Here is a 121,896-nt window from a genome sequence, read left to right on the forward strand (position 1 = left end):
TGTCCCTGCTGGCAGGGACGCTCCTACACCCCCCCAAAACCTTCACTGTCCTGCCCTGGACAGCAGTGCAAGCCCGACACGGGTGCGTGGTCACTGGGAAAAGAGAAAAGTTGCGTGCACCAAGTCATCCCGCATCCCCCGACAGCATCGGTACCTGCCTTTAAGACCGCAAGCGTTTCTGTTGGAGGTTTTAGTTCTCCTCCTCTAAATGGGAGCCATCCGTATGGTGCTCGGAAAGCCAAGCCAAATCCCTGCCCGCCGCGATGCCGGTGCGCATCGCGATTCCTTAGGTAAATACAGGCAAATGCGAGGCTGAAAAACGCGCCTCCCGCACACCACGGCACGGCTGGGTACACCCGGACTGACGGGGACCCTCAGCCCTCCCCACACCCAGCAGCACTGAGAAAAAGCCACTTTTGCTGTCTCATTTTCATTCAGCCTGCTTCGTGAGGCACCTTCCCACAGCTGGAGAGTCCAACTCCACGTGGCAGCGGTTTGCAGCCAAAACTTGGGTGAGAATCTGTAGGGAAAGAGGATGGGAAGCGCTGAGGGGCCTGGAGAGCTCTGGTGGGAGCACATACATATGCACATGCAGAGGCTCGGATGCACTAAGAGCATGTGTGCGCGCGTATACACACATAAATAAAAATATATATACACCCCCTGCACGGCTTGCAGTGTCGAATTGCCAACCGTCGCTCCTCATCCTCCGACGCTGTGGGTTATTTTTTTGTTTTACCCTTTAACCTTGAAAATTAACCTAAAACACAGGGCGCCGTACACATGACTTACTCAAATAAATTGCATCCTTAATTATGAACACCCTCCGCTCCTCGGTGCTCCAGGCCACGCCGCCCCAGCGGACACCCCCCTCCTGATGAGTGGTTATTGAACACGCGAACAACAATCAACACTAATTAAATACTCAGCTGTTGAGAGGGGACAATGTTTATCAAAAAAATGCAAGAGGAGGGGAGCGCATCTTCTGTTTTCTATAATTAGTTAGCAATATTCCCCAGGCGGTCTTGGAAATCGAACTCGGGTTTGTTCGCATCTGTTTGGCACAGGCAGACAAAGGCACCGCGGCCCCGGCCCCGCCTGGACTTACGCCCCAGCGCCGCACCCCCGGCCGGCGGAGGAAGGCCACCTGCCCTCCTCATCCCCTCTGCGGGTGTCACCGACGGCGATTAGGACGTTCAAAGGGGAACAAGCCACCGGAGCGGCTGTCGGCCGCGGAGCTCCTGTCCCGGACGGTTCCGGGGATGTCCCAGCACCACGGGGTCCCCGTCCCCCACGGCCGACCCCGCAAGCACGGGAGCTGCCGGAGGGCTCGGAAAGGGTAGAAAGGGAAGGGCGAGGGCGCAAGGTGTATACACCTTCCCTCGCACCCCGTTAAAAACGAACTCCTCATCAGCGGGAAAAAATTTGAATGCAAATTTATACCTTTTTAATAATTCTTTAGCGGGTTTCAGCCAGGGAAGGGACAGGACGAGGCCGTTAATTTCCCCCTGTCTCACGTTATTACTGGCCTAAAGATCGACTCAGCAGCAGAGGACAGGAGTTAAAATTTCCCCCAAGGAGGGGAAATAAGGCGATTACTGATCGCCGGGGTTTGAATACCGAAGCCTGGGAAGGGCTGCAGATAAGAAAACGCTGGTTTCGTAGTTTGTACATGAATGAAGAACAACAGGAAGAAGAAAAACTCTCCGCCATACTCTGTGCTCTGATATTTATCCAAGAGCTGCTGAACAGCCCCTGTCCTGTAGACCCACGCTAACATGACCCATCTTCCTACACGCTGCTGATAGTACAGACACCCTTGTAACGAAAGGGGTTTGCCCAAAAAAAACCAACTGCAGGAAATGCTCTGAAGTTACTGTGCTGGCAGGCTGCAAGCCCTTTGCACACACTCCTATAGAAACTGCTAGAGCTATACAACGCGCTTACTACTGCCACTCGTAGGCATCCCCCCGCACACGGGCACTCCGACTCTGCATCCAGACGGACACGAGCGCCTTTCTGAAGTCTGTTGCGCTACGTTAACAGTTCGTCTTGCCAAACGCTGTCCATAATTCAATAGTAACAAACATTCCCCGTGCAGCAGCGTCCCCAGCCCAACCCCGCAGCGAGGCGGGGCAGCCGCATCCCCCGTGCTGGGAGGGTGCTGGGGTGATGCTCGGCTGCCGGTCCAGCGGGAGCCTGAGCCCCGGGGATGCCCCCGCCGCGGCCCCCTCCCGCTCCCTGCCAGCAGCCGTTGCTTCCCAGCCTCAGCCCCGCTCACCGCTTCGATCCGTCAATACTGGGCGCAGTCGCCGGGAAGGGCAGGCAGGGCCCCAGCCCCAGCCCCGATCGATAGGCAGCAGCCGCCGGCCCCGTGCGCGCTGCACTTGTTGAGCAAGGCTGCGGTGGAAGAAAAAGAAACCGCATTTAATACGTTCCTCCTCCATACAAAGCCAAACCCAAACGCGTAGGAGCAAGCAGAGGGGCAGCAACATCTTTTAGTGTCTTGCAGAGGGTGAATAAAGGCAGCAAAAGCCATTTTGCTGGGAGGCGGGGAGGAGCAGTGCCCTGGGACGCGAGCCCATCCCGCAGCATGTCCATATCACCGCTCTTGGGCTTCGTCTGTCGCACCTGACACTGCTCATGGCATACAACCTTTGGCAGCTAAATACGCTGGAAAACATCATAGAATCATAGAATCGCTTAGGTTGGAAAAGACCTGTAAGATCATCCAGTCCAACCATTAACCTAACACTACCAAGTCCACCACTAAACCAGTTAAGGGTGGACTAAACCATGTCCCCAAGTGCCACCTCTGCCCGTTTTTTGAACCCCTCCAGGGATGGTGACTCCCCCACCTCTCTGGGCAGCCTGTTCCAATGCTTGACCACTCCTTCTGTGAAGAAATTTTTCCTAATATCCAACCTAAACCTCCCCTGACGCAGCTTGAGCCCATTTCCTCTCGTCCTATCACTAACTACTTGGGAGCAGAGCCCAACACCCCCTCCCTGCCCCCTCCTGCCAGGAGCTGCAGAGCGATCAGGTCTCCCCTCAGCCTCCTCTTCTCCAGGCTGAACACCCCCAGCTCCCTCAGCCGCTCCCCACCAGCCCTGTGCTCCAGACCCTGCCCCAGCTCCGCTGCCCTTCTCTGGACACGCTCCAGCACCTCAATGTCTTTCTTGTATTGAGGGGCCCAAAACTGGACACAGCATTCCAGGTGCGGCCTCACCAGTGCTGAGTACAGGGGGACGATCAGATCGATTCCAGGTCAGCACAGCTGGGTGGTACTGCTGGGTCCCAAAACTTCACGGAACTTTGCACCCCAGGAATCTCAAACCACTTTTATCAAGACCAGGAATTAATCCATAGCGCCTCCCTAGGAGAGAGAAGGATGGGTGCCCTCCGCTCACAGACGGGACGTCACCGCGGATGGGGAAAGGGGGGTGGCACCGGCGCTGCGAGCCAGGACAAGCCGGGATGCCGGCAGAGCAGAAGCTCTGCCACCGTTGCAGATGCACTTTCCGACTCGCTTGGCTTGTGGCATCGGTGCTACGGGTTTATATAACCAGGCTCCAAAATCAGTACGTTGCCCTTACGCTCCACTGTGATCTACTTTAAATACCTACAATATTTCTGGTAGTAAACAATCTCCAAGACTCATTTCTTAGAGCAGCAGCAGATGGTCAAGAGCATTTCCTGAAATTGAATATTATAATGAATTTAGGATCGAAAAAATTTACATAATAATCTGTTTTAGATTCTGATAGTGAAGAAACCTACACAGAAACTGCTTCTTTTCAGCTATTTGAATTAAAGTATAAATCTTCAAGTACTTTAATTATAAACAAACTCTTTGCTATTCCAGATCCATGAAAGAAATTGAAAAATTAACTACCCAGCGAGGCTCAAGGCCACATGTCAGGCTTAATTCATCGGCGAGTTTACCTCTCATGACCTGGCGGCTGGGCTCACCCGATGGCGGCCGGACCGGGATGCCCGGGGGCCGCACTCAGCCAGGGTCATGCCTGTTGCACCTGAGTTGACTTCAGATTTGGCTGATCCTGTTGAGTCCCCAACAGAGCCCACGGCCAACAGGATCCCACACGGGCTCGGCTTGGACTGGAAACCTGCTGAGCTGCCCGGGGAAGGCAAGAGCTCTTGGATCGGGGCGGTGTTACGGCCTTTGAGCACATTGCCGCAGGGGGTCCCAGGTCTGCACCCACAGCCGGGGATGGGGATGGTTGGGGTGAAACCTTATCGCGCTCTACAACTCCCTGACAGGAGGGGTCAGTGAGGTGGGTGTTGGTCTCTTCTCCCAAGTAACCAGCGATAGGATGAGAGGCAATGGCCTCAAGCTGCGCCAGGGGAGGTTTAGATTGGATATTAGGGAAAATTTCTTCACGGAAAGAGTGGTCAAGCATTGGAACAGGCTGCCCAGAGAGGTGGTGGAGTCACCATCCCTGGAAGCATTCAAAAAACGGGCAGAGGTGGCACTTTGGGACATGGTTTAGTGGGCATGGGGGTGTTGGGTTGATGGTTGGACTGATGATCTTAGAGATCCTTTCCAACCTTAGTGATTCCTAGTTTTTACTTTCATTAAAAAATAATCCAGCCACCAAGGCAACATGAAATTACTACTCTCCCCTTAACTGGTTTAGTGGTGAACTTGGTAGTGTAGGTTAATGGTTGGACTGGATGATCCTAAGGGTCTTTTCCAACCTAAAGGATTCTATGATTCTATGCCATGAGACAGGAGGGATGGGATGGCATGGCGTGGCACAGGTGGGATAGCATGGGATGGGACAGATGGGATGGGATGAGACAGGAGGGGACAAGACCACACCGCCCTGGGGATTAGCCGTGCCCAGATCCTCCCGGAACGTCCTCCAGAACAGACACAAAGTCCCGGTCACGCGCTGTCGCTGGGAACCGGGTCCCACCGTGCCTCCCCCTCGCGCTCTCCACCCGCTCGGGGTGCCCGCGGTGACGCAGCAGCGCAGACGGCGCGGTGAGGCTGCGAGGCCCCTCTCGGGGTCACCTCCCCATTGTGGCACCCGGCAAAAACAGCCCTGCGCAAAGCACATCCCCAGGACGAGGCACCGGCGCTGCCGGGCCCTCGGCTGGAGGTGCTGACGGGCGTCCCTGGAAGCAGGGCGGCATCCGAAGGGGCAGCAAATACAGCAGGAACGGCCAGATTCCTTAAAAACGGTCCCAATTTCCTTAAAAATAACAGAAAAGCAGCCGGTCCACAGGCAGCTCTCCTCCCCTGGGCCAGAGGAGCGAGCTCAGAGCTGGTCGGGACGACCCGCGCCGGGCTGTGCCGAACCCACGCAGGGGCCGCCAGCGGCCGGGGCTCTGGCAGGGACATCGCCGTCCTCCCAACGTTGCTGGACCACAGGAAAATTTCACTTCCCACCCTCGTGCTGGGAGACGCAGAGGGCCTTCCCTTTTAGAAAAGCAAATATTTAGTCTAGATAAAAAACCCCGCGAGCGTTTTCCCCAGGTAATACTAGTAACTAAAATAATCACATTCACTTTGCTGGTTTAATTTTATATTTCCATTTCTACCTTATCTTTTTTCTGCAAGCATCATTAAACCACACCATAACAAAAATACATGAACTGTTATTCTTTCAAGAGAAGCCATAAACCACCTCAAAGCTTTTCAAGTTTATTCTTCTCTCGTACATCTTCCTCTGGTTCTTTTTTTTTTTTTTTTTTCTTCATGCATTTCAGAAAGGTAGTTTTCCCTAATGTTAAGAATAGTTGCATCGAAAATGAGATGCTGCCTCTGAAAAGCCCCTCTGGAGGATTCAATAAGTAAAATATAGCCAGAAAATAAACTGGAACCTCATTAAAATAATTTTGCAAGAAGAAACCCTACTTTACAATAGGTTTTCAATATCACTTAGAAAATTCTTGGAGTCATATATATATGTTCTTAATTCAGGACCTTCCATTAAAAAAGACATTACGGAGGGAACTGAAAGGCCATTTAGTACCCTTGTTTATATAAAAATGCATATTAGGCAGAGATGCAATCTCCAGCAAAAGACTTGTGAGATAGTTGGAATAAGCTGCGCTTTGCCGAAAGGTGCTAATGAGGGTTGGCAAAGCTGCGAAGGCGCCGCCAGACACCGCCACCTCATTTATTCGGCCGGCTAACGCGAACCCTCGCGCATCCCCCTTGCTTTTAACTATTCTCCCGCTTGCCGATTCACCCACGGCGCCGCCGGGAAGCGGGGGGCTCGCCCGGGCTCGGCTCGAGACTGTTTTATGGCACCGACTTGCTCCGTCCTCAGCGGCCGGGGCTGTGCAAGCAGCTTGGTCCGGGGTTGCAAAACCACCCGATTCCCCCCAGCTGCCGCTTGTGGGATGGAGCTCACGTGCCAGGAACGATCCCAAATGGAAAAGGGGTAACTCTCTTTGCTGCAGCTCTATGCCACATATATTTAATGTATGCTACCGGCCCATATCTTGATATAAGCATGCACACGGACGCTTGGCTGCAGCGCTGGTGGGACAACCTCCGTCCTGCAGCGCCTGCAGCATCGCTCCACCATCTGCTCCTTGTTCTCACCCCCCACTCCCATCCCCACCTCCAGCTCCCTCTCCTTTCTCTCCCGCACCCAGCCCAGCCCCACGCCGGTACCCGACCGCCCGACGCCGCGCAGCAGAAGCGGCCGCTTCCCGAAGCACCGGCACCTGCGGGTGAGGTGGCAGCGAGGGGTTGCTGCGGGGCCGGGGCCGCGTCGGTGCGCCCAGGCAAGTCTGCAAACAAGGGTGCCGGCGTACGGCACCCCGACCCCGGGCAGGCGCGAGAGTACGAAGGAAAAGGCACTTCTGCAGCGAGAGCTTTCGAAACGGGAAAAACGATGGCGGTTTGGGGCGATGGAAAGAGGAGAGGAGGGCAAGCGTCATTCATTGCCTCCTGCAGGAGAAGCAGGCAGCGATTGCTCCCGTAATTAATTAAACACTGGCATAGCGCTAATGATTTCTATAGGCATGGAGGCTCCGACCCAAGCCCCTCTGAGCCCGTGGGCAGTTTGGTGCTCGGACGCTTCAGTAACACCTCGCCAGGACCCTGACCCGGCAGAATCGGGCAGCCTTTTTACCTGCTGTACAAACCTTCCAAAAGCAGCTTTAAAAAGGTTAAGAAAGGACTTTTATACCCAACTGCAGGCACTACAGCTTCCGTCCGTGCAAGCGGAGGCAAAAGGGAACCCGGCAGAGTCGGGATGCGCAGGATGCGATGTTCAGATCTTCGGAGAAAACAGCTGAGCTACCGCTTCCCAAGCGCAGGGGAAACACTGCTGAGTTTGCAGCTTCTAAAACAGGCCAGCGAAAAAAGAAAAAAAAAAAAAAAAAAAAGAAAAAAATTGGCAGGTTTAACTTTGCGTCAATTCACAGCCTATTGTTACATTTTTAAAGCATATAAAACTATTGATCATAAGCAAGGCAATTACTTCTGCTCATATTTAAAGCCACGCGGCAGGCGATAAGGAGGGATCACCGAATCCACCCGGCCATTTCACACGGAGGAGGCAAAAAGCATCCATCAGAGGGGAAAAAGCCGCGAGCGGAGGTTCCCCACGCGTGAGGCGTGCGGGGCTGGAGGGGTCTAAACTGGAGCCGTGGTTAAATCATGGAAATTGCCAAGATGGGAACAGTTTTGCACATCCTACTTAACCAGAGGCTAAAACACAGGCGACCCGAGGACGTACCCCCAGTGTACTGACAAATTATCTCCAAAGGCTTCAAAAACCATCGTGAGCGTAATTACTATTCCCAGTCCCACCAAAAACACGACGAGAACTTCTTCAGCTACCTCCAAACCTCCGTCATTTTGTGTTGGGCCTCGAAATAACTGTAATGATCCTGGGAGCGAAGCCCAAGGGAGGTTAAAGCATCTTCCCCTGAAGCAAAAGAACTCCTTAACCTCCCAGCTGGGAATTCCCCCAGTCATTAGGATGATACCGGTGCAAAATCCGAGCCGGGCGGGCGTTACGCACGGCACAGCCGCCGCGGAAACGCCTCTGCGGTGACCGAACCTGATCGTACACAATATTTGGGTAGCGAGTTCTGTAGAGAATAAATATCACACTTCAATTTCATGGTAACTTAGGAGGGTTTACTGGCAAATACCATGGCTTTTACATGGTTCTACCAATTACCGAGCAATTACATGTAACCTAGATCTGGAGGACATGCAGTAGCGATATAATGTATTCCTCTCTGTGTTAAGAAGAAAAAGGCAGTTAATAGAAAACACTTTTTTTTTTTTTTTAATTATAAACCCCTCCACAATATTCCTGTGTGACATTATTAAAACTCCACATCGATATCAAACCCAAAGCAAAGACTGCCATCCCATTAACACATCAGTTGTGGGATGATCAATAAAAATTTACTTTAAACTGCACCATATGTTGCTCCCCACAAAGTTTTATTATTCAGATTCATCAGTTTGTACCTCAACCCCCGTGCAATTAAATCCCATTTAGCAGCACTGACCTTCTGATTTGAACTTGTCATTCCTACAGCTGGTTTGGAGTTTAACAGCACTTTTAAATAATGAAAACAAAATGTCTGTGAATTAACGGTGGGGTACGGGGAGCCCTCCGCTGGGAAATCCCTCCCGCGCTGCTGCCGGCAGCACAGCTCCCGTGCTGGAACAGGGAGAGGGAGGGATAAAAAAAGGGGGAAAAGAAAAAAAAAAACCCAGAGTGCCGGCACATTTTAACATGTTGTAGCATATTTGTAAACATCATTAATCACGGATTAGCAGATGGTAATGTTAATTGCACCTGTGGAAGTAACAAGACCTCAAGGTTGATTACATTTACAAACTGGGATCGGGGCTGTGGCGCGGCAGAGGATTCCCCACAGCCGGCGAGGCAGGGGGCCCTGGGGCGGCGTTTTCGGCACCGGCCGCTCCTGCCCCAGCCCAGCGGGTGCCAGGACCAGCCCCAGGACCATGCCGTCCCTCCAGCCGCGGAACCACCTGGAGCTTCGCAAAGACAAAGGCGGTGTTCCCTGTCCCAAAGCCCTTCCAGCTTCGGCAAACCTCACCAGGACCCAGGGATGGATTTGACGGAACGGGATTTTTTTTGGTCGCGTTGATAACCTGTGCACAAAAGCGAAATCTGGGACATGAGCTGAGCTTCTCTCGCCGCCAACTCTCCCTGGAGTTGATTTTGGGGCATGAAAAGATTTGCGTTCGCCCTCGCCTTGAGGATAAAAAGGCCGAGGCGCGGAGTGCATCTTCTGAACCGAGGAGGACAAATATTTTGCCACTGCGCTTAGAGACCCTTTGGTTATTGAGAAATCATTTTGGAAGGGCAATTACTAAATTTTAAAATCAATTTGGTAAATAAGCCTCTGAAAGGAATCCATGACAAGCAGCAGGGAGGAAAGAATTGACTTTCAAATTACACACACACACACACACTTTATTCATATCTAAATATCAAAGGGACTGTATGTACAAACAGAAGTAATCAGGAAGCATGTTTTGATCTTGCTGATGTACACAACAAATGACAATTAATGTCCTCCTTTATGATATAAAGCCAGGAGTTTTTTACAGTTACATTACAGGGACGATTATAGTCAAGCTTAAGGCTAAAAATAATGAAAGACTATAAAAACTACATTTTAACATTTAAAAATATCCAGGAAATTAACTGGAGAAGCAGGCAATGATCCAATTAATGGATCGCATTTATTAGATCGGGGGCAATCACACAGCACAAAGCTCCATCTCCAAAGGTGTGAGCGTGCAGAGGTCCCCGCGCTCCTCGCGGGTCTCAGCCCGGAGCAGGACGGAGCTGGGGCAGGAGGAAGCATCGGCCACAGCAGATCCATCCAAAAGCCGGCTGGGTGACTGCAGAGGGGCATCCCAGTGAAACAAAGCGGGGCCAAAACGTGCCACCGAGGGAAAGGGGCTAAATGCAGACAGCAGAGCCGTCCGGAGCGGGATTTACTGCGCTCACAAAAACCTGTATTGCAGCTCCCAAGGAAAAGTCTGAGCTGCAGCCCCAGTTACGCACGCAAATTCCTGCCTCTTAAAATTCAAGCCTCATGCAACTCCCAATAAGCCTTGTCGGATACTCCAGTGCCAAACGAAGGGGCTCCATGGATACAGCAGCTGTATGGGGAAATTCGCAGCGACGGCTGCTGGACTGCCAGACAAGCGACTGCAGGAACTTCGATCTACCCGAGTCACCCCGTCGGCAGAGCCGCTGGGGGCACTGAGGTTTCAAAGCTTTTTGGGAGCCTGGCTGCTCCATCGTTACTCACCTGCCTCCTCGTTAGAGGGGGTGAACTGGCACAGCTAAGCACAGTCTGACAGCGCCCGGCTTTTCCAAACACACGCGAAGCCAGCGAAGTGCCTCCTCTATTGAAGTACTGCTCAAATAAAGTGAGAAAAAAAGAAAAAAGGAAAAATGGCGGTTCCTATGAAATCGGAAATATATATATATACACTTACCTATAGGTCAAGAATAAAGAAATGGCTTTATCCTCATCCCTGCTGCTCGAAAGGAAGGATTCAGTTAGTCCCAAGCGCCGAATCTTTCCTCTGAAAAAGGAGCAAATCTGAGCCACGGGCACCCTCTGCTGGGGCACCCACGGCTGCGGGAGCAGCGCTGGCAGGGTGCTGGCCTGCAGCCCCCTCTGGCCCCCAGCCTCCTGATTTCGGCATTAAAATAAAAGGCACGCTCCGCTCACAAAACGCAAGTGCTACGCACCCGCCCGGGAGCTGTCGCCCCAGCAATGCACGGGTTCGCTGTTATTCAGCGACCAGGTCGCCTTCAGAGCCGGGCAGCAAAGCCCTGCTCACGCTACAGCTGTCGTTTGGGCGGGATTTGGGGTTTTCTGCTTTTCCACAGGAGAGGGCAAAAGGGCAGACACAGCTCAGGATATGCGCCACCGCACCAGGCGCCCTCTCCACCACGGCTGCAGCCGCGGAAGTGAGCACTCGACGCCTTTGGAAAGCAAAAGCTTTGACCGCAAAGCTGAGCAGGATCCCGCCTGCAAGCCAGGAGGGCACAAACCTGCTCGTGGGGCTCCTCGAGGACCCGCGGAAGGGCGCGGGGGCAGCCGCGGCCCCCGAGACACCTCCGCGGCCACCGCAGAGAGGTCTCCGAGCAGGGAAGGGAAATAAGGCCCCAACTGGGCAACCAGCTGCGCGCAAGCCCAGTGCCAGCCACCGTGTCAGCCCTTCCCTCGCAGGCTGGGCGCAGAGTGGCGGGCGCAGAGCTCCACGTCCCATCGCCCAACCCCGGGCACCCGCGGCATCCCCAGCCACCCACCAGCCAGGCCCTCCCAGGGACGCATCTGAAAAACCTCCACATCCACAGACCGGTTTACAGACTTCATTTAGCTCAAAGGAAAGTCCTAATTAGTCACTCCGAGTGATTTACTTGTTCATTTGGAAGGGGGAGAGGGGGGAGACTAAGCTGAATTGTTTGAAATTATCCCTAAAGGGCACTGTAAATTAAGTGTTAATGAGGAATCCTATGCAAAGGGCCACAGTAGCTAAATAAAATAATTAAGGTGCTAAGTGATAACATTCATTTGGTTCTCAATAATTCAGCCAGCCTGGTTTTCAACCAGGATATTTGCAAATGAAGCCACCCTCACCCACTCCCATGCCATCACTGGGGACAGCAGTGCTGGGGCAGCTCAGCATCCAGTAGGATCAGGCCCACCCGGAAAGGAAACTTCTCTGGATGAAGAGAACAAGCTCCTGATTCCCCTTCCCACCTGAAGGAAATGTCCCGTTCCACTAATCACGCTCTGGATTTATATATGACACAAAAAGGATTGATGCGACTCTACAACCAGTCTTTACAGAGGCTTTATTTCAATGGGCTGCGTTTTCCCCCACTACAGCTCTTTTCTAACAGCTCACGTCCATCCTTTGGCAGGGCTGCAGACCTGGTTTACAACCAAATGCAACACGGTGTGTTTTCAGACATTTAAGCGGCAATATGTAACAGAGAAACCTCCTCGTCATGAAAAAATTGCTACCAAGCAGTCCCAAATCATACCTGGTTCTCAGCCGCACCTTGGCTGCAACGGGGGCGGTGGGCTCAGGCACGGGGCACAGGGTGGGCACAGGGCACGGCTGCTCTCAGTGGCTGCTCCAGCTGAGCACCATCTCTCAGCTACACCCCAAATTCTCTCCACAACACGAGCGATGTACAAAGTCCCCCGTCCAAAAAGCACAAAGCTCGCAGCCATCACCAGGTATTTTACTGCAAGAACCGAAGGATTTGGCTGTCTGCTTTTAAAACCTAGCTTTGCCTCCCTTCCTTGCAGCCGCTCCTCCGCGGTGCCGGTGGGAGGTGTTACCCAGTACCTGCAGGTGTCCGACTCCAGCGTTAAGCCAGCATTCTGGTGGTAGCGCGCGTCAGCCGAGACACAGCGCAGGTCAGCGGGGCTCTGCCTGTAACTTGCAGCGGCGGTGAAAACCCTGGAAAGAGCGCTTCCATATCCACACCAACAGAGCACAGCCCTGCAGTGCTGAGCAGCTTCCCCCATCAAAAAAAAAAAATCAATCACTGTGCCTCCGCTTTTGGCTGCAGATGGAGTGTAGGAGAATACCTGTAGGAAAGTAAAAAAGAAATTAAAAAAAAAAGATCTTTTTTTAAACCACAAGAAAATCGTTCTGTTGGCCTGGATGTTTGATTTTTAAATACAGAAATTTGGACTATGACGCCTTTGCGCATCAGAACTGTTTTTACCGGTAGCAACAGAGGCGTTCAGCGACTCGATCCCGGGGTGAAGTGCTCTGCCAGGGGGTATGGCCAGCATCCGATGGCACAAGAGCTGCGTCTCTAGGGAAAGTCCGTCACCTTCACTACCTGCAGAACAAGGACACTGCTCAGGTGGGCTCGCAGCGGCTGCCACGTCCCTTTTCCCCCCTCCCGAGTACAGTTCTTGCTAATGCTCTGGCACAACTAAACCCAGCAACCTCACCAGCTCCCACGGAGCAACAGCCAAGAACTATCAGAGGCGAGACAGGCACCTTACCTGCCCTCCCTTCCTGGCCCACTCCAGCCTCCCGGATCTGCTCTCCAGTATCTGAAGCGTTTTTGAGGAATCCCTGCGCACGCACAGCATAAAGCACGGAGCCTTGGAGCCTGAGTGCAGAGATCCCCTGCGCAAGCAGCCACCGTGCCAGCGGACAGCTGCCCACGTGCACCGGCAGCTGCTGGAGGGACACGGCAGACAAGAGGCCACAGGCCTGTTCTGGTCCAGCAAATCCCACATCCCTATCGATAGCGATGGGTTCAGCCTTTGCAGCCCACGGTACCACCAGCTGGGTGCAACTTGTGAATGCAGACAGTTTAACCAGAGGCTTCAATTGATTAGTTGTTAAACCATCCAACAGCCCTGATATGTTTGGGCTGATACACTGGTGAAACAGAGTTGAAATCTATCCCAGGTCATTAGTAGTTGTTTGACTCACACTGTCACAAAGGGAAATGGAAAGGGAGAGCTTTAAACAATCCTGCACACAGACAAGTGAAAATGCAGAAGACCACAGACCGCCCAGCCCGCCTGGCTCCCCAAAGAATTCTTCCACACTCATTATTTAGAGCTACACAGACAGCTACGCAGCTGCAAGAATACCCAGCTCATTTCTAAGACGTGCTCACCCTCTGACAAAACAGGCCTAGCATGCTGGAAGCCAAACGTTCCCCTTCAACAGCCGTACCCCGACCCCAGCTGCACCCCAGACTCATCCTGGGATGGCACTGCCGTCACCAAGGACTCGCTCAAGCTCACCTGAATTTAGATACTCACCTGAAGTTTTAACAGCACACACGTATGCTTTAGGCACTGTCTATGCCACTGGAGACTGACTCCTCCACAAGGTAAATGAACTCTTTGCTGGACTGAGTTGCCACAAAAATTCTTCCCCTGGTGCCTACTTACAGCACGTCCCCAGCAGGTCCTGAGCCCCGTCCCTCCGCATCGATCTGTGTGACACCCCTCCGACCGCACAGCATAGGAGAGCACCGTTATTCCCGCTTCATAGGCATTTCATAGACTGGAAGCTGAGGCCCAGTCTCCTGTTTTGCTGGCCTGATCTAACTGCCAAGATGCATTTTTGTGCAAGCAAAAGAATGCTTTGGGTAATGCATCTTGCATGACCTTCCCACATGAAAAAGCCACACTAGCAAAAGCATCCTTTGGCTGAGGTAAGTGAATGTTCAGAAAACCAAAATCCCATCCTAACCATTATTTTCTTCCTTCTTTCTTTAAGCCAGAAGTGAAGACAAGACCTGGGTGAGTTATCCAAGGTCACACGGGAAGCCTGAGCGACACAAGGAATCAGAGCCAGCCCTTCCATGGCCCAGCCTGCCTCTTTGTCACTGCACTGTGGCTTTCTAGGGATGCTTCAAGCTAAAGGAAAAAAAAAAAAAAAAAAAAGAATTATCCTACTTTTTCCTGACTGAACACAGAAAAGTTTTACAACTTACAGCCATACTTGTCTCCTGAACCTCTCAAACCACACTCTCGTGGGACTCTCCAACTGGGACAGCAGCTATTGCCAGAGGTACAATGGCTCCTGGAGCAATCTTCTCCTCTCCCTGATATGGGCCTTACGATTCCTAATAAAGGCAGCAATTTTGCTTCTGGCTTTTACAAAGCTTTTTATGGCTCTGGCTGCTTAAAATAATTAGGAACCATAAATTCAGGGCAAAAAGACTTGCACGGTGTGACACGAGGGAGGGAGTATTGACTGAATCAGATTAAATCCTAGTTTATACTGGTGAACAAAACACTTCCCGCTTCAGATCTTTGACTGAGAGAGATCTTAGCTTTGTCCCTCACTGACAGGCCTCAAAGACCAGAGTTAGAGCTTGGCTGGAAAGATAAAACAGGTTTCCTGCCCCATTTACAGTTAACACCACTGTAACAACTGCAGTTTCCAGTGCAGGAAGTTCCAATCCAGGCAGAAGCAGCCATGCTGGCAGTTCAGAGAAATATGCAAAACGAGCATCTCGATAAAACCGATTCCGTGAACAGTCTTAAACCCCAAGCTAAAGACTGAAGGTGTAAGAAGAACAAATTACCCAGAAACTCTTCTTGCTCAGGCATCCAAGCGCTCCCAATCTGTTGCTGTTCGCACAAGGCTCCCAGTCTTTAGGGCAGCCAGCCTGCCTGTCACCTTCGGCAACGACTCCAGCGCAGACAACATTAAGCTGGACTGTCCAAATCACTCTCTGCCAAGCCAGCGAGGATGCCAGGAGGGTGAATTCAAGTCTGCAAATGCTTAACTTACGAGACAATCTGTGCAATGCTAGGAAGCTCACTACCATGCTAAATTATCTCTCCTGCTCTCTGCAGCTGCAGGTACGCTACATATTCAGATGTAGGATGTTTCTTCAAACAACCTCAGCGTCAGACGACTGTTATGTTCAATTTTCTTTTCAGCGAAGAGTTAGTGCTCAGCAGAGAGTTGAAATCATTACTGCTGCAAGGTCCGGGAGCTCTCCTCATGCATCTACCAATCAGCCTCCAATCTCCCTTGACAAAAGGATATTTGGACTTTTTCCTGGAGAAATCTCTCATAATTCAAGGTAACGACACCACTGCCACTTTCACCCCCTTCCTTTCTCCTGGTGTTGTCGTCGTTTCTGGGATGCATTTCTTTGTGGTCCATCAGCAGCGCTGCCAGCCTCCCTACTCCCTTTATAATATGACTCCACACATCTTGTAGAGATGCCAGATTTGCGGCGTTGTCTTGTCAGTATTTCTAGGAGTTCAATAAACATTTTAATTAAAGAAACGTCTTCCGAGCCAAGGAAACCGCAGCGTGGGGCAGGATTACAGCCCCTTGATGGCCCGTCGCCAGCACGACACTACTTCCAAGTGTAAAAGCTCAAACCAGCTCCTGTGCCAGGTGACACAAAGTGGGGGGCTCGAGCATGGCCACACAAGGGTGCCTAGAGCAGCACTCCCAGGGGTATTTCTTCCTCTAGCTGCCACGAGGCCGTTAGTCCCCTTCTCTTCACCTCCTGGGAGGCTGCACAACCCCAAACTCTGCCTCCAAAAGACAGCACGCTTTGCAAGTATCCACTACACACAGAGGGGGCAGAAGTGGAGGGCTCTGTAGGAATGGCCCAGTTTAGGTGCTCCGGAAAGCGGCACCCATGGCTCACACAGCGCACAGGCCTGGCAGGGAGGAGGTTATACCCACCCCTCCTGCCGGCACCGCAGCAGCCGACAGCTCCTGCCTTCTCCTAGGCATACAAAAGCGACCACCGACCGCCCTCCGTGGTGGTCTCCATGCCACAAAGCCCAACTTTGCATTCAGACCGTCCCCAGCAACAGCTCCTCATGCTTCTTTCCAGACCGGGGCACAGAGATATATCCCTGGTTTTTGTTTTTGTTTTTTTTTTTTAAAGAGGAAACATGACAGAGCAAAGACATGGCACAGCTCACCATTACAGCCGCAGCGCAGCGAGAGCAAACACATACCTCCGGGGACTCTCACTCAGGTTTGTGGTTTGCCACACAAAAAAATCCAGGTTCAGGGCTCTAGGACAGGACCAAAAGCGTCGCAGAACACAACGCAAAACAACGCGCTGTGGCTGCACTGACCCAGACCTGTCCTGCCACTGAAAACCGCCATCTAGACCCTCTGCTAAACTCCCTGTTCATCTACACAAACTGGTTTGTTCTTGCAGTTCCTACTGGGAGGCTTCTCGGCTCCCTCCTCTTCTTCTGGGTCCCTATTCCATTTGCAGTCAGATCATTCTGGTAATTCTTGCTCAGCTTTTTTTTTCCAGACCAAAGTGTGATGTAACGTACCGGACCTGCAACTAGCTTCGGAGTGAAACATCACCCTAATCGGTCCCTCACACATGCACTTCCACCAAGCCCAAAGCTCTGTAAATTGAAATACCTATTACTATAATAACGGGTTTATTCCACCGAAATTCCAAGCAACTGATGACAGGAACATTTTCCACATCCTCAGGCTTGCTGGCCGTTCCCACGACTTCCCAGCCTTCTGCAGTTTTAGCCTAGAAAGGGAAAGGAAACAAATGTTTAAAAAATGCCTCCTTTTCAAGCTTAAAAAGAAAGTCATGCATGCAAACACACTTTTTTTTTTTTTTTTTTTTTTTAATGCTTTCAGTTAAGCTGACTGGCTTTTCTAGGTTTTTTGACATCCCTTGAATTTTTACCACCAAAGTCCTCCCAGTACCAGCACACAAACCTTGATTTAAGGGAAAGAAGAAAAAAAAAAAAAGAAGGAAAAAAAAAAGTAATTTTCCTTCTGGTGTTTATTCCAGTTCAGCAAGCAAACAAACAGCAACTGAAAAGCTTTTTTTTGCCCGTACAACAGTTCTAGGAAGGTTTTTGCCAGGAAAGCATACAAAAAGAGTAGTGTTAAACAAATTAGCATAAGGCTAATCCACAGAGCAATGCAGTGGAAGTTCTCAAGCGCAGGCTCAGCCACCAGAAGCCCACAGTAACATTTTCAAACACAAGTGCACATTTTCAAATTCAGATGCCAAAAATCAGCTCCTACAAAAGGCAGGGCACTCAACACTCAGTGCCTCACACAACCAGCAAACCAGCCTTCCCTCCCGCACCCTCGTAAAAAGAGCCTTAATTATTTGTCTTGGAAATCCATTTTAACAATAAAAGAGCTGCTGCTTCTTGCCAGCTTCATTTCCTGTGAAATTGGCACTTTTTACATTATGTTATATCAAATTTACACCAGCCAGGCAATGCCAAGGGTTAGGCCAGTGAATCTGGGTTCAATTAAACGAACCGCTGTAATGGCTCAAAATGTTAACAATTCAAGCTTTACAGCAACAAAGTGATTCTTTCAGCTGTTTCAATTAAATATCAATGTATTTTATGTATCTTTCGTTTCACCATCATCCAGAGCTCCAGCTGCCACAGACCTATCGTACAGCTGGACAAGGGTTTTCTAGCACCGAGCGGGAAGAGTCCAGGCTTACCTCTGCTCGGCCTCCTCGCAGTCACACCAGACTACAACGAGCTCTTCCTCAAAGGGACACGGGCACGCAGCGACCCTGGCAGCACAGACGGGGTGCCTCTGTTCCCCCGAGGGTCCGCAGCCTCTGCCCTCCCACCCCGTGCTGAACCTTCCAGCCCCACCGCTCCCCCAGGTCTGGGGGATCCCAAAGGAAGAGGAGGGCAGAGGAGAGCCTGCAGCTCCCTGCTCCACGCGCGCACAGCATTCAGCCGGTCCCCAGCCCTGCCAGGGCACAGGGGACCTCCTCCGCGAGGAGTCGGGGCAGTCACACGGTGCTATCCCAGGGGATGGACGCGCTCTGCCAATTCAAAGCAACTTCCCTGGGTTTGTTTCAGCTTAAATCGTTTTTTTCCCCATGTGCATTCCCCCTCCGTTTGCAACACCATTCTGCAAAGGGCCCTATCTCACCTCACGGCATAGGTACAGCGTAAAGAGATTCCCAGCAGCTCGCACCAGCCCTGGTTTCTCCTCTCTCCCCTGCTCCAAAGGTTGCCCAATGCCGCCATCGTGTGCTTGGGCCCCGGGATGCTGCCTCTGCCACACGCCAGGCAAGACCCGCTGCGGGCAGCAGTGCTAGCTCCGCTCCCCGCGGAGAGGAAGGGAGACAGACCCTGTCTTACCAAGCTCGCAGCCTGAGTACGGGAGGTAGCACGATAACGCTGTGCCTATTGCCATCTTCCAGAAGACGACCCACAACTCAGACCTGTTACCCCACCTGATGGAACGGGACTGGGGGTGCATGCCCGTCAGAGGTGGTCCGACAGCACAGACCACCGGCAGCACACAGGAATGCAGAGCAGGAGCACGGGGCGCTGCAAATAACCGAGTGCTTTTCCTGTACCTCCTCTCTGTTCAACACATGCAGTGTTTGAGGTTTCTTGAAAGGAAAGGGAAAATAAACCCATGGATCGATCATTCTACCTTCAAAAAGCTCCGGAGATCATCTGTGCTGTAGACATCGAAGACTTCCATAGCTCCAGAGCTAGCTTTGCTCACTGTCGGAGTCAAGGGGCAGCTGCAAGGAAAAAAGAAAGGGCAAGTGTTGCATGAGAGCAAAAAAGGAGAATTTTTGTTTCTGTATTTCCTTCTCCTGCCTCCGCAACCCAATTCCAACTAGTCCACTGAAGATCTCGCTCACTCTACAGATATGTTTTCCTATGGAGAATAGGAGGGCTCAGAAATTAACCCAGGAAATAGGTTACAGCAGTTTTGTGCACAGAAGGACAACAAAACAGGTTAAAACAAGAAGTACCCAGGGAGGTTCCTTACCAGCCTGAAATGCCACGTCCCGCAGCCTCCCTGCAGAGCGCAACGCAAAGCGGCAGCAAGCCGAATTCAGCTCTCGAGCTCAGTCCTAGAAAGCCCTCTAAAGAAGCTGTTGAGCAATGCAGGCTAGAAAACTCTTTGGGAGCCAGGAGGAAAAGAAAGAGAAAAGCTGAAGGAGCCGATAACCAACCCCTTACCTGTTCCTATGGCTTGTCACCACTCTGTCCACCCCCAAGAAGTACGCAGAGCGCAGCAGTGCCCCCAGGTTCATGGGATCCTGGATCTGCTCCAACACCAGCCAAATCAGCTGTCGGTTCGGAGTCCCTTCATCCCCCAAATCAGGCTCTTCAGCTTCCTCCAAACTCTTGAAACGGAGAGGGGTGGCCTCCAAACAAACTCCCTGGTGAACCTGGCCTCTGCAAAGAGCATCCAGCTCTCTCCTTTTGACGTGGTGCACAGGGACGCCCCGGGCCATGGCCTGAAGTATAAACTCACTCATGACAAGCCTCCGAGGGCCGCTGCTCTGCTTGAGGAACAACCTGAACAGGCCCCTCCTCGCCTGAGAGAGGGCCAGGGAACACGGCGCGATCCCAAATAAGATCTCTGAGCCTTTAGTCCTCTCGATGGACAGAGGCTCTCGTTCCAGCCTCTTCCTTGCCTTTGAGAAGGCACCCTCTCGCGAGCTCCACAACTCCACGGTGGCTGGCGCGGCCTGCCCGGCCCCTCTCTCGTACGATTTGCGCCACGGTCGTGGCCGGTTCTGTGGGGCCAGGCCCTCGTGGGAGGTACAGGACTCAGCCACCGCTCCAGAAACCTCCGCAAGGGCTGGTGCGGGAAGCTGACCGCCGCCGTGCCTGCCGCGGGGTGGCCCTTCCTCATGCCCACCTGCGGCGAAGGGCGGGGGCCGCTGCTCCCGCGTGGAGCGGTGCCTCACGGCGCCCCACCACCGGCCGCAGGCCGTGGGCGACAGCCCCGCGGCCCTCCGCACGCCCGACACGAGCGCTTGCTCCATTGGCACCCCAAAAGGCCTTTCCACGCCGGAGAGGCCCGCGCAAGGCACCGGCGGCCGGCCCACGGGAGGCGGCACGGCTGACAGGAGGCGGCCGCGCAGCGCCCCACGGGCACGGGGGACGAACGCGGGGCCCGGGGGGAGGGAAAACACCGAGCTCAGCAGCACCGGCACGGCGGCAGGGGCAGGTGCGGGGGCCCCCGGCACAGCAGGAGGGGGCTGCCGGCCGCCGCGGACACGCGTGGGCCCCGCCGCCACCACCTCCCCCCCCCCCGCCGCACCGCTTCCGGGCGGGCACGCGGCGCCACCACAGAGAGGCGGCGGGAGCGCCCCCCCGCCCAGCAGCGCCCCCTGGCGGTGGGCGGGGGCGCAGGCGGCCGCACCCGGCCTCGCTCCCCCCCCGCCCCTCACAACCGGCTGCCCCGGCGGGCACCGGGCTCTGCCCGGCGGGGAACGGGGAACGGGGCCCCAGCGCCCGGCCGGAGCCTCCCAGGGGCCCCGGCAGCCGTCAGGGAGCAGGGCAGCTTCAGCCCCGCGGCCCTGGGCCGAGCCGGCTCACGGCATCGGCTGCTGGGGCTGCCCCGAGGCCGGGGGGAGCCGACCCCGCCACTGACAGGGCCTTAAATTAACCAGAAGCCAGCTTTTAATTAACCAGAAGCCAGCTTTTAATTAACCAGAAACCAGCTTTTAATTAACCAGAAACCAGCTTCATTAGGGCGCCTCACAAAGCCTGGGGCAAGGGGCTGCAGCCCACAGAGCCCAGCCCGAACAACCGGCACCCCCCCGCTCCAGCCACAGAAGCGCCAGTGCTTTGGGGAGTCCTGGCCCTGGCCTAGCCCAGATATTTTTAATATTAAAAAATAAAAATATGGGTGTTTTCGACTGCAGTTGGTGCAGGGAGTGGGGATTTCTCTCTGACCCCGTTCCCAAAGGCAGCGTGTGCTCAGGCGGGCTGTAAAACCCCATGGATAATGGGAAGTGTCCGAACAGCATCTAACCAGGAATTGCCCGCTCCGAGGCACAGCATCCAACCGGGAATTGCCCGTTCCGAGGGCGAGGGCCTGGCCTCTTTGCCGCCCAGGCACGGTAATTGCAAGGTGCTTCCCTGAACACGGGCAGAAAGCGCTCCCAGGCCATCCGGGAAGCCCTGGGCGCTGCCACGGGCCCCGACTCGCTCCCAACCCGGAGCCTGACACCAAAACGCTGCTCTTCTAATTACGTGCTATTTTATATCCATCTTTTAATTTCATAAATGGGTAGACAAGGGGCAGGCAAACAGGGAACCAGGTCATTCCCAGCAACAGGCTTAGGGCTTGCAGGGATTTATCCCGCAGGCAAACGCGCAACCCACGACAATATTATTTTAAAAGTATTTTGGCGGAGAGAACCAAAAGTGTTTCAGTCCTTTTCTATACTGTTAGCCTGAAGCATTGACAAGTTACATCAGGCCTCAAAAATATAATGAAATTGGTTTTTGCAGGTTCAGAGATCTCAAGTAACATCGTGTTTTTCCCGCGGCTTACCGGAGCCAGCTGTGCTCGTGGTTCCTCCCCCCCAAAAAATGAGAGCTGGGACTAGTCCCCTGAGATCACTTCATCTGCCAGATAAAATGGCTGTACCTGCAGCAAACTTGTTAACATAACTGATAGATATATACTATATTCGACTAAAAAAAAAAAAAGCACAGTAGGAAAAAAACCCAGGGTTTTAATTCTACAAATGCTCTCTACCTATTTACAAGGTATCCAAAATATCTGCCTCAAATCCAGCAGTGGCAGCCAAGTCAGCTATTCATTACTGACTTGCAAAAACCTTCTATTTCGACGACACCAAGCCTGAGCTCAGGAATGTGCCCCTGCGCAGGGACAAGCTGAAAGGGGACTGGGGAACAAAAACGCCCTCGGTTAACGAAGACGGTAACCTGTCTTGCTTCGAGGCAAGCACGAGAGACTGAAAGAGTTCAATATCCAAGCCGGAGTAGCAACAGCGGCTCAGCCCTTGCACAGTTTAGGCAAACCCAGCCGTGCCCAGCAGCCTACCTGGGGATTTCAGCGAACCCCTGCGGAGTGCGGCTTCATTGGAACAAGGACGGGTGACTCCAACCTTCACAGGTTATCCGCGAGACAACCGGATGCTGTTCTGCTCTAGAAAGCACTTACATTTTTTTTTTTTTTTCTCATGAAGAATGAAACCCGCACTTTTCTGTTTGAACTCTTCACAAAAGAAAGGTTTAGCTGTGAACGGTAAAAAGGACGTTATGTTTTCACACAAAACCTACAATAGACACAACAGAAGAACCACAGCGTGCCTCTCTTTTTGTTCTTTATTTTACAGTTCACAATTAGAAACCTACTGATAAATTACACAGTTCACCCTCCTGTTTGGGGTTTTGGGGTGCCTCAGTCGTGCTGCCGATCCCACCTCACCCCAGGAAGATGGCTCAAGGTGCCACCAGGTCACACGAGGCAGAGCGGCCAAACAACCCGCGCCAAACCCCTCCACAGGCCCCGCTTCACGTGGGAAATTAACGGGCAGCAGGAATTACCCCCTAAAAACACATCTGAAATGGAAAAATATACTGGATATCATTTCAAGGTTATTTTATAGGCTTGCAAATGTTACAAACGTTCTTGGGGAAAAAAAAAAGCCAAAACAAACTTCCAGGGCTGCAGGTCAGCCAGGTTGTATTTGCAGGGAACAGCTACCCAGCCTGGCCCTTTTTCAAGGCCTTACATCTTAAGCAATTCTTTCCAAAGCCTCCTTTTACAGAGCAGAAAGATAAGTTAGGTCCCTCCTCAGCCATGCATTTCAAAATCTGCTTAACTTTGTACACAGTTGCAGCCACCAATTCAGATGTTTCACCAGTGCTACCCACATCCCTGCTCATTTTTTTTCTGCTCAGAAGTTCCTAATTTCTCAACTTTTTTTTTTTTTTTTTTTTTTTGGCCTCCAACTCCTAGTTCAATCATCTTCTCTTACAAAGATGGCCCCCACTGCACAGCGCATCTGCTGAATTTCAACAAGCTCCTGCAAAAGAAACCCTACAGAAAACACCAGGAGTTTTCATATCAAGTTTAGCTGAACATCACCGGGGCGTTATAAAAAAAGCACAGTAGTGCTTGAACCTTCCTTAGCCAAGCGCCTGCGAATTGAGGATCACGGTGGCACAGAGATGGAAGAGCTTTTCCAGCTGGCGCAGGCTCTCTGCTGCAGCAAGGATTGCCGGCTGCGTGCAGACCCGGACTGGCCGCTCCTTGCGGGACACGACCTAACCCAACGCCGCGGGTGAAACCTGGCTCTGTGCAAAGAGCCCACGCAAAGCCACTGCCTCTCCAAGGTGGAAGAGGGCAGTGCATTACGGCCGTGCGAGACCACACCACGGGGCATGAATTTCACTCACAGTAAGTTAAAAGGCAAATCCATTGACGAGGCTATGTGCACTTGCGAGTAGAAACTGGTGACAGATGAGGAACGGACAGAACACACCATGAGCACGCACTTATAAAGAGAAAAAAAAAGGAGCAATTTGCCTTTGTTTTGCCATTACGAAGGAATGTTTTACCAGTTTTCTCCTTATATCCTTCTACAGTTGCTCACCTTTGGCACAAGGAATTCCATGTATCACATGATTTAATTAATAATAATACTTCATATCAACACTCAGCACTTACATAGCGCTTCTCATATCCAAAGTGCTTTACAAAAGTTTATGAGTCCTCACAACACCCCTGTGAGGTAGGTAAGTATTATTATCCCCATTTTACAGATGGGGAAACTGAGGCAGAGAGGTAAAGTGACTTGCCCAAGGCTTTATAGGGAGTTGAAACTCATGACATAGTGGCCCAGCCCAATCCTGGTCTCCCTTATGGTGGTGTAACACAGATGAACTCCCACAGAGCTATACTGGTGCAAGCAAAACAATCCAACCCAAGTTTCTCCGGCTCCCAGTCCTCTGCTCCGACCAACTGACCATACCTGCTCCACCTAAACGAACGTTTCACCTTCCGAAACACTACAGAAAGTCCAGAGTGCAGCAGGAGCGAGTCTGCAATCTTAAGGCAACATATGCGTTAACAGCTCCACAGCTCTGCAGCAAGTCAGACCACACACAGACGCGTTTCTGCCACGCTGCAGGAGCCTTAAGACAACTCAAGCGGTCTCCAGCTCTGCATGTATCAGCTTTGAGGCTGATTCTCTTCTCCCTCAGGTTAGAATAAATCCACAGCAAAACACTGGGGCTGCACCAGCATAGAACTAGTACGAGATCTGAACCGGACCCTTTACCTGCTGCTTCGTAGGCAAATGCCCCTAGCGATATCTTTTCATTCTGGACAGCTTCGGCATGGTTCATTTCACTCTCTCTCTCTCTCTCTGAGTTTGTATCTCTGCATATAAACAAACCTTTCAACGTTTCCAACTCATCGGCACCAGCATTTAAACAGCACCATACATCTTTCTAAGACCGATCAATATTTCCAGAAAAGTGTCAATGCATGCAAATATCATATACAAAAACATCAAGAGTGCTGGGAGATGATACCAAGGATAGCGGTGATCACAAGACAGCACACATTTAGTTTTTTATTAAAAATACCAAAGAACTCACTCTTACTGTAACTATGCCACTTAGATGATCGTTCTAACCTGCTGAAGTACAGGTACTTTTCCTCCAACTATTTACCTACCTACCTAGAAAGAAAGAGAAATAGCAAGCACACACATTTATACTTCCTCAAACTTGGCAGGCATGATTCATGTGAACGGGAAAGGAGGGTTTGGGTAGGTGGGTCAGATCGTACACTGGGTTTAGGGCAGTGGAGTATGAAAGAAGTAGAAAATCTCACATGCATCATTACCATCAGTAATCAATCTGATGAAAATAAACCCAAAAATTCGATGAATTCATGTATGATATCCACTGAAAATCTCAAACCCTAAGCACACCGAAGCTGGCAAACACCTTGTGCCACTTCACCTATGTCCAGACACAGCATCAGCCAATAAGATCAAACAAACCTTGAAAAGAAAGGAAAGGAAGAATAAACCAGCCTGGAGACAACAATCTTCCACAAACCACTTCCCTGCATTATTTTCAAATACATTTTACTCTTAAGCAGTTTCAGAAAGGAGTGGGGGAGAAAAAAAGACCCACTATGATTTTTTTTAAACTGGCTCAGCACCAGCACCAGCTCAGAGAGAGGGAGAGAAAAATAATTCTTCAAACACGATCCTTGGTACTTGATTAAAATGTTGCCAGCCAGCCGACGAAACCCTAAATTGCCAGAGGGCTCAAAGTGGAGTGGATACACGGTGCTGCTCACGGTCCTTTTCATTTGCTATGATATCTGCTCCGTGGGCCTCATCTGTATATCTCCAATCTAGAAGAGACCAACATAGGATTTTACTGGGGCACTGAAGTCCACTTTAAACCCTGCACTGGGCACTTCCATGCTGCACCATTACAGCGACAAGCTACACATGAAGCAAGTGCCTGTGACTAGACATGAGCCTGCTTAACTGAGATATTAGAAAGAAAGCACGCGGAACGTGACTGCTCTGCCTTTAGCAGAAGGGATAAAAGCACAAACGTGCGCAGAAAAGCGTGCAAGGTGACACTGGTTACAAACTCTCATGGTTCAAGCCTTTAATTTGGTCCTGCTGACAGAGGGTCAAGCAGAAGCACTGCTTGATCAGCCACGGGCAGGACTTTTTATCCTCTTAAGACAAGAAGGCCAGCTATACTGATCCAACATCCAGATGGCCACGTCTTGCTCCAAGGGAGCAGAGTTCACGAGGGGCTGCTAAACCTCTCATGATCAAAGTTTGCTTTTGCAACAGGAACTTTTATGTTGCATATACTAAACGTTGACACCGCTCCTGGCTCCAGCTCCAAGCTGGTCACTTCTTGTTTCACAGGAGGGAAGTCCCTCTGGCAGCACAAGTGTCTCACACCGCCCTTGGGGAAGTGCACAGCACTTGGCAGGATCAGGCCCAACACGTTATTTGGCAACTGGCAGGGTCTGCCCCTGCGACAAGACTGTCAGCGAATCTCAGATGGCACCAGATAGCACAAAAAAAGGGCGCAGCGCGCCCATACCCCTCCTGTTCCCCCTGCCTTGCGCAGTCCTTCTCTGGGGTCAGAGCAGCCTTTGCGGGGCTGTGAGCAGCCCGAGCGGTGCAACCCTATAGCTGCCATAGGGGAAGCATTAATCAAACGTGATCACTGCTAATCCCCAGCCCAGGCTCAGCTAAGCACACAGCCAATGCAGCGGCCGCAACGCTGATTAGCAAACGTCAGGGCAGCAGTTACTCTCTCCACCCTCGCCACCCGCTGCAGAGTCCTCCAACCCAACCACAGCCTACCTGTACGTGAGGTGGGGCACTGAGGACATATATGACAGCGTTAGCCATATCTTCAGCTTTGAGACACTGGAAAGACAGGAAAGAGATTCTCAGTCAAAGGGCACCTCAGGAAGTTAACCACAAGATCGCTTCTTTCCTAACCATCCATAATGAGTTTTGACAGTGTCACTGGGGCACGTCAAAAAGATGCAAGTAAGCATGAATAAAAATAATCTGTTAAAAATTTAACAAAGGACGTGCCTGGCGCTAATAATTCTCTGTTTGCCGTGAATAATCTTACTACTGGCACACTAATTCTGCCAGGTCAGGCATTGCCATCCTTATCAAAAATTACCAGACAAGCACACAAAATCCCGTGCTAGCCACCTGCAAGACAACACGCGCTCAACATTTCTTCTTGTGCAGGCATGTTTGCTTATTATATCTTCTCTTCAATAAAGAAATCATAGCCTGCCAAATGTCAAAGCTGACTGATATTTATTTACAGGAATATCAAAATAAAAGGAAAAATATAGGGAGTCGGAAACGGAACCTGAATGAAAATCTCCATAGTGTGTAAATATCAGCACAAAGTCTGACGTTTGAGTGCTGAGACTTTGCGGATGCTAATTACATCCTGGAAAGCACTGGACACTCTGCAGAACTAGTTCCTGGTGCTATTAGCCAGGAGAAAGACTGTTAAACCATAATCAGAGCCGCTTCCCTCTGTTTCCATTTCTCCATGTCCTACCCGAATGCTCTCATAGGTCGCAGCAGCTCTCTCAGGGTCATTATCATGAAGTTTAAAAGCAAATCCCGTTTCCACCAATCCTGGAGATATACACTGGAAAAAAGCAGAGCACATCCTAATAGGATTTGTAATTCCCCTTCAGTAAAAGAATTAAAAAAAAAAGAGAGAGAAAACTTTTTAGCACTGAAAAAGCCAAAAAATCCCAGCCCCCTTTCTGTTGTTCTCCTTCCCCACCTTTTTTCTAGGGGAATAGTTTAAGAGAGCGGGCTTTGCCTTAATGACTGTTGTGGCAGGTACCTCTGGGGAACCACTGATGGGTACTTCCCACTTCAGAAAATGATGGAAAAGCTTGCAATACAAATTAACCTCTGGACACACCACTTCTGAGATGCAAGTTCTGCACGAGAGCAAAAAGCCCAACTGATTGCCTCCCTCTGCTGTCATGAGCCCCCCCCTTGCTCCCGGACAAGCAACTGCCCGCTTTGTGTGCCCCAAAAAGTTCATTCCCTGGCACAGCTCATTGCTGCTGTGCCTTCTGCCCCCCAGCCTCTCTCTGCCTGGGAACGAGAGGTGGCCAGGGATGGCTGGCCACAGGACTTGCACGTTCCCAGTGTGCCGAGCGCGATTTTTGCATTTCCTTGCCTGTTTTCCAAAGGGAAAACCTCTGTCCCGTAAAGCCTGCCAGCTCTCTACCACCCCCAAAAGCAGGAGCGAGGAAGCGCGCCCACAGTACTCACTGTAGCTCGTATGTGAGTCTTTGCTTCTCTGAGTTCCTGCCTCAGCCCCTCCGTGAGGGCTGTAACTGCGTACTTGGTGGCACTGTAAAAATGCACCACCGACTGTGGCACAACGCTGTGGCCGTTCATGCTGAGGAGAGAGCAGAAAGGAAAGCGCTCAGAGGTGGGGAGGAAGCAGAGGCCCGAGAAGGAACCAACAAGATATTCAAACCACCGGAATGAACACAGAAGGAGACGCTGACATGGTGGCTACGTGAGGAGTTCCCCTCTCCTGCGGGGAATGCGTAGCACCAGAGACTCCTCTCAACATAGCTGTTTTCTGGAGCCAGTCAAGGAGTTTCAGTCTTCAACCTTGCACCATCACAGGTGGTTGGCATTATCCTTTTCTCCCTGGTTTGGTCTTTCTTGCATTTAGACCAGCAGAAGTTAAAAAAAGCGGTTTGAAAATCAACCATCGCAATCCTTGGAAAGCCCCTCCTTGGGCACCATCAGCCTACTCCAAGGTTAAAGCTCCACCACTCAAATCCTCTCTGCGAGGCAGGGAGGAGGAAGCACATGTGGCTGATCCCATGTTCCCTCCTTGCATACCTATTAATGTTAATAATATGCCCGTCATCGATGTTTCTCTCTTTCATGGACTGGTAGGCCTCTCGGGTGCAGATGCTCACAGCCATCACGTTGACCTGAGGGAAGAGAAAAGAAGAAGAAACTAAGACCAGCAGCCCTGTCTGGCACCCTTTGACTTGCCCCCGGCGCTCCCGAAGCCGTGGATGCAGGTTACAATCCCCGACCCACGGCAATTCCTGCAAACGCCAACAGAGGGAAATGCACATACGCACACCGCGCGCCTCGCCGCACACCCCACATCACGCTGCAGCCACGCTCGGGGCTGCAGTAAGAAGGGGTTTGGGCAGGGGAGGCGCAGATACCCAGTTTTGTGAGACAGCCTTGGCCTCTGCCAGAAATAAAGAGACTTAATTGTTTTACACACAAGAGTGAGGGTAGAGTGCAAGGCAAGGGAGAACAAACCCACTTCCCCACAGTCAGCACTCTGTCCAGGAGACAAAGTTGTTTATTTTGTACAGCACTAGGCACACTGGAGTTTGGGCAGCTGATAGGACACTAACAGCAGGTAATTAGGTCAGCTAGTTAACGAGGAAATCCCCAGATATTGCCTGTCAGAGAGCCAGGCGCTCAGAGGCACCTCAAACCACACGGCCAGCAAAGAGCTTCCCATGCACAGATGAACCCAAAGATCACATCGTGCCACGGGGAGGGCCAGAGTGGGCAAGTAACCCTGCAGATATGAAAGCCACCGGTCTGTCACACCGTCTGCTGACATTTTCCTCAGCCCTAACTGGATAAGCCAAAGAAGAAAGGACATTTAGGCAATTTATCCGGTCCTTTAGCACAGGATCCAGAGCTTTCCAGGCTCTTGCTCTTTGGACCGGCACTGCCCAGCACAGCCTGACTGAGTTAAACTCAGCCGTATCACCTCTGCAACGTGCGACTGTTAATGCGCAGATGCCTTGAGCATTTGCTGACCATAAAATAGAGTCAAAGTTTCCAGGAAGACGGAGGTATGGTAATTCCCCCAGCTGGAATACAAAGCACCCAGAGGTGCGTGCAAGACTGAGGAGCAAGCCGTCTCAGTAGCAGTGCTAATTGCTCAAGTTTAGAGTGGTTTAGATTTGGAAAAGTAGCTGAAAGATAGCAAAAGTGCCTGCTGAAGCCCTCTGGAAAGGATGTAACCATTTCAAGGCAGGACACACTGGCAGGTCCTACCTAATGGCACGTCACTTTGCTAACTGAATGAGCAGGCTGGACAAGTCTAAAAAAGCTGCTGTGAACTAAATACCCAGGAAGGGCTAAAATTCTGATGAATCAGAAGTCAGGTGCAACTATAAATGGGAGGAGCAGCAGGAACAAGGCCATGTCAACAGTGAGCGAAGGATATGTGAGAGGGCTGGCTATCATCGCTGTGAACCTTATAAACAAGAGCAGGGTGGGCTAACTAGGACTTGCTAGCACAAAAGGACATGCAAGAGAGGAACATTAGTTTGGAGACCAGAAAGTAAGAGACAGAAAAGGATGGATTTAGGAGATGTAATTACTGAGCAGCACACAAAGGATGAGTGGGGCCAGCTGAAGGATCTTCCAGTCACTGCTTTTGTCTCGGTCGTTATTTCTATTCATTACTAGAGGCCACGCTTGCGAGTTTTTGTCTTGGCGATAGATAAATAGCATGCTTTTATGATCTTGGAGTACCCAGGCAACACAACAAGCAGAGTTATCATCCTCACCCGCGTGCACTTTGGTTGAGCACACAGTCACTGCTGGATATCTCAGTCATCATACCTGGAACTACAGAGATAAATTCCCTGGCACCAGGTTGAAGATTTACCTTGGCTGTGCAAGGAAGAAAGTTAGCAGACATGTCAGCAGAAGTGGCACCGTACAGCCACCTCAGGACGGGAGTGAAGCCTGGAGCAGGCAGGGCACCTGCAGGCTTTTGGATTTCACGGTAAGAAGGTCAAGGAAAGCAGGAGTAACCCGCTCCAGTCTGATATACTAACCAAACGAGGAGCCAGTCCTTTCAGATATGGATCTGGGCAACTGTTAGTATCAAAAGCTTGCGTGACAAACAACATCCCTGCTTTCCTCCCTGCCCCGGGATGCCCTGAACCCAGCAGGCACGGTGTCTTCGGTGCAGTTGCTCCCCGGCTCCACTCCATCTCCGTAGACCACTAGAGGGTAACATCAGCCTAAAGCCTGAGACCCGGCTCCAACACCGTGACTCACGCTGAGCAATGGTTCCTTGCGTGGGTAGTGTTACAACATTTTGACAACTACTGGCAAAGCAAGATACTAATCAACAGCCACATGGGAAAGTCCAGAGCCCATACGATAAGACACCCTGGTGCAACAAAACAACTGGCTGGAAGGCAGCCTGAGCTGGGATTGCCTCGCTGCCTTTCCCCAATAGCACCCACAGGATTTTTGGGTGAAATCCCATTTCAAAACGCGGAACGGGCACTCAGGAACCTAAAAATGTGCCTGGAAAACGAGCGAGTCTTAGGGCTGTATCACTTTGAGAAACAATCTGAAGGCCGATGTTACAAATATCCATGCAAGATTTTTTTCAGCCTTGTTCCTATTTTAAGAACAAAAGGTTCAAAGGTCCCTTAGCAAAGATGGCCAACACATCTGCGCTCTGCCTTTGCACAGCACTCTGCACGAGGCAGCAGGTCTGCGACCGCTGCGTGTGTGTGCTAATGCAATAGAAACAAGGAAGGCATGTTTTCTAGTAATGAGTTCCAATGGCCAGGTTGGGAGAACATAAAAAATCCTGTTCCTGGAAGCGCTGAGCATTTCACTTCCCAGAATCAGCCTTTTCTAAGGCATCAAAATGAGTATCCCAGCTCCTAAGTACATAAAAAAATGCAGGTTACAGCAAACATATCTCTGCACCGACGGTATATAAAAGCAAGAAAAGAGCCTCACTGGTCAAGGAATAATGCCAAGATGAATTAAACCCATTTAGTGTCTAGAGGAGCGAGAGGATGTGTGCTGCAGTCCTTTGTGCCCTGAACAGTGCAAATGGAAAGTTCAGCTTGAATTCCTGGCTGTAAAGGTCAGTAGGTAAAATGTGAAGGAGCTGTTCAAATCCCAGAGCCTGGAGTCGGTGTGTACACAGCACCCAGCCCCAGCTACTCTCGCGCACGGATCGGGGACGGCTGGAGGACTTTGCTCCAGCCTCACGTCAAGCGCTACTTCACAAACAAGTAGAGAGAAAAGGGGGGAGGCTGTGAGCCAAAAGATGATGGGCTCGGAACCTGCCTGCGATAATGCGCTCCCTCCCCGGCATGCACCGAATTCGCCGGCTGGCAGCGCTGGGCTCTGCGCTGCTGCAAAGCGACGGAGAGGCAATTCCCAACGTGAGACTCCTGCAGCCCAGGGAGATGCAGTTCCCCCTTGGGAACAAATACCAGACAATAAGGAACTGGAACATTAAAAAAAAAAAGAGGAAGAATAAGTAAATGATAATATGATTTTGACCGTTAGATGTATAGCAAGAAATTTTATGGAATAGGTAAAGGAAGGGAAGCCTGAGAGGGAAGCCTGGAAGGAGACAGAGCCTCAGCTCATAAAAAATGCATGGAAACAAAAATCAATTTACCAAAAAGAAAAAAATACCTTTAATTTAAGGCCCTAATGCCTCCTAAATCGATAGATCAATGGCTTTTTAGAAACTTCTCCTGTCTCACAGCCCAGAAGTACACTGAAACTCTCCAACAGCATCTCTCAAACTGTGCTGCTCACCAACGTGTTTCTCCAAGGGACCTTTGGAAGAAATCTCCCTGCTCCTGCTCCGCTCTGCAAAGCCCAGTGGCCCGTGAAAGGCGCTGGCAACCTTCCCCCATCCTGACCCTCTGAGAGTTTCAGAGCATGCAGGAAAAATGGGCCCGGCGAGTGTTTCCCTGGGGCTGGTGTGCCACGGCGGGGAGAGCTGTCACTGCAGATCCCTCCCCAAATCCCACTGCCACACCGGCGCCCGCGCAGCCACGGCACGCTTGGAGAGTGAGATTTCCAAGCAGGGCGGTCACAGCCACAAAACTGGGGACACACGCACAGCAAAAGGAAAAACCCTGAGCTATTTCTACCACTTACCAACAGGCTAAAAAACAAAACCCAGGCTTGTCAGGCTGCCTAGGCTGAGGTGGGCAAAGCATTTGGCTCTGGAGCATCCCAGGGCTTCACCTTCACATTAAAGGTGCAAGTGTTATTCTGACAATTACGCACAAGCCAAGAGCAAACTCACCAGCTGCTGGGAAGCTGGCGAGAGGAAAAAAAAATCTGCCAGCATATGAAGAAAGCTTGGGCGTCTCAGTCTGCTCCCAGCGCTACAACAGCATTTTTGCCAAGCAAATGAGAGCAGATAGAGCCGTACAGATCATCTCTGGGAATAAAATATTCCCCCAGCCTGGCTTCCTAACGCTGCCCTTGTGGAGCCACCACCCTGCCTCTCCTCCCACCCCACCCGTCACCCCGAAGCAGCTCCAAAGGGTGCACACAGCAGCACCCGCAAGGAGGGGGACCCCACAGGCTCCCAAACCCCATGTCAGGCCGCTGTAAATACCAACACGGGAGTGCTCATACAGGACAATCCCCGATCCAAAATCTGGCTCCCTAAAAGCGGTGGAAGGCGAGACAAAGGGAGCGCTCCCACCTGAGCAGCCAGGGAAGGGAGCACGGAGAGGGGAAGGGCCTTCAGCTGTCAAAAGCCACGTGTGTCCCCCAGCCTGCCCACCCGACAAAGAACAACAGGTCAGAAGAACAAAGAGAAACGAGTGTGAGGGACACGCAGCATCCGCACAAGGTGCGACGACAGCGACCGGGACAAGGAGTTTACAAGGCGCAGGCGACCCGCAGGGCCAGGCTTGCAGTGAGACAATGCTGGGAACTGCTCTGCTTTACACCAGCTCAGCCTCAGCTACACTTCACTTAATTTTCTTTAAAGACTCCATGGCAACAGGGGACAGGGAGATGCGGCTGTGCAGTGACCCAGGCTGGGCAACCCACAAAAGCCTGGCCGGGCAGACAAAGCTGAGCTGAGCTTGCTTTGGCTGTGGTCACAGTAGCCAGCAGACGGGCCAAAACCCTAACAAGAACTTAATTAGCCAGGATATGGCAGCTCTTGCCCTGGCAGCAGGAGTCTGAGGCCTTGATGGGCCTCTCTGTTTTGCTTTACACAGCCCCTGAATCTGCTGCTGGATGAACCGCCACCGGCTGCCACAGGAGCCGACAGATCCCGGCTCGCTCTGTTGTCAGAGGTAGTAGCCCTGAGCCTACAGCTCCGAGCAGCTTTCCAAATAGACATGTCTTTTCCTTCACTAGGACAAGCTCGCACAGCTGCTGGAGGTGCTGCAAGGTTTACTCAAAGCCATGAGTTCGAGTGTCGCTCCTACGAGGATGACACTTTCACGCGCGTAAGTACGCAGTACAGGAGGGGAAAATCACCTTTGTGAAAAGCTCCTGTTTAGCATCTCGCCAGCCAGAGCTGCAGGAGGGCCAGTACGAAAGGGCCGCTGCAAGGCCACGCAAACTGGCCCGGGGTCCCGCAGCCATGGCTGCCACCGCTACGTGCAGAAAAGGGCCATCACATAATGACAAGAGATGGCGAAGTCCCAAAATGATGCACAGCAGCACCTCAGGACAGTAACACCCGGGGAAAAGGGCTGCTAGTAAATGGCATGGACCGTTTGCACAAACTCCCAGTTCGGCATATGAAACTGCCTCGTTCACACCCAGCTCTAACCAGATTAGGGGCAGAAAATTCAGCTATAAAGACAAAAAGCATTACAGGTTTTTAAGCCAAAAAGAATCTGCCCATTTTGCAACCCACCGCTGCAACTAACAGGATTAGCTACAAAAGCCAGTGCTTGGCGTCCAATTTCCTATTTTAATGAAGGGGAAAAAAAAAAGTGAGGCTCATCACCCTTTAGAAAGCCATTGAGCTAAAGGAAAAAATGCCACTGAAGGTATTGAGTGTTTTCATACTCCCAGGTGAAGGCACATGGCACGCGCTTCAGCAGCGCGTGTTGTCTTTCCACTTCCCAATCAGCAAACCCGGACCATGTAGAGCCAGATGGGAAGCAGGTCCTCAGCTCTGCACACCTGAAATAAGTAGCTGGGGACAATGGTGCTAGTGGCCAGAAGAAATAAAAATCTAGCACAGTTCCTGCCCTCCCAGAGGCACTACTCACGTCTATCATCGTCCTCCAGCCCTCTGTCTTCCCTGAGAGCAGGGGCTCCGGGCGAGCCAGCCCCGCGTTGTTGATGCAGACATCAACTCCTTGATGAAGAGTCTTGATGGCGGAGAACATCGACAGGATCTCCTCTTCGTTGGAGAGATCGCACTTGTACGGGATGAGGGTCCCCGGATAGCCGGCACTCTGGCATTCAGCTGCCAATTTCTAGGGATGAGAAAGGAAGGAAGAAAACAGCCATCAGCCTCCTGTCCTTGCGGAGCGGCTTATCCAGCCATTTGCTTAAAAACACACCTGGGGCATAACAAACCACGGCAGCTTCTCGGCGAGCCGGCGAGCCCTCATCATAAGAGCAGGCGCTAGGGAAAAATCATTGTAAATGCTAATTAAGAAAAAAGAAATATCGATATACATGAGAGTCTGAGCCCTCCAGCCTTTAAGTTATTAAACTTGAGGACGCACTCTGTGCTCGTCCATCACCCCGGGCAATACAGGTCGAGGTGAGCAGGTGCTGACAAATACAAATAAATACCGCTGCGGCACCAGGCTGCAAGTCTGCCACGCTGCCGCGCGGATAAAGCACGCAGCAATCGCATGCCTAACCATTCTTCATTAGCCATTACCAACAATTATTCCAAGCATCCAGATCTTTTATAAGATAGCTGATACAAAGCAAATGAAAGGCCAAGAGCTGCTGCTGGCCGCCTGTGTTAATGATGCGGCAGCCACCGCATCGAATCCTCTGGAGGATGCCCTTTACCCCCTGACGCTAATGAGAAGCAGCATCTCATCGCTGATGTGTCATATTAGCGACAGTGACAGCTTCCAGCATGAGGCGGGAGCCACGTGATGTCTGGTTTCTGCGGAGAGATGGACTCTGGCTACAAACGTCCACCAAATCACTCGAACGCCATCGCCCGCGGCGGTTTCACCAACGTGACATTTCAGAGGGCGCAATAAAGCTGCGCTCCTGCCAGAGGCGGCTTTCCCACTCCTCCCGGCTCCTCCCTGCATACCAAGGACCGCAATACACAGCCGTTTATAAAAGGAGGAGTCCGCTGGCTGGAAGCAGAGGACGGCGGGACAGTGATTGCTCAAGGCGGCGGCTGCCGAACATCCCGGCCCCAGCCGAGCACCTGCCCTGGAGCTCACCCAGCCCCGGCCAGGAACACGGACGTGGGGAAGCCAGGCCACCAGCCGCAGCACCCGGGACCACCCGAAACACCACCAGGAAGCTTGCACTAGAGGGATGCTGACTTTTTTTCCTTGCTGTGAGGTACAGCATCACCTCCCAGACCGGCCCAGCCCCTCCTGGCCCTCCAGGAAGACATATGGAGGAATTCCCACATTTTGAAGAAGGCAGATGCTGAAAACAGCCCCAGAATCTGTACCGACATGGGGAGGAGCCTGCAGAGCCACGCCGGCCTCGGACACGGCTCGCTGTAACGAAAGCGGCGACAAACCAGAGCATCAAAGGTGTCTTTCTCCCAGGGGAAGCGAGCAAGCCCCGGGGTCCCCTGTCCCTTTCACTTAGCAGAGCGGGTCTTTTGGCTGCTGCCGCAGTGGCAGACTTGCCCCCCAAAACACCCAGCGTGGGTGACACTGGCAGAGTCTGTCAGCCAGCCTGATGTCCAAATTCTGAAATAAACATTAGACAAAAGAATAAAAACCATGGAACATAAGGGAAAGTGGAAAGAGAACAACAACAACAAAAAAAAAAAAATCAGAGACAGCACGGCACCTGCTCCCCCGGCACAGGCTGGCAGGAGAGCTCGTGGGGCTGCATCAGTTCACAAACACCACGGGACCTGGCGAATGCCAAACCAAAGCACGGGTCCAGCTCCCATCCAGCTGGTCTCCAATGCGTGCCATCCCGCAGATCAGATGCCAGCACGCCCAGGCAATTTGCAGGTTCTGATCCCTAAAGTCTTGTTAAAATTGGCTCTCTGCTCCCCGGCCAGCACAACACAGGACAGCCGCGTGCCTCAGGGTAACGAGGAGGGCTGGCAACTCGGTTAGGTGCCACAAAGTCCAAAAAGGGGGAAAAAAAAAAAATCCACCTTGGAGATGTGAATTGGCTCCCAACTCCAAATCACAAAGCATGATCTTCATCAGTGGCTTTTTCGGTGTCCACCTTCCTCTTAGCCAAGTTTTACACAGAGCAGGGCTGAGCATCCTCACTGGGAGAGGCACAGACAAGCCAGGACCCCCGAACCCCTCTCTGCGCCCCAAGCACATTCAGTTTAATTACTCTGGGGCAAGTGGCTCTGTTTGGTAAATGATTTTTCAACCTTTCTCCATATCTAAGAGCACCGCAGAGGTGGGCCAAGTCTCTGAACAGTGAGTTTAAGCTTTTCTGATTTGCCTATCACAGCAATCCACAGCTTTCACAGAGCGCAAGCCGAAACCAGCCCGGGTCTAAGGGTCTGGTCCAGAAGCCGCTCTCCTTTCTGGGTACTGCTTCAGCGAAGGCATTGCAGTAACACGAGAATTATTATTATTGCTCTCACAGCACCAGACGAGAAGGGGACGGACATGCTGAGTTCAGCCCGGAGATCGATACGTCCCAACAGCATCGCGCTCTCTGGAGAGCTCTGCTTGGGCTGAGCTAGACAATATTTCTACGCGACAGAGAACAAAGGTGCCCCTGGGACTGAATCGTACCTCTCTGTACCCTCCTGGGGCTGGTTTCACTTTGCTATACATGCGATCTTGCTGATTATGTGCTGATAATAGTAGAAAAAAATATATATATTTTTTAAAGATTGGAGTACACACTTGAGAAAACAGTTAGGGGAAAAAAATCTGCAAGAGCAGCATTTAGAAAATCAAAAGCACTATGAAGGGCTGCTGGAAGGTGCTAAACCACTCCGGGGATGAGGCCTTGTTCCTGCAAAGATACAGGAGGGAAAAATGGGCGAGGGGCCCTCAGCCACATTCTTCATAACCTGGCACCAAGGTGACAACTTCAGAGCTCTCTCCATCCCACTGCCCAAACTCCAGCACCCCACGAAGGGTTCCCTCCCATTCAGTATTTGCTTGTAAAGTACCACGGCTCACGTCTGGCACTCTTTCTTCCTAGTTCACCAGGTCATGGCCAGGAGTATGGTCTTAATTTGCTCTTGGAAGAGGGCTGGTGTCCTGGCACCTCCTGCAATTGCGAGGCTGCGTTTAGTTTGCTCGATCGAAAGCTGAGTTATCTTTCCAGTGGTGCCTCCCATTTTCACTGCTGGTGTCAGTGCTCATCGCAGGTAAGGCAGGGCGCTGTCTTTCCGAGTTTGCGTACTCACGCGCAGAAAGGGAAAGCAGGGCACCCATCTCGTCCCGAGGCTGAGCGTCGTGCTGCATCCCAGAGCTGCGGGGAGGAAAGCTTACAGCTCACGGCAGGAACCGGTCCAGCTGAACTCAACCCTGCTGAACTCAAATCAAGCAACGCCAGTGATTTTAAAAATTGAGAAATACACGCACGAGGGATTGGGATGAGACTCCCAAAAGAGGACTCGTGCCAGGAGAGCTGGCGGAAAGGAAGAAGGGCCCATCAGCATGGACGGGAAAGGACAGACAAGCTCATCTACAGCCCAGAGGGAAACGCCGTGTTTAATATCTCCACTTCCATGTTCAGCTGTCACTTTTCACTACCCGGTGAAAGCTTTCACTGTTCAGCACAGCTCCTCGATGGAGGCAGACAGGGTCTAAACACCAGAGGCTGCAGCACAGCAACCCAGGTGAAGGAGCAGATGAAATGAGGGGTGCTCTGGACAGCAGTGGCTGTCGTGGTGGAGCTGCCCATCCTGTTCTCCCAGTCGATCTCCTTAGCTTATGTCTTAGATACACCAAGAGAAAGCTCTTTCTCACTCGGAGGAAGGCTCCTCTGCCACAGCTGACCAGGGAAATCAAATGCCTCTCAAGATCCTTCTTTTCCTGTCTGGTGTCTCGCCGCCTCAGACGAGACTCCACATGGATCCTTTCATCTCTCAGGCTATGCTTGTGTTAACAAATTCTCTTTGAAAATGAAGTGCCGAACACCACTGACATCCAGGCGGTGCTGAACGTGCTTCAACCATCTATAGATAAAGAGTCATCACAGGCTCTTCAAAGAAACATCAACTGCGGGCAAGTTTGCAAGAGAAGATTTATGTAAAGCAACGCTCTGAATTAGGGAGCTTGCAATATTTTTTCAGAGCATCCCTTAAGTCACTCAATTAATGCTCATTCCACTTTAAGCACACGTGCACAAGGAGGAAAAAAAAAAAAAGAAAAAAAGAAAAAAAGCTGGTTTTCCAGATTTCATAAGCACCTTGGGAGTGACCACGTAACGCAACACCAATACAGACAAGGGCCAGTGCACCTCCAGCAGCTGGAGATGAAGATTTGAAACAAGACCTGAGCATCTGTGTACCACACCGTTCTCACTGGATGCTTGGAAATGGACAGCCAGGTGCTATAGCTACTGGTACAAACTGGGATAATGCAACAGAAAGAAGAAATAGATACCATAAAGAAGAAATAGATACCCTATGTGTTAAAACATCTCACCTAGAGCCATCCACCGCCGTGGACGTGAGCCCTTGCCCCTGTAATTCTGATACGCTACCCAGCATGAACGCAGTACCCAGCAAGTTCTGCAACACCCATGAAAGACCAGCTTTCCACAAAGGGCATCCAAACTATTCGTGTGCTCTAACGAGCCAGTACAGCAGTACATACTCGATATGCGGGCTGCGATGTGCCTCTTGCTTAGACACCAATTTTTCCACTGACATCACAGTGATTTATCTCAGCTTCCAGCGGTGTTGGATGAATGAATGAGCAAATGAAAAAAAAAAAACCACCTAGCACCTACCTACGTGTAAGTAAGACAAAGAACACCTGGTCATGCAGCTTACTATATTTAGTTGTCTGATTTTAAAGGTCTAAAAGGATGCCTCACGTTTATGGGATGTTTTCCGTATGTTAAGAATACGTCAGTTTTCCCAAGAAGGGGTTAATGCTCTCTGTGCGAGCGACACTCGGAAAGGGCGCAGTGCCAGGCATTTAGATTCAGTCTTGGTAAAACGGTTTTACAAAACTAATTGATATAAACATTTAAAGGGACTCTTAAGGGGAGGGAAAAAAGAAAAGAGTCACGTAGGGCTTTATTTGGCAAACCATCCTATTAACTTCAGACACATTTAGTTCAGAGAGATTAAAGCCAGAAGAAACCATTAGGTAATTTTTAATCTAACCTGCCATTCATCACAGGTACTTGCATCCAACTGCTTTAGCTTATGCTTAAATACATAGCTGTACCAAGAAACCAACTGGAAAGAAACTGAAGTCACCCCAATTACTTTTGCTATCTAAAGGAAATGAAGGAGAAAAATCCTAACGAACAGCATCACAGTTGTGAAAGAAAACTGGGGGCTTCCAAATCCTTTCATTTTACTGATTGGCAAGTTTGAAGCTTCTTTTAATTAAGATTTAATACCAGTGCAACAGCACAACAGAGGAGGAGATATCTAGCGAATAAAGCACTAGAGTGGGGTTTATTTCCACAGTGTGCTCTGTGACCATGGGCAAGATTCAGAGCTGTTTCTCCATCTGTAAAATGCAGATAATCACATCGAACCCCTTCCTAGAGCCGCCCAGTAGCCGGGGCTTTTTGCCCACATATTATCCAAGGATGAGTATTACTTCACATTTCCTCCAGTTCCTTCCTGGCTCCAGGTGCCCAGACAGGGCCTCCATGGAAGTCTAAAAGGAGTTTTCAAATGAATAAAACAGTAAAGTGGTTCTCCTTCCCTCTCGTGAGCTTTAAACTGAGGCTTATCGCTGATTGTTTGCCAATCGCCGCTCCTCAGCTCAGATCCGCGTCCGTTCCAGGACAGAAGGCAGAACGGTGGGGATGGGAAAACTCAGAAAAGAAAGTTTAAATGGAAAAACAAATGTGCAGTACTCAGCTGGGGGCACCAATACCAAAACCTAGTACAGACAAAGAAGGACTAGCACCAGTTTACCTGAAGTGCATCTCAAGTACAGGCTGCCTGAGCAGGGAGACTGAATTTTTCACGCTGCTCCAGAAACCCACCAGGCAAAGGAAAAAAAAAAGTGACCAAAACTTGGACAAAATTTAAGTCCCTGTATGTATTTTTTTTACCCTGTATCATCCTAAATGTACTGACTTTACAGTCCTTCCAAAGACTCACAGGTGGCACACAAAAGCAGCGTTCGGGTAATAAATAACCCAGAAAAATCAGGTATTATTTTGTGGAAGAGAAGGGAATGAAACCCTGGGGAACCTATGGGACCGATTTGCTGTTTACCAGCTTCCAGCAGCGAGAAGCAGACTGTGGAGAGGCATCTGAGGGGTAACAGTCCCAGCTGGGTAGTCGTGACCGTGGTCATCATCAGGGCTACAGAGCACGGCAAGGCACGGCACGGCAAGGCACGGCACGGGAGCCCTCCCTCCTGCCGGGCTCCTCGCACCCATGGTGCTGCCACAATTTACGATACCCACCAGAGACATCACAAAAATTCCATCTTGCCATATCCCCGGCAGCAGCTGTCCGGGACATCTCCTGGATGCCACCCAGGCTCCGGACACTGAACATCGACACGGTACCAGCCCTTCGCCCAGCAAACACATCCCTGCGGGCTGCGCAGGGGCCAGGCAGCACCCCCTGCCCACCCCCTGCCCACCCCCTGCCCGTGGGCGCAGCGCGGCCCAAGGGAGCCATTCGGCTGCTCTCATGCCAGGCTCCCCGCTAACCATGGGTCTACTGAAGCAGTCAGGTCTTCCCAGTACCACTAACTGTCCTCCCAAAGTGCTCCGGACTCACGCTGCTTTTTTCCATGCCCTCTCTGCTCCCTGTACTTTTTCAACAGTTAAACATCCAAGATTTTTTTTTTTTTTCCCAGCTCACTTAATTTTAAATTTCCAGTGCCACGCACGCAAGCCAAATTGTCCTATTTACCCTGCCCTGAACGTTCCTGCTACCTTAAGGCATTCAAACAATCGCTCCCTACGTCAAGGCTGAAGGCACTTCTTTTTTTTTTTTTTACAGCTTTTTTTTTTTTTTTTTTTACTGCTTGCTCAGATCACGCTGCTACAGGGCTGGCGTGGGGGAGGAGGAAATACGCCGCTCCTACGATGACAGCTCATTAGAGCAATATCTCTCGCTTATTCTGAGGTATGACTATCCTAAAACCAGCATCATAGGTGCCTGCCTGCTCTTCAGCTCCAACACGCGTGAAGCAGGTTCCCACGCAGCCAGGCACGTAGATGCTTTCCTTCCTCAAAGAACCCCAGTAACTCTTATTAAGACTGAAGCTGCGCTACGGCAGCCACCCTGGTCCTCCACCGGCCCTTGGCTGCCTTCGCAGGCGGGGTTCAAAGACCACGTAGCTCCAAGACAGCCAAGCGCCCGCACGCAGCGCACCCGACGGTCCACGCGTCGCAGGCCGGATCGCCGCCCGTTCGAGCCCAGATTTCCAAGGCAACCTGCAAACACACCACTCGGAGGGCAGAGCCGAGCCCGAGCTTCGGCCCGACGCCCTCGGATCACGGCACGCGCCTTCTGTGTCATCTCCACCGCGGGCGAGCACACCTCCGCTATGCTCAGGGAGTCGAAAAAAAAATTGATTCTTTATTTTAATTAAATCAAACTCCACCTAATCTTGCAGCAGTGAAGGTCTGAGATGCCATGCAATACCCTGGAGACTCAGGCTGTGATCAGAGGTCCTGGTAAGCCATCAGCACATGCCCACCCTCAATAACACATGTTGTGACCGAGTATATCACCGTACCTTGTGGAGCACTCCTGAGGCCAGCCGGGACCCGTTCCCAGCTCCGTGACAAACTCACTGCGGGGCTTTCCCCCTTCCCAGCCCCAGCGTCCCCACCTGCGAGACAAAGCAGCAGCAGATAACCCACTGGCGAGCTCCTCGCGCGGGGGCCCAGGAACACCTGAGCATCGATCGCTGCCGCTGGGCTCGCGGAGCTTGGCCAAGCCCCACACCTCGCTGCGACACAACCCATCAGCGCGGCCGTCTGCAAAGCACCCGCTGCTGCCACTGAGAACGCTGTACCAGAACAGCCGGTCCCTGCTGTCAGACCACGAGATCGGCCTTTTCCCCTCTCAACACCCCGCAGCGCAGCCCTGGATTTTCTCCGAAGCCCGCAGAGCTGGGTGCTTTCCCGCTCCTCCCCAGCACCATCCACATGGCAGCAAGCGTTCCTGCTGCGAGGGCAGGGCAAGAGCCACGGTCGCCACGCATCTGGATGAGAGGAAATGGGCTCAAGCTGCGCCAGGGGAGGTTTAGGTTGGGTATTAGGAAAAATTTCTTCACGGAAAGGGTAGTCAAGCATTGGAACAGGCTGCCCAGAGAGGTGGGGGAGTCACCATCCCTGGAAGCGTTCAAAAAACGGGCAGAGGTGGCACTTGGGGACATGGTTTAGTGGGCACGGGGGTGTTGGGTTGATGGTTGGACTGATGATCTTAGAGCTCCTCTCCAACCTTAGTGATTCCTAGTTTTTACTTTCATTAAAAAATAATCCAGCCACCAAGCCAGGAAACATGAAATTATTACTCTACCCTTAACTGGTTTAGTGGTGGAGTTGGTAATGTTAGGTTAATGGTTGGACTGGGTGATCTTAAAGGGCTTTTCTCATCGGCTCCCATCCTGCGGCCATGTAATCCTCAACGAATCCTCTTCTGAAAAGACAGATTAATGCACGCTTGGAGAGGAGCAGGCCTCACCCCCCGGCTCCCAATGCTCCCCAGTACCAAAATTCAGATGACAGGTCCCGAATGTTAATACACCCCAGATTACGACCCACCAACAAGCGCGACGAAGGTTCCTGCACACCCCAGCCCAGCCGTGGTCGGAGCGAGCGACAGTGACGGCAGGGATTACGGCTTCCATCGCCACGCAGCTGCAGGTGCCGTGATTAAACATCTGTAGCGACGCCAACGCCGCCGGACGCGGCGGGCTCGCATCTACGCCGATGCTAATCCCCAGTTAAGCCGAGCAGAGCTGCAGCTGATCTGCACGAGCCTAAGAGGGAGAAAAGTCTGGCTGAAGGAGCAAGACCGCAGGTGCTCCCGCAGCACCCTGGGCCCATTTTACCCTCTAGAACCAGGGTGGGCACAAACCCACCTATGACCGACCAAGGCAAAAACGATGATACTGTCAGCCAGGAAACTACCATTAACACTTCCCACATGGACAATGGCAGGAGCGAGGGTTAAAGCCTGACTTTAGCACAGCCGCTACTTTCTGCAGAGCTTAAACTATTCCCAAGCCCCAAGAAAACCACCACCAGATTTACTCCCCAGCACTGTGCTGGCTGCGTCCGGACCTCCCTGCCCCGGGACACTCTTCACAAACCCAAAACACAGCCCAGAAAACTCCCCTCCGTGCCCGATCGCTGCTCCCATACCGCCCTCCCACCTCCACAGGGCAGCAGCTGCGGGTTTTACGTGGGGAAACTGAGGCACGGGACAGCTGCCTGTCCCGCCTTGTTACACAGCAAGGCAGAGGCAGAACAAGCACCCCATCATGTCTCCAAAATCCCAGGAAAGGCTCAGTTATTACTTATTTTTAGGGCTGCAAGCGTGAGATACCCCGGTATCGCCGCTCTACTGCAAAGAGAAGCGGCGAAGCAGGGGGGCCTGCTGCAATAAGACATTTTTAAAGCACATTTTGGGGGCAAGGAGGATGAATCCAACCCAATTTAAAAGCAACCCTTCCCCCACATGCCTCCTGAGCTTCAAGGCTGAGGAAAACCATCAGGACAGCAAAGAATTTGTTCCCACTACTCAAGACAGCAATTATGGGATCTCTCACATTTACTCAGGAAAGAATCTGGTCAGGGACAAGAGGCAATAAAAGCACCTCAGAGGCCTTGAGAACCCACCATCCCCGAGGCACGGCCTTCGCCAAACACAAAACAAGCCCTTGCAGAGGCCAAGGAGAATCTGAAGGTCATTCATTGACCGGGGGACCATGCCTTGGGATTATCGTGCCTGGAGCTGCTCCTCCTGCCTTAAAAAAAATAATTCATCGGGCTACAGCGCAGCCCAGCAGCTCGGCAGCCTGCACGCCGGGAGCGTGGTGTGACGGAGGAGAGGGAGCGACGAGGTCCATGACGAGCATTTGGGGACAGCGGCTCATCCGCCTTCGGCACAGGGAGGACGGGAGCCATGAACGGGAGCAAAATTCACACCTCTCACATTCAGCCACGAGCCCGTTGCTGTAAGTCACAAGATTAAGGCAGCGTGGGCCCAGAGGCAAACCTGTGTTTTCAGGAACGCCCCGTGAAACCCAGCCGCGGCTGCAGGGCAGAGGGACGGACCCCACCGTGGACACCCAGCACTGCAGGGACATCCACAGCTCGACCCCACGGACAGACACCCACAGCGGCAGGCCAGAATTTTAACCAGATGACCTCCAAGCCACCAACACGACTTGCACGCAACGTAATTAAATTTTACGTTCGGGTACTACGAAACAATTTAGCTGTTAATTAACCGCCTTGGAGCACTGAGGGGGTCGAGAGCCTCCCTCGCTCCGTAGGGCCCGGGCAGCCATCAGTGGAAAGGATCAGCCAAGCCCGCAAATGGCTGCTTGGGATGCTCGGCTCCCGGGAGGAAGGCTTGGCTACTTCTTCCTCCTCCCACACCACCACGGCGCTGCTTGACGAAGAGAGCGCTGGCCTCTTCGGAGATTGGACTGCTCGAATCTGCAATCGATAGCTCAGCTTATCAAAGGCTGTTTCTTGAGCAAGATCTAACCTTGACAATGCAGTCCCTGGTTATAAATGTTACCTTTGATCAATAACTGTCACAAATGCATTAGAATTCATCGGTTAAACCTCGTATTTTAAACCACATTTATTGCTTCCTGCACAGCTCGCTCTCCACACCCCAACAAAGAACAAAATATGTATTTTTTTTTTTTTTAGAACGTGACATCTGTTTCCAGCAGCGATGCGAAGGACTGCGGGAGCCAGCTGATTTCCCGCACCTCTCCCGAGGAGTCTTTTCCAAGTGATGAATTAACACTTGGAAGGCGTTGGAGAAAATAAATAAATAATTTTTAAAAAGCAACAACAACAAAAATCACAAAACAAGTGACCAATGCCCCTGGCCAGCCTACAGCAAGGTATCAAAGGAATGAATGAGCTGCTGGAAGATTTCGAGCGCAGCAGCATCAGGTGCTGCTTGACCTGAAGCAGCTGGGACTGCTCCGACCGGAGCTTCTCCCATCGGCGACGGCCCCGGCCATGCAGCTGCAATGCCGGCACGGATCCGGTGCTCCCACACCGGGGCCGGAGGGAGATCTCCTGCCAGCACTTTTGCCATTCTCTATAAATATAAAAATAAATGAAATTAAATTTTATTATATAAAAAAAAGTGTGATACCAAGCATCAACTGCAAACTCTTTGGAAACAGCTCCCTGCCTTGCACCTTCCTTCCTGTGCTCCAAAAGAAAAGCACCAGAGTACCTCGATGCCTTTACAATGCCTCTGAGCCAGACCCCACGCTTCCCACAAACCCTCCCAAATCTTCCCCCACCCCAGGGGAAGAACACTGCAAAATAAAACTTATGCATCGTGCTGAATAAAAGACCAGAGAGTGGTTTGCCAGCTCGGGTTGGGGGGAAACATTTTGTCCCATGCATGGGGAAACTCTCTCCCTTTTTGTGCCGCTGCAAGAAGTCAGACACCAAATACAAATTTCTGGAAAACATCATGAAGAAGAAAGTTGAAGAGCCTTGTGGTGAAGCCATCAAAAGCAATACTCTGCCTTTTGTCTGCAGGACGGAGTGACTGCGGCTTAACGTGCTATTGCGTACCAGCCAAGCCGTCATTAAATCACAGCAAGTCTTCTCGCACACTGGAGACCCCAGTGATCAGCGAGGGGGTCCCTGTGAAGGTGATCATCTAATAGGGAGCAATTTCCACCAAAGCTTGGTCTTACAGGCTGCTAAAAACTCTTGGCTAATTCATTAAAGCACTGGCTCCTGAATTGGAACGGGTGTAGGTATACGAAGAGCAGAAAACACTCAGTAAGAGCACATGCCAAAAAGTCTCTGACAGCTGTTAGTACCTCCAGGCTTCTCATTTAAAACAAGCTTTCAACCCAAATTTATCTCCTGGCATGCAAAAATAAAATAAAGCCATTTTAATCATCTTTTATTCCTCGATGTTTGACCTTAAAGTTGCTGTTGGATGACCCACACGAAGAGTCTCCACGCGCTAAAGCGGCACGAGCGGGCAACACGAGGCTGCTTGCGAGCGAGGACTGCAGGAGGGTCAACGCCGTGTTTTAAAGGGTCACGGCCAGAAATAATTAGAGAGGGGAAACCCAGCCACCCGAGCTTGCGTTCACCACGCCGGCACGTACGAAGATGTGACAAAAGAAAAATCAAATCCCATTTTGAAACGATACCAGCGAAGTCAGCCGGAGCAGTAACTCAAGGCAAGTCGAGCGTGTGGCTTTTCTACAGAGCCAGCGGGAAAAATAAAAATAAAAATAAAAAAAGACTTTTGCAGGTTTTGTAAGCCGTTAACATTTTTATTTCAAAAGTCAAATAAAGAGCACTGCAGTCATGACACAGGTTTAATACCAAAACCGCAACTTTGCAATTCCTTCATTATCTTGCCTCAAGCCCTTAACTGATTTTCCAAGAGATTAAGAAATCTTGACATAGCATTTATTGCCCGAGTTAAATTCTCCACCAGACAACATACTCTTCCAGTCACCAGTTTACAGTAGGTTATAAAACCACCATGTAGAGTGGTTCCAGCCACTTTACCTTAAAATGGATGACTAGCGCATAACATTAATGAAAACACATGCTTTCGTGCTACACAACGAGTACTGTATTCCTGGTTTTAAACCGTACCGTTTGCACTCCTTCCATTTCAAGCTGCCTTGGTTTATTTTTTGGGTTTGCTCCTCTGTACACCATTATCCACAGTGGTACAGAGCAAATGATTCCATTTTAATACAGAAACAAGATTTGTCCTGCAGCAGCTACGGCCGTGATGCTCTAACCTCTCCTTTATCCACATTTGGCAACCCCAGCCCTCCGCTGCGTCACGTTTCTCTCCTCTCGTCCCTCGGTCACCCTGCCCCTCCGTCACCGTGTCCCAGCCCCGAATATCGGCACCGCTTCCCCCATGCTGCCCCTTACGCGTGAGCCGCTCTCCCCGAATTAGCGCATCCTTCGAACCCCCGCCAAGGCTTCCTGCAAGGATGCCACCCTCCAGCTCCCGGCCAGCAATGACTCGAAAAATCAGCAGCCGGAGATAACCGATGAGCGTATTTCGTGGATAGATCTGGTTATACAATAACTAATCAAGGTAACGACATGCTCGCGGAGCGCCGACGGCACAGACCGTCCCGTCGCCTTCCTACTGCCGGGAGCATCCGAAGCCCCTCCAGCGGGCAGGAGCCCCGCCGGCAGCTCCCGAGACGGGGCCCGGCTGCCTCGCCCGCCGCGGCAGCCGCAGCGTGGTCATTCCCCGCAAGCAACGCCAGCTCCCGCTCCTCGAGATGGCTTCTTACGGCCACGGCCAAAGTCCCAAGTCCCCGCGTGAGGCTCAGTAGTCTGAAGCCTGAATACCTTCCTCCTTTGTGGTTTGTTTTTTTTTTTTTTTAAAAAAAGGAAAAAAACACAAGGTGAAGGTCCTAGAGGAAAGCTTAGTTATGGTCAACAGCTCTGCTCCGAAGGCATGGCAGGAGCCGGTGAGAAGCCTCATCCGTCCCGACACAAGCGTCCCCGGCAGCCAGCCCGAGGCGATGGACCCGCTCCCAGAGTGACGCTGGCCCACCTCGCGCTCCACCACCCTCCCTTCCCCGAGCGAGCAGCACCTCGGGGATTTTCCTCCTCTTTAAGGAAACATGCTTCGCAATAAATAAAACCAGACTAGCAAGGGAGCAAAGCACAGTCCAGATGCCTACCAAAACAAATGACTGCACGCTGCAAACGCAATTCGGTCCTTAGAGAGGATGGGAGGAAGAACGAGGCAGGGACCAACGCCAGCTGCGGCGTTTAACACAAGTTTTTAAAACGTGACAGCAAAAAGAGGCTTGGAAGATGCCAAACAGTCAGCACCGCTCAGGGCATGTGCATACCACGCAAGCCAGACAAATCACCTGTCTAAAAAGCGATTGCGTTTTGTGCGCATTCAAATAAAAAGGCAAAGCCTTTAAAAGACTACGCTTTCTTAAACCTGTGCTGTACTTTTGCCAGAAAAGTTTCAGAAAGGATGGCTTTCAGGCTTCAGAAAGGAAACTCCTCTGTAGCACCGAAGGAAAACAGAAGTTTCATTGATTTTCTTTACCAAATAAAACCAAAATATTTCAAAAGAAAGTCAAAAGAAAGGGCAACACTGGAAATGGCTTTTCTTTCTGTTTTGGAGGGGAACGGGAAGCAACGGCATCCGTTACAGCATCCTTTAGCAGACGCCGTGAGGCTACAGCAGCCTCATGAAGCCAGAGAACGAAAGCGCATTAAACACCGCCAGCCGCACGCGGGAAAGCCCGTGGAGAGCTCGGCTTTCCCTGTAAACCGCGGTATCAAAACGTCGGGAAGTCCAAAGTTAGAAGCAAGCCCCAAAGGACAGGCAAATAAGTGACACCGGTTTATTTTCTCCGCTCTGCAAGTGGTATTTTTCGCATTCGCGGTGAAAAATGGAAAAAGTTTTGTTTCTTCCGAGCATTTCTTTATTTAACCCCACTTCTCAGCAACACCAGCAGTGTCAAGCCTTGTTTTCCATGACTTTTCTTTTTGGACGATTTATTCTTGGCGTGGTCAACCACGCATAGGGAGAGTCCTTATCACCTTTGTTAAGGAAATGCAAACACTGGATGTTCTACAGATCTCCTTTGGCTCGGCAGGCACCAGCCAACCAAGATGATGATATTTAAGCCGTCTGACTACAACTTTTTTCCTCCCTCGGAGGAAACTTCTTAAAAAGCGAGTAAGCTTTAGCTCACGCCGTTGCGAGGGAAAGCCCACAAACGCAGCCAACCTACTACAAACGCACCCAACCTACTACAAATGCATCGCAGGTACAAAAAAGGATCCCGCCGAAACGATTTCCTTCAAGCACCTTCATTTTTAAGCGGCGAGCTGCTTGACTTCGCTCCAGAGATGCCCCTCGCGGGGGTAAACGCCGCGCTAGGGACCCAAGCCATCTGAACGCCGACTCGTGAGCGCGTCCCACGTCCCGCACGCAGGCGGAAAGCGCGATGAACGCCGTGCCGAGCGGGGTCCAGCGCGCCCTTCGACACCTGGCAGCCGAGACCCGCTCCCTGCAGCCGCAGGCTGCTCAGGCAGCCAGGTGCTGGTTTTACCCTCGATAAGAGGTAGCTCCAAAAAAAAAAAAAAAAAGAAAAAAATGAAATAAAATGGAAAAAGACCCCTCCAAAACCGAATCTGCTCCTCGGGCAACTTCCAGCCAAGCGGCCCCGCTCCTCCCGGGGGGAAAAGCCCCGCAGGGCTCCGTGCGGGCGCCGGGGGAGCGCCCACGCCCCGCCGCGGCCAGCCCGCCCCGCTGCCAGGGCTCCGGTACCGCCCGGGAGCGGCCCCGGCCCGCCGAGGCCCCGCGGGGAAGCGGCAGCGGCCTCGGCCCACCCGTGGGGCGCTGCCACCGCGCCCCGGCCGCGACCCCCCGGCCCCCCGCCCCCTACCTCGATCTTGTCGACGCTGCGAGCGCAGCCCACCACCTTCATGCCGTGCTGCACCAGCGCCCTCGCCACGGCCGCGCCGATGCCCACGGAGGCGCCGGTGACCAACGCGACGCGCCCGGTCCAGCGCTCCATGGCCCCGGCCCGGCCCCGCCGCCGCCGCGCACAATGCGCCGCCCGCCCGCCCCGCAGGCCACGCCCACCGCCGCGCCGGCCACGCCCATGGCTCCGCCCACACCCGCCATGGCCCCGCCCACGCCGCGCCGGCCCCGCCCACGACCACGCCCCCCCTGCGTGCACCGAGTTTGTGCGGGCTCAGCCCGCGGCGCGGGGCGGGAAGCAGGAGCGGGAGGCGGTCGCGACCCGCTTGCACGGGTTTTTGTTTGCTTGTCTGCTTGTTTGCTTGTTTTCCTCCCCAAAATGTCCCCAAGGAGAAGGGCGAGGCCTGCACTCAGGCGGGTGAAACGCCGCCGAAACGGCTTTTTCGCTGTAAAGGTAACGAAGGGAGGCGGGCTGCTTTAAATCACAAATAATTTATTAGCGCCACGCGGCTGCGTTAACTCCTCTCCCGCCACATAATAATTGCCGCGTAATACCCACGCGCTGTATCGCAGGCCCGTCGCCGACGGAATCGCCCCTTCCCTCGCACGCGCAGCGAGGAGACGACGGCTGCTTTATTATTTCGTACGGAAGTCAAAAAGCATCCAAAAAATGCAACACAGGTTCTGAAAATAAGGCCGCCGGGGGAATCTTAACCCCGTTTTGCTGCTTTCTCCACAGCCGCCCGTGGCAGAGCGGGTGCTGCCGGAGGGTCCCTCCCGCTGCGGAGGGGAACCTCGCACCCATCCACGTCCCGAAAAACCGCAGGTCTGGGAAGGAGCTGTGGGTGCCGGGGTGGACACGCGGAGCCCAGCGACCCAGCAGCGAGCAGGGCGAGCGGCGGGGTGGGGAGGGAGAAAATGTCTTCGGGGGGATCAGAGGACACAGCTGCGGCACGGGGTGAAGCGTCGTCCCCCCTCCCGAGGCCCAGGGGGCACAGCTGAATGATTCACGGAAACTTTTGAAGAAACGGATTAATTGAAACGGAAGAGACGAACGTACAGATATTTAATTTATGAAAGAAGAAAGGGTCGGGATTTGACAATTCTGTTTAAACTCCAGCGAGCCCCGGCGCGCCCTTCTCTACTGGCAAAAGGGGAGCTGCAAATAAAAGAGCACAAATAAATAAAGTCAGCCCTACTGCGGGCGACGACTGCGCAGACCCGGAGGAGGATAAGCACTCGCGGGTCTTGCCAAAATTATCTATCAGATGGAAGATTTTGGGCATCGGAAGCACGCTGGCGTTCAAAGCACCGGGGGAGACGCAGCCAGGAGCCCGTGCGAGCGGGGCGGCGGTGGCACCGAGCTCCCTGCCCGCCGTTTGCTGAGACAGCGGCAGGCTGGGGCTGCAAAAGCGCCGTTCGGGTTCCCCGCCAGAGCCAGGTAATACCAGGAACTTCAAAATGGGCCCCGACTCAAGTTTGGATGATGTAGACCGGCTGTATACAAACGATACGAGGAGAAAAATCAAAATAGGTCTTTGAATCCAGCTGCAGCCTTTTGTAAGCTCCACAGCTAAACCCTAGCTCTCAGCTACCACCTCTCAAATAAGACAGATGGGCCATTCTCACCCTCCACAAGGAGCAGGTTAATTAGAAATGGGGAATTGGACTTTCTACGGAATGCATCTTTTCTCCTGGGTGCGACTTTTCTTGCAGTGGAGCGCGCAGTCCCGACACCCAGACCTCCCCGGGGTGTAGTAAGAACTGTAAAGCAGTTAAACAGCGGCACAGACCAAATTCCCTCCAAAGCAGAAGCGTCTTCAGTAATAACAAGTAGCACAAGTTTAGAAAATGAGCATAAACCCGAGAGCCGAGAAGGCTCAAGCTGCGCCAGGGGAGGTTTAGGTGGGATATTGGGAAAAATTTCTTCACGGAAAGGGTGGTCAAGCATTGGAACAGGCTGCCCAGAGAGGTGGGGGAGTCCCCATCCCTGGAAGCGTTCAAAAAACAGGCAGACGTGGCACCTGGGGACACGGTTCAGTCTAGTCTAGCCTTAATTGGTTTAGTGTAGCCTTGGCAGTGTAGGTTAATGGTTGGACTGGATGATCTTACAGGTCTTTTCCAACCTCAACGATTCGGTGATTCTATGGAGACGTGCTGCAGCCCCGGGCCGCCCAGGGACTTCCTCAGGCGGCTTCAAGCCCGATGGTTTCCACACGTACGTCCAGCTGCGTTCTGAACCCAGACGCACTTCTCCCACCCTCACCGCGCTGGGATAACGGGCTGCCCAGTTTAACTGGGATGTATTTAAGGGATTTCCCCCCCCGCTCTTTGCTCTGGAGTTGGTCAGCTCTGGAGCGGAACTGCCGACCTCCCAGGCCCGTCTACTTGCTCGCTGCAAGGACCTGCTGGGAAAGCCGTTTTTGAAGGTGTTTCCACCCATTCTCTTTGCACCAGCCGTGCATTGCTGGGCAGCTTAATTTAAACCTACTTTCGACTGACACAAAACTAAGGAGAACAGTATTGGAAGTCCGATTCCTAAGTACCACCCCTAGGGCTGATTACGCAGCCCGTCACTGAAAATTAAAAAAAAAGTAAAGAATAAACTACACATATTCAGGTTCTTTTGGCTTTGTAAAAAAAAAATGAAGTAGCATTTGTGTATCTCGCCCAAGAGGGCAAGGGGTGCAGGAGGCTTTTCCTGGGGGGCTGAGCTTGAGTAGGTGCAGGGCTCCCAGCGAGCGCAGGGCTCACCCGGGCAGGAGGGTGCAGGAGCTGTTGCAGCGAAAAGGAGCCCTCGGCCGTAATAAATCTATAGGGAGGGGTGCAGATGCTGCCATCCTACACGTAGCAAACACCACATACAGCACCTGCTAACAGCCGAGCTGGCCACGGTACTCACTGCCCTCCTCCAAGCCACGACGCCGAGCAGCAAATCTCTTGAGCAGTCCGTGGTAACGCCGCATTTAACACAAAAGCGACCTAAATTCATTTTTTTGCCATCGTTTCAGCTCCTGGTAAAGCACAAAACGACAAATGCTCTGCTTAAAAGCGATGATTTCATCAGTTACCAAGGACAACTACCCATCTGAACCAGCTCCTCGTGCACGCACGAGCGGGGCGCAGCCAGCCGCTCGGCTCTTTGAAGTGAATCGCGTTTTCCCTGTAGCTGACAAACGGAGCGTTTGATTAAAGAAGCCGCCAGGATAAGGACTCCCCTTCCTCACGTTAAAAAATGGAAAGTTCTTCCTTTTGCAAAATTAGCCTTTTGCCACAGCAAACGCGAGAGTCCGTCTGGCTTCAGAGGAAGCTGAAGGTTTGTTCTCACGAAGCCAAATTTCACAGTTAAAAAATCAGGACTAGGAAAAAAAGTCCATACGCGTTCTCTGTTACTCTCAATGAATTGATTCTGGGGTTCGTTGTGATGACCCTGGGCAAATTAAGCCTCTTTGTAACATGTCTGAAGCATGAAGCAAAGCCAAGAACACAAACCTGTCTCTTTCCCTTTATCGGAAAAACTAAAGGGGCCACAGTACAGAAAATGAGGAAATTAGGAATGATGTTCTGTAATTCCACTTACATCCCCCCCAAAAGAGAATTTTCTTCTTTTAGTGGCAGCTGCTACCAAAATCTAAGTAGTCACATTAAAAAAAAGCATTCATACCTTTATAGTTTTCTTCTGTGTTTTGTAATTGAGTGAAATAATCAGTAACTGATACCTGAAGGGACTACTTATCCCTATTACCAGTTAACTTGGAAAAAAAATCATGAAGCTAAAGCTCACTCAAGAACGTATTTTTTACATCTGATTTTGTAAAACAGCTATGAAATGATCAAGTGGGGGTGTGCATTAACAGAGCATGATCTCCTTTAAATATGGAAGTTATTCAGGGATTTTTTTTTTATTATTATGAAGTTGTTGTTATTATTTGTATCTTGATTTCAATTTGCATACAGAATTTGTAATCCCTACATTTTTTGAGTTGCACTTGTATGACGAACCGCCTCCATTTCTAGATACGCACCGACACGTAACAGCTTCCAGGTGTGAGCGCCACAGAAGTCAGCTCGCGTCAGCTGAATTTGGATGCTTGCCGTGCGCAACCGTACCACCACCTCCAGTCTTGTCGGTTTAGTACCAGGTTTTCAACTGCTTTTTTCTTCATCTCCCACATCCTGCATCCTCACCGCTTGTCGGATCGCCCTCTTACAAACAAGCCGTGCCATTAGATACCGTATTTGTAAGAACAAGATATGGCTGGAAGGCTATTTATGCAAAAGCACTCCAGTCCTCAGAACAGAGCTCATTATTCCATTAAAAATAAGTCAAGGTGTGTTGAAAACCTGCTTTTTGTTTGATTACGTTCCGATGGGCTCACGCAGAAGCTTTAAATCTGCTTTGTTGGGGGAGAAGGAAAATGAGCACAGCGGTCTCCTAACTCACCAGCATCAGCAATTGGCTCGATGAAAAACTAAATGAAGCCCCCAAAATGGTACCGGCTGCACGCTCCAAACAAATCCAAACCCATCACCGAACTAAGCACGCTCACCTCAGGCACAGCACTCACGTCAAGACCTACACAGTGCGTCCACGCAGCCCGACGCTGTTTAGAGACACCACGGAGAGCTCCGCATAGCGCCGTGCCACGCCGACATATTATCCGAGATCCTGGAAGCGGAACAGCCGCTCGATGCCGAGTAGCGCCAGCCAGGTTGGGTGGGGTGCCAGGTATCGCGGACCCGGCTCGTCTGGCAATAACTCCAAGATCTCCAAACTACGTGTCAGCGGGGAATCACGGGGACCGGTTTTCACGAGCGCTGCCGAGGGACCCGTGCCGTTCCCAGGCGCGTTGACTCACCTTACGCCTGCCCCCGCGACGCCGCGCAGGCTGAAGCGCCAACCGTCCACCTGCGCGGCGAGAATTCCGACTGCTGGGAAGGAGCGTTGAAAGTAGAAACGTGTACACCGACTTTTACTATGCATATTAATAAATATTCTTTATTTAAATTTTGCACATTGCGCTTTAACATATTACATCCAAAACATTTTGCAAATGGATGTCTACTTTGTAAAATCTTATATTCAGCTCATTGTCATTCTGTACAGAATTATAGGTACAACATTACTTTGCCACTAGTTTGCTTTTTGTAAGTCTCACAGTAAGGAGAAACATTTAATGAAAAGAGATGGCTTAAATTATAAGAGAGGCTTGCACAGCTACTCAACTAAAGATACAAGCCTGAAGAAAGAACAAAATTAATGAAATCACCTCCACCAGCCTCCCCAAAAAAACAAGAAAAAAAAAGAATCACATTAATTTAAGATAAAATTTTGCCATAAGTCACTAAATTAAGTTTTTGAAAGAGAAGGCGCAGTAGTCATCTTGAGAATTTCAGTGAAAGACAGCTATTTTATTGTATTTAGTTCGCTCCAGCTGTTGTCAACCAACCGTTACAAATGGGCCTCTTGTGATCATTTAAGCGGCAGTATTTATTAAATTTCTCCTTCAGATGCTGTCGGTATTGTTCTCTATTGCTGTAAAAAGACTTGTTGTTTGCCATAAAGGACTGTATTTCATCTTGTGAGATAAAGATTTCCTCATCAGAAGTGCATTCAGACTCATCCTACAAATGAAAACAGGCATTTAAGAACTCGAGCGTTGCCCTTCCTGCGCAGCACACCCGTCTTGCAGTCGCACGCGTTGGCTACAGTTGCTCTGAAGAGAGACGGAGCCCTCGTGTCACGACACCGCAAGCCTTAGCTGGCTAACCCTGTCACCCAATTCACACACGACGCTCTGCTCTTTTTTGGGTAAGAGGCAGCCTATACAGTCATGAAATCTACCCGAATAAGCTTCAGAGTCTTAGCACATTTCCATTGAAAGTGGATGGCTTTTATCAGAGTTTAAAAAAAAAAAAAAAAAAGAAAGAAAAGAGAAAGAAAAGGAAACGGATGTAAAGCAAGGGGAAGGAGAGGGAGACGAAAGGGAGCGAGAAGAAAGTTGTCCAAGGAGCCTACAGTGGGAAGTAACATTTGAGGCATGAAGGCAGCAATAACGCACGCTTCATTTTATGGAATAATACGATCCTTGATAATGAATACTTATAATACAAGTTCTGTCACTTGCATTCCAGTGACAGGCAATTTCTCCTCCTCTGCAAAGCACCCGAGTTACATACTTCACAGAGAACATGCAACAGCAAACAAACTAAACGCTGGGAGAGTACGCTATGAATCTTTAGGTGCGGTTATGTTCTCTCTCGCAACAGTTCTCCAGGGGGATTTGACTTCCAAACCCCATCCTCAATCCCGAGGATTTAAAGCAGTATGCTACAGCCTAAAATTCAAAGTAAGTGGTTACTTACAAGGAGTTCCACTAAGCTCTTGGCACCTTTTCCAGTATCAGGAACAAGTGACATTTCTGTAGGTTCTGCAAACTGTGACACATTTTTCATATGCTCAAACCAAGGCAACTGCTGCCCACTTTTTTCTGAGCTACAGCAGCTTTCAGCATGTGTGTCTTTGGTCTTGTCGCGATGAAACTCTGTGTGCATGATATTTCCTGAGGTCTCTCTGTTACCTGGATCTGCCATACAGCTTCCAAGTTTCTGAATCTGAAATGGAAAACAGCCTGTAATGAACTACAAGCAGCATTAAACCCGAAACATTCGGGTTTCAGATGGAAGCAGAAGGAAAGAGGAAAGGAAAAAGTTCAAAAAGAGAGCAAGGATGTATATTTTTTCAAATGTGCGTGCCTGGGGAGGAGGAGGGAACGGCATGTTAATTCACTGAGGGCACACAAAAGCGCACGTGCTTGGGAACATAGGAGAGAAGAGACTCCTTCTGCCACAACCTATTCGAGGAAGGACCTCGATCTCAGAACTTGCACGGAGAAGTAACAGAAGATCCTTGTTACCCCATTTACAGCACTAGTCACAGCTGAAATCTGAAATACTTTTGTAACTACTTTAAAATGTACGCATTTAAATAAGCATTCTGGAGTAGCTATGGTCCTTACGTGTTCATTCTCACACTTCAAAGTTTTACTTTTCTTTTTCTTCTTTTTGTTTTTGCCTTTTGTGTTATTCTCTTCCGAATTAGCCCAACATTCCACACAGCTATCTCCATCCTCCTCTTTGTCGTCACAGCGATGGACGCATGAATCATCTCCTGCAAAAGATGGGGCATTTTCTTCTCAGATGCTTCAGTTTTGTGGATACTAACCCAATATTACATCCTTACCAAACCTACCGTTCTCATCATGGTTGCAAATGCCTTCAGTGCAGGCCACATCTGATCCCTCTCGAGATCCTGTTTCGCTGCCCTCCATGCTAGATGAATAGCCGCAATCACTACCGTTACAATGTGGAGATAAACCTGAGACGAAGTGGAAAGTTACGGTAGTCTGTAGTAGCTGTTGCACATTCTTTAGTTATGCCTCTAGCAGGAAAGAATTTCTTAAAAAAAGTTCTTTTGAAAAACAGCTGAGCACTGTTTGCCCCATAAACGGTAAATGCTTTTAAAAATGAAAAATAATGACATTTAACATACCTTTCTTGATTTTAGGTGAACCTAATAGGGTACCACTACTAGGACAGGTGCAAGAAGTGCTTTCATTAGTAACAATTACTTCTACACAATTGTTAGCTTCTTCGGTGCTACCACAGGCTTTGCAACTACTTTCTGTGAAGTTCGAATTTTCCTTAAAACAAAGACAAAAAATACTTGCTAGTACTGAAAGTAGCTCAGCCGGCATCTTTATAAAGGATACTCATTCCACAAGAAAAAACAGCTGACGCTGACTGATAACAGCCACAGCATTGCCTAGAATTCTTCAGAAATACCAGACAACTAGAAAAAACCAAACCAGCTACTTTCCCCGCAATAATATGACCTACAGTTAGCCCATTAAGTTCAGTCAAGAGATCCAGAATAATAATTGCACTTACTCAATTAAAGCTTCCCCCTCTCCAAAAATTCAATGGTAATTGTCTGCAACTAGCATTTGTATTTCCGTATTCTAAGTCATCTTGAAGGAATTATAGTCGAAAAATATTCTAGCATAACCTGACCACCTAGATTTAGGAGTTTTAAAAAAAAAAAAACCCACCAAACACCAAACCCACAAAAGCTAAGGAGTTCCAGGCAACTACTTTACAAAAAGACTGTACTAATCTGAAAAAGGATTAAATTCCACTAGTGATCAAAAACTACTTCCCAAAACCAAAATACAGTCAAAACCTCTCAAGAATTCTAACATGGAACAGTGAGCTAATGAATGAAGCACCAAATCAGAAATCTAGTTATTTAACACCAGCAAAAAGCCACAGCTATCCATGTTTACCTTTGCTTGATTTATTTCCTTCTCTTCTGTTGCCTGCAGAGGAGTAGGGAGCTCACACACGCACTTATTTTTCCGTCTGTTCTTTCGTTTTTGGCGCTTCTTCTCTTGTTTAAGCTCTCGCACCCTTTCTTCTTCTGAAAACTCTTCACAGAGCTGTTCCAATCGACTAATACCCTGCACTTTTTCCACAGCCATCTGTTTATAAAAGGTTAGATCTATTTATAGATGTTAACACAATTCAAGCTTTTACATTTATAAGAAAGGAGGAGGAAAATAGCTGGTAAGTACTTTTTATTATAAAGTCACAGCAACACAACTATTGACTGTAGAAGAAAAAACCCTATCCAGATTTAGTCACTAACATTTTGGGATCTGTTTACATGGTAGATGCTCTGATTATTTAACACAGTAGCACAAAAAACTCCACATTAGAACTACTGCTACAGAATTCCTGCAGCTCTTCGTCTAGGGTAACCAGTGAAAAATCTAACTGATTTTCTAGGCAGTTCAACTCTGAAGCACAGACGTATCTCGAACTATAGTAAGTATCTACATATGTTCCTTAATATTAAATTTAGAACAAATATCATAATAGCATGCCTACCATGCATGATAAAATAAATTCATGGGGTTGTTCGTTTTTTTTTGGTTGGTTGGTTGGGTTTTTTTCCCCCAGATCACTCTGGGAACTCCTTAAGCCAAAATGAGACATCATCATTCCCACTCACCTTAGAAAAGGACCCCATATAGACGTACAACAGTTCCGTATTTCAAATTCATAGCCAACCTTGCATACCAGTATAAATACCCGAGTTTTACAACGTCAATGAATTTTCAACACCATACTTTACTAGACTAAAAAACCACCAAAACAAAACCTGACAAAAACACCACAGTGTACCCAGTCCAATGCCACTTCCATAGCATCATAAGTCTTTAAAAAAATTACTTGTAAAAAACTCCATGAACTAACTAGATTAGGGTTCCACTATGATCTTTCCCAAAGTGATTTTGTACCTCCTTCTCTGACGATTTAGAGAAACGTCTCTCTAAAGAGAGAACAGTCATTATGAACGGAAGATAAATGCAACAAAAAAGATCTACGCCATACCGAACGGAAGTATACTATTGGCATATGTTAAAGGAGTTCTGTCTGAAGTTCAAGATCCCACAGGATCACCGAGTGCACTTGGAAGACACCGAATGCAAGAGTTAGCAGTTGTGTTTGTAATTCAAAAGCACATTCTCCATTTTTACTAATAAAGTTATTGTAGCCAGAGCTACTTTAAATGCTATCGGGTAGAAATACCTTCACTGTGAATTAAAAACACAGAAGATCCAGCATACTGTAACGTGCAGCTTGGAAAGTAAAAGCAAGCCTCAATCTTTTATGTTCCAGTAGACGTCACATCGGAATGCAACTCAGTTGTGCTATGCATTGGTATTACACAACTGTTGCCTGCAGTGAACAAGGGACTGAATGCAACACCCTTGAAGCTCCTTCCAGCCCAACGTTAGCAGAAAGCAGAAAAATAATTTTAGTGAAAACGCACACAGTTGCTACAGCAATTCAAATACGAGTTAGATAGAATTTGATTTTTACCTCAAAGCTTTTGCGTAAAGCGTCAACACCTAGGTAAAAAAGCATCTGCCACGTTTGTTCCTCAGCCCGCAACTTTTGCCAGATTCGGTGTAATCTTTCATAAAGGTGAATACCCAGGCAGGTCAAAACTTCTTCTTGGGCTATGTCTATCGTCTTAGCATGCCTTTCTCTTCGTCTAAAGGAAGAGTTGAACCAAAGCATAGTATGGTTAAAGTAGCTGGAAGTCTACCAAGAGATCAAAGCAGTTCAATGACGTATTTTCTTTACGGACAACTGAAGGTATGTTTGCATGAACAGCTCTTTAAATCGAGTTCTGCTGTGCTGCATGCGGATGCAAAATAGAAAGGACCAGGTCAAAACCACCACTACATTCCTGACACGTTAATCTGTGCGTGGCACTGTTAAGCTGCGCCGTGCCTTCCCACCTGCGACTTCTGAAGGTGTTACCCCATCAGTCTCTGCTTGCTCCTACCAGGAGGGATCAGCAGAGTTTTAATGCCAAAGAGATGCAGCCATTCTTTTGCTTCCTAGAATTTGTATTTAGTTTATAGCAAATATTTCAGCTTCCTAGACATTCACGTGTCAGTTAACTGAAGCTGAGTAAACACACATAGAAGTCGATACGTTACTTACCATACAAAGTAAAAATACTTCAGTATTAATCTGTATCTATCATGTATTAAAGAAAAATCATTATAAAGGATTCACCCTCCTAATCAGACAGTTATGATTGAGCTCTAAAGATACTGAGCTCGGTATTGTATTTTTCACTGGAAGTTTTTAAGATGCTAAAACAGGTTCAGAAATTACCGTAATATACAAATGGCGACGACACTAAATTGAACACTTGGCATTTGGTAAAACTGCCAAGCAAGGTTCTCTTTCTATTTCGCATATTTTGAACACCTCAATGGAAAAGCCGGCAGCCCTAGTGAGTGAACAAATGAACTAGAAGACATTTGGCAATTTCTTTCAGTCTTGCCTTCAGAGCTAAATGCACTTTAAAGACAAAAGCACATATGAAAGCTTCGCTACTTTGAAGCGCTACCTTGAAAGTCCACTTCAATATGAATATTTACATTCGGAGGTTCATTATGCAGCAAGGAGGCAAAAATCACTTTTGCAAAATACATTCAATAATAAAATAAAGAAGCAAAGCGCTAGATAGCCCACTCTAGCAAATTACATACTCATACCCTCCTGCGAACTCTGGTTCAGCTCGACCCAATAGGTGTGCGATGAAATCTGTTTCACAGCATACGTGTATGTGACGTTCATGGGGACAGCAACGCAAGCCCTCGTAAAGTGCAGCGCAGTAGCCCTTTTCTTTGCTGCAGTCTAGCTCACCAATAAGAATATTGTATGCCCGAAGCACTTTATTTTTGCAGTCAGTGCAAAACCTGTGTTAAAACAGAACGTAACAACTGAATTCTTATTCAAGCAGAAATGTAGACCCGCTTAGCCTACGTTACAATATACCGAGCTATTTAATAGTGCATGCTGTATTTAAACTAGGTCACATAAGGTTTATGTTACTTCAAAAGGTAAAATAGTAAGACTTTGGCTGCAAGCCACGCAAGTTTACGTATTATACTACCTATCATATATTACAAGTCTGGATATCGACTTTCATGCTCCAAGGCATCAATCAGGCTAATTGTTAATATGAAGAAATTCCTGTATGGGTATGCAATTCCATATTCGTTCAAAGATCAGAAAGCTAGCAGTGAACAAACTGAATCATTAGTAAAAGCCAGGACAAAATTCCTCTCAAGTAACACACTCCAAGTTACTTTATAGCAATTATTTAAAGTATACTTAAGTGAGCGATAAGCAATAAGGAAAAAAAAAAAAGTTTCCTCTGTTGCCTGCTGTATAAGAGCGACATTTCGACTACAAGCACCTTTAAACATATTTTGAATTATTAGATTACTGCACAGATAGCCAAACAAGGTTTATTTATAACACAATGTATTCAATTTAAACATGTGATAGCTCAGATAACTAAGATGAGAAGAGTATAGTTATGAAGTCTGTTATAATTAAAATACAACCAAATTAAGCTCATTCTATTTTATAAGAGGAAGTAATCTTCAAGAAGCTACAAAACCTCTCGCCGTATTATTCTAAAAATGCAAGTCAGACAAGCTGCTCACATTTCAGCTCTCAGCTTGAAAAGCTGGCTCTTCATGCCATCTCTGGATGGTGTTTTTCCCTTTCCTAGTTTGTCCAGTCACTTGACAACACTAAGTCAAACATATTTTGATGTTTGATAGAACTATGATAACTGGCTAGTTTCTGCGGTGAAAGGAAAGAAAACAGTAATATTATTGCAGGTTAGCATCAGGAACCCTGCCAACACCGTGTTTAATGTCAGAGGAGATTAAAGTTATTTTGTTTCCAAAGTGTTATTTCCACACCACCACCCCGCACCCATCTGTGCCCCCAGAGTTTATAGCAGAACCTTGAGACTCCTGGAAATTAAAACTTTTTAATCAGCATGGTAGCTACTGTACACATGCAACAATCATTTAGTGGCCTACTTTTTCCCTACTAACGCTAGCGCTACTAAGTCATGAACAACCGTTTTAAAACAGTGATTTACAAGCAACACCAAGCCTAAAATCTGCTTCCATCAGTTCAGTTCGCATTATTTTGAAATTGCACATACTCCCCGAAAGCGTAGTCCCAAACACAGCAGGCTACTTGTGAAAGAGTGGAAGAATATACATCAAATTATAAACCATAATTTAATCCTAACCAACAAAATTAAGACAAGTAGCCATGGCTTCATCTGAGGTCTCCGCATTTCCCCTACCATAACCCAGAACAATAGGTAAAAATACACAGAATATTTCACCGTCTTGGTCTCATCAACTGCCACAATGCAATCTGGCAAGGTTCTCCATCACCACGAAGCTTAGCTCTTCAGTTTTAGAAGGGTATCAGAAGAATCCTCTACACTTTTAAACATTGCATGAACTCCACATACATTTTGATTCACAAAAAAATGCAGCACGTATTCCTCAAATTGAAGGTGTGTCTTTGTTCTTTTAACATACCTGTGTTTTCGTAGATAGGTTTCTAATGTTTCTAAAAGACAACTAGAGTCAATTAAAACTACTTCATCCCTGCATTCCTGGGACATGAGCTCCCACACATCCATCCAACAACCCCTGCAAAAAAAAAATCATAAGAAACAGAAGAAGGTACATTATCCTGTTAGGTGTTTAGAAAAGAAGCAAAATAAAGCATCGTTAGTTTACCTGACTGCTCCCTGGAAAGGTCCATAGTGGAAAGTGATGCTACACTTGCTCTCCTCCTTCCTGCTGTCTTCACTATTTTTCTTATCTGCACTTAATTTCTCTGTACTGAGTGTGCTACCGCTCCCTTCACTGTCACATAGTATTAAAAAACATTTTTTTAAACCTATACCGTATGTATTATGAACTAGTCATTTCTCCTAAACAAATGCTATGAAAATGCTACCGTGTTCCTTAATCTACTTTGAATCCTTTATAGGCTAAGCCTTAACTTCCAGTAAAGTTAGGGTCAGACATGAGATACAAATTTTGCTCTCCGTGTTTATAAGCCCAGATTCATAATGACTTTTTAAAGTTACAGCTGAAAGCCAGTAGTAATTTTTCAGAATATTACCTTAAGTATAAACATATACAAGTTTTAATACTTCTGGCAGATTAGATTTCATATGACAACTTACCAAAAAACCAAAACAAAAACCCAAAGAAAAAAAACCCAAAAACCCAAACTTCCACACGTCTACCACCATAAGAAACCATAAAACACCCTACATTACATTACCAAAATTTGTTTTTTTAAAAAAAAACAACAAAACTTTACAACACACATTTGGATATCCTAGAAGTACACTTATAGAGCAAAGAACAAACTTTAAATAGCAAGTCATGTTTACTTACAGGCTTGTCTACACTTGACATTTTATCAGAACGGTCATTTCTGTTTAAGCTCATGGATACAACAGAGCAGGAAAACAGGGGAAGAAGCGCTCCTATTTAATAATTAGCTCCTCAAGACTATTTATGTCTGCTGTTGTCTAGTTTGCCAGATTATATGGCTTGCATTTATGAGAGGTTAAAATGCTCCGAATGGAACCGAGTAGCCATAAACCAGGCACATTGAAACTGAGGACGTCAAGTAACTCTCAAGTGGTATTAGCTAGTTACATAACTTGCGTAATTAAACACGCAATTACAATCCAAAGCCTTTTCTGTGTGTATAAAATGCCTAACAGATGTAACTCATCTGAAGAAGTTTCTTGTAACGAAGTCAAGCAGAAGCTCTAAGTTGATAAATAAAATTTCTTCTGTGAGACAATTCTATTTAACACCTCCACATCTAGGCTGTTTGCATATTTGCTTCCACTCAAGGCAGCAGATTTATTTGGATAAATATCAGTGCTGATACACCCTGATCACTTCTGTAGCATAACAAATGGGTATCGACTGAGCAAGCAGAGTGCAAGCCGTGTTTCTTTAGCAAACCACACCGACTGTCCGCAAGCCACGTTATCAGATAAAGCTGAAAGCTTTACTTGCGCTATATTAAAATACTGCTCTTCCGCATATTCCCTATTAACCTGCCAGCACTCAAAATACTAAGAAGATTTATTCCAGCATGAATTGAGGAAATAAAGGCAGCATTTTCCTTTCCATTTGTTCAGTTTCAGAATTGTTCTGCCTTGCCAAAATGGTAAGTGCAGGTTTCATGATATATGTTCTTACACAGAAAAGAATAATCTTACTAAAAACAAAGCAAAAAAATTAACACTGTCATCATGCTTTGAATTTGCTTTATTTTTAAAAAAATATACCCCTATGATCTTTTGCTTGTGTAACGTAAGCTTTAAAGTAATTATATGAAAGGCCCGTAACCAAAACATAATAGGAGATAATGATTAGCTACCACTATCCTCAAGCAGCACAAGTAAAAATCAAGTGTCAAATTCCACATGCCTAGCGTCTCAGGGGATTTATCTAAACCCAAAGAGACTCAAGCCTGCATAGAAAAATACATGTCCTGTAACTGGAAACCATGATCAAGCTTTCACAGGTTGTATGCTTAACCAGAAGCAGAACACAACTGACTAAAAAGGGTCCTGGACACTCCAACTAAGCATAGTAGTCTAATTTATTGGCTATCATATAAGGAAAAGAAAAAAAAAAAAAAAACCACCAAACCCCAAACCAACCTCCCCACAAACAAGAACCCTCCCCCAAAATCCACAACGGATTTACAGGGAGTGTTTTTCTGGTTAACCAGCTGGAATAAACCACTTCAACTTCAAGACACAGAGGCACATACGCATCTTTTTCACTGGCGTATTCAAAACACACTGTCACATTTTGAGAAAATACATTTTACAGAGTTTTAGTTTTAACCCTGCAGCCCAACCGCAATAAAGCCCTTTATTAACAGTTGTGCAAGGCATTTTTAATACCCAAGCAAAATGATGTGTGTTTGTTTAGCATGTACCCTTTCACCTCAAGGTGAGAAAACCAGCTGATCAATCACTTTGGTGTAGAGCACAAAAACCAGTTTGTCTCTCTCGAGCATTGCTTATATCACAATGCAGAAGCCATCCATGCCCCAAGCAGACTATATTCCAAGTTACATCAGATGAGATGTGAAAAGCACATCAGAGAGCACTGGTTTGTAATGGCCAAGTTGTGTTTTGGCAACTGGTTTTGAAATTAAACATGGATATTTTTATAGGGGAAAAAAAAAAAAATCCCAAACCACACAGCACAAACAAAACGCCCCACCACCAAGTAAAAGACCCAAAAGCCAAGAGGCAAAAATGCAACAGCTAGAACTAACAAACGAGTTTTGGGAAACAGCTGATTTCATATAGTAGCCTTAAACTTTATACGAAAGCATCACCGGTTGCCTTAGGAAGCCCTGACAAAGGGCAGAGGGACAACTCATACACTGTGGAAGGAGTGCAGATCTTGGGTTGGGAGGGCAGAAGACTTTATTGCACTACGTGAGCAAGGGCAGTGGGGAAAGGATCAAACATCCTACTGATAAGACTGTCACTCTTAGCGCACAAAAAAAGGGCTAACTACCTTCTTACGAAAGCCTATTGAGAAAGGCTCATGCCCTACAACACACGCTGCCCAAAACTCCCGAGTGCCTCTGCTCCTCTCCCCCACAACTGTTTGGGTCTACTATAATCCAAACAGCTTGGAGATTACTACTCTGACAAACAGATAACAGCGTAAGAATTGATCTCAACGCTTAAAAATAAATTAGTATCAATAGTTTGCTTCCTTAAAATATTTTAGATTGAACAGTGCATGTTAAACACAAACTTACCCCAAAGGTTTTGGTTTGTGTGTGTCCAGGGAGTGCAACTGACATCTCTTGTTCTTCTTGCTTTTGGGAATTGCATCAATCATATCGTTCAGTTTGGACCTACGGCAAAAAAGTAACTTAGTAGTCTGAAAACATGGTTATCCAGAGAAATTTTAAAGGGATTGATTCAGCTCACGTATCAGAAACACGCGTGCTAACGAACATTAAATCTACAACTTTCTTCCTGTCCCCTATTTTGACTTCTTATGACATACGATCCTGCAGTACCTGAGCAAAATACAGTACAGATTTTCCAGACAAATCCTAGCAAGCAAGACAAAGATAACTCACATCTAAAAAGCTATTGCATAACTTTGTAAATAACAGACCTCGAGCAATGACACCTATTTCAGAAGCGTAGGGAACCACTAAGACCACTTTATGAAGCTACACTACCTCACCCTCCAACTCTCGGTATCCCCAGCTCTCCACTAACCTTTCCTACCTCTCACCGGCCTGCTAACAGGAGCAAGAAGTAGAATGAGCTGAAACCAACTGGAAGGCAAAGGCACACTGTGGTGAGCAGTCACTGTTTGGTGTGCTGACAGCTGAGAAACAAATGGCACTGAGACTGAGGCTATTTATTGTGCTAGCCAAACCCAGAAGGTTTAACTTTCTCAGTGTTACCTTTCTACCCAAGAGCAGAAAGTTGGGGGGGGCATGTTAACTCATTTTTTAAAAAACTTTTATTTTTTTACATGCAAAGTAGTGGTGAAGAAACACTCTTCTTCCAGAGATCATGAAAAACCACAGTGCCTATTTCAGATTAATGACTAAACATTTTAATATTGGTAGCTTACAACTGCAATCATGGCATCGCAACTGATGAAACGAAAGATCAGGTCTTTTGGGTTTGTTTTTTCCCAGTTTAGGCAATAACTAGTTTAACACAGCTGTAAAAGACAAGTATGTACTCTTAAGATTCAAACCTGAGACAATTTAGTATCACCAAGAAAGCTGCCAAGTCAAATGCACAGAAGCTAGCTTTCCTTTTCCCCGGATAAGGATAATCCGAGCAGTTCTAAGACACTTACCCATGCACATAAAACAGTGTATAAAGCTTCTTTGCATCAGTCATGCAGCTTCGAGTTACAGAAAGAACCCCCTTTGGCCCTACTGTTAGGGGCTCCAGTGCTGGGTTTCCAGACTCAACAAGCTGAGAAAACAGACGTTCCACACTACGACGACAGCCAACACACGGGACCAGCTGAGAAAGTGCACTCAAAACTTCACGCGATGTCACCATCATGGCAATATTTAGATCTTGCTGTTTAAGCATGCTATGTCTCTAAAAAAGAACAAGAAATTAAATAATTAAAAAAAAAATAAAACCACATCTTAAACTGTTCAAGATTTCTTTGCCTTCCTTTCCTTACCAGAAAGGAAAGGATTATCAAAATACACTTGTGGAAACTGTATGCAGGGCTCAGAGTTTCAGGTCACTGTCTTACTGTAGATCACTTCAAATACTTACTGTAGGAACAAAACCACACTTGCTAATACCATAGGAGCAATTCTGCTTCAAGTCTTGCAGTCTACCCTCTGCAAAGCAGCTAATATTCTTCTCCTCTTGCTCCCTCCTCCTACCACTCCAAGCAGCAAGTGCTGCTTCGGAACAAACGGCACACCTCCCTGTCCTTATCGGGAAGCTCTTTTTTCTCCACCTCAGCACAGATGTTTTAGTAAAGGGTCTCACATACAACTCTGCAAGTTTTCATCTTCTACTCACACTCATTTTAATCTTTGGCACATAGAAAGGAAACTCCTGGACACTCATTGGCATATATGGAAATCTCATTTACAACAAAACTTGTTCTGTTCAGACCAAGACAATTTAGCAATATTTTTCCTGGAAGGCTAAATGCCGTTTCACATTACTATTCTGATACCTGAGCTTAAAAAAAGCACACATTACTATTCGGGGTGAAACATTTTACTTCAGTAGCAAACATTCAATGTGTGCTAATAATAGAACATTAAAGAGAACACCTTCTAATATTTCTTACGTCAATAAACAATTTTAGGAGCTTCTCCTGGTTCCTCTGTCAAATGCATCCAGGCACCCATACACACAGACAAAAAGCACATACCCTTCTACTTCTTCTTCTAACTGCTAAATTACTGGCTTGGACTTCATCAACACTGAACTGCCCCCAGCACAGCTATACAGGAGAGAGAGTCCCTTCCTCACGCACCAATTGACACATCTGCGCCTAGATTATCAGCACTACTGGCAGTTTCCAACATAATCTGTAAGAGCAGAGTCCTATCAGTGTATCAATTGTCATTTTTCCCTGGTTATACAAAGTACAGCTTTGCAAGCATAGTTGTTTCTATACAGGGAGTATTTTGCCATGACAGTATTTTCTGCGTTGTCGTATTACACTACTTAAACACTCCTAATGTAGAAATGACTTGTCACAACTTCTGGGGAAAGAAAGAAAAGACCATACAACACAGTGAAACTAATAAAGCCCAGGGAACATGCAAATACATCGACTGAAAAGAGAAAATATTTTCAGCTCATTTTATGGAATACGTTATGAAAAGTAAAGCTATTATCAGACAACATTTAATGTTTGTGCTCTTAAAGGCAGGCACATTAAATAACCTGACAAGTGATATCACTCTGCAATAATCCTCTTTCCCGTAATTAATAGTACTAGTCACGGCAGGAGCAGGAATGAGCTATTTTCACGACACAGCTATGCTTTATATGCAGCATATGTCTGAACTGCTGCTGTCAAACCACAAGTGAAGAAGTGCAAGCTCCATATCAGCAAACTAGCCTGTTCCTTTGGACACCAAGTGGCACAGTTTTTTAGTTGCTACAGGTGTTACAGCGCTACAGTTATTTGCCAGAGTGTTAGTGGATAAGTTTCTATTATTAAAGCTTCAGGGGCACCACAAAACCATCTCTCGCTATTCAACTATATATAATCTATAAACTGGCACATTAATTCTATCTTGGTACAGTACTAATCGTAAGAACTCGATCTTAAGCAATGCACACTTCTACTTGAATAAGCAGTTCAAAAGTATTTAGAAAAAAAAAAAAACAACAAAATGTATTTAGAACCTGTAGTTTCCATTAAGTATAAACTGGCAGTGACCAGAATACACATCGTTTTTACAGGTTTTCAATTCTAACTAGATATGCAGCAATTGCCTCCTGACAAGACAACAGTGTATAAACGCTGTGAAATATAGAAAATGAATGCACCTGGTATACTTTGGTACCAACACATAATTGCATGTAGGTGCCGACACATCTTTTAAGTCATTCTAGGAGTGACAACCTCCTAGAGAAGCGAAAGCACGAATCTAAGGAAAGCAAGATCTGATACGCAGCCTTCTTAAAAAACAGAAGGATGTATTTACCTGAATGAACTGTTTTAATTGTGCACCGTTATTCTGATGCCCATCAAGGTTTAGCACATTATCAGGAAATTCCATCACCATCTATACAAGAGAGGGGGGGAAAGAAAAAAAAAAAGAGCTTTCAGAAAAAAGTCAAACACAGAGCATTAGTTTATTTTACTTTCTTGGGGTAGATAAGACAGAAATTATGTTAAACGCTCATTCTTTCCACGTAACTATTGGAAGCTTGGGAAAGGATAAAAGTAACAGTTTAAGATAGTGAATGTTTCAGCAAATTAACTAAGTGTTTCACTAATATAATGTTCTAGAGGCAATGGTAACTCTTAAATAGCTGTTATAGAGAGAGCAAAAGTTGCTAAATGGAACATCAGTATTTACACTATCTACCTGACTTGACACCCTGTTTCAGTTTAAAAGAAATTGTACTTCAACACACAGAGATCCAAACTAACCCAACAGCCTAACTCAATGTATGAAGCGATGAAGAAACGGTCACAACGGTTTAATGATTGAGTCGACTCCTTCAAAGGCTAATTTAAAACCATATTAACCCCAAAAAAGGTACTCCAAGGTATACTTTGTTATGTTTGATTGCAGCTGCAACTCTCAAGGGGCTCAAAGCAAAATGTTAAGCCTAGAGAACAATGTGATTACTTGTAAGTAATTAATAATATTTCTTTTCCAATTACTGAGCAACAAAGAGGGCAATTTCTTGGGGGGCGGAAACCAGTAAAATTATTTTCAGTCGAAAATCCAACTTTACAACCGTGGAGAAAAATGAAACCAACTAGAAAAAGGAGTAAAGACTGGCTTAGTTGACATTCTTTGTCCAAACTGAGAAAGACAGAATTTATTAATACAAATACTGAAAGTTCACTTTAAAATCTGAGAGACAAAGTAACAACCGTGGTTAATAGCTCTAATGCCAACCAACACCAAATGAAATTGTCCGATTCATCCTTTTTCCTCCCTCCACCTTCCCTCAATTGTCTAGCAAAGACAGAATTCCCTGCTGTCTTCGTAATTGCTAACACTACCTCCAGAGAACTTGTACATTTACTTTTACAGGCGCTCAGCGTTGCTCCAGAATAAACATCTATTCTCTAAGGCCAGAAAGCAAGGCAATATTTTGATCTCACGTGTGCTAGAATCGGAACGTTAGCACAGCTGCCTTATCTTTGTGCAGAACAGTGCCACAGTCAGTGCCAATTCTGACCTCTCATGCATTTCTCTTCCAGTTTCCCTTGCCCCTGACCCATACACACTGAGCAGCAGCACAAGTTTCTGCTGCAGAATTACAGGTTTGCTGCACTGCTAATTTGGTGTTTCTGTGGGGAATGAGCTACCTGGAAAAGCAAAAGCTCTGCCTGCTAATAACAGAGAGAAGAGATAAATCTGCGTGGTTTTTTTTCCCCTCACCTTCATCTCCCATTATCAGACAACACCCTTAGGTGTTTTGTACAACAGAGTGAAATTATCAAAGACTACATTAATTCATGTGTCTGATGAGATTTTATTAAGTGGTTACACATCAACCACCATCACACCCTGAACGGGAAGAAAAAATTCCCGTAATACCACATCAAATGGAATGCCTTTTAGAAATCATAAAAGATGCTTCAGAAATGAAAAGGGTTAAATAATTAAACTTCCTTTAACTTCTAGTTGAGCCATAAGAAACAGAAAAGGGTGACAGTGAACAATTCATTTAGAGGAGCAGTACCACATTGCACCTAAACAGCTTTCTATGCTACTACAAAGCAACGTTACAAGCTCGAGAGCGTTACAGGCCATTCATCCACTGGTTTGTAATCACTGATTCACTGTTTCTAGATGTAAGGCATAGATTAAGTCTTCCAGCTGACTGAAAGAAATGAAGTAGTCCCATTATTTTTCAAATTTTAGTTTTAAAGGAGGTCAACAGAAGCCAGTTACTATCAACAAACACCACCACTATTTTAAAGATAATGTTGCAGATGTAAAATTACGTTTCAAAGACAGCTCTATGTCTTGCAACAGCTCTCATTAAGAATTTGAAACACAAATTATAGAAGACCGAGACAAGGAAGCTAAGAGTTCATTCACTTACTTCTGCAGGTTTATTTAATAAAAGCTTCCAGAAACCACCTAGAAATCCGAGTACTTTGTAACAACAGTAACAGAAAAGTGGGGGAAAAAAATGGACCTGAGATAAGATTTCTTCATGGTGAGGATGACTTGCACTTGCATAAATGCCTCTCATCCAGATGGATACAAAACTGATTTACAGCTATAGGAACCTCTTCAGTCAAGAGTACGGCTTGCCTCTGGTGTAAAAAGTAGAAGGCTAGGGACAACATAGTGCAATTGTACAAAGTTTGGGCCTGGCGTTAAAATTCTGGAACTAAACCACAAATGGAATCTACCTGACGCCTGGTACAGCTGAATTTTCACTCATTCTCTCTCTCAACCTATTAAACACAACAAAGGTAGCAAGAGCATGGGAAGTCTTCTACTTGACGCAATCGAATGAGTAGTTTTTACTAGGGAGTCCGGAGAGGGGGCAGGAGGGGGGGGGAGAGAGAGAGAGAGAGAGAGATCTAAGATCTTAAAACTACACAGAGAACGGAGGGGCAAAATAACTTTCAAGGCGTGGCCAGGACATCAAAAAAACCCAACCTTACACTATTCCTGCACAGTACTGAGTTTTCCAGGTAATCAACCGCTCTAGGAGAGCTAGATATTGCTTTGGACAACAAGGGGAGACTTTGCCTAATGTATAAGCACAGTTAACCAGAGATGACAGGCTAGGTAAAGCCAAAAAACAGCAATGATACTCGGTAAATTAGTAATATGCCATCATTTAAAGCGATCAAAACTAAAATACAGCAAAGACCCTTTCTTCAAATGTAGCAAAAAAAGATGGGATTGAGATAGATCATCTTTAACAGTGGGATGGAGGGTTAAGAGACTGTCTGAAGATGCTCAACTGTTTTGTTCTGGAAGATGGAAGCAATTACATTATGAAGTTGATCAAGCTAGCTGATGCAAGTCAGGCATCCTCCCGTACTAAAATGTGAGATTAGGAATTTAAAGCACATACATTTTACGGCATTTAAAGTAACAGCGGTTACTGTCACACCACTGACAGCAACAGAAATCAAATACGAGTAATTAAGATACCCCATTACAGTGTCTAAGTTCAATTTTACTGTCAACCTGCCATTTTCACACCTTAAGAATTAAAGCAAATGACAACTGGCTAGTTAAGGGAATTTTTTTTCCATTTGCTCCACGTTCACCTATGATGCAATTTCTGAGCCTTCCTCCATAAACACGTGAGGAAGAGAAGAGAGGCTAGAGAGCCTCCAAGCTGCGTTTAGTTCATTTTTCCACTGAATCTTCTGGAAATGGCAAACCTCCCATGTTTTTCAATTCAGACTAACACATTGAAGCGGCGACTCTCTCGGGTGCGCGCCTGCAGACGTAGCAGCACGTTGTGACAGACTCGATAACCCTTGCTTTAAGCCAAAGCTTTCAAAAACGCCTTCAGCCTTTTCTTGCCTGTTTAAGAGCATAATAATTCCCTAGCTGTAAACCTGGGGTTTACCCTTAACATGGCTCCCTTCCTTATTAAGCGAAAAACGGCTTTGCTCCACATTCGGGCTTGGGCACCGAGGCACGCTCGTCACTCGAAAACAAGTTAAGGCGCGGGCCCCAAGACAGCAATAACTTTCTTATTATGCGGTTTGCGTGTTTTCAGAGCTGGGGAGCAGATAAAAAAGTTGCCACGTTAAGCGCTGTTAAGCCGAGCGTTGCGGAGTCGCGCAGATCAACGCTGCGGGAGCCAAGGAGGAGCCTGGGAGGCCTGTCCAGGGAAAAGGCCTCGCCTGGGAATTGCAACACCGCCCGCACCCGCTGCAAGCAGGCGGTGCGGGGACGGCCGGGCGCTCGGCGGGGCGCAGGCACTCACCGTGAGGGTGTCATCGATGTAGAGGGGAATCTGCCTCTTCTCGAAAGGGAATTCCTCCTCCCCGTCTCTGCAAACTGCAACCAGCCGCGCCATCTCTGCTGCCGTTGCCGCCGCTTCCTCCCAGCTCCGGCCTGCGAGCAGCCAAACCCCGGGGAGGTAAATGCCCGCCGCGCTTCCCCGGCACACTTTCACCAGCCCGGGAAACCAGCCTGGTTTACCCCATCGCCTGATTCACCACGCCGAGCGCCGGCCCCGCCGCCCTGCCCACGCCCGGCCGCCGCTTCAGCCTTGGAAGGGGCTCAAAAAGCCTGCGGGCCGGGGACGGAGAGGTGGGCAGGCTGGGAAATGCGACATAACATGGAAGCAAGGGAGGGGACGGCGGGGAGGAGCGCACCCGGCCCTCCGCCGGGCACGGCCGGGGGAGGGAGGCCGGAGGCCGGCGGGGGATGGAGCCCGGCCGCGCTGCGGGCCGCTCCTCCCCGCCGCCGCCGGCCCAGGCAGGGGGAGCCGCCCAGCCCGGAGCGGGGTTTGCGGCTCTCCGCCGCCCCCGGCCCGCCCCGCGGCGGCTGGGGAGGGCGAGGAGCGGCGGCGGCGGGGCGGGGGCCGCCTCCCTCTTCCCCCGGGCGAGCTGCTGCCGGGGAGGGGGGCCCCGCCGCCCCCCAGCGCCGGCCCGGGACCGGCGGCGGCACCGCCCGCGGGCCCGCCGCCACCTGCCGCCGGCGGGCCGGGGACCAGGGCGAAGCCGGCGGGGGCCGCAGCCCGGGCGACGCGGCGGGCAGACCCACCCCCTTGCTCCCTGCCCTCGCCCAGCCCTCCAGCCGGCGCGGCGCGGCTCCCCCGCCTGGGGCGGCGATGGCGGGGAGGCAGCCCCGAAGGCAGGCGGCCGGCGGGCCGGCTCCCGGCCGCCCTTCTTCCTCCCGCCTCCCCTCGGCCCCGCCGCGCCGCCCCGCCGGCCGCCTCGCCCCCCTCGGGCCTTTACCGGCTCCTCCGCGAGTCGGCGGCCCGGGCGCTGTGACAGGCGGGCGGACACCCCGGGCTCCGCCACAGAGCCGCCTCCTTCCTCTCCCCCTCCCCGGGCCCTCCCCACAGGCGGCGGCCGCGGCCCGGGGCCGCCCCGCCCTCCTCTCGCGAGAGACCGCAGAGCCCCGCCGCTCCCCCCCGGGCCGCCGGCCCCGCCTCGCCGCCCCCGGGCCCGGCCGCCGGAGGCGCCCGCTCACCCGCCCCGGCCTGGCCCTGGCCCTGCCCCGGCGGCGCCCGCTCACCCGCCCCGGCCTGGCCCTGCCCCTGGCCCTGCCCCTGCCCCGGGCCCGGCGGCGCCCGCTCACCCGCCCCGGCCTGGCCCTGCCCCGGGCCCAGCGGCCGGAGGCGCCCGCTCACCCGCCCCGGCCTGGCCCTGGCCCTGCCCCGGGCCCAGCGGCCGGAGGCGCCCGCTCACCCGCCCCTGCCCCAGCCCCAGCCCCTGTCACAAACGGGCGGAGCCGCGCGTTCGATTCCCCCGGCCGGCGGGCGCAGGTAGGGGGGCGCCGGGCCTCCTCGGGCCTTCCCCGCCCGTCAGGCCCCGCACAGGCGCCCTGGCAGCCGCGGGCTGTGCGGGACCGGCCCCGGAGCGGTTTGCGAGCGGCGCCCGCTGAGGTGCAGCAGGGAGAGGGGGCGAACCAGGGGGTGGGTGAAGGGGAGCGAGTGGGGCTAAGGCCCCAAGTGCCGCTGGGGTGAGAACCCGTCGCTGTCTCGAGTGGGAGAAGGCCGGAGCGGGGTGGTGGACTTGGTAGCGCCAGGTTAATGCTTGGACTCGACTTTAAAGGTCTTTTCCAACCTGGACGATTCGACGGTATCGGGCCCGGCGCGTGGAAACGGCCTTGGCGCAGGCTTTGCGCCGGCTGCGGCCGAGCGCGGACCGACGGGCAGCGTGAGCCAACAAAAATGCATCGAACGCCCGCGCTCCAGACGCAGCTCAAACATCAAAGTGCAGCCTCAGATTTCCCTGCCCTGATTGCACGCCAGGTAGGCAGGCTTTAATTGGACTTACGGTCTCTTAACTTAAGGCTGTTGGCTTCTGCAGCGCCCTGGTGCAACCAACTCGAAATCCTGTGGCTGCTTAATTTAGGCAGCCAAAAAAAAAAACCCCATAGCCTTTCTTGAACTAGTAAATAATACAGTTGATCTGTTCATTCTTGTTATTTATGCATATAGATACTAAAGCCCTCACAAGAACATGCAGGGGAGGCAATTAGGGAGCAGCATTTTTTTTTTTTTCTTGTTTCTGCATAAAAACCATCTTTAGTGGAGGAGTTAATTTACTTGAACTCACCATGCAACATCTCTAACAGAAACATTGTGCAGAGCCACATCGCTGCACAGTTTGCAGTTTGTGTATTTTCATGGTTTTCTTCTTCAGCTAAAAAGCAAGCTGGAATTTTGTAACAAGGGGTAGTTCCTCACGTTAAAGTACCGTGAGCACACCGGACCGTGATGAGCGTATGTCGTCTTCGCAGGGTCCGTTCAGCATGTGGGCTTCTGTATTGCTTCTGCCCCTCTGCTCCCAGAGCGTGGTTGGATCACATCGACAAAACAGCGAGAGTGTCTTAAGTTAAGAGACCCCAAATTTTGTATTCTCAGGGTGCACGCTGAGAAACCACGTATGAAAAGCACCGTAACGTTTCATGAAATTTTTATCCACGGAAAGGTTTTGGTTTTTTTTTTTTTTTTTAACTTGCTAGAACACGCAGCTTGCTTGTTGCCTACAAAACAGTGAAAAGACAGACAGCCCCTTCGTGCCGTTCATTTGCATGCTCCTCATTGGGCTGGAAGAAATACCTGTTCTTTAGGACATAGTGGCTTTGAAACAGGATACCGCCTGAAATCTTCATGGTAACATTTGACTTCAAAAGAGACACTACTGGGCTGGAAAGGAAGGCATGCTAGTGAGTTTGTCCTTAAAAAATAAGGAAATTTGGTAAGTAGCTACTAATGTTTAACAAATAACAAGGTTAAGGATAAATGTAATCAGCTCTACTCTCCCACCGTCTTTTTTTCCATCCTGCAGCCCTATAAAAAGGTCATTCGGTGGAATTGTGGCAGCAAAGGCAAAACAATTTATGTTTTCCCAGTCCTCTGCTTTACTATTATTATTGAAGTCGGTGGCATGCTATAGTTGAGCCATTTTAGACTTGCTAGTTGAAATATCTGCAACTTTTACTAATTATGTAAGAGCTAAATGAAGTTTCTGGGTTCTTTTTTAAATATATCTTTGATCTGTACAAGCTTACTCGTCTAAACACACCCCAAAGTGAAATGAAACGTGGCGTTCTTGTTCCTACCAACCACTGAGCTAACAGCTATCGAGAGGCATGCGAGGTGAAAGTGTCTACAGCAGCATCGTCGTGGTAACTTCTCTCGCATCTTTTCAAACTCATTACGGTGCCGTTTGCTCGTACAGGCTCCGATCAAAGCACGCTTGCTTGCATTTCTCGGTTCTTTCAGAGGCACGGTTAATTATCCGTATCTATTCATAGTCTAAACATTCAGCATTAATAACTATGCTGGTTGCTGCAGGGCAGAGCTTGCCGCGTTTATTACCGACAATAAGCAACGAGAATTAATTGTCTCTCATTAATTCAGTGGTGAACGGCTTACTTCACAGGGCTTTAAAAGCGGGAGACGGCCTCACGATGCGGCAGCGCGCCGTTGTTGAGCGAAGCGGGTGGTTCTGGCTCTCGTCGTTGCTTGCGCGCCACGGTCCCCTCGGTTTGCAGGGTCTGTTGTTGCAAACCGCAGCTCCGGTCCTGGAATTGGTACCCGCCGCCCTGCTGCCTGTGCGGAGATAACAGGGCTCTGCGCAGACACAGCAGACCTCCCACGTAATTTCTGCTTCACGAAATGGGAGTTGGCATCCAGATAGTTTGCTGCTTGTCCAGACACAACTCCGCTTTGTCACACCCAATTAATGCTTTAATTCTGAATCACGCTGATAGACTTGTGCTCACAGGCAGAACTCATTGCAGGTCTTGAGCTTCAAATATTTCAAAAATTAATATCCGTGAGTAATTTTGCATAAACGAGTAGTGCCATTCAGTTCACGAGGGAGGCCTTTCTCCCCGAGGCAAGGCTAGGAAATGTTTTAAAATAAATACATACACCAGTTACCAGAAAACTCTGCTATAAACCCTGACAACTGCTTATAAGACATCGTTGCCAATTAATTGCATTTGTCCCCGGGATAACACAGGTTGTTTTTCTTTAATTCTGAAGACTACATGGCTATAACTTGGAAGTAAACAAGCATGAAATCAGCATGCCCACAGCCTGTAGTCCTCAGACTTTACCTTTCCATTGGCAAACGGCTAAGAGAACCTCATAAATTTAAGAATATTCCACAGCATGTCTGCCTTAAAGAATCTTGATTTAGAGGCTTAATCTCCATAGGTTTTATGATTCATCACATTTGATAGACAAGGAGAAATATGAAATATGGCCCATCTGCACTGCCGTAACTCCACTGACATTAGGCATCTATCATCAACTACCATTTGTGTGCTACTTCTCAAGTATTTATATCTCCCATTACCAAATTCCTCACAATCTTTAAATGTATTTATCTTCTCAACACCTTAATGAGGTCAGGAAGAACTGTCACAGTTAGGACAGTGAACAAAGAGGGTGCTCTCCTCTGGGCTTGCAGGAAGACTGTGACAGAGAAACTGAGCACATCTCTTGTCAGTGCTCTGCGGGTACCCTGACCCACTGCGTCATGCTCTTTTCCATTTGCACACTGTTTGTTTGCTAATAAAAATGAATACAGAATGTTCCCACTTGAAGACATCTCAGCTGTCAAAATACACTACTAAACGAGCTGCTGTTTAAAATAATTTTATAGACAAGTAGGTGGGCCTCGAGTACTTTCAAAGTCGAGCCAAAGACCGTATTTTACGGCGTTCCTAAAGATGAACTGTCACAACATGTTGGTATGCAGGCTGGGGGTGAATTAGTTTTGCATCTTTGTATTTTCTTGTAAAAGGCTGTGCTGCTCTTATCTGCACCGCAAATTACGACAACTGCTTTATGAATTCATCTGCAGTTGAGTTTTATCCTTCAGAGCATCCCACTTTATCTAGGGCCTTCATTTATATTCATCAGCGAGGATGAAAATAAAATTTAGCTGTAATTCAAAGGCTAATTTAGATTCCAGTATATGATTAACATTCCACATACAATTACTGCCATCAAAGTCAAGCAGATGCATAAATCTTTGCAGGACTGGGGCCAAAACACTTTTTAAGTATTCCATACATTTTATACAAAGAATTATTCTTATCTGTTATTTATGCAAGGGCCTTAACTAGATAAATCTTGACACAGCTAAGTCTCTCTAATTACTCATTTTCTTACTTTTCATCTGGCTTCTACTCTATACATTATCTAATTCTACCAGCACTTGGGTACGAGCACAGTTCACTAACTGGAAATGCAGTGCTACTCCCCTGCATGAGTGTTTGTTTGCTGAATGCTCCCGCTGCTCCTATAATCTCAAAAACTAAGTTTTTGGGAAAATGTGTAATGACTCCAACGGGTAACAGCCTTGAGGGTATAATTTGGTAAAATAAACCATTAAAAAAAATAACACTAACTCATAAAAAGCTATACTAAATTATAAATTATTGCAATACAGACAGGAAAAATACTAATTTTTCCATTAAAATACCATCATTCGACTACAGCAAACAAAGGTCAACTAGTCCACTTAAGACAGAGTGGACTCACCAAAACTTTAATACTATATTTTTGGCATGCAATATATACATAACTGAACAGTTAAAAAACATATACAAGTGTAGTATACATAATGTAAATGCAGTCTTGCTGTGGATTGTATCTATCAGTATATTCACAGTACCGGTCATAACATTTGCTAGCAAGAAAAACAGTAATTGATTTTTATTAATAGCACTAATCAGGCAAATGTGCGACAGCTTGCCTTCCCTTCCGATAGGCACGGCCTCTGTCTCACGTTTTGTGCTGGAATTAGGGGCCTTTACAACATTCCAGCAACAGGGCACGCTGGAGCCCTTCACGAGCAGCTTTGTGAACACCAACGTGAGATCAGTCACTACAAAAAAGATAAAGAAAGTCAGACAGTGAGCGACCACCCATATGCAGTAGGATAGGTTAGCCATCCGGCGGGACACAGGGTCCGCATACGCTTGCGACACGTGAAGAAATACGAAGAGCACGAGAACTGTCAGCAGCGAGCGACACGCTGCTTCAATCCAGCCTTTGACTGAGTTTCTGCACTTCAGCAGACAGAGTCCCACTTGGACGCTCGCCATATATATGGCTAGATATCCAAAGAGAGAGAGCAGTCCTTCCCTGTTGGCGTTTAAAAAGCCAACCCTAGTGTCTCTGCCGTTGCTCCCGTGCAAGATAAACGTCTTCAGAGAGGTAGTGTTAAGAATAAGCTGATAAAGTACAGCGAGATTTATAGCAACGATCCAAGAATTATTTTTTGGAAATATGGCCAAAAGTAGAGATGCTGCAAGCCTCACAAATGCCAAGGTAAAGAAAAAATTCCAGTGCACGCCATACTCTGAAGTATGTTCGTGATACTCTATAGACTTAACACTAAGCAGTCGTCCAACGCCAAGAAAAATCAACGGCCAAACGGAAAACAACTGCCTGGCCAGATTGGAAAATTTGGGTTGTGCCACGTAAGACTTTTGTCTAACTTCAGGGCAAACGAGAGCATTGCCAAAAATAAAAGCTCCAACCCCAAAATCCATAACTCCTGTTCCATAGGTCTCAGTTTTGGCATATCGCCTTGGATACTGTGGGAAATCCACCGCTAAAATGCTGATTGATGTCAACACGCTGACATAAACGCGAAACACAGTTATTGCTGGAATGTATTCTGGATCCAAGTATGTCTCCTGGAAGTCTTTTACAATTTGCCTAAAAGGCACTCTGGTGTCATGCTTTCTTTGGCTGTATATTTTCCAAAATATTCCAGCACAGAAGGCTGCAATGATAGCTGGCATGAAAAAGATGATTGGAGACAAGACTGTACAGGAGAACAGGAGAGGAGATACTAGCACAAGGAAGTCTAGCAGCAGGTTGTATTTCCTTGAACGTAAAGGTTTCCCATAGTGCACATAATATAAAATCAAGAGGAGTCCCCTGCAAAGCAGGCAGAGGGGAGCTAGAGACAAGCCTACTGAAATTTCCAGCAAACTGGTTCCATTTAAGTTGCTGACGAAGGCTTCTTTCAGGTGTTTTTGTGACATTCTTCTTTCTTCCTCTGAAAACACAAACGTGAGCTTGAGTTAGTTTTGTAAGATCTTAGAACTTCATCGGAAACTAATCGTAGCTTCGTTAAGCTAAGTTCATTAAAACGCACACTGATTTCAGAAGTCGTCTCTTTTTAAGTTACTCTTCAATTTCAAGGATACACGACAGCCCCGGTGCTGCAGACGCTGGTGCTCGGCCGTGGCCTGGGAAACTGGGCAGAGGCACAGGCGCTCGCAAGACCTCACCCAGCTCCAGCATTACAAACCTTGCTGTGTTCCAACAGGATTCTTCACACATTTGTGCTGAAGATCTCTCAATATCGACTACTCTGAATGAATATTCACACTGTGACTAATCTTACCATATGCCCTGCTTTGCAGAATACACTTAGTCATGGTCTCTGTAGTGTAAATGAAACGAGTATGTAAAAATGTGACTCTAACGAAGGTTCTGTTGCCTGGTCAGCGGAGAGCGTGCAATCAGACCGGCAGCGAAAACCCCCGCTTGCCTTTTTAGAAAAGCACCCAGTCCCCCAGCCAGGCTCCTCCGCCTGTTTTCAAGAGAATACACGTTAAACCTAAAAAAAAAAAGCATTAATTACCAAGTCGAAATTGCCCTTTGGTTTGTTTAACCCGCAGCGTGGCTGGCAGCAAAGGCTTCGGTAGCCAACGCTTCCCCGTGCCCCGGCGGCAGAGCTTACCGGTTCCCGGAGCGGGCCCGCCGCTGCAGCCGCCGGAGGGAGATGGCCGTCCCGGGGGGGACAGCCCCGCGTTTCGGCCGTCCCGGGGGGGCACAGCCCCGCGTTTCGGCCGTCCCGGGGGGGGCACAGCCCCGCGTTTCGGCGCTGCCGTCCCCTTGCAGAGGCCGAGGCGCCGGCGGAGCCGGGAAAGCAGCCCCGGAGGCCCCCGCCGTAAAGGAATCTCCCCCCCCTCCCCGCCTCAGCGGCGGCCCAGCCGCCTCCCCCCGCTGCCGGCGCCGTCCCGCCGGGCGCTCGGGCTTCAGCGGAGCTCCCGGGGCCGCCGCCAGGCCCTGGGCCCAGCCGGGCCGCGCCGCTTCCCGCCGCCTCCCGCCCTCAGGTAAAGGCGGGCCGCGCTCCCCGCCCGCACTTTCGCCGCCGGGAAGCGGCCTGCTGTTCCGCACCGCCCGATTCCCCACCGGCTGCTCCCGCCGCCCGCAGCCCCCGCCCCGGCTCCGCCTACCGCCTCCTCCTCCTGAGGCGGCCGCGCCGCGCTGCCCCCTCCGCCTCGGCCCGCGGTGAGTCCGCCCGGCCCGGCCCTGAGCGGAGCCGCCGGGCCCTGGCCGCAGCCCGCCCGCCTTTAACCCCCGGGAGGGACCGGCCGCGCCTCCCCGCCGCTGCGCTCCCCGGGGGCCGGCCCCGGGACCCCTCCCGGGAGCGCCCGGCCTTGCTGTGGCCTGGGCCGGGGGCGCGCACACACCCGGGCCCGCTGGGAGCGACCGCGGGGCCCGGGAGAACGGCGTGGGGAGAGGCTGCTGCAGCAGGGAGCTGACAGCCTGTGTCCTGCGGGGAAGGACTCCTCCGGCGGCTGGGCGCAACGCTTCTGCTCGGAAAGCGGGATCAGAACCCCGCTGAAGCAGGGAGGGTCTTGGTGATGGTTGTGTGTGGCGGCGGCTCTCTGCGCTTCGGGTCGTGGATCGAAGGGGTCTCTAAGTGGTGTTTTCGTGCCAGGTAAGGACGGAGTAAGAATAGAGTAGGAATGGAATGGGATAGAATGGAAGGGAATAGAGCAGAACAGAAGCAATAGCAGTTTCAGCTGCTGGAAGACTGGATAACTGGATATAAGGAAGACATTTTTTACAGTGCGGGTGGTGAAGCGCTGGCACAGGTTGCCCAGAGAGGCAGTGGGGGCCCCATCCCTGCAAGCGCTCAAGGTCAGCTTGGACGGGGCTCTGAGCAACCGGGTCGAGTTGGAGATGTCCCTGCTCGCTGCAGGGGTTGGGCTGGATGGCCTCTAAAGGTCCCTTCCCACCCAAACCATTCCATGATTCTGATTCCAAGGTGACAGAATTCTTCCTGGCTGTGTGACTGGCATCTCTGTGTTTACCCCAGAAATTCAGAGGATGACCGTGACTCACCTTGGGTTGGCTCCCACTGATTTTTAGAGGAAACAGGAAGAGGACAGCAAGCAAGTGTATCTTGTTTCTGCTGCAATACAAAACTTCTCTGACTCACTCCTTGTCCAAAAGCAGTAGCTTCTTGGATGCTGCCAGACCCACAGATCTTTCCTATTTGGCCTAACAGGAGGAATTTCACAAAAATAAAGTTGTCATTTCTTGCCAAGAAACCTGGCTTTATCAATTCCAGAGAAACAAAGCGTTTTATTCCTGCAGTAAGGAAAGATGATACATTATTCCCTCCAAATAAGCTTTATTTGCAGGAGCAAACAGAATGTATGAGTATTACTCTGATAACGCAGGTAGGCTTTCTAGCTCCAGCGTTACTTCGGCTGCACCGGGATCGCTACTTCTGTCTGAAGCCTTTGGGCTCTGCTTGTGGAACCCTCCGGAGAATGACATGTCTGGACTTCTAAATACCTTTTTTTTTTTTTTTTGGTTAAGCGTTCTTCAGTCTGATTTGAATGACATACCCTAGAGTCAAGGTCCTCTCCAGCGTTCCTGTCCATAGGGCTGGACAAGATGCCAAAGCAGGTAAACAGAAAACCAGGAATTGTGTGTGCTAATTAAGTTTCACTGCCGGGAAAGAATTCTTGACTTGTTTCCATGCAGTGAAGATTAGGTAACTACTAATGTACATTCACCCCTACTTCATGAATTGACTGGACCTATTAACTGTGTGGTTTCGAGCTGCGTTACTAACACCAGGTAGTGATTTTTGTTATGCCATTGGCTTTAACAGGGCAGGTGTTAATGCATGTAGCAAGCACATCCTGAAGGGTGTTTTTTCAGTAAAATTAATGGACGTACGAGCTATGCAGTACAGGTGTCTGAAGTGATTGTATTTTCAAATACTGTTTTTTCTTTTGGCTAAGTGCTCGCCATCTCCTCTCAAACGAAGCAACGCTGAGCGAGGGGGTGCAGACGAGCAAAAATAAACCCTTCCTCAGGTCTTGCAATATCAGCTGCACAATGGACTTAAGAACTTGGCTGGTGCGGGCGTAATACAGCAAACACATGGGAGGGCAGAGGAAGAAAGGGCGACTGGCAGAAATTCATCTTGTCCGCCGAGTATTTCATAATTGTGCGTGTCCGTTCTGTGCGGAAGCAGCAAGCCTCTTAACGTTCATTCAGAAGAGAATAACAGAAGTCACTTTGATGGCAATGCTTAACCGCGCTCCTAAGCTTTTTTTTCTCCCCTTGCTGTGTAAAATTTCGTATTACTGGAAATTAACTACTTATGCTGTCTGCAAAAGATAATAATGCTCCTAAATGAGTATATTATTGTAGCTTTATTTTATTTAGAGATGTGTTAATGGGGTTTTTTGGTATATTTTCCCCTTTATTAATGAGCTTAGCTCATGTATTGGGAATGTTGCTAACTAAATTTAGCACTCTTTCTGTGTAAACAAGGTGATACTGTTCATTGACTTGGTTAACTTGTAAAGAATTGCAGATGTATGCTACTTAATACAAATGAGTAGGGTTACTTTGAAGGAGTTTCTGTCAAGGAGAACAGAAAAGAAATATCCTGAAAGCAAAAATCAGGACTGGCATCTTTTCCCTTCTTCATTTTCCCTTATAGCTCCTCTCTCCTTCCCCGCCGAAATGACAAAGAGGACCTGAAATCTCTCTTCTGGCTAAATTTTCCATTACGTTTGTACAACAAATGTGTCCTTCCAACTAATGTTGTCAAGGACAGGGAAGCCCAGAGGCTAAGATTTAAATACTTTAAGTGATTCAAAGGGGATAAATTGTCACCTAATGCAGGCCAGCTCCTATAAGGCCACCATTTCTTTCCCCTGGTTGCGATATGTGCACTCCACAGCTTCACTCTTGGGGCCCTCAATCTCTGCTCTAAAAAGGAAAGTCTCTGCTAGGAAAACTGCGTTTGTGTTGGACCACAATAGCTTTCAGCTCTACCTTAGCCTCTGCAGCTAGTCCTTCCTGCTTCCCTCTGCCCAGGGCAGTGTTTGCATTGAACGCATGACATTCATGGGCTTAGAAATATGCCAGTTAAGAACACTGTGTAAGTGTGCCTGTGCTGAACGACCTGCAAAATTGCAAGCGCCAGGTAGTGTGAGTCTAAGGACGCATGCTTTCCGAGTGCCTTTGGTTACAGCTGGGATTACCAGTGATGAATTCAGTTTACAGACAGTGTTGTCAGCCTGCCATCTCTCATAGGCTAGATAATGCCGCTCTAAAAACAGAGCACCCCATGGGAACCACTGATGCCGGGGAAGGGCAACTGGGAGGAGCTCAAACATACTAAGTTCTGACTCCTGCTGAGACTGAACTTCTGTTACATGGAAGCAGTAGAAGAGCTATAGTAGATGAGGCGAAATTCCTAGTTTCTACTTTCATTAAAAAATAATCCAGCCACCAAGCCAGGAAACATGGAATTATTACTCTACCCTTAATTAGTTTAGTGGTGGACTTGGTCGTGTTAGGTTAATGGTTGGACTGGATGATCTTAAAGGTCTTTTCCAACCTAAACAATTCTATGATTCTATGAAAGTCCAGCTATATTCAGCCTTTGGTGCTGATCTGACATCCTCTCCAGGAAAACGGCCAAAAAGAAGATTCTATCATCCAGAATGACCTCAGTGAACCATTTGAAGAAGAAGTTAGAGCGTTTCTCAGTGACGAACAGAAACTGCATCTTTTTGATGACCTCACAAAAGTTAATCCGGTGACAACTACAACAGGTAAGCAGCCAGCCAGGGGAGTATCTCCTGAGGAGTCACTTTCCCTGGTGGCTACTAATATATGGTAGTTACTGTTCTCATCGCATTAACAGTACCATGAACACAGTCGTTAAAGATTCAAAGCCTGTTAAAGCCTATTCAAAGCCTCAGAAGGTCACATTTGGCTTGGTTGAATTTTTTGTCAACACCCTTTTATTGTAGATTTAGCCATGCTGATCTCCCATCCAGCTCTGCATGCAGAGCTGACAGTTGCATTGTTGGTTCAGGTAGCCACGGCGTGACTGAGAGTTAATGCTATTGAAGGACTCCGGCATGACCTTGTGATTGCGGTTTGGTTTTATATGAACGTATCAGAAAATGAGGCTCTGACTTAGATTCAAAATATGCCCATGAAATTGGTTTTGAAAAGTAAATTCCTTACTTGACTTTTAAAGATGATCCTGTTAAGAGAAGCTAAGGTCTGTTCCTAGTGCAGATGGGGAATTCTTGCCTCTGTCCGTTCTGCAAATGAACAGATTTGCTTTCTAGGACTATGTGAAACCTCATAAAAGCACAGCATTTATTGAATGGAATGGTTAGCAGTAGTTCCTTAAGATTTTTAAAAATAAGGGCAACTCTTCAATACATTGGTATGTATATTAGACCTGTATCACTCTCTTGATCACCTCATTCTCTATTAAACCTAATAGGTAACATATCTGAAGATTTTTGTTACAAACAGGAAGAGTCAAATACACTTTTCAAAAGATGCTAACAGAAGATGTGTCTTTCAGTTCTGAAATGTCTTCAAGCAAGATACGCAGTAAACTTGTTTTATACAAATGCTGGCTGCAGCCTGGTGGCTTTAAATCCATTTCAGCCTGTCTCCCACCTCTATTCACCTGAGCTTATGAGAGAGTACCATGTCACACTTCGTCCTCAGGTAATCCTTAAATTTGAAATAACTGTCCTTCTGCAGAACCCAGATGTCAAGTTCTTCAAAATCTACATGAGCAAATAATCCTAAAGGATAAAACCCATTTCTAGTGAAATGCGAGTTCTGTTAAAAGAGCAGTACTGTTTTCAGATAAATGTGAGAAGACCTTTGCCGTCCATTGCTGTTGAGCGGTGTAATTACTGTTCTCTTAAACATGAATATTCTCTTTTACTGCCAGGATTTAAAACCTCACATCTTTGCAGTGGCTGAACAAACCTACAGAAACGTCCAAAGCCAGCTAGACCCCGTAAACCAGTCTATAATTGTTAGTGGAGAAAGCGGTGCTGGGAAGGTAAGGAGATTTTTTTCTGACATTGCTCTTAAGTTTTGAAATTTGCTGGTGATTTGTAGCGCATAGTATTTCAGGGAACAAGCAAAGATGAAAAAAATTCTGACAGAGCACATAGCTGGTCTGCTCTGGCAAGACTCTCTTGAAATATGTGTAAAGCATTAAGTGATTGCTGCAGTCAGATAGACTCTGCTAAATATAGCTGCTCTTTAGGTGACATCTGTGATTTCTGGGAGGGCTAGATTTGAATCATTCAACAGGAATTGCACCTGAGTTAATGTCCCAGCTTAGTCTGTTAGGGAGCTAGTGTGGGTGCTGGAAAACCCTGCGTGGAGACTTAGAAGGAGCGGGATAGTTCAGATCCTATCCTAGGCTCTTCTGTAATGATCCATCCCTATTCAGCAAGATATTGAGGATATTTTTAAGCCTGAGAACAAAATTATTTGGTGAGTGTTAATGACTCAAAGTCCATTTATATTCAATTCATCTTAAGCTACTAGCTGTTAATTCTAGCCGAGCTTCCAGATGATTACATCTTGATAAGACTGCCATTCAGCAAAGCACTCCAACTCCAATAGCATTTAAATGTGTGCCTGTTGCACGTAAGCATATGCACAAAAAGTTCTCACTGAACTAGAGCTATAAACCTGACACAATTACTCTCTCTAGCATCATCGCTAGCTGCATACTGTGTTTTCAGAAGCTAGCACCGTTTCACTCACTGACATAACTAATAACATGGTAAAAACAAAGACCTGTTGTCAAGCCTCTCTCTTGCAGACCTGGACATCTCGCTGCCTTATGAAATTCTATGCTTCTGTTGCTGCTTCAGTTATCTCCCCAAAAGGCAATGAGACTGTGGAAAGGATAGAGAAGAGGGTGTTGGATTCCAACCCGGTCATGGAAGCATTTGGTAAATGGGGCTTTTTTAACAGCAAAAAGAAGTAGCGGCCACTGTGGGAATTTTCTTTGTTAACGCACAAGTCTAAGCTAGCTCTTGGTCCTCTCCTTAAAAGACAAACTCTTCAAATACTGGAGCTATGTACAAATCACCCTTAACATCTGTATGTCCCACACGGAAGAGTAAAACCACTCTGATTATTCTATATCTGTCACTGGCAATTTCACAGGAAATGCATGTACCCTGCGGAATAACAACAGTAGCCGTTTTGGAAAATATATCCAGCTTCAGTTAGACAGGTAATAATTACTGTATAAAAACCTTATCTATTGTCTTGCTCCTTTAAACCTTTACAAGCCTATTTCTGAAGTCTGCCATAGAATATTTTATCTGTCTTTAGAACATACTTGGGTTTGCTGGGAGCTTACATTATTATTATTTTTTTTTTCTGGCAAGCTTTCACCCTGATCTCTAAAAGAGAGCAATGGAAAAACAGAAATGCAGTTAAGAACTCTGAATAAAATATTACATTAAGCTTGCACAAAACTGAAGGTGAACTGCAAAGCATTCATAGTCAGTCGGTATCGTAACAACGGAACACCTATCGGATTCTGTGAGGAAGATTTTGTCGAAATCTTTCCTTTTTTTTTCCCTCTAGGTTTCACCATCTGAGTAGTGCTTCCATTCAGACTTTCCTTTTGGAGAAGACCAGAGTTGCCTATCAGGCCCCCAGTGAAAGAAACTTTCATATTTTTTATCAGGTTTGCCTTCAGTTAATTTTGCTAGATATTTCTGACAAACGGTGGGGATGAAATCACCAGATTTAGCACAGTTGCAACTTTTAATATTTAACAGTTTTCCTGTCTGCCATGCTTCCAAATTAAATCATGCTCCCAGTACATTATTCTTCATTGTCTCTGAGCTGTAAATACCGAAGGCAGAATTCAGTCGTTACCTTGTTTTCTGTCTCCAGATCACAAAAGGTGCTACTGCAGAGGAGAGGCTGGAATGGAACCTTCCAGAAGGGGCTGACTACCGCTGGCTGCCAAATTCTGAAAGAAACTTAGATGGTAAAGATTAGTTTCACAGACTGTCCATTAATAACGGCTGTAACTTTAAAGGAAGGCAGGCAAAAATGTGTCTGTCCTATTAAATCCCACGACCCAGGTTGATCAGCCAACGGCAGGCGTTTCGCAAAGCCACCTGTGTTAATGTGATTCTTTTTAAGTTTCAGTTTGCACTATTAGGAGTTTTCACCTGGCTTCAAACAGCGGTTTCTGGCCTAGTGAATTTGCATCTCTCTGTGGCTATGTTTAGAAACTGTCTCGTCTTTGGATGTGCTTCAGCAACCTGCTGCCTAACTTCAGAGCCCCAGAGAGTCAGTATTAAGTCAATGGCTTGGTTCTCCAGCTTGTACTCTTGGATTTACCAAAAGAGCATCTGGCTTCCTTGATCTCCTTTGACAGTTCCAGCTAAACTGGACGTGGTGTCGAGTGTTCTGCTTGCCTGTGTGTGTGCGCATGGCTTTCTTTTAAATAGCACTTGTTTGGCTTTTCAGAGGACTGCTTCGAGGTGACCAGAGATGCAATGTTTCACTTGGGCATTGACCGCTCCACGCAGAACAATATTTTCAAGGTCAGGTACAAAGCATGGTCACCACGAGGCTGCTAGTGATGTTTGGAATGTCTTTTTAGCGTGGGATTTCTGCAGAAGTAAATCTGTATCAATGTATAGAGCATGGGGTTTTTTGGTACTCATGACTGGAGGGCCTGCGGCTACACATTAGTTTGCACAGCCAAATATTAGATCTTAACTAATAGCCTGCACCTGTGAACTTTAGTTTTCCTTCAGTAACTGCAGCATTAGGAATTAACGTAGAAGCTTGGAACCTACTTGCCTTTTATTTGTGCAGAAATGTTTTGACTTGCCCTGTTCATATGGCTAAGGGAAGGCTAAGAGGACACTGCCTTGGAGGGGAGCTCTGTTTCAGCAAACTCAATGACTGATTATATTTCAGGTCTTGTCAGGCCTTCTCCACCTTGGGAACGTTCAATTCTCTAATCCGGCGGATGAATCTCAGCCTTGTGAACTAGAAGACAAAACCAAAGGTGAGGCAATGAGCATGCCATGCACCAGAGAGTCTTGTTATCTTAGTGCAGATGCCTAATGGAAAGGATTACTATGCTCTCCTGCTTGATAGGAGACTATCAAGGTCACGGGCAAACCAAAATTTAAGTGTGTTTTTCTTCGGTACTTCACGGTTTCAAAGTACCGAACAAACAAAAACCTAATGCTCCCCTGCTCTGAGAGATAATATCCTTCCGTTACAGGTCAAGGCAACTGCAACATTAGACAGTCATTTCAGAAGGATTATTGGCAGAACTATTGCTCTTGATTGTAATCTTACGCTGACATCACAAGACTTCCAGAAATCTGACCCAGAGTGGAGAGCAGGGCTTTTAAAATGAAAGCTTTGAAGTTTTCATGGTAAAGACTAAAACGTAGTAACAGCAAATCTGTTAAATGGCAGCACAGAACCTAGGTTGTTCTGCGTGTCTTTAGGAGGCTTGTGGATCTAGTTTTCCTTCAGAACTAAAACACTGTCTTGAATAGTGACGTTTCCTATTATTATTTCACATGCTCTGAATTCACACTACTTAATATTCAAATAGTTTTGCATACAGCTCAGGTTAGCAAGATCTTAAATGCTTCGTTAGCAAATACTCACTCTTCTACATTTCCTTACTACCCCCAAAATCCCTGTTTTTTTCTGGTCATGACTCTGATTTGTCTCTGGATTTAGAGATCTCCGCTCAAAAAAGGTGAAAAAGTAACAAAGACATACCTAGAGAGTACTCTCTAAAATGCCTACTTCAGTGTGGCAAACTTCAGACTTTTTTGCTATTGTTGTTTCATTTTAAATAGAGTCCCTAAAATTCTAGGGGTACTGTACATCCAAATTAAGAGTCTGGTCTTGCAAAACTTTCTCCCAGGTTTGGGTAAAAAGATCCAAAACCCACATTTGAGTTGGTGAGTTCCTGGAAGTGTCATTTTCTACACTGTCTCTAGGCCTTCCATACCTTTAAAGGGGCTGCATTCATTTGACACTCCAGATAACCTGGCAATGTTTTTTTTTTTTTCCTGAACAAGATTTTGTGAAGACTGCTGGAGATTTGCTGAAGATACCTGTCGAGGAACTACTGGAATCATTAAGAATTCGAACAATAACTGCTGGAAAACAACAACAAGTCTTCAAGAAGCCATGCTCCAGAGCCGAATGTGAGACTAGGAGGGACTGCCTTGCCAAAGTGATTTATGCTAAGTAAGGACACGTAGGCCAGGCTGCTGTGCTAATCCATATAACTTTTGTGAGGGAATAAGGAGGCCAGAGAGATTTACTTTCCCTGGCATTCTGCTTGGACTCAATAACAGCGTAACCCTCCCTTCCCCGCTCGACATGCCCTTGATTCAGTTGTAGATACTGACATAGCTGCAGTATCTAACAGAGAGATCTTCAGAGAACTGCTGTTTCATGCCAGCAGGCAGCATGTCATGATTTTTTGTTTCTCTTATGTGATACTGGTACAAACAGCAGTAAAAGAACACTACTCTGATTGTTGTAAGCAAGCACTTTCCAACTAACCCAGCTGTCATTGTCTGCAGATTGTTTGAATGGCTCGTTTTGGTCATAAATGAAAGCATCTATGCAGATCCATCAGTGTGGACCAGCTTCATAGGTATGGTTATCCAACCCTGGTTTAACTGAGTGACCGTAAGTCCTTCAAGCTACTCCTAGACCCAAGTGTGCTGTCTTCCCATATTCCCTCTAGGTTTGTTGGATGTTTACGGTTTTGAAGCCTTCCCTGAAAACAACTTGGAACAGCTTTGTATTAACTATGCCAATGAGAAACTGCAGCAGCACTTCGTAGCACACTATCTGAAGGCACAACAGGTAATACCCCACTAAGATCAAATGTTAAATGTCTTAATTTTAAAACAGCATCTTTTGTCTCTTTAATTGTATTTCTGTGCCTCTGGTCAGATTGCAACCTTCAGTTGAGTAAGTAATGCCACAGAAATCAGTAGGATGTGAGTAACAATCACCTTCTTTAGAGGAGAGCGTGGGGCAGTTGGTGCAATGAGGCAGCTTTCTCTCCTAGGGTACTGGAAGTCTGTTCCCTGTTATACAGCTCCATTGGCTTTGTGGCCTGTTAAAACTGTTTACATTCCCTCAAAGAGCTGAACACTTAAAACTAAATTCTTGAGGTAAGTGTAGCCTAAATTGAGAAGCTGCTGCTTATAACCATGTTAATTCTCTTCATCAAGCATAAAGTACCAAAATGGGTGGGGAGTTTCTAGACCTGAGCTTAGTGCGAAGGCAGAGAGGCCGACAGAACCTGGTAACCTGAACATCGATAGCACGTGGTACCTGGTGGAGGCCTTCTGCTGCAGGAGAACAGCTTCATAAACCCAGTTGTCACGCTGGTACCTTTAAAGACAAAACTACACTGCGCATCAGCTTTTATTTTTTGAATGAGGAGGTCCATGAGTTGTGTTGTTTCACAGTAGAGAAGGTATTTGCACCATGCTAAATACATTGCAGTCACTTGCCTAACTGGTGACACGCTGCTAATTCCAGTTCTCATCTGAGTGTTCTGGAAGCTACAGAGTCCCTGCCAGGCCTGGGCTGCTACTCTAATAGATGTACTTCAGTCCTTGTTGAATTCCTCCATGTGACACATGCATTACCACAATGCTCTTTGCCATGAACTGCAATCTGGGCAATTATTTTCTTTATGGCACCAACATGATGGTACCTTCTGCCTCACGGCATAGTTTTATCAATTTATTCAAGAGATAAGTATCTCTTGGACCATAATTTGTGCTTTCGTATGCCCAGTGGTTTTTATCCTGCCTGTCCTCGTCAGTATGCCAGGGGTTAATGGTCAGTGAAGATGGAAACCAAGTTCAAGCACACAATTACTTCCCTTGAAACTGATTCATGACCTCTGTTTATAGTACCCCTCCCAATTACTGCCTGCCCTCTTACCTCTCTTGATCTGGCTGTGTCCCAAACCACTTAAACGCCATTAGTGGCTGTGCTGAGCAAGCTTTTGGCAGGAGACTTTTAAAATAACTGGCCAGAGCTTGTGCTTCTTAAACACTCCTGACCGTTTGTTCTGTAATTCAGCACAAATATAGTACAAATTATTTCAACCAGTATCTTTCTCCACTTCCTTTTGGATCAGGCTTTGTTTTAAATGGAGCCCAGTTAGTAAAGTCTGGCACACAATGGTTGGTTTAGGGCTATGTCCCAATCTAAGGAGAGAGTTCTGTGCGTTCCTTGCCCTTCAGGGCAAAACTCAGTACAGCCAGGAGAGGCTTAGTGTGACTGTAGCCTCTGTTTATTCTGTAAAGCAGCTTTGCAGCTTTCTCTGATAAATCTGCGAGGTTCCCAAATACTTAAACAAATTGTTCCAGCAGGATCTGCTGCTATGTACTCAAAAGCTACCTGGGGTAGCATATCCTCGTTTGTTTGGGTTTTTTTTTTCCCCTCAGGATTGCTACTGAACATGAGCTGAGCTTTGGATGAGCAGGCTGAGTCTGAGATTAACTTGTTAAACAGTAACTGCATCAAACTGCAAAAAGCCCTACAGTTGTTTGAGCTCTGGTGCCCTCTGCTGCAGAATAACTGGTTTCTCTCTCACTTCAGGAAGAATACGCAGCTGAGGGCCTACAGTGGTCTTTCATAAACTACCAGGATAACCAGAACTGCCTTGATCTGATAGAGGGCAATCCTCTCAGCATTTTTTCTTTGCTGAATGAGGTAAGCATGGATCTAAACCCCTAATGCTTTTGGCCTAGTTGCCTGCCTTCCATCCCATGCCACCAAAGAAAACATGAACACTAAATTAGTAGGAAACTTGTCAGCTATACAACTTCTGCAGAGCTTATTTTTCAGAACAATCACGACACTGCTTCTTCCTATTCTGAGTTGTCTTTATTTCTCTGATTCTGGATGTTCTGATTCAAATATGAAGCCTTAATTACATTTTTTTTGTTCCCCCCCTGCCCCCGTATTTTAGGGCTTGCATACTCAAAGCAACTCTAAAAGTAAAATGGCTTTGATTTTAATTTAAAGCGTCTTAGCTTTTAAAGACAGTTCTTTATGACAAATAAGAGATGCTGCAATTTTGTCTCATTTGCTATGCAGGAGTGCCGTCTGAATAGATCCTCTAACACCGACCTGTTTCAAACTCGGATTGAGAAAGCCTTGTCTAACAATCAATGTTTAAGTCGAAACAAGTTTAGTAAGAAGCCTAACTTTATTATTTCACATTATGCTGGCAAAGTCTGCTATCAGCTGGCAGCAATGGTGGAGAAAAATAAGGTAGGTGTTTTCAGAAAGAGCTGCTTAAAAAAAAAAAAAAACCAAAACCAAAAAAATCTTACAGACCAAAAGCAATTTAAATCAAAACACCACTAACAAGTATATTTAGCGATGCTTACTGGATATACATACCTTGCTCCAAAGAAATCCTTCAGGCTATGTAAAACTGGGTAGTGTTCTTGGTCTGATTTTCAGTGAATCATCACTGGCACAAGCAAATGCTTTGTTAGCAGACCTTTCAGCTGAGGATTAAGTGGATCGTGTATCACCAAAATCAGGGCTTTTTCCGTTCCTGAGACAATGCAGAAGTGTTAATGGCATCAGGGCATTTCTATAACCATAAATATAGCGCTTCATTTCCCCCCAAAATTCAGCTAAGTTTATGAGAAACAAGAGCACAGACTTGACTACTGAAAGTTCTGAAAGTACCAGGAAACTCAAGTTTTGGCCTCGTTGTGCCATCAGGGAATAAGTGCAAAAGTCTGCAGATACGAGGGTCCCTTGTCTGTTCTGACATCACCAGCAATTACGGCAATTGGCATTAGCTGATGCAATAAAATTCCACCTCTTAATTAAAAGGAAGACTTTCTAATATCTGCTGCAGACTGTCCTACAGGGATTGAACTAGTCCTGAGACTTCTAGCTCACTAAGTTGTATAACGAGAACAATGTTAGGAGCAGACTAGATTTGCTAAACGTTCAGCCAAATGTTTTCTGTTCCTGAATCTGACTATGAATGAATGTAGTCAGATTTGAAACTGTAGCTGTGGTTAAATCCCAGTTGGCATCAGAAATACTATTCCATCTATATGTGTGGAATTTTTAGTCATTTTCAAAGGTGGCAGGTTTCTGCCTAAGTCCAAATACTAATGAGTCATGTTTGTGTTTGCAGGACCCCATTCCACCAGAGCTGGTCCACGTTTTGCAGAATTCTAAGGATCCTTTGCTTCAAAAATTATTTCCTGTGACAGAAAGGAACCAAAATAACATCAAAACCCAGAATAGAGCAGCTGTTGTTACAGTGGTGTCGAAGTTCAAGGTACAGCCTATTCAAGTTTCTGCTTTCTACCGCCATCTTCATAACTAGATGAGAAAACAGTATAGCTGGACCAAGATCAGTAAATGTTATTAAACAGCTGTAAAACAGAAATAGCTTCAGACTCCTGAGATTCTCTGGATTTTAGCTTGCTCCGATTTTACCTTTAACAGTTGGGCATCTGCCTTTGTGAGGTTTCTTCCTACCTGTTCCTCTTGAGGGGTCAGCTTCCGCTGATGGCCCTGCTATAATTTTGGAAACTTTCTGAATTTACCATTAACAATTCTACAAAAGCACCCATAAGTGGATTTTTTTCTCAAGCTGTCCTTATAGAAGAGCTCTGCTAATACTGAATCTCTAAAGCTATCCTGGCAAAAAAATGGCTTCATTGTTTTTATAGAAGACCACTGATTAGCTAAACTACCTGTGGAGGAGGAGTCCCTAATTAAATCTGTATTTGTTTTCCACAGGGTTCCCTCGAACATCTCATGCAGATTTTGAATAGTACCACACCGCATTACATCCGATGCATCAAGCCTAACGCTGACTGCAAGGCAATGACTTTTAAAAGACAAGAGGTAACTTTTCAAAAGCCTTTCCTCACTGAGTCAATGAGAAGCTTCCTGGAGACATTGTGCAGGGCTTTGCCTTGGCTCTCTTACGTTGTTGAGTTACTTGCAAAGCTCTTTTCACAGCACATTTTGAAATAGCGTTTTCTCCTTTGGAGCTTCCAAGATAAACATCCTCTCAGAATCACTGATGATGCCTGTCTAAAATGGAGTTAGTATGCATAGCAGCTCTTTCCGATGCAACTTATTGTTGCTGTACGAGAATTTCTCTTACCAGAGCGCTCCTGGGTTATTTGGGGTGCTACCATCACAGCCCTCAAAATAGATAAAGGTGATGTGACAGCTCAGCAGTCCTGGTCACACAGATATCTTCATGGTGAATGTCCACAACGAAGCTGTGCTTACTCCTGGAATCTCGCAAGTTAGATGAGATCAGCCAACAAGCATGTCATTGGAAGCAGAGCAGCAGATGCTAAAGCTATAACGAGAGAACTTCATCTTACGTAAAAACAAGCAGCTGGAGTAGCACTGCATTAATTTTAAACACTCGGAGAATTTGCCGATTGCATGTAAGCAGTATTAAAATACCAACACTGGCTTTTCATATTCTGCTGCATTTGGTCAGCGCAGGGTGCATGGATAACGCAAGAGAGGGCACACGAGGCCTGTCCCTCTGTGTTAGCACTGCCTTGACCTACTCTGGGTGTTACTCAAAGCAGTAGCTCGCTGGCTGCATAATCCCCTTCTCCGCCCTCTCCGCTCGCTCCCCAGCTGCCGGCGTGGTGGCGCGCAGCAGGAGAGCTCTGGCGCAATTGCGGAGCCGGGCTGCACGTGGCTTGGGTCGAGCATGCCCTGTGCAGACCTTAGCAGCAGCTTCCACACTGGTTACCTAAACCATCTCAATTTATGCCTCAGGTTCTCAGCCAGCTTCAGGCATGTGGAATAGTCGAAGCCATCGCCATCAGCGCAGCAGGCTTCCCTATTAGGTAAGTCTGAACTTCTTGAGCAACATCTTCCATAATCCATTTCTATAGCAATTAGTGGCATATTAGTTATTCAGAAGAGCTCATAAGCAGAAAATCCAAATATTTTGCGGTCTGTTTCAGACCACAAAACTACCGATTGTTTCAAAGCTATCTGAAGAGTTCTGCTCACTGCTTGCTTTTAAGCTTATTTGAACACCTCTCTTTCACATTTTGGAGACAAAAATACCTGTCACAAATCTGGAGTGTTGCTCTGTGTTTTGGGTAATGAAATTCTGCTTGTTCAGCAAGTCCAAAAGCGCAGTAACAGCACAAGCAGCAGTGCTAGCGCAACTTGTGTTCAAGACAATGGGATTCTTAAAAATATACCAAATAGTGACAAAGTCCAGATGAGTCTGTAACACACCCCTGGTGTAAGAGCTCACTGCACCTTTCCAGTCGGAGAAGCTGGGGAAGAGATGTTTTGATGTGGACTATCATGTACTAAAACTTTCTAATTGAGTGTGGCTTCACAGTAACATTTTCAGCAATTACAATTAAATTGTAAGTGGCATTCATCTAAGTGTAGTCACCTCAAAGTCGAGCATCTCATCGCAGCCAGTCACCCTGCTGGGCTTTCTTGACCACCTTTAGAGGCTGGAGGGAACAAGGCCTGAGCTAGTCACATTTTTGACAGCTCAGTATTGATGGGGTGAAGCTCACCGTTATCACAAACAAGCACAATTCCTGCCCAGTCTTTGTTACAGGCAAAAGTCACTGTCTGTTACTGGGCAATAGGCAGTCTCCTGAATTTCTTCAGAAAGTCTGTACTTTCTTGCATGTTGGGGACTACATAGGCATCAGTCTATTTGCATTCTACGCACTGGATCTTTAAAGCCATTCTGCAATTTTTCCCCCTCGAAGGACAGGTTATTTACCATACAGTAAATGATACTTGCCTAGAATTAACTGTACGTTTGTCTATCAGGATCCCTTTCCAAAGTTTCACTGAGCGCTATGAAATACTGAGAAAATCATGTGGGTCCAATAAAAACAGAGTGGGTGTTAAAAGCAACAGTCATACTGCCAAGAAAAAAGGTATGTTTCTCTAGGTAATTCCTCTGCTATCAAGTCAAATTATCCCTGCACCAATTTGGTATCGCATAGATCAGATGCAATTACTGTATTCAGCACTAGGGACACCACTATTCCCAAAATATTTTTCTAATCTACCACCATCCTGAGTTTCTAATTTGCCTGACGTTTACAGCAGGCTCTTTTAATTTCAAAGTCTGCAAACCTTTCACCTTACTGTTGTTTTTCTGTGCTCCTCTTGGGCAGAACAATTACAGTTACGTTGGTGTTTGGGGTTCCTCCCCCCGATATAATTTGATTTAGAGTTGGTTCTTGAGTAGACCTGAAAACCATTTACCTTTTTGCTTATATTCCTTCTCCTTCCTTTCTTTTTTTTCTTCCCACCTTGTTTTCTTGCCAAACACACTGACCTTCTAGCTTACCTGGATTCTGCCGCTTCTTCTACCTTTTGCAAACTTCTGTATGCAATTCTTTTTTCTAAGCAAGAGCGAGGACGGCCTTTAAAAAACACAATCCAGTCTACAAGGTAACATCTTTGGTATGAACCCCTGAAAGAAGCTCATCAGGTGCTTACATTTAACATTGAAAGTTACTGCAACCCCCTTCTCTCTCCCAGATTAATCCCATCTTCACCCAATGGGTCTGTTCACTAATGAGCAGATGTGGGAAGCAGGACCAGTATGTCAGATAAGTAAAACGGGTGGAAATCCATTCACCTTGCGGAAATGGAATGAAGTAACGAAATACAGGCTGGAAAATTACTTACACACCATATCTTTCTCCCTCAATTACAAAGCCATTAGCTGAAGTGCCTCACTGTGATAGGTTACTAGCCCTATTTATCTTTAGCAGGCAATAAGCTGCAAACAAAGCAAAACAATTTCCTAAACACGGGTATAAGCTTTTGGTTCCCTTATCAGCCCAGCCCCATGAACGCCATCATAGTCACCAGATGTCTTCCTGCAAGCAAGAATTGCTTGTATTTGTTTTCAGTACCTTAAAATGCTCTCATCTCCTTAGAAATATTTATAGCAGAAAAGCAAACAGTATCCAGGATGGAAAGATACAAAGATCATCAAGTTCCGGCACTGGGCATACAGAAACTCATGCAGCATTGCCTTGAACACCACAATCTCTTTCAAGGACAGGTCTGAATTAAGTCTACCTCTATTTCCAAATAGATTAGTCTGGCTAACCTGTTTGTCTCATAATGTAAAAAATTGCGTACTATGTCCCAGAAGTGGTTTTAATAACCTCTTATTGCTGCAATAAACTCCTGCTTAGTACATGTCCCTGTAGCTGCTTCTGATGCCCTGTGAAAGCCGTAGAATTGCGTAAATTTGTTTTCTGTTCCTGCATCTTTCAGTAGATTAAGGCTACGAGTCGTAATTCCTTGCTTTTTGTTCTTTGTTCCCAACAGCTTTGAGTTTTGGGTATTTCATCAATTTTCTTAGGGCTGAGCTGCTCAAATCTATTCTCAATTGCGTTGCTGTCGCTTTCTATGTTTCCATGTAGGATGCGTTAAACAATGTGAGAACAGCTGAGCCCTCCGTATGTCTGCTTCACTGCCTAGATTGACCCAAAATGACGTTTGTTACCAACACCTAGGTTACAATAGAGGTGATAAGACAGCACCCAAACTACATCCTAGTTAAAACACATCACGCTGGCTTTCTGGTTTTTAGCACACGGCAAAATCTATGCTGTCACATTTTTCCCTTAAACACAGCTAGACCTAGCAATGTCTCAGCCATCACCTCCTCCCCTCCTGCCGTAGGTCTCCCTATCCTGCATGGTCAAGAAGTCTCAGTGTAAAGACAATCACTTGCTCCTGATTTCCAAGTTTTGTGACACCTTCTCTTTTTTTTTCTCCATTTGCAGACAAGACTCCAGTGGTGGATGATGACAAAGCATCGTGTTCTGTTGTTTTTGAGATCCTTCAGAATGTTGTTCCAGTACAAACTACCGCTGAGCAAACAGGGAACAGAGCAGAAAACACTTCAGTGTACTGCGGCAAAACCAAAGTATTTATGGCTAATTCTGTGGTAAGAGTGCTATTTCCTTGGCCAACAGCTCTGGAGTGTACTTGCATAATGGGGATTCTGGCACAGGTTATCATCATGGTTTAGGCAATGCCCCTGCTAATGCCAGTGTGACCAGAATTTGGCATTTGCCTTCAAACTATTAAACTAAATCAAACATCCATCAGAATCCAACTATCAGAAGCACTTTGTTTAATGGTGTCCTTGCTGCTCCTAGACAAGGAGCTGCACTTGTGTCGAGCGTTGTCAGCATCCTCCCAGTTCCAGTAAAGATTACAGCTCTCCTTGGCTTCAGCTGACAGACGTGGCTACTCTGACGGGCCTGAGCAGCTGCTTTGTGAAAGAGATGAAGGAGACAAAAGGCGCTTTTGCAAAGCTTGCATAGTGGAGGACACAGCCATGAAAGAACCCCCTCTAATGGAGCGAGTTTTAAGCCAGCCGATACTGCGACTTTGGGAGTGTCCACTTCTTCCCCCCGCAACGCTCTTTTCCCCCCCTCAGATACTTAACATTTTCATTTTACACATCATCCAATAAGCACTGATGAAGTGCTCTCACTTCTAAAACCTAACCCAGCGGTCTTAGGACACTGAAATGTGCATGTGGTTTTCTGACGAACACCAAGAGACCGTAGACTAGGGAAGAGCTGTGAACACAACTCCGGCCCCGAGTATTAACTGCAGGCTCGTATCCCCAATGCAGCTGGAGCAACTTGAAGCTAGAAGAGCAGAGGTGTTAAATGAGAAAGCATTTTGCATTCAGTGTTGCTGGAGAAGATTTAAACAGAAGAAACTAGCGAAGGCGAGACGGTCTGCAACTGTCATCCAAGCAGGTAATTTAAGGGGGTGGCTGAACATAACATTCACAGGTACCATTTCCAGTTACACTGGATGTCTAACATGGCAGGAGTGGTTATGTTAACTGAACATGGAGAAAGCTTAAGTGCCATCTCCCTTATATTGTATGCAAGAGCTTCTGAGATTCTTTGTACTCAGACTTCTTTTAATTAAATCTTCAGCTATTCGTTCCTGGTTAGCCAAGAATCGCTTCCAAAGGATGCGCAGGGCTGCTAACATTATTAAGCGTGGCTGGAGGAAATGGAAAGTAAGTACGTTGGTATACGAAAGCACAGAAATTGGGTGACTGAGGCTTTTTAGTGTTCAAGAAAGAATCTACCTCTGTTGAGTAACTGTACAAAACCAATACTGTGAATTTTCCAGAAAACTCTTCTCAAGCTGAAGAGAAGATGGATGCCAGTCTTGCACAGCTGCTTCTACAAGGTGGCAGCGTAGAGACTGCAGAACGAGCTCCTTCCTTACCTTCATAAAATAGGAAAGCGTTCCAAGGGGTGTCCTATCCTTTAAGATGCCCTCTTTTTTAGACTCTTAGTTTTGCAGTTTGAAATTTTGTTCAAGATATTTGAGAATCTTTTTCAAGAATATTGTTCTGCATCTCTTCATCAGGCAAAAATGGCTGCGTTGGCAGCAGCAGAATTGGATGAGGGCGAAGAAAAAGCGTTCTCAGTTCCTGGAGCGACGGTGATCTCAGCCAAACCACCTTGCTCTTTGGAAACGACTTGGCCTCCGCACGCGATAATTCAGTTCTGGCCTCTTGGCCTTGTCCTGGCTGCTGCACCTGTCACTGTGACGGGACTTCGGCGAGACCTGTCCCTGCTGCCATGCCTCAAAGTACTTCAGGAGAGCGACTGCTACAAGGCGGAAAGCTGTTTCTTTGGCTGTGGCATCACCTCCATTAGAGCCCTCCCACAGGTAACAAACCTCCCGCGCTCCAGTCAGCAGCACAATTAAGCTGCCATGGGTTCAGGGACCTGAACTCTGCTGTCGAGCAGAGCAACTATGAGTCTGCTCTCAAAGCTCCAGTCTTCCTTTTTCCACTGGCTTAGATATGCAGGGATGACTCTGACATCAATAGGTCAAGCTAGACACAGGGCTGAGCTGAGACTTTGAACTAAGCGTGAAAACTCGTGTTCATCTCTGTCATAGGAACCAACTGATCAAAGCTCTGCTTCAGAAATGGAGAGCAGAGGACTCTAACATGGGCTCTGCTATTAGGTACTACGTATTTTTTCTGCTTAGGGGATTCAAGTTGCTCAACAGGTGAACACATGAAAAAGCATCCACGTGGGGAAAAACCACTGGGTGTATTAGTAACATCCCCATAATTCTGTATTAACTTCACTGTGCATTCAACTGCACAGACTAATTCGCACAGAGGATTTGCAGGGTAGAAAGCAGGGAGCAGCCCTCAAGTACTTCATCTCCTACGCACATGCAGAACGGTCTTGGATACCATTTACTACAAACAAGCCACACACACACCGGCTTCTCTCAGAAATTGCGCTCCGGTTACACATCACCTTGTGCCTGTGTGTGGGGTTTTTTGTCGATACGTTTTTGAGGTTGCATAAAATTACATGTGCAAGAATGTAACCTGTGCCTGGTCAGTTACTACAAGTAGGAAGAAGCAGTACCAAGTTCAGTACTGCCTAAATACTCAAATCTTCAGAGTTTACACTCATTTCAGTTCAAATTATGGTATTAGTACTCTTTGTAGCAATCATTTCTCTTAAATCCATTTGTACTAGGACCCCTTTAGAGGTCTTCCTCTATCCTTATTCATACTCACTAGTTGCTTATGTACTAAAGCACTACGTACTTTGAATAGCAAAATTAGCTCAAAGTCTGGCAGAAACATCAACTGACCTCTCCACTTCTTTTTCTTCTAGGGCTCTATCAAGTTTCACTGTAAGAAGTCTCCCCTGCAGTATGCAAACGTCAGCCCCCACAGGGATGCCTATTCCATCACTGGATTTAACCAGATTTTATTGGACAGAAAAAAACTCCTTCCGACATAGGCCACCTGCATATACTGTACTTTTTCCTTCAGGGAAGGACTGTCTGCAAGCTGCTGCTTTCAAATTACTCAACATTCATATCTGCTGCTACCTCAAAGCTTTCTATATTGATGCATCGTACGTATAATATACTTCAAATTTAGAACACATGGGGGGCATTCCTCCTCTCGCACACACGCACATATTAGAGGAACTATCAGTACTATGAGAACACTCAACATAATTAAAATAGATCAAGTGCTTCAAGCAATATACACTTGAACTGAACACTTCTGGCACTACCTGGGAGAAGCAAGAGGCTGGCAATGAGAGCAAATAAGGCAAACACTTCTGATGCATGCTGGATTCTCGTATGGAGGCACAACTCCAACTATCCTGACTGACCGCGAGCGTTCAGTAACATCACAGCACTTCTGACTCGGACTGAGGAAGCGAGCAGCAGTCAACTGTAACACTATCGGCAGATGTCTCAGGGAAAAGCGAGACTGGACTCTTGCTTTTTATCTATAGGACCAAAACATACGTACTCTCACAATGCCACGCATTTCTAGCACTACCTAGTCAACAGCATTACCTCTGCCAAGGGGCCACGGCTCTCCTCAGAAGCGCTCTAAAACATCTCTTTGTTGCTCAGGCGGGTCTTGAAAATGTTCAGCTCTTCTGTGTATGCCACTTTTAAATAAACTGTTAAATACCTTGTAAAGATGCCTGACCATCCGCAACAACATTTAGTCAACAAAAGCGTTTCAGATTAGTTTGTGGGTTAAAATAAATGCAAATATATTTAATGTTATTGGGAAGCAACGTTTCCCATGGTTGACAGCATTTCTGTACCAAAAGAAAGCAAGTCCACAGAACATCAAGTTTAATTCCTAGTACCTAGAAATCATTCCAACACGACTATGTCGCTGCTTATCAACTCTAAATTGAAAATTAGAGCACTGACATCCATGAGCAAAGCGTGACCAAACCGTGAGGGAACACACAAAATGGCGCACCGCAGTAGCACGGGGTGCTGTCAAATCTCTTCTCTCAGAGGGAAAAAAAATCTCAAGGAAAAAAAAAACGTTCCCAAAGTAGCTCACTCGGGAAGAATGTTCTCCTTCTCTGGAGGTTCAACAATTCTCAAACAGCAGTCTGCAAACTCGACAAATAACGGCTCCTGCATGTACTTTTTCATAAGGGAGCTTTTATCTTCTGCTTGGTCGACTGTTAGCAGTAGCTGCCTGAGATGTGGATTCAGAAGCAAGCCTCTCAGTTCTTCCGATTCCCCTTTAAAAGAAAACAAAAAAGATAAACAGTACTAACCTCAAACAGTTACAAATGAGTTGTGACCACCCTTATTTTGCAAATAAACTTCCAGAGAGACGTGGTAAACAGCCAGGTATCTGACATTTAAGTCTTTAAGGCCTTGCAATGAAGCGCACGACTGCACTAAAGTGCAGCGCTCCACCAAGGATTCAGGGGAACTGTGAGTATCTCTGCTTGCGCTGGTGAAGGCCCACCGCCGCCTGCACACCCGCTTGACTTCTGACCCCTCGAGATTACCTAAAAGCTTGAGCTTCTGCAGCGGGACGCGGTCCCGCTCGTCATCTTCCGTCAGGATGTCCTCCACCGACCAGGGGCTGGCTGCGGGCGAGGAGAGCGGGGCTGCAGGGGGCCGGGGGCGACGCGCCCCGCCGGCCCGCCCCCCCACCTACCTGCGTGCTGCCCGGCGCGGCCCGGCCCGCCGGGGAAGGGCTGTCCGGCCGCCGCCCGCTCCCGCTCTTGCTCCCGCTTCGGCTCCGCCGCGCATCGCTCTGCGGGAGAGGACGGGGTCAGCAGCGGCGCGGCGCGGCCCGCCCGTCCCCGTCCCGCCGGTCACTCACCCTTGTGGGTCCTGCAGCACGGCACGGAGCAGCTGTGGGGCGAGAGCCGCCGTTAGCGGCGCCCGTGAGGGCGGGAGGCGGCCCCTCCGCGAGCCGCGCCGCTCCCCTCAGCCCTCACCGGGCGCGCAGGGCCCCGCCGCGCCGCCCCCACTCCCCGCCGCTGCCCCGTCCCCCGCCGCCCCCCGCCGCCCCCACCCCGTGCCCGCCGCCCGCTGCCGCCCTGCCCGGCCCGGCCCTCACTAGGCGGCGGGGCACCGCGGGCAACGGTACTTGGCCGCGCCGGCCGCTCCGCAGACGCCGCAGGGCCGCGGTGCCCGCATGGCGCCCGCCACTGCCCCGCTTCCGGTCGGCCGAGCGCCGAGCGCCTCCACCCAGGCTCGCTAGTCCACCGCCGAGCGCAGCGCGGCCCGCCCCACGGCCCGCCGTACTTTTTTTATGTATATATATTTTTTTATATATATTTATATATTTTCTATATTTACATTTATTTTTATATATATTTTATATATTTTATGTATAGTTTATAATTTTTATATATAGTTTCTATTTTTTATAGATACTTTTAAATATATATATTTTTTCTCTCTCTCTCTCCCCTCCTGAGGGGTTTCTGGCCAGGTTCCAGCTCCCCCCTCGCTTTTTGGAAGGCCACCGCCACAGACAGCGGTGCATTAAATGCGCTGGTCGTTAACATAACCGCCTTGCCGATGTCGATACGGAGACGACTAGAAGTCGTATCGTACGAGAAACCTCACGTAATAAAACCACCCCCAGGTTGATCTTTACCACCTGCCCCGTGGTAGGTTTTGGTTGAATCTCCTGTTACTAAGGTTAGGTTGAAATTCATTCAGTAGGAGACAAGGCGTTGAGTTTCTGGCCAAACACTTCTTGAGGCTGGCGGTGGTGGAGTTACCAGAAAACGCTTGCAGAACGGTAGCGTTCAGAAGAAAAAAACGGAGCCAGATTTCTCTTGCCTGAGTTACATTATCCATTTAAATAATTCATTTCAATGATGTATCACTTAGTGCCATCCATTTCCTTAAATGTCTGAATTCTAATTCAGACAAAAAGTCTCCCAGAGTTCTCCAGTGTAAAGTAGCACAGAAGAGGGGGTTTATAGCAATAAAACACAAAGTATCGTATTTGTTGATGTAATGGCACTTGCCCATTTCCTACATTAGCAGGTGAACCCATTTCTTACACAAAACACGCTCTTTCCTCATACCCGCTCAGGAACAGACTAATGGGATTTTGTTCTTGGTTCGCTCAAGCCTTTTGAAATGCTGAAACAAGGACAATGAAGCAAACAAGCTGGAAAGAAATCCCTGAAAACCCCAACCTGTACTGGAAGGGCTGATTTTGGTTGGGCTGTACGTGCGTTTCATGAATGTGAGAACATTATCACAGCATGGATTATCGCATCGATGTAGTACCATTGAACAGTATTTGAGCATACTTTAAAAACAGAAAGATGAGCTAACATCACCGGGATCTATTCGATCAAGGCCTCTAGATTGGTAACTGTGCAAGAGAGAAGAAATTTAAGCATTGAGATGTTTGCAGCCAGTATCCCTGTATAACTAAGAATAAACATTCATCTCTACTAGGATCGCACAGATTAACTAGTCAGCAGCCAATTTTTTTTTTTTTTTTGAGAGGAAGGGGGTAAGACATTTGCCTTTCACAAAATACTTGGTCTTGACATTTTTGTTTTGTTTTGTTTTGTACAGGCAACTTGACTGCAGTTCTGATACTGAAGAATTCAAGCGAGGGTTTTCTCCTAGAAAAGTGCAATTTTCAAAAGTCACAGACTCAAGTGTGCCTCTATTTATAAGCAGAAACATGAAAAGTGTAGTCACAAATGTCTCACGGAAACATGTAATCCAACTACATACTGCAGTTAAAATTACAACGGCAAAACAGTGCTGAGTGCCCCTATTAATAAAGAGATTCATCAGGTATTCAAAGATACAATTTGACTGACAGTAAATGAGAAAGTAAAATTACATTTCCCCCACACTACTGAAAATTTTCTAGCCATTTAACTGTCTTCAAAAACACAAAAGCAATACAAAAAGGATGTGGATCTCCCAGCAGCAAAGCGAGTGCAACAGAAGCCTATTTCCAAACGCAAAGTCAACACGGCTAATGGGGTTATTTTTATCCACGAGCAAAACACCTCTCCTGTTTCCATTTAGAGGCTGAACAAACCAGGCACACGCACCCGACTGCTTCACGAAGGAAAGCTGCACACCACCGCACCGCTGCACCCGATTCGCTCACTACCCAAGGCTATGGAAGCTGCTGAGAGAAGCCACAAAGCTCCAGCCCCGCTTCTGCGGCTGCCCGCACTGGTTTCCGCACCCCGCGGTGGTTTCCGTGCCCCGGAGCTGTACTCGCTGGGTGTTGAACCGCCCTGGGTGCCAGGAGCGGGCAGGAACCCGGCTTCATTTCAGATTTCTCTCTGACTACGTTGACTAGGTCAGGCAAGGCAGCAGTCCTGGACCGAGGGCAGTCCCGGACCGAGGGCAGTCCCAGCTAGACGTTCTCAATGGTGCAGGCTCGCACACGGTTGGCGGAGAGGCATTTCAGAGCCTTGAGTTTAGCCCCCAGAGTTTTGATTTTCAGGGTATATATTATGGGGTTTCCCAAACAGTTCATGGTTATCAGCATAGCCGTGCAGTTTCGAAAGATGTAGACGCCTGGGTAGAGGTCAATGGGGCACTGATGGTTCGTTGCATCGAATATGACTCCTGCAAAAAACGGAGCGTAGGAGATCAGCGCCAGGAGCCAAATAAAAATACTGGTTCTGGCAACCTGGATTTCAGCTGATTTGTAGGTGCCAGTAGCTTGTCCACATGCTTTCATTCTCAGCTTTCTTCTCCTCAAGATGATAATGATTCTAAGGTAAGTGAACAGAGGTATAATAAAAGCCACCACAACATTGGGAATGGCGATGAAGATGAGGTAGTCGACGCAAAACGGACTGTAGAGGACAGAGAGATTTTCCTCTATATGCAAGCAGTTCCACCCCATCAATGGCAGGCTGCCCAGAAAGAAAGCAAGGGCCCAGTTAATTAAAACTGCAGCTATGGAATGGTTTCTAGCAAGCCTGAATCTTGTCCTCATGCTTTCAGCCACAGCCAGATAGCGTTCAACTCCAATGCTTACCAAGTTATAGATGGTGGATAAAATAGACATAGTATATAAGGCATAAGGTGCAAGCATATCCTTGGATCCAAAGATTGTAATGTCAGGATTGGTGATGAAGAGCATTGAAATCCAAAAGCCAGAAAAGCTGGTGAAGAGATCAGAAAAGGCCAAATTGCAGAAGAGTATAGAGATAGGCTTGTGCAGATCCTTTGTCGCCATTCTGGTGAAGATGACTGTGCAGTTGAAGATCACGGATGCTATGTTAATGGTCAGCTGAGGGATGCCCAGTGCAAGTACTAAATAATGACTCCAAATTTTAGTGTGGTTAGCAGAGCAGTTTGGGTATCCATTCATGGTGGAAAAATCCTACTTTCAACCGTTAATGAGGTCTGCTTTACTCATCCCATATTCCGCAAGAGACCATACTACATGAGCGTTACTGCCGCCTTGTTCTCCAGGCGAAGAATGAATCCTGACACACAGCTTCTATTGCCACATCATCATCATGACAGTGGATTAAACTTTAACCACTCGCGTTTTTAAATATTTGGGTTACCAACTCGGAACATAGCTGATTACCTTTAAGTTGCTAGGATAGCCGAAAGTGGAAAACATATTTACTATACTATACAGATGATTTGCTTAAAGCAACCTTTATCAAGAGCAGAATCTGGCTAGTTCTTGTGAAGATGAATGATAACATCAGTGGTTTAAAAGTCTTCTAAAATGGAATGAATGCGAATTCAGCTTTAATTCACAAATAAATTAGATGGATAAAGGATTAGAGAGTCAGAAAATGGCGAGCAGGAATTTTTTGGTTTTGGAGGGGGGAGTATGTGACCGATGGGACTCAAAGAAGAACATCACTATTGTGTCACTAACCTGGACCCCAGGTCAGTGAGGATGTTAGTCCTAATTTCAGATGTAAGTCCTAATTTCAGATCAACTCTAGTGACATCACAAAACTTCTAAAGCACTCAAGACTGAGCAAGACACAACACAACCTAGTTGTTCACTGTCTCTTGCTTACAATTACAAATTGATGCAGCCAACGGTGGCTGTTTTTCTAAGCACGGCTGGGTCACATCTACAGAACGAACCCCAAACTTGTAAGCAAAACTGTACAATGAACTGCAGCACTTCAAAGGGCATCCAGAAAGGTAAGAATCTTTGTCTCCACAGATGCTCTTGTGCTTGGGCCCACAGAAGTATCTCCATATGAAGTACTGCAGTACTCAGAAGTTGTCAGAATACACCTGAAATTCATAGAATCATGGAATGCTTTGGGTTGGAAGGGACCTTTAGAGATCATCCAGCCCAACCCCCCTGCAGTGAGCAGGGACAGCTTTAACCAGATCCGGTTGCTCAGAGCCCCGTCCAACCTGACCTTGAACGTTTCTAGGGATGGGGCCTCCACTGCCTCTCTGGGCAACCTGTGCCAGTGCTTCACCACCTGCATTGTAAAAAATTTCTTCCTTATATCCAGTCTAAATCTATTCTTCTTTAGTTTAAAACCATTACTCCTTGTCCTGTCACAACAGGCCTTGCTAAAAAGATTGCCCCCATCTTTCCTGTAGGCCCCCTTTCAGCACTGGAAGGCCGCAATAAGGTCTCCTCGCAGCCTTATCTTCTCCAGGCTGAACAACCCCAACTCCCCCAGCCTGGCCTCGGAGCAGAGGGGCTCCAGCCCTCGGATCATTTTTGTGGCCTCCTCTGGACCCGCTCCAACAGCTCCATGTCCTTCTTGTGCTGGAGCTGTTGGGCCTTTCTTTCTCTTGTGTAAATCAGAGGTACTGATGCTTTACAAGCTAAAAAAAAAAGAGATGCATTTAATGAGTTGTTGAATTAACTTAATCTTCAAACAAGGAAATGCAGGAGAATGGCTTAACCCTTTAGTAGATTGGAGACTTAAGATGCCTAAGCAGTTCTGAAAATGCCATTTTTTCCACCTTAATTCTTGGAGAGAATGTAGCTGGAAAATGACAGACATCTATACTCACACCTTTGTTACGGGATATTTTGTGTTTGCTTATTTGAAGTTAATGTGTAACTCGTACATTAATAAAACAACATAATATTATATCTTTTCTTTCTCTGTCTTTTTAAAGGTAAATGATTTTTGAGAACTAGATTTAAAATACTTGAGACTTGGGGAAAAAAAAGCTGTTTGGACAGACATTCAGTGCTAGCAGGCAGCAGAGGGCACTGCTGGAACAAACAATACAGTGGGGAATATGGGGATTTTAAGCAGCGGAGCAGTTTAGGTGAGCAGTACATCAATATGAACAGCACCATGGATATTTTTTCTATGCAGAAGTGGCTGCTTTTGTTTGCTAATGCAGTGTGGGTCGCCTCTGTGTCACCCCACGTTTTATTCAAAATGCTCACGTACAGAGAAATCTCCAACGTGCTCTGGCTGCAACCTGGCATCTATCTGCAACTGAGCAGCTTTCCTTTAGCAAAATTATCCAGGTAAAGCCATGTTTCTTACAAAGGTATTCCAATTTAATTTATAATTTACCGTTATCCTAACAAAGGATTAATTTGCATTAGTAACAAAATACTTGCAAAGTTGTTCCAATTTAATTTATTTTTTACTGTAATTTGCATGAGTAACAATTTTATACCATGATATTGCAAAGCAGCTCAGTTAAGTTGATGGGTTTTCCACATTCAGTGCTGACATCTGATCATTATAGCAGCAATTCCAGCTCTAGAAATGTAAATCTGTGAACTATACGATAGCTCTGCCAGAATTTACAACGTAAGAAATTTGTGCTAAAATGTTGAGCTTAACAAGGAAAATTCTGTAGCTTCTTTTTTCTATTAAAGTTGAAGGGTATGGAGGTATACTCAGGTTAGCGTGCAATTTGTAGTGCACAATTATTACAGACCAGAAATACTTTATGCAAATAAGTAATAGGTATTGCAGATGGTCACAAGGAAGTGCAAAGACTGATTATACAGAAATAAGGGCTGAGAACTGATTAATCAAGTCTGCTGGTGTATTAATACCCTATAAAATATTCTTCTCAAAGCATCGCAGATAAACCATTCTTTGTGCGTTCTATAATCTACCTCGTACAGACTTGTCAACCACACCTTTGGTGTGAGGTTGCTGCTGAGCAAGGGCTCTACTGTTTCTGTCACCCTGTCTGTCAGTGCCAGCACCACAAGTCAGCAAGTCCTTTTAATAAGAGCGAGTATGTCAGCAGGTAACGTACAGCACAGGGGAACATCCGTCAGGAATGGCAGAGGACACCAGGCCAAGCCACGTGCGCTCCTGCTCCCTTCTGATTGTGTTTTCCATAGCCTGTGAACTGAGGGAAGGGCTGAGGGCTGCAGTGAACAGCAGGCTATCCACAAAGTAAAACATCTTTAAAAATATCCTAGTTGCTAAGAAGAGTATATACGTGAACCTGGACTCCAAAGTGCCCTAGATATTCCTGAAAATGCTACTTGAAATTTCTCTAATTTGAAAATCTGGCGGTCCAGCATGAAACACCAAACCATATGAGATCAGAATGAAATTAAAAATAATATCAAGTAGTATAAATAGCTCTTCACAAAAGCTTTGTAAGCTTATTTACCTAATATGATTGCATAAAAAATAGCATAATGTTGCTAGATTAAAGAAGACAATATTATTGTGGAAACTGCTTTCTTAGTGGGCTTCAATATACAGAAAAACCCAGATTTGTATATTCCAACCCTCTGTAATAAAGTTGGAGCTCTCAAAACCGGATGAAAAGTAGTTTGAATTGAAAGCATTGTGTGAGACAGAGGGCTACTACATAGCCAAATCTCTACATATAACAACCTCGATTCGAGGGGATTCTTATACTGCCATATTCTGGGAACTTTGCAATCTTGCTTGTACTTATGCTCACAACAGAGCTACAAGGAAAGAGCATTATCTACATTTTACAAGTGGAAAAAGAACAATCACATTGTTTGCTTAAGATCACTCAGAAGTCCATTACAGAGGGAACTGGATCTAATCTCCTATATCTCAGGGTAACATTTTAAACACTGGCTGTACCATGCTGTTGGCAAGCCTTCGATTTATATTTATCTAGATTTCACCTTCTACAACACTTTTTAGTTCTATAGTTGTTTTTATATTTCTTTATCTGAATGTCCAGATTGCTATTGTTTGATATTTGTCAGGCATAAGAAATGGCATTATTTTGTATAGAATCTCAAATTTCAATAATAATTATCTGACGATTATGCCTATGGAGAAGACAATAATCACTGAACATGTTGAAGAAACTGAGAAAGAAACATGAGAAGCTTCGGGCTGAATTTTTAATGACCATTCATTTCAAGTGGCTGTTGTGGAAAATCTAACTTCACGCGACTGAGCTTGCAGTTTCAGAAATGCCCATAACCTGCAGCGCTCAGACTTCAACAGGAATCACAAGTGCTCAGCAGCTCTCACAATAACAGGCCCCAGCTGTGGCATGCCAAAGTTGATTTCAAAACAGGAAATTAAGTTCAGGAGCTGAGAGTCTTACTTCTGTGCAGTAACCCTTGGACAACATACACTTTTACCTCAGCGTGACGCAACAGCAGTTCTCTATGTCCTATATGTTGATAACACACGAAGAAGCTTGAGTTATGCCTGAAACTATGGGAGGAAAAGCTACATCCATGTAATGAAAATAAGAACTCCATAGCACAATTAAGCTACAGATGACTTGGTGTTACTTTCAAAGACGCATACACGCATATATACTATACACATGAGAAAAACAAGGCACTGAAAGGATAAGGGATTTTACTGTTCTGGTTTCTCTCCTGTCATGTTCTCCCTGAACTCACATCCAATTCCTGCTCCCATTCTTGAAACACCAGACCTTGTTTGTTGTGAAATGCAACGGTTCAGCTTTCTCCTCGCTTGCCCCTGCACTCCAACTACACGCTTTACCAAGCTGCCGACAGCACACAACCTGAGCCAAAAAATGGCAAGTGACATGCAGCTTGGCTAAGTATTGAGGAAGAGCAGTTCCTGCTTGCCATGACCTTCAGCAAAGCCTTGAGACAACAATATCCACCTGCTCCATCTTTCAATGGGCATCATGAAGCCTGCAAATAAGAAACAGTCAGGAAAGGAGCCAATTTATCCAATTTATGTTTTAATTTATGCAGATTAAAGTCTTCCTCTTTGGAGAGGAAGACACAAATGGAACGTATGATCTCCTTCCAAGACTTTTCTGAGATGTTTTCAAAACAGAGAGCTCTCCGCTCCTCCTCCACCCACTCTCTTTGAGGAATTTTTGCCTCACAGGTTTTGAGCTATCCGACGTCCCAGCTACGCTTTCATGGCCCTCACCAGGAACTTAAAGCGAAGACAGTCATCCGGCTTGAATGGCTCTGACTGCTGTTTAGCATTATGTTAGCTACAAGCCACAAAATAACGGCAAGGACAGCTTGTTGCAAGAATACCCCCCCCCCAAACCAGGCCCTCTCCCCGCCTATGCAGAGCCTGAACGTTTCTCTGAGTTGCCAGAAATGTTATTTTCACCTTTGAGGAACTTGTATTATGCTGTCTAAAGGGAGACAAACATTGATAAATACCTGAAACCAAGGCTGTATGGTAAATGAAACCTTCCACTGATAGTTTATATGTGAAGAAGCCAGAATGCATCTTATCCTTTTAGACATGAAACGGTCCACGTAAAAGGCATCTTCCTTCTAAACTAAACAACTACAGAGGCACAATGAGGACTCTCGTTACAAGAAAGCAGTGGTCAGGAATGCGTGTGCTTCAAAACCAGGCAAAGCACCTAGACAGTTTGTAATCACACAGAGCTAAATACACAGCTCAGAGTCACAAATTCTTCAGAATGCTAGGAAATGTTGAGTTGCACACCGATAGTGTTTCATCACTCACCAGATGAAGACTATTAGAATAGACCTAAAGAACAGTGCTTTACATAAATACTGGGAAAAGGAGAGAAGTTCAGCTTTACTAACGATGCCATCACATAATAGAGGGTCTAATCCTCAGGCCCAACCTAAAATAGATAGTAAGAGCTGAGCAGAAGGCCAAATAAAGAGCCATTGCAAATGCTTCTAACTATTCTGTGGAAATGACCTTGTATTAGAACAAGGTTCCCAACAGAGCAGACTCAGGGAGAATAATCACAGCCAGCCCGCATTTTCATGTGAAAGGTGAAGACTTAAGGTTTCTGATACACCAACAGCTATGAAATTCCAGATTTCCTGTTCAGTGGTGAGTGACCTCTAATGAAGAAAATTACAACACACAACTAAATGTGTTCTCTAGTGCGTTCTCTCACTCTGAAGGGTAGGTTTCCCAATCACTAATCATGAAATTAATCTGTGTTTTAAGTCTCTTGGGAGTGCTTCCCTCTCCCACTGCAGGGCCAATTCCTCCCAGGCCAGCTCATCTACAAATAGGATTTGGACTCAAGTCAGCCTCACCCTCACAAGCCTTAGATCTTCCTTCTAAGAGCAACAACTCAGCCTCCCAGCACAAAGAGCTGTGTCACCGCCTTGGCTTTGACTGGGACTCTTCTGCATTTGTACCATGGAGTCAGACCCAGCCTGCTCTCATGCCCTCCTGCCTGCGCTGCTGGGACACGGGAGGTCTGCAGCCATTCAGCTGGACGGTTTTAGGAGCAGCTCTGGACTTCCTCCCTTCAGCACATGGTAGGATCATTTGGCTCAGACGCATGCAAGCTTCATTAGCTGTCACGTCAGCCCCTCCGAAATTCCTGTGAAGTCCTTTTGCTAGCAGCAGGCTAACGCCGGGTCTTACGCATTTCAGAAACCAGGCGGGGGGAACATCTCCAAAATCTTTGCTGCTGTGGCTCTCAAGGCCACAAACTGAGTGCAGTTTTCACTGGTTTTGATATTCCCTCCTGTTCTTACCTATCCTGTTTGTATATGTATAGATACCTATCCTATGGACACAACTACAATCATTGCGCCAGAAAACACTAGCCTTGAGTTCGGTGATCTGCAACAGAATCCTTGCATAACTTTGTCTCTTAGCTTCTCTGACCGAGATCCTCCTATTTAGGTTCAATGTCTGAAGGCCTTTATGTAAAACCCACCTACAGTGCAATTCCTATAAAAAGTATTCCTAGGTGCAAAGATGACACTGAGAACTGATAACCAAGCACCTGTCAGGTAAGTTTCTTTAGACAAAAAAATGGAGATCACATGATGTCTGCCCTGCTTTTTTAGATTACAGACTTTATAAGGAAAGGGAATGTCTTCCCCTGCATCTGCCTTCGCTTTCTAGGACAAATAAAGACTTAGTTAACATGGCTGCAGTGCAATTTATTACTACTTTAATAATGACACTCTGCATGGTTGACAAAAGAAAACAAACAAACGAACAAACAAACCTGTCCTGGTTTCAGCTGGAACAGAGTTAATTTTCTTCCTAGTAGCTGGCACAGTGCTGTGTTTTGGATTTAGCATGAGAATAGTGGTGATAACACACTGATGGTTTACTTGTTGCTAAGTAGTGCTGACATCAGTCAAGGACTTTGCAGCTTCCCATGCTCTGCCAGGGGCACAAGAAGCTGGGAGGGGGCACAGCCAGGCCAGTTGACCCAAACTGCCCAAAAAATTCCATACCATACAGCGTTACGCTCGGTACAGAAACTGGGGAGAGTTGGCCGGGGGGCTGCAATCACTGCTCAGGGATGGGCTGGGCATCGGTTGGTGGGTGGTGAGCAACTGCTTTGTGCATCACTTGCTTTGTATATTATTATTACTATTATTATTATATTATTATATTGTTATTATTACTACTACTATTTTACTTTATTTTATTTAAATTATTAAACTGCCCTTATCTCAACCCAGGAGTGTTTCTCACTCTTACTCCTCCAATTCTCTCCCCTGTCCCAGTGGGGCAGGGGAGTGAGTGAGCAGCTGCGTGGTGCTGAGCTGCTGGCTAGGGTTAAACCGTGACAAAACCCAAACCCAAGAATCCTGACTTTCAAGATCAAACTTTCTAACCCTCAGATTTTTCAGTCTTAAACAGGGGGTTTCTAGCAGGCTCTTAGCTTTCAGAGAACTAAACACAAATAGAGAGGAAAAAAACCCAAAGGGCTTTGGTTCAGCTCCCCCACTGAAGACTGCCCCCAGAAAAGAAGAGAAATGCCCAAGAATAAAATGTCTTGTAGATGCCCTTGAAGGCTGACACCACCTGACACCGCTACGTTCACGCCCCCGTTTCTCCCTACGTGCTCAGCATGCACCTTGCTTAGATAGCTCCACCGAGACTGCCAAACTAGGAAGTTAAATAATGCAACAAATTCCCTTATTGTTCTTGTCACTGCAGTAACTATTTATCTTAGCACCATGTGCTAGGCAAATCATCATCTGTTCATGCTTTAATCTACCTAATCCTGGATGGAAAAACACTACCCAGCAAATCTTCATTGTTGGAATGTTATTTATAGCCATCCTTTTTATGAATAAAAGACCCACTCATAAGTCAGCTGTCAGATTTCCCATTGTTATTACAGATCCTGATCCTGTGCGACCCTACTACGAACAGCGGAACGGCCATACTCTTCACCTGGGAGCCTGCAGCTGTTGGTAAAGGCAAGAAGCACTTTCTTGGCTGCTTTTTTTTGTTTAATTCAGACCTTGCTGGATGACTAGGCTTGCTCAGTGCGGCCAGTATAACGCCACTGCACTCTGTCCACCCCTTCATGGAGGAGCACTGGGTCAAGCATCCTGCTCTTCTTCTTGTACCCAGCCCAGCACGTGGGTTGCATCCCCCTTTGGGGAAGGGGGAGCAGAAATTGCGCTCCCTCTTCTGTTTTCCTCAGCTGTATCAAAATCCAGCCCCAAATGGAAAGATGAAAATGTGTCTCTAATAGAGACTATAGAGCAAAAAGTAGTAGTGCCGCTTTTCTCTACACACCTCTGTTTGTTGAACATAAAGCCTGAATTGCCACTAAATCAGACACAGGGAATTAAAGCATTCAGATAGGAAAGCAAAGGGGACAGGAAAAAAAAAATCTGCATATATTATACTATAGCACCGGAAGCAGGAAAGTTAAGAAAAAGTATTATTAAAAAAAAAAAAAGGACACCCCCCCCCCCAAACAAACAAACAAACAAAAGGTGTGCTCTCAGTTAATTCACTAAGTGCTAAAGTAAGGTGTTGGTATGCTACCTAATAAACATTTCCTGTTACTGCACGCAGAAGTCCTGCTTGCCAGCCTCACAAATCTACTCCAACCCGGAGTAGCTGTTTGGAGGGTTACAGGGTAGGGATGGGGGTGTGTGAAGGAGATAAGATTTGTTTGTTTCATTGGGGTTTTTTGAAACAAAACACTAACCTTAATGCACACAGTCACAGTTAGTCAAATGTCATATGGGCTGTCAGCAAAAAAAGCTACCAGTAAATAAAAATGTAGCATTTTAGTAATAGGTTACTAAACGTGCATAGGTTGCAAAGTATCAGTTATTCACTACAGGCTACTTGCTTAGTGCTAGAAAGCCTTATTCCTTTTGCTGTGCATTTTGCAGAAGTGAATAAATTTAGGCAAATCAGGAGAAATTACAAAGGGGAGGAGTTCACCTTCCTGGCTATGGCTTTCAGGTCTGTCCAGGACTACTTACTCCAGTATAAAACTGAGAGCAGAAATATGATCACATACTAAGACGTCTAATCAATTCTGGTTTCAACACTGAGCCTATTTAAAATAGATAATGGAATTGCTGTTCCTTGTTCTGTTCTCTCTGCACATTCTCAAGACAGAGGCAGTAGGTAAGTCCTTGCCTGCTCTTTCTAACCCCATGTACCAAGGTTACTTTTATTAATGATTGTTTCTGAGTACCAGCACATATGGTAGAGACTTTCTAATCCTTCTATATGACAAATGGAGAACATTTTATTTATTTCTCTGCCTTTTATTATTTGTAGTAAAGTATCAAGTATAGACTTTTCTCATGAATGAATGAGTGGGGTTGTGGGGTTGGGTTTTTTTTTCACCTTTAGAGATTCTAGTTGCCTTCCTCCTCCAAGAAAAATCAATGAGGTTTGACTTGATCTCTATAGTTAATTATATATGTAAATTTTTAAAAATTAAACCATAATTTCTTTATCTGGAAACTTCTTAATACTTCAAATAGCTTGGTTTATTTTTCTACTCATATTGCTTTGCCATTTATGCTATAAGAGGAATTTCTTATGGTTGCCCACTGAGAAAGAAAGAACAATATGTCTTTGCTGCATTAGCCCAGCAGCTCCATCTATTTTTGCACTCTGTGCACTATGTACATAAGTACACTATGCACTTACGATGACTGGATTAAATAGCGATCTATAATTAGTATTGAAAAATGCAGAAGGTATTTTTATGCTGCTATTAGATCAGCAATGCTATAACATTGAATAAATCACCTCTCCTATGTAAATGTCAGCACAGAGCCTCAAAATTAAAGATAAACACTGCAGTTCTTAATAGTAATGAAGGGTCTATTGTTTGCACTAAAATAGACTAGACTGCATTAAGGAAAAAATCTGAGATACAGTATTATCAGAGGTATCAGAGGGAAGCACTGCACCAAGAGCCTATTAAAGGGACGAGGTTTTAAAGCAGATCAAGATTCAGTTGGCAGACTTAAAGTAACAGAGGTCTGAGGTGCTCAGAAAGTGCCTTAAGGAGCACAGCCTGAGCACTGGGGAAATGGGGGGGGTTCCCCCATTTTATTTCTCTGTTCTTAATTCATTCTCCATATTCATGACTCAGTAGCTTGCCTTTTCCAGGTATTTACCTGACAGGTCAAATACCATCCCTCTTCTTTAGTCTGTATTTTGTAGGTATTTTGCCTCCGGAGGCTTCCCGCGTGTGGTACAGGTAAACAGAAACACAAAGAACCTTTGCTCTTCCAAAGTCTACAACTAGTGTTTGCTTGATATCGATTACTGACTGATTAACACTTTGCTAAATTTACTGCTCTATTAAGGGATTTATTACAGGATCTTGAAAGACTATTTAGAAAACCCTTCTGGGCTTTATTAGATTAGTGTTAGTAATTAGTGCTTTAGCAGACAGAAGTAAGATAGGCAATGCATATAATATTTTTTGTGCCTTTTTTTCCCAACCATGATTATTTCCACTTTCTTCCCTGATTGTAGAGGCAAACTACACGGTCATTAACACACAAGAAACCTGCTCTCCCCCCTACCTTCTTTTCCAAACCTTTTCCTGAGGTAGAAGCTTCACAGGATACATTATGCTAAGTTAAAGGCTAAACATTGCAAGAAACCTCAACATTTGAGAATCGGCCTAAATTATTTTTTGTTATATCTGGAAGGTATCTTTTTTAAAAAAATAAGGATTAAATTTCTATCTGACCACTGGTCAGAACTAGCTTGAGTGATATCCACTTATCAGCTCATTTAACATACCTCCATCAGGGCTATTTTTCTAACCTGGGCAGCCTCATAATTCACCGTACTTAAGTAGTCAATATGTCTGATTGCTAATCTTTCAAATGGCTTTCAGCCTTGACCTGCCTTAATATCATAGCACCTATGTTTTAAAATTATTACCAATAGTCCTTACAGGGCTTTGTAAAGAAGCAAGCTTCATTATCCCCATTCTACAAAAGGGAAACTGAGGCACATTGGTGCAGCCACCTGCCCAGAGATCAACCAGCACCAGGAAGAGAAACCACCTAGCTTGAATCTCTGTCCAGCACCTCATCCACTGACTTACATGGATCTCAGTTCGCATATTCCATTGACAGCTGCACTGGTGCACCTCAAATGGCTTGTTTGACACCTTTGAGAGCTCAGTGACCCTCTGCTACTGCTATTAGGCAGGAGAGGCAAAATGTTTGCAATGTTCCAACGGCATATTCCAAACTTTTTGAGAGAGAGGATTTATTAATGGTAGATTCAGCCTGGTGCCATCTGGAGAACAACAATTGTAGAAGACCATAATATACGTCCATCTAGAAGCCTTGTGGTGGGGTTACAGCAAGCTCCAAGTGTTACTGAAAAATAATTTTCTTTAAGAGGAATGGAATGAACCCCAGCATGCTTTAACCTTTTTTCTTTATCACAGACCAGGACTCAGCCATGACAAAACATTCTCCCACAGTCCATGCTCTAGTGCTCCAAAAGATTGATGCATGATAGAACATGATTCCTCTAATTTTTTATAGTTCTACTTACATACTTTTACCTCTCACAAACATAAAATTTACATAACCATGCTGCCACTGATGTTGTCAGCATTAATTCTTAGTCTGATGTTTCCTCAAGGCCCTTCAAATACAGAGTATACCTGATATCTCTGTAAGCAGCATAAAAAGAGATGCTTTAACTTCTTCCATTTCCAAATCTAATGGCATAGATTGCACACATACTTATATTTGTATTTCAAATCCATTTTAGAGTTGGCAAATTGGGATGCTGGTGCACTTAGATACACTCTGGGATGAAAGGTTGCATTTTCAGTTGTTTAAGAAAGAGTAATAACTGCAATATAAGACCTAGAACGCACAGAAAAGGCAGTAAGACATAGCTGCTTTAGGCAGTAACGCAGAGGTGCTTTAGGAAATATGGATAACCTGAATTTTCCTCTCTCCACCCACCTAATCCAACAAATGAGGCAATAGAACTGACAAGCTATCACTGACATTATCTCAAAGTACTTACCTCGACTGTCTCAGTGGAGACAGACTTTAGATCTCAAGTTATGGTCTTTTGCAGGATACATTGCTTAGGGCTTCCTTCTCTTTCTTCCTTGTAATCATTCAAACTGCCACAATAGATTTGAAGGCTTATCTGAGTCTGCCTGCTATCATCCATACATATCAGCGTATGCCGTCATTGTCAGAGTCACTGTGTGCAGGAAGAAACAAGAGCTCACATTTGTCAGGGTGCTGAGTGCGCACTGAGAGCAAGAGATACCCCCTGACCCGGCTCCGTGCTCTCCCCTCTCGATACAGCTGTGTAAACTGCACAAGCAGGCTTCAGGCACCAGAGAATTTTCTAGCTTTAACGCCTGTGCTGAACCCGTAGCAGCACCTAGTACTTAATACCTGTGAAACTCTGAAATTTTTTTTACTAATGAACTTTCCCATTGAACGTGGATCCTGCAATTAAATTTTAGCAAATGAACTCTGTCAGAGGGACCGTTACGGTGAGCAGAGGCTTAGCCGCTGTCATATTCACTGTCATATTTGGTGCTCCAACTGGAGGGGGTTTATGGCTGAGAGAAGAGTGGACACAGACTGCTTGACCAGCATATCTAAGGATGCAAATCCTGTAATCTCCGAGTAC

The 121,896-nt window shown here is 47.2% G+C and overlaps 7 protein-coding genes across 8 annotated transcripts; 1 reads left to right on the top strand and 6 right to left on the bottom strand.

Moving 5' to 3' along the window:
• Positions 1 to 12,383: 12,383 nt before the first annotated feature.
• MRM1 (mitochondrial rRNA methyltransferase 1) lies at positions 12,384 to 20,315 on the bottom strand. The gene is made up of 5 exons (XM_009489745.2): positions 19,501 to 20,315; positions 18,959 to 19,052; positions 16,931 to 17,051; positions 12,753 to 12,872; positions 12,384 to 12,612 (listed from the first exon to the last, which is right to left on the bottom strand). The coding sequence occupies exons 1-5, from the start codon at positions 20,313 to 20,315 to the stop codon at positions 12,563 to 12,565; spliced, it is 1,200 nt and encodes a 399-aa protein (XP_009488020.2). The 3' UTR covers positions 12,384 to 12,562.
• A 5,333-nt stretch (positions 20,316 to 25,648) lies between these two features.
• DHRS11 (dehydrogenase/reductase 11) lies at positions 25,649 to 50,731 on the bottom strand. Its single transcript, XM_075720226.1, has 7 exons — positions 50,600 to 50,731; positions 34,910 to 35,119; positions 28,731 to 28,825; positions 28,143 to 28,272; positions 27,406 to 27,498; positions 26,676 to 26,741; positions 25,649 to 25,690 (listed from the first exon to the last, which is right to left on the bottom strand). The coding sequence occupies exons 1-7, from the start codon at positions 50,729 to 50,731 to the stop codon at positions 25,649 to 25,651; spliced, it is 768 nt and encodes a 255-aa protein (XP_075576341.1).
• A 4,909-nt stretch (positions 50,732 to 55,640) lies between these two features.
• GGNBP2 (gametogenetin binding protein 2) lies at positions 55,641 to 74,502 on the bottom strand. Of its 2 annotated transcripts, none has more exons than XM_075719788.1 (13): positions 74,315 to 74,502; positions 70,363 to 70,443; positions 68,016 to 68,269; positions 66,943 to 67,041; positions 63,648 to 63,761; positions 61,782 to 61,985; positions 60,586 to 60,760; positions 58,983 to 59,177; positions 58,190 to 58,340; positions 57,890 to 58,015; positions 57,657 to 57,808; positions 57,004 to 57,252; positions 55,641 to 56,262 (listed from the first exon to the last, which is right to left on the bottom strand). In XM_075719788.1, exons 1-13 carry the CDS (start codon positions 74,405 to 74,407, stop codon positions 56,059 to 56,061), a joined length of 2,097 nt encoding a protein of 698 aa, XP_075575903.1. In that variant the 5' UTR covers positions 74,408 to 74,502; the 3' UTR covers positions 55,641 to 56,058. The 2 variants fall into 2 exon arrangements, with proteins under 2 accessions (XP_075575903.1, XP_075575902.1); XM_075719787.1 differs by having other exon boundaries at positions 61,776 to 61,985.
• A 5,565-nt stretch (positions 74,503 to 80,067) lies between these two features.
• Positions 80,068 to 81,651, bottom strand: PIGW (phosphatidylinositol glycan anchor biosynthesis class W). The gene has a single exon (XM_009480569.2). It carries the CDS (start codon positions 81,586 to 81,588, stop codon positions 80,068 to 80,070), a length of 1,521 nt encoding a protein of 506 aa, XP_009478844.1. The 5' UTR covers positions 81,589 to 81,651.
• Positions 81,652 to 84,246: 2,595 nt separating this feature from the next.
• On the top strand, positions 84,247 to 104,370 carry MYO19 (myosin XIX). Its single transcript, XM_075719688.1, has 24 exons — positions 84,247 to 84,259; positions 86,289 to 86,433; positions 87,207 to 87,355; positions 87,588 to 87,701; positions 88,479 to 88,611; positions 88,829 to 88,898; positions 89,258 to 89,360; positions 89,573 to 89,669; positions 90,158 to 90,234; positions 90,617 to 90,707; positions 91,750 to 91,921; positions 92,263 to 92,336; positions 92,430 to 92,551; positions 94,313 to 94,426; positions 94,814 to 94,990; positions 95,883 to 96,029; positions 96,497 to 96,604; positions 97,511 to 97,581; positions 98,546 to 98,655; positions 100,534 to 100,697; positions 101,397 to 101,526; positions 101,713 to 101,798; positions 102,158 to 102,463; positions 103,441 to 104,370. Exons 1-24 carry the CDS (start codon positions 84,248 to 84,250, stop codon positions 103,567 to 103,569), a joined length of 2,901 nt encoding a protein of 966 aa, XP_075575803.1. The 5' UTR covers position 84,247; the 3' UTR covers positions 103,570 to 104,370.
• Positions 104,371 to 104,412: 42 nt separating this feature from the next.
• On the bottom strand, positions 104,413 to 105,757 carry ZNHIT3 (zinc finger HIT-type containing 3). The gene is made up of 5 exons (XM_075719689.1): positions 105,678 to 105,757; positions 105,438 to 105,469; positions 105,266 to 105,368; positions 105,118 to 105,194; positions 104,413 to 104,841 (listed from the first exon to the last, which is right to left on the bottom strand). Exons 1-5 carry the CDS (start codon positions 105,755 to 105,757, stop codon positions 104,651 to 104,653), a joined length of 483 nt encoding a protein of 160 aa, XP_075575804.1. The 3' UTR covers positions 104,413 to 104,650.
• Positions 105,758 to 107,975: 2,218 nt separating this feature from the next.
• LOC104025951 (lysophosphatidic acid receptor 1) lies at positions 107,976 to 108,944 on the bottom strand. Its single transcript, XM_009481935.1, has one exon. The coding sequence runs from the start codon at positions 108,942 to 108,944 to the stop codon at positions 107,976 to 107,978; it is 969 nt and encodes a 322-aa protein (XP_009480210.1).
• Positions 108,945 to 121,896: the final 12,952 nt, after the last annotated feature.

Source organism: Pelecanus crispus, chromosome 12, assembly GCF_030463565.1.
Source record: "Pelecanus crispus isolate bPelCri1 chromosome 12, bPelCri1.pri, whole genome shotgun sequence".
NCBI classification, from domain to species: domain Eukaryota; kingdom Metazoa; phylum Chordata; class Aves; order Pelecaniformes; family Pelecanidae; genus Pelecanus; species Pelecanus crispus.

Excerpts from the sequence above, each read along its gene's own strand:
- MRM1 (XM_009489745.2), bottom strand. The coding sequence starts at position 20,315 with ATGGAGCAAGCGCTCGTGTCGGGCGTGCGGAGGGCCGCGGGGCTGTCG. Across the intron at positions 19,053-19,500 it reads GTGACAAGCCATAGGAACAG|CTGCCCCTTGACTCCGACAG; the intron begins GTAAGGGGTTGG and ends TTTTCCTTGCAG. Across the intron at positions 17,052-18,958 it reads ATCTCCGGAGCTTTTTGAAG|GCTAAAACTGCAGAAGGCTG; the intron begins GTAGAATGATCG and ends TTCCCTTTCTAG.
- DHRS11 (XM_075720226.1), bottom strand. The coding sequence starts at position 50,731 with ATGGAGCGCTGGACCGGGCGCGTCGCGTTGGTCACCGGCGCCTCCGTG. Across the intron at positions 26,742-27,405 it reads CGACCTATGAGAGCATTCGG|TGTCTCAAAGCTGAAGATAT; the intron begins GTAGGACATGGA and ends CTGTCTTTCCAG. Across the intron at positions 25,691-26,675 it reads GTGCCCCACCTCACGTACAG|ATTGGAGATATACAGATGAG; the intron begins GTAGGCTGTGGT and ends GGTCTCTTCTAG.
- GGNBP2 (XM_075719787.1), bottom strand. The coding sequence starts at position 74,407 with ATGGCGCGGCTGGTTGCAGTTTGCAGAGACGGGGAGGAGGAATTCCCT. Across the intron at positions 61,986-63,647 it reads ACCTATCTACGAAAACACAG|GTTTTGCACTGACTGCAAAA; the intron begins GTATGTTAAAAG and ends GTTTTAACACAG. Across the intron at positions 58,341-58,982 it reads AGGAAATAAATCAAGCAAAG|GAAAATTCGAACTTCACAGA; the intron begins GTAAACATGGAT and ends CTTTGTTTTAAG.
- PIGW (XM_009480569.2), bottom strand. The coding sequence starts at position 81,588 with ATGTCACAAAAACACCTGAAAGAAGCCTTCGTCAGCAACTTAAATGGA.
- MYO19 (XM_075719688.1), top strand. Across the intron at positions 90,708-91,749 it reads ACTAGAAGACAAAACCAAAG|ATTTTGTGAAGACTGCTGGA; the intron begins GTGAGGCAATGA and ends TTCCTGAACAAG. Across the intron at positions 91,922-92,262 it reads GCCAAAGTGATTTATGCTAA|ATTGTTTGAATGGCTCGTTT; the intron begins GTAAGGACACGT and ends CATTGTCTGCAG.
- ZNHIT3 (XM_075719689.1), bottom strand. The coding sequence starts at position 105,757 with ATGCGGGCACCGCGGCCCTGCGGCGTCTGCGGAGCGGCCGGCGCGGCC. Across the intron at positions 105,470-105,677 it reads CCGCGGTGCCCCGCCGCCTA|CTGCTCCGTGCCGTGCTGCA; the intron begins GTGAGGGCCGGG and ends CTCGCCCCACAG. Across the intron at positions 105,369-105,437 it reads GTGCTGCAGGACCCACAAGG|AGCGATGCGCGGCGGAGCCG; the intron begins GTGAGTGACCGG and ends CCTCTCCCGCAG.
- LOC104025951 (XM_009481935.1), bottom strand. The coding sequence starts at position 108,944 with ATGAATGGATACCCAAACTGCTCTGCTAACCACACTAAAATTTGGAGT.